Source organism: Jaculus jaculus, chromosome 2, assembly GCF_020740685.1.
Source record: "Jaculus jaculus isolate mJacJac1 chromosome 2, mJacJac1.mat.Y.cur, whole genome shotgun sequence".
NCBI lineage: Eukaryota > Metazoa > Chordata > Mammalia > Rodentia > Dipodidae > Jaculus > Jaculus jaculus.
Genome location: NC_059103.1, coordinates 9,516,940 through 9,641,079, shown reverse-complemented (window position 1 = coordinate 9,641,079; position 124,140 = coordinate 9,516,940). Strand labels below are relative to the sequence as shown.

The window sequence follows — 124,140 nt, the reverse complement described above, 5'->3', positions numbered from 1 at the left end:
TAGCCACTACAATTGAACTCCAGATACATGTGCCACCTTGTGTGCATGTGTCTGGCTTACGTGGGTCCTGGGGAGTCAAACCTAGGTCCTTAAGCTTCACAGGCAAGCACCTTAACCGCTGAGCCAACTTTCCGGCCCAAGTACCTTTAACCACTGGGCCATCTCCTCAGCCTATAAGTTTTCTTTTATAGGCACTCTTTCTGTTGTTGTTTATTCTTTCAAGGTAGGGTTTCACTCTAGCCCAGGCTGACCTGGAATTTACTATGTAGTTTAGGGTGGCCTTGAACTCATGACGATCATCCTACCTCTATTTTTTTTTTTTTTTTAGAAAAATGTTTTTATTTATTTGCGAGAGAGAGAGAGGAAATGGTTGCTCCAGGGCCTCTAGCTGCTGCAAATGGACTCCAGATGCATGCACCACCCTGTGCATCTGGCTTTACATGGGAACTGGGGAATCAAACTCGGGTCATTAGGCAAAATAGGGTCTGGCTATAGCCCTGGATGACCTGGAATTCACTATGTAGTCTCAGAGTGGTGTCAAACCCAAGATGATCTTCCTACTTCTGCCTCCCACATGCTGGGATTAAAGGCATACACCATCATGACCAGCTATTATTTATTTGAGAAAGAAAGAGGCAAATAGAGAGAGACATGCCATTCTACCTCTACCTACTTCAAATGAACTCGGTGCCTGTACTATCTTGTGTATCTGCCTTTATGTAGGTACTGAGGAACCAAACCTGGGTAATTAGGCTTTGCAGGCAAACGCCTTAACTGCTCAGCCATCTCTCCAGCCCTCTTTTGTTTGTTTGTTTGTTTTTTGAGGTAGGGTCTCACTCTAGCCCAGGCTGGTCTGGAATTCACTATGTAGTCTCAGGGTGGCCTTGAATGCATGGCGCTCCTTTTACCTCTGCTTCCCAAGTGTTGGGATTAATGCTGTGCACCACCATGCCTGGCTCTTTTTTTTTTTTTTAAGTTATTGTTTATTTTTATTTATTTATTTGAAAGTGACAGACTGGCAGAGAGAGAGAAAATGAGCACATCAGGGCCTCCAGCCACTGCAAATGAACTCCAGATGCATGTGCCTCCTTGTGCATCTGGCTTACGTGGATACTAGGGAATTGAGCCTCGAGCTGGGGTCCTTAGGCTTCACAGGCAAGTGCTTAGCCATTAAGCCATCTCTCCAGCCCCACTTTTTTCTGATTTATTTTTTAGTTATTTATTAGAGATAGAGAGGACAGAGAGAGTGAGTGAGCATGGGTGCTCTGGGGCCTTTAGCCACTGCAAACGAACTCCAGATGCAGGCACCACTATGTGCATCTGGCCTATGTGGGACCTGGAGAATCGAACCTGGGTCCTTAAGCTTCACAGGCAAATGCCTTAACCGCTAAGCCATCTCTCCAGCCCCACATTTTTGCATGCATGTGTAAACCATGTTTGATATGATGTATATACATGTGTGTGCAAATGTGCATACCTCACACACGTGTAGAAGCCTCTACACCCTGCATCTGCATGTCTGCTTCCCGTGCAGTCTCTCACTGAGCCTGGAGCCACCAGTTTTGGTCAGACTGGCTGACCAGCCAGCCTGCTTGAGCAGTTCTCCAGTCTCCATTCCCCACAGGACTGGGCTTATAGACATATGTGGCCACACGTACTTGTTTAAGTGGTGCTGGGGAACTGAACTCATGGTAAACCAGTCCCTTTCAGCAAGCACCGTTACCCATGGAGTTATCTCCCTAGCCCCAGCTTGATTTACAGAGAGTTACAGTTTCCATCAGGGATTCACAGCAAGACCTTGTTTCAAAAGAAAACAACAAACAAAAGTTTTTGTTTTTTTTTTAATTGGAGGTAGTGCACACCTTTAACCCCAGCACTCCGAGGCAGAGGTAGGAGGATTGGTATGAGTTCGAGGCCACCCTGAGACTACATAGTGAATTCCAGGTCAGCCTGGGCTAGAGTGAGACCCTACCTCGAAAAAACAAAACAACAAATTTTATTAGATTATAAATAGAATTTAAAGTGTTTAAGCAAAGGAAAGAAGAGTACAGAGAACTCCTGCCCATGAGAAGGTGGAAGCAGGGTAAAGCCCCCAGAAGCCTTCTTGACCCCACCAGCCATAGGGACTTGTCAGAGCAGACATCCTACATGCATCTTTGGGACTTATGGATAGCTGGCCCCTGGTGACCATCCACACACTTAACTGGGCAAAGGTCCACTGGACCATGGCAAGAACTGTCTCTAAACTCCTGGGTGCAGACTGTGGACACATTATGTATGCACAACCCAAGGCCATGTTCCACAGTAGCTAACTAATATGGCACATGGGGGAGACAGGACTCATATGTCATCAAGAAGCCCCAAAATGCTCACAACCAAGCTGGGTAAACTGATAACCTTCCATCAGCGCAACAGACTGAGTCTGGCTAACATTATCTTGTTGATTCTTGGTCCCCAAGCAACAATCTGTCTGGTATCATTTGCTCCCCATATTCCCTTGTCCCCACCCTCCTGCATCTAAAAGACAGAGGTGGGCTAGAGGCTGCCCTCTGAGGATCGTGTTTGTGTGTGTGTGTGTGTGTGTGTGTGTGTGTGTGTGTGTCTGTCTGTCTGTCTGTCTGTCTTAGTTTTTCCCATCTGATTAGGGTGGAGTAATTTCTTGTCAGTAAAATCTTGTGAGGCACCTTGGGAATTGTGATCCATGGGATTTAGTCTTTTTATATTTTTAACTTATTTGAGAGAATGAGAAAGAGAGAGAAAGAGAATGGGCATGCCACTGCAAATGAACTCCAGACACTTGCACCACCTTGTGCATCTGGCTTTACATGGGAACTGGGGAATCAAACTCAGGTCCTCAGGCTTTGCAGGCGAGCACCTTAACTGCTAAGCCATCTTTCCAGTCTGGAGTTAAAGTCTAAAAGTAGAGACAAAATAAAAATAGTAGGACTTCACTTCTCTTAATGTTCACACCTATATATTAATGCTACTCTCACTTTTGGTTAGAGAAGCTTCTCTTTTCAGATAGCAGCAACCTTGGGGTGACTCAGAAGGCATCATGGTGCTGGGAAGAAGTGACCCGAGTGCTCAGCACTGAAATATCTCTATCATACCTTCCAAGACTCAGGGCCCATTGCAGAAGAGGTGTCGGAAAGAATGTAAGAGCAAAGGAAGGGTAGGACTCCTTACAACGTGCTCCTCCAGACACAAAATGACCTGGATATCCATGTCCTCACAGTGCCTAACACTACCTACACAAGACCATCAAAAGAGGAGGAAAAGATGATGACATTAAAATAAAAGAGAGACTGATTGAGAGGAGGAGGGGATATGATGGAGAGTTTCAAAGGGGAAAGTTGGGGGAGGGAGGGCATTACCATGGGATATTGTTTACAATCATGAAAGTTGTTAATAAAAAAAAAAAGTAGGGCTGGCCGGGCATGGTACCAGTACTTTAATCCCAGCACTCGGAGGGCAGAGGTAGGAGGATTGCCTACCTTGAGACTACATAATTAATTCCAGGTCAGCCTGGCCAGAGTGAGACCCCACCTCAAGAAAAAAAAAAAAATCATAATGGGGAGGTAATATGATGGAGAATGGAATTTCAAATGGGAAAGTGTGGGGGTGGGGAGGGAGGGAATTACCATGGGATATATTTTATAATCATGGAAAATGTTAATAAAAATTAAAAAAAAAATCACTAGGGCTGGAGAGATGGCTTAGTGGTAAAGGTGCTTGCCTCTAAAGCCTAAGCCTAAGGGCCCATGTTCAACTCTCCAGATCCCATGTAAGCCAGATGCACAAAGGTGAGACAAGCTCAGGGTCACACAGCTCACTAGGTGGTGCAAATGTCTGGAGTTCCACTGCAGTAGCTGAGGCCAATTCTCTGTCTCTCTCTCTAAAAAAATTTTAATAATGGGGGAAGGGAGGGTATTACCATGGGATATTTTTTATAATCATGGAAGATCTTAATAAAAATTGAGAAAAAATAAAATAAATATAAGCCGGGCATGGTGGCGCACACCTTTAATCCCAGTACTTGGGAAGCAGAGGTAGGAGGACCACCAAGAGTTCAAAGCCACCCTGAGACCACAGAGTGAATTCCAGGTAGGTCAGCCTGAGCCAGAGTGAGACCCTCCCTCAAAAAATAAATAAATAAGAACAAAACCAGTAGCCAAAATGGATATGCTGTGCCCCTCAAATTGCCCTCTTAATACGTGTTGCTCCCATCTTTGGTCAGAGAAGCTTCTCTTTGCACATGGCAGTTGCCACTAGGGAGACTCAACACTCATCAGTATTCTGAGAAGAAGCAACTGTTGAGTGCTCGGTGCTGAGTGAGATCTGTCACCCTCCGAGACTCGGGGAACACCGAGGACCATGGGGCAGAAAGAATGTAAGAGACAGAACATGGCAGGGAGCGCTTTGCGATGCTCCCCTCCAAACAGGCACTCATGACGCACGGCAGCTGCTGTTACCTGCTCAAGACCTGCACAATATTGGGCTCATCAATATTGCATCGTGGATGGTAAAGGAGGGGTTAAAAAAGCCCTGAGGACATACGTCAGTGGTAGGGTGCTTGCTTCATATGCATGAGTCCCTAGGTTCAATCCCCAGCAACCAAAAGAAAAAGAAGTCAGAAAAATAGAAGGGGGGCACTGGAGAGATTGCTCAGTGGTTAAGAACACTTCCTGTGCAAGCATGAGGCTATGAGGAGGCCTGGAAGTCCAGCACCCACGTCAGCAGTTGGGCCACACATGACGTCTGAAACCCTGGCCCTTGGAGGAGCAGAGATCTGAGGATTGCTGGAGAGATGGCTCAGCAGTTAAGGTGCTTGCCTGCAAAGCCAAAGGACCCAAGTTCAACTCCCCAGGACTCATGTGAGACAGATGCACAAGGTGGTGCATGCGTCTGGAGTTTGTTTGCAGCAGCTAGAGGTAAGGCCCTGGAGGACCCATTCTCTCCATCTCTTTCTGCCTCTTCCTCTCTCTCACATAAATAAATAAAAAAATTTTACTTTATGTATGTACGTATGTATGTATGTATGTATGTATGTATGTATGTATGTAGATGAATAGGTTAATGGGGGTGAAAAGGCCTAAAGTGAAGTCAGTGGAAGAGATTGAGGAAAGGAAAGGTGGAGGGAGGGCTAATCAAAATCTAAGAGGATATAAATAAGTCATGGAAACCTACTTTTTTGGGCAATGGAACACTCAGGAGCAATAGATTGTTGCTAGAAAAATTTTCAGTGCCAGGGTTGGGATAACTTTCAGTGAGTTGTTGGCCAGGGAAGTCCCTGATGCCCCCAAAACATTATAGGCCATTGCCAAGGCCCTTGGAGTCCCACCAGGTATCGATGGTAAGACCCTATTGCTGCAGAGGCCATATACTTGGGCTGGAAGGCCACTGAAAAATCCTGCTGGAACTCCTCCATGTAGACCAGCTGACAGAAAGCTGGAAGAAGCCATTCTGCATGCAGTTCAATGGGAGAGAGAGAAATCACCAGTGTAGATACTCAACAGTGTATACTGCAAGCCTTATATTTGGCCAGCCAGGCCAAATGAGCCAAAAGGTGCAATAGTGGCACATGCCTTTAATCCCACCACTCCAGAGGCAGAGGTAGGACTGTTGACTTTTTGGTCACCCTGAGACTACGAAGTGAATTACAGGTCAGCCTGGGCTAGAGTGAGACCCTATGCCAAAAAAAACCACAAAAAACAGCCAGGCATGGTGATGCATGCCTTTAATCCCAGCACTCCAGAGGCAGAGGTAGGAGGGTTGCCATGAGTTTGAGGCCACTCTGAGATGACTTAGTGAATTCCAGGTCAGCCTGGGCTAGGACAAGACCGTACCTTGAAAAAAAAAAACAAAAATAAATAAATAAATAAAAACAAGCTGGAGAGATGGCTTGACAGTAAAGGCACTTGCCTGTGAAGTTTAAGGATTCAGGTTCAATTCCCCAGGACCAACGTAAGCCAGATGCACAAGGTGGCACATGCATCTGGAGTTCATTTGCAGTGGCTGGAGGCCCTGGAGCGCCCATTCTATCTATGTCCACTGTCTCCAATAAATAAATAAATAAAATATTACAAATATAAAAATAAAAACAGCAGCACAAAGTAGGTAATCCCAGCTACTCTGAAGGCTAAAATCATGTCGCAAAATAAAAAGAGCAAACAAATAAAGGACCACAAAGCCAGTTTTTAGGTTATGTACACTGGATGAGGGTTAGGACTCTAGTTTAGACCTTGAGGAGGATTCTCTTAAATCTTTATGGTGCTAGGGATGAAACCCAGGGTCTCAAGCTTCTAGAAATGGGTTCTACCACTGAGATATGCCCATAGTTCTAAGGGGGAATCTTTTTTTTCTTTTTTCCCGTTTTTACTTTAATTTTTTAAATTTATTTTTTAGAGAGAGTGGGAGACAAGAGAAAGTTGGCACACCAAGGCCTCAGCCATTGCAACAGAACTCCAGACACTTGCGCCACCTAGTGGGCATGTATGAACTTGTGTTTACCTCCCCTTAGCATGTCTGGCTCATGGGGGATCTGGAGAGAGATGGAATATGGCTCCTTAGGCTTCACAGGCAAGCACCTTAACCACTAAGCCATCTCTGCAACCTTTTTTCAGTTTTGAACCTAAGCCCTTGTCCACACTAGGAAAGCACTCTACCACTAAGTCACATTCCCAGCCCTTTTTTTCATTTATTTATTTAATATTTTTATTTATTTATTTGAGAGAGAGAAAGCAGCTTAGAGAAAGAGAATGGTTGTGCCAGGGCTTCCAGCCACTGCGAACAAACTCCAGATGTATGTGTCACCTCGTGCATCTGGCTTACATGGGTCCTGGGGAATCGAACCAAGGTCCTCTGGCTTTGCAGGCAAGCGCCTTAATGGGTAAGCCAATTCTCCAGCCCTCATTTATTTATTTTTGCATGTGTTGCATGTGTGGTGTGATGTACTCAGGTGTATGTGCAGATGCACTTGCAGGCACATGGAGGCCAGGAGAGAATGTCTTTCCTCTGTCACTCATCTATGTATTTCCTTGAGGCGTTTCACTGAGCAGAGCTGTTTTTTGTTTTGTTTTGTTTTTCGACGTTGGGTCTCACTCTAGCTCAGACTGACCTGGAATTCACTATATAGTCTCAGGGTGGCCTCGAACTCATGGCGATCCTCCTACCTCTGCCTCCCAAGTGCTGGGATTAAAGACGTACGCCACTATGCCCAGCCAGAGCTGTGGTTTTTTGCAAGCACCATGGATTCTCCAGTCTCTGTTCCCTGCAGGACTGAGACTACAGAAGTGTGCAGCCATGCCCAGCTATTTACACAGGGCTTAGGGAATCAGATTCAGGTGGTCTTGGGCCCTCAAGCTTGCAGCAGGTGTTCTTATCTATTGGGCCGTCTATCCTGCTCTCTTTTTCTTTTTTGAATGTGTGCCTCCCATACTAGCTTTTTATTCTTTTTTTTAATGGGGGGAAGTTAACTGGCACACTAGGGCCTACGGCCACTGGAATCAAACTCCAGATGCTATCCTGAATACATGTGACCTTGCACACTTGTGTTACCTTGTATGTCTGGAATACATGGGATCAGAAGAGTCAAACATGGGTCGTGAGGCATTGCAGGCAAGCATCTTAACCTCTAAACCTTCTCTCCAGCCCTCTCTTTACTTTTTCTTTTAAACCTATTTATTAGAGAAAGGGAGAGAATGAATAAGCATGCCAGGACCTGCAGCTGCTACAAAAAAACTCCAGACGCATGGGCCACCTTGTACATCTGGTTTACGTGGGTCCTGGGGAACTGAACCTGGGTCCTTTAGCTTTTCAGTCAAGTGACTTTAACAGCTAAGCCATCCCTCCAGCCCCTCTTTACATTTTTTTGGAGGCAGGGTCTCACCAAGTTGCACAGGCTGGCCTGGAACTCACTCTGCCAGCCAGATACACCTGAATGTTGTGATCCTTCTGCCTCAGCTTCCAGAGTAGCTGGATCAAAGGCCTACAGCACCAGGCCTGGTTTAAAGAGGTCTTAGGAATCAACTTAGGGTATACACAAGGCCTTCAGTTCTATCCCCACCATCACAAAAATAAAAAATTTAAAAAGGGGCTGGAGATATAGCTTAGTGGCTAAGGCACTTGCCTGCAAAGCCGAAGGACCCAGGTTTGATTCCTCAGGACCCGTGTAAGCCAGATGCACAAGATGGCACATGCATCTTGTGTTCATTTGCAGCGGCTGAAGGCCCTAGTATGCCCATTCTCTCTCTCTCTCTCAAATAAATAAACAAGCTGAGCCTGAGCGTAGTAGCACACACCTTTGACCCCAGCACTTGGGAGGCAGAGGTAGGATCACGGTGAGTTCGAGGCCACCTGAGATTACATAGTGAATTCCAGGTCAGCCTGGACTGGAGTGAAACCCTACCTCAAAACAAACAATAAATAAATAAACTCAAGGTCAGCCTGAGCATCAACTTGTACATATTTTAAAGGTACATGCTAAAGTACTCAGACTAAATGACCTGCTTGAGGTCACATTTTTTGTTGTTGTTGTTTGTTTTTGCTTGAGATAAGGAGCCTCAGGGAGCCCTGGCAGGCCTCAGACTTGTTAGTAGTTAAGAATGACCGTGAACTCCTGATCACACTTTTTTTGCAAAGCCAGGTCTTTAAGTTGCCACTCATTCTTCACTGCCCCATCTCCCTGGCTCCCCTGAGCATGGGAGCTGGAAGAACAGGAAGCGTCTGAGCATCAAGGAAGAGGTGAGAGGACAGGGACAAAGCACCCAATAGCTCTCATTCTGACTTTAAAAATGTATTGTATCCAACTTGGAAAATGAGTACAAATCCCTGGGTGTTTTCCTTGAGGGGAGGTTGGGTGGAAAGAGGAGAGAATGCTGGGCAAGGTACAAGCATCACAGTGAGTCTCGCAGGTCCCTGCCCAGGAGGGGAAGATGGAATGGGCTGAGCTCAGGGCCGGAGGAACACCATGGTGAGGAGGCCTAGGGGTTGAGGAAAAAAAAAAAGAGGGAGTCCACACATGAGTCCTCCTTTCCTGTCCCCTGCTGCCCTTTCTCTGGCTTCCATAATCCACTACTGTACTCACCTAAGACGTAGGCTGCCACCAGCTTCTGTCCCAGGGAGACGTGCAGGACTTGAGGCAGCTGGCTGCCGAGTTCATCCTGCAGCGGCAGCAGCAGGAAGGCCACAGAGGTGATGCCGGCCAGCACGAAGAGGAGGAAGGAGCTGGTGGCCAGCTGAGGAGGGGCGCCTGCAAAGCAGAGGACATCAGCACTGCAGCCCCACCTCGTACCCAGCCTAAGGTCCCCAGGGAACAGGGCGACAATGGAAGATGGATCTACTTTGTTTGTTTGGTTTTGGTTTTAAGGCATGCACCACCTCGCCTGGCTTTTCCTTGTTTTTCCGAGGTAGTCTCTCCTCTAACCCAGGCTGACCTGGAATTCACTTTGTAGTCTCAGGATGGCCTTGACCTCACAGTGATCCTCCTACCTCTGCCTCCTGAGTGCTGGGATTAGAGGTGTGCGCCACCATGCCCAGTACCCATGTAAAGCCTGGTGCATAAAGTGATACATGCATCTGGAGTTCATTTGCATTAGCTAGAGGCCCTGGTGAGCTCATTTTCTCTTTCTCCCTCTCTCTCTGTATACAAATAAAATAAATAAGTAATAGAAAAAGGGCTAGAAAAATGGCTAAGCATTTTTGGCACTTGCCTGCAAAGCCTAAAGACACAGGTATGATTCCCCAGTACCCATGTAAAGCCAGATGCACGAAGTGGCACATGCATCTGGAGTTCGTCTGCAACAGCTAGAAGCCATAGCACACCCATTTTCTCCCTCTCTTTCATCCTCTTGCAAATTAAAAAAAAAAAAAAAAGTTTAGCCTACTTGGCAAGTTCCAGGACAGTGAAGGATTCTGTCACAAATGAAGTGGACAAGTCAGGCACAGTAGTGCACGCCTTTATTCCCAGCACTTGGGAGGTAGAGGTAAGAGGATTGCCATGAGTTCAAGGCCACTCTGAGACTGCATAATGAATTCCAGGTCAGCTTGGGCTAGAGTGAGACCCTCATTCAAAAAAAAAAGGGGGGGGGGGAGGCCTGGAGGTATGGCTTAGCAGTTAAGACATTTGTCTGCAAAGCCAAAGAACCCAGGTTCAATTCCCTAGGACCCACATAAGCCAGATGCACAAAGGGGAACATGCATCTGGAGTTCGTTGGCAGAGGCTGGAGCACTGCCATGTCCATGCTCTCTCTTTCCCCCTTCCTCTTTCTCTGTCAAATAAATAAAAAAATAGCCAGCGTGGTGGCACACACCTTTAATCCCAGCACTCAGGAGGCAGAGGTAGGAGGATCACTGTGGGTTCGAGGCCACCCTGAGACTACCACTGAATTCCAGGTCAGCCTGAGCTACATTGAAACCCTACCAAAAAAAAAAAAAAAAAATTAAAAAAATAAAAATAAAAATAGATGGACTGAGTTCCTGAGGAACTAAGCCACGCCAAGGCTGCCCTATGGTTTCTACATGCATGTGCACTCGTACATGAACATGCACACGCACACACAAAGCACTCGCCTCAGGGCTGGGGATATAGCTCAGTCGCAGTGTTCTCACCTGCTCTATGTTAGGTCTGAGGTCAATTCGCAGTACTACAAAAAAAAGTCCACTCAACTTACTTTCCTGGAAATGTCTGGTTGGGGGTGGTGCTGTCCACACAGGAGGCCCTGGGTTGGGTGTTGACTCGGGCTGTCCCTGAAGCTCAAGAGGGTAAGCCGGAGCACGGAGAACGGAGGTGATGTCTTTGCGTCCCACCACTCGGCCCTCAGCCCCCTCTTCAGACAGCTCAATGCGGAATCGGTCCTGGATGTCATAATGGCTGGGAATGGGGGCCACATGTCGAATCACACTGGCCCATTAGGGGGAAGTAAAGGAGAGGAAATATCCAAGTAAATGCAGGTGTCCTTTCTAGAAGCCTTTTTCTTAGTGACACAGACAGAGGCTTAAAGAAGACAAAGTCTCAGACCAAAGACAAAAGGTGGCAGAGATGGCTGGCTTCCCCCAGCCTCCCCACGTTCCCCACTCACATATCCACGCAAGACTGAGGCTTCACGTAGCCTTCTGCGTCAAACACCGTGTATTTGGCAGGTGCTGTGCACAGAACTGTGGGGTAGAGAAACACAACAAGGGGAAGGGAAGCTAGCTTCTTCGATGATGTCTCCACTGGTAAGTTGCATGTGCTCTGGTAAGTAACTCCCCACCCATGGCTCACGCAAGCAACACTCTAATAAGATTCAGTGGGACAGACACACACACACACACATCAAGGGAGAAGATGGACAAGCTGGAAAGAAGGGGTTCAATGACAGGAAGAGAGGAACAAGCAAAGGTTATGGGGGATGATTAAAAATAGAATTTATACTATCATGGAAGTTGATAATAATAAAATTTAAGAGCTGGAGAGACGGCTTAGCAGTTAAGGCATTTGCCTGCAAAGCCAAAGGACCCTGGTTCGATTCTCCAGGACCCATGTAAGCCAGATGCACAAGGGGGTGAGTTTGTTTGCAGTGGCTAGAGGCCCTGGTGTGCCCATTCTCTATCTGTCTCTCTCTTCAATCTCTCTGTCTCTCTCTGCTTGCAAATAAGTAAATAAATTTTTAAAAGCCTAAAAAAAAAAAATTTAAGAGATGTGGTAGCTCATGTTTATAATCCCAGTAGTTGGGAAGCTGAGTAGAAGTTCCATATCAACCTGGGCTACAGTGAGACTCTGCCTCAAGAAAATAAATAAATAAATAATAAGAAATAAAAAGTGGAGTGTGGTAACACATGCCTTTAGTCCCAGCACTAAAGGATCACTGTGAGTTTGAGGCCACCCTGAGACTACACAGTGAATTCCAGGTCAGCCTGTGGGCCTGAGCTAGAGTGAGACCCTACCTTGAAAAATCATACACACACACACACACAAGGCTGTTGAGATGGCTTAGCGATTAACGATTGCCTGCGAAGCCTAAAGACCCAGGTTCATTAATCCCAGCACTTGAGAGGCAGAGGTAGGAGGATTGCCGAGAGTTCAAAGCCACCCTGAGACTCCATAGTGAATTCCAGGTCAGCCTGGACCAGAGAGAGACCCTACCTCAGAAAAAAAAAAAAGATCCAGGTTCAATTCCTCAGGAAGCAGGTAAGCCAGATGCACAAGGTGGCACTTATGTCTGGAGTTCCTTTGCAGTGGCTGGAGGCCCTGGTACACCCTTTCATTACTCTATCTGCCTCTCTCGTGCTCTCTCTCAATTAATTTTTTTGTTTTTCGAGGTAGGGTCTCACTCTAGTCCAGGCTGACCTGGAATTCACTATGTAGTTTCAGGGTGGCTTCGAACTCTCAGCGACCCTCCTACTTCTGCCTCGAGTGCTGGCACTTATGGCGTGCGCCACCACGCCCGGCTTAAAATATTTTCTTAAAAGAGGAAGAAATAAGGAAAGAAAAGATACATAAAGATCCTAGACAAGTCTTGCCCATGGTGGGTCCCCTGTAGGCCTCTGTGCGGCCGACCCCAGAGACGGATCGGATTCTTCCTGACCCAAGACTGAGCATCCTGTCCCTTCTCTTGTCTGGTTCCGCGGGCCCACACAGCATCCCCAATAACCTCTGCCTTCAGATCCCTAGCACGAGGCGCCCACTGCCTCACCTCGGAAGCGAAGCGCGGTTCCCGTGGGGTTGTAGAGGGTCAGCAGCTGCCGGGGTCCGCTCCTGTGATCCGCCCTGAACACTAGATCCGGAGGAAAGACGAGCACCGGGACAACGGGTCCTGAAGAAGCAGGTGGGGCGCCCCGGGATCCCCGGCCAGGAGCCCCGGGACCCACCGGCTCCTGGTCCTGGGGCGCCCCACGGCGCATGCAGGCTCCGGGCGTTCGGACATCCGAGAGCAGAGCTCAGGGGACAGGGCCTGGAGTCTAGGTGTGCGGGGCGCGAGGGTGAGGACGAGAGGATGAGGTCGTGGGCAGGGCCTGGACTGATGTCTCCGCGGTCTCGGAAGCCCGCGCGATGCGGTTCCCACGGACCCCCACCGCCCCACCCCCCCCCAGGCCTGGCTTCCCGAAGCCCTCGCCGCGTCCAGCCCGGCCCCGGCCCCTCCAGGCCCCGCCTCCAAGCCTCACCTCGCTGGTCACGCCCACCTCGCCACACCGGCCCGCCTCAAGGCTCCCATCCGGGGCTTCGGGAGCGCCAGCCCCGCCCCCTTCAGGACACGCCCCCTCCCCGGGCGTTTCCGGGCTCCCGCCCCTTGTCTCGGACCTACCCCGCTTCTCTTCCTCCCGCCTGGTGTCTCCGACCCTCCCGTCACCTCAGCCTCCGACCTGGCAGCCTTCGGTCCCCGAACGGCCCCTCGTGCCGGGATAATCACCTTGCGCTCAAAGTATCTGCCAGTCAGCTTGTGGCCGGGGCAAGGACGCCATCTTCCCGCGAGTTCTTTACCGCTCTTCCGCCGTACGGCTTCTCTCATTGGTCAGGATGGCACCATTTCCGGCCACGTTCACGCTGATTGGCGCGCTTAAAGAGCAAACAGCCGCCTTTTCCTTCTGGGGCCTGGGGATTGGCCGGATGGAGCTGCAAAGTAACTCGGAGAGGCGGGCCGAGCTACGAGCTAGGCTTTGTTCCTGGTACCTCCCTTCTTCCCCCCAACCCAAGACTGCTCTTATCATTGGATTAATTTCCAGCATTCATCTCCTCCCCCGTCTTCCCTTGCTGCGCAGTTCCGGGAAAGCACTCACATATGCACAAAAAATTCAGTAGGATGACACAGAAAGATCTCAGGTTCGAGACCAGCCTTGGCTGCACTGGAAAAACAAGGTGGGGGGGGTACTTGACAGATTGTTTAGTGGTTAAGGCACTTACCTGCAAAGTCAAAGGACCTCGGTTCGATTCCCCAGGACCCAAGTAAAGCCAGATGCGCAAGGTGGTCCATGCATCTGGAGTTTTGCAGTGGCCGGAGGCCGTGCTGCTCGCTTTCTCTCTCTCTGCCTTTTTCTATCAAATAAATAAAGGACTCACCAAACTCTCATAGCAATCCCTCGCAGCTTCAGTTCTGTTTTATACATGAAGAAATAGCCTAGAAAGTTGGGGGTGGGGGAGGCGGAGCTGGAGAGATGCCTTAGCGGTTAAAGCGCTTACCTACAAAGCCAAAGGACCCAGGTTCGATTTCCGAGAACCAACGTGAGCCAGATGCACAAGTTGGCATGTGTCTGGTAGGAGCTGGAAGCCCTGGTGCGCCCATTCCCCCAACCCCCTGCTGTCTCTAAAAGTAAAAACTAAAAATAAAATTATTGGGCTGGAGAGATGGTGTAGCGGTTAAGCGCTTGCCTGTGAAGCCTAAGGACGCCGGTTCGAGGCTCGGTTCCCCAGGACGCACGTTAGCCAGATGCACAAGGGGGCGCACGCGTCTGGAGTTCGTTTGCAGAGGCTGGAAGCCCTGGCGCGCCCATTCTCTCTCTCTCCCTCTATCTGTCTTTCTCTCTGTGTCTGTCGCTCTCAAATAAATAAATTAAAAAAAAAAAACTAAAAATAAAATTATTAAAAGCTGGAAGTTGCCGGGCGTGGTGGCGCACGCCTTTAATCCCAGTACGCAGGAGGCTGAGGTAGGGGGACTGCCATGAGTTCGAGGCCAACCTGAGATTCCACAGTGAATTCCATGTCAGCCTGGGCTAGAGTGAGACCCTACCTTAAAAACCCTACCTCAGGGCTGGAGAGATGGCTTAGCGGTTAAGTGCTTGCCTGTGAAGCCTAAGGACCCCGGTTCGAGGCTCGGTTCCCCAGGTCCCACATTAGCCAGATGCACAAGGGGGCGCACGCGTCTGGAGTTCGTTTGCAGTGGCTGGAGGCCCTGGCGCTCCCATTCTCTCTCTCCCTCTATCTGTCTTTCTCTCTGTGTCTGTCGTTCTCAAATAAATAAATAAAAAATGAACAAAAAAAAATTAAAAAAAAAAACAAAAAACCCTACCTCAAAAAACCTAAATAAATAAATAAATTTTTAAAAAGCTGGAAGTTGTAGCGGTATTCTGTAATTCCGATACTAGGACCCTGACAGTCAGTGAGATGAGAGGCAGAGAGAGAATTTCCTGAACGCTGCTGAATGCAGCTTGGGCCACAGGGAGAACCTGTGTCACAACAATGATAGTGCTAAAAGGGGGAAAGCCTGGGGAGATGGCTTAGTGGTTCAGCACCGTGGAGTTTGGATCCCCAGAACCCATGTAAATCCAGACTGACACACACACACACGTCTGTGATCCTTGTTTCCCTGTGTCAATGGGAGGTGAAGCAGGCCAGCTAATCTGGTGTTCACCCCCAGAAAACGAGGGAGACCCTGTCTCAAGGTGGAAGGCGAGGACTAAAACCCGGGGGCTGTCTTCTGGTCTCCACACAGCTTGGCACTCACACATGCCCATACACACACACACACTGTTGGCATACATGCATCCACACATACATAATACCTACACCAATAAAAAAAAAATGGACATTTGGACAAACTGAAATTTGAAAATTAAGGAACAAAGGAGACAATAATGGACAATGAGGAGAGATGCAGAGCACTGAGAGTCAAGGGGAAAGGTTTTATTTGTTTGCTTGACTTCTGTTTTTGTTTTTTCAAGGTAGGGTCTCATTCTAGCTCAGGGTGACCTGGAATTCACTATGTAATCTCAGGGTGGCCTCAAACTCACAGCAATCCTCCTACTCTGCCTCCCACTAGAGGGGAGAGTTTTGAGAAAAGGAGGAACTAACTTATATCCTTAAAAAAAAAAAAACTAGGGCTGGAAAGATAGCTTAGTGGTTAAGGCACTTGCCTGAGAAGCCTTAAGGAGTTGTTCAACTCCCTAGGTCCCATGTAAGCCAGATGCACAAGGTGACACAAGTGTAAGGTCATACATGGTGCTCTAGAATTCTTCTGCAGTGGCTGGAGGCCTTGGCACACCAATTCTCATTCTCTCTCTCTTTTGCTCTTGCTCATAAAAAATTTTAAACAAATAAATAAATTATTGATTGATTTACTTGAAAGAGAGAGCGAGAGGAAAATGCAAAGAGAAAGAAAATGGATGCACCAGGGCCTCCAGCCACTCTTTGCAGATGTGTGTGCCCCCTTGCACATCTGGCTTATGTGGGTTCTGGGGAATTGAACTGGGGTCCTCAGGCTTTGCAGGCAAATGCCTTAATTGCTAATCCATTTCCTCAGTATTTTTTCTTAATTTGTTTTAAATTTAAAATAAGTTAAAAATTTTAAGTTATTTATTTATTTATTTGCAAGCAGAGAGATACAAGACATGCCAAGGCCTCTAGCTACTGCAAACAACCTCCAGATAAATGTGCCACTTGGTGCATCTAACTTTACCTGGGTACTGGGGAATCAAACCCAGGTGATTAGACTTTGCAGGCAAGCATTTTAACTGCTGAGCCGTCTCTTCAACCCCAATACTCTTTTTTTCTTCAAAGATTTTTATTTATTTTCTGGGAGAAAGAGAGAGAATGAGCACAGCAGGGCCTTTTGCCACTCCAAATGAACTCTAGATGCACAAGCCACTTTGCGTATCTGGCTTTACATGGGTACTGGGGAATGGAACCCAAACTGGCAGGCTTTGTAAACAAGTGCCTTTAACTGCTGAGTGATCTTCCCAGCTCAACGCACAGCCTTTTATTTATTTTTTTTTTTAATTTTTCTTTTTTTGTTTTTTTTTGAGGTAGGGTCTCACTCTAGCCCAGGCTGACCTGGAATTCGCTATGGAGTCTCAGGGTGACCTCAAACTCAGGGCAATCCTTTTACCTCTGCCTCCTGGGTGCTGGGATTAAAGGCGAGTGCCACCATGCCTGGCAAGATTCTTTATTTATTTATTTAATAGAGGCACAGAGAGGGAAAGAAAGTGAGAGAGAGAGAATGGGCACTCTAGGGCCTCCAGCCACTGCAAATGAACTACAGATTCATGTGTCACCATTGTGCATACGGCTTATGTGGGAACTGGAGAATTGAACCTGAGTCCTTAGGCTTCACAGGCAAGCACTTAACCACTAAGCCATCTCTCCAGACCCTGTACAGACTTTTAAAAAAGTTAATTATTGGGTCTGGAGAGATGGCATAGCAGTTAAGCACTTGCCTGTGAAGCCTAAGGACCCCGGTTCAAGGCTCAATTCCCCAGAACCCACGTTAGACAGATGCACAGGGGGTGCATGCATTTGGAGTTTGTTTGCAGTGGCTGGAGGCCCTTATGTGCCTCTTCACTCTCTCTGTCGTTCTCAAATAAATAAATAAATAATAAATAAACAAAAAATAATAATAATTTATTTGTAAAAAGAAAGAGAGACAAAGAATGAGAACGGGCACACCAGGGCCTCCAGCCACTGCAGACAAACTCCAGACACATGTACCACCTGTGCATTTGGCTTACATGGATACTGTGGAATCGAACCTGGGTCATTAGGCTTTGCAGGCAAGCACCTTAACTGCTAAGCCATCTCACTAGGCCTATATCCATTTCTTTAAAAAATATTTATTTTTATGAGAGAGAGAGAATTGGCATGCCAGGGTCTCAGCCACTGCAATTGAACTGCAGACACTTGAGCCGCCTAGTGGGCATGTGTGACCTTGTACTTGCCTCACCTTTGTGTGTCTGGCTTACCTGGGATCTGGAGAGTCGAACGTGGGTCCTTAGGCTTCGCAGACAAGCACCTTAACTGCTAAGCCATCTGTATAGCCCATATATAATATTTTATTTATTTATTTGAGAGAAAGAGAGAGAAATAAGCAGATTGAGAGAATGGGTGCACCAGGTCCTCTAGGACTGAAAAATGAACTCCAGATACATGTGCCATCTTATGCATCTGGACTTGTGTGGACACTGCACTGGGAAATCAGACCTGGGTCCTTGGGCTTTGCAGGCAAGTGCCTTAACCACTGAGCAATCTTTCCTGCCATATATATATTAATTTATTTACTTAGAACATGACTATCAGCATGCCAGGGCCTCTTGACACTACAAATGCCACTTTGTGCATCTGGCTTTATGTGGATATGAAGGAATTGAATCTGGGCCTGCAAGCTTTGCAAGCAAGTGCCTTTAACTGCCGAGCCATCTCTCCAGCCCAACTACATATTTTAAATGTTTACTTACTGTTTTGTGTGTGCACATGTGCTTGTGTATTGGCACATTGCCACAGCGTGTGTGTGGAGGTCAGAGGACAACTTTGAGATATCTGTACTCCACCTTGATTTTTTGTTTTGTTTTGTTTTTTTCAGGTCTCACTCTAGCTCAGGCTGACCTGGAATCCACTATGTAGTCTCAGGGTGGCCTTGAACTCATGGCAATCCTCCTACTTCTGCCTCCCAAGTGCTGGGATTAAAAGCATGTGCCACCACGCCCAGCTAATTTAATTTTAAAAAATATTTTTATTCATTCATTTGAGAGAAAGAGAGAGAATGGGCATGCCAGGGCCTTCAGCCACTACAAATGGACTGCAGACACATGTGCCACTGTGTGCATCTGGCTTACATGGGTACTGGAGAATTGAACCCGGGTCCCTTGGCTTTTCAGGCAAGCACCTTGACCACTAAGCCATCTTTCCAGCCCATATTTTGGTGTGGTAGGGTCTCAGACTATCCCAGGCTGACCTAGAATTTACAGGATGGCCTCAAACTCATGGCGATCTTCCTGTCCACTGTTTCCCCAGTGCTGGATTCAAGGTGTGCACCACCACACCCAGCTGTTGCTCCACCTTCTTTAAGAAAGGGTCTTTTGGGCTAAGGATATGACTCAGTGGTCCAAGGTACCAGTTCACAAGATTCCCCATTACTCACATAAAGCCAGATGAACAAAGTGGTGCATGCATCTGGAGTTCATTTGTAGTAGCAGAAGGCCCTGGAGCACTCTTCTTCCCTCCCTCCCTCCCTCTCTCTTTCTGCCCCATCTCTTGCTTGAAAATACATAAATAAATCTATTTTTTAGCTGGGCATGATGGCACTTGCCTTTAATTCCAGCACTCGGGAGGCAGAGCTATGAGTATAACCATGAGTTCAAGGCCACCCTGAAACAACATAGTAAATTCCAGGTCAGCCGGAGCTAAAGCGAGACCCTACCTTGAAAAAAAATTAAAAATAAATAAATAAATAAACTTTTTTTTTTTTTTTTTTTTAAGGCAGGGTCTCTTCTCGCAGGCAAAGTGCCAGATTATGAGTCACGTCACACTAGCTGGTTGTGAGCTTGGATTTTCCTGGCTGCACTTCTCAGGGTCACATACATGTTGGAATCACACATGCATGAGCTACTTTGCATCTGGCTTCCCAAGGGTACGGGGGAATTGAGCCCTGGCCAGCAGGCTCTGGAAGCAAGCTCCTTTAACTGCCAACTCATGTCACAAGACCCAGATTCTTAAATTTTTATTCTCAGTATCTGTAGAAACTACTCAGAGGACACTATACTTGTCACACAAGCATGCGGAACTGAGTTTGGATACCTAGAACCCATATAAAAATGCCAGGAGTAGCAGAGTGTGCCTGAAATCACAATGCTGGGGAGGTAGAGACAGGGAAGCCTTTGGACTCACTTGCTAGCTGGTCTAGCTGAATCAGCTCTAAATTCAGCAAGGGACCTGGTTTCAAAAGAATAAGGTGGTAGCCAGGCATGGTGGTTCATGGCCTTTAATTATCCCAGCACTGGGGAAGCTGAGGTAGGAGGATCACTATGAGTTCTAGGCCAGCCTGAGACTACATAGTGAATTCCAGGTCAGCCTGGCCTAGAGGGAGCCCCTACCTCAATAAAATAAAATAAATAAATAACAATAAATAAATAAAAAGGAGGGCTAGATAGAAGGCTTAGTGGTTAAGGCACTTGTCTGCAAAACCTAAGGACCCACATTCGACTCTCCAGATCCCACATAAGGCAGACGCACAAACGTGAGGCAAGCACAAGATTTCACATTCCCACTATGTAGCACAAGTGTCTGGAATGCAATTCCAGTGGCTGAGGCCCTGGCATGCCAATTCTCTCTCTCCCTTGCTCTTTCTCTAAAATTAAAAAAAAATTAATTTTGAAAAAGGATAAAGTGTATGTAGAGTGAGTGAGAAAGACCTCTAACATCAACCTCTTACCTCCATACACACATGCATACATGCATACACATCACACATGCAAGCCCCAAATTTAAAATCCCCCCAAATGGGGCTGGAGAGATGGCTTAGCGGTTAAGCACTTACCTGTGAAGCCTCAGGACCCAGGTTGGAGGCTCAATTCCCTAGGATCCACTTAAGCCAGATGCACAAGAGGGCACATGTGCCTGGAGTTTGTTTGCTGTGGTTGGAGGCCCTGGTGTGCCCATTCTCTCTCTTTCTCTCTGTCTGCCTCTTTCTCTATGTGTTGCTCTCAAATAAATAAGTAAGAATAAAATCCCCCAAATGGGGGAGGGGCTGGAGAGATGGCTTAGCAGTTAAGGTGCTTGCCTGCAAAGCTAAAGGACCTAGGTTCGATTCCCCAGTACCCATGTAAATCAGATGCATAAGATGGTGCGCGCATCTGGAGTTTGTTTGCAGTGGCTGGAGGCCCTGGTGCGCCTATTCTCTATCTGCTTCTCTGTCTCTCCTTCTTTCTCTCAAATAAATAACTAAAAATAAAATACATATTTTTAATCCCCCAAATGGGCACCTAAGCCATAGAAATAAAGATAAAACCCCTTCCTCAGTTAAGAAACATTTATTTGGATAAGAAAAGTAGCCAAGGATCTACAGTTGTGCTGGCCTGATCTCAGGCAGCTGGTGCGGGCTGGGAGGGGCACTTCCTCTTGCTTAAATTGTTGAGGATCTGGTCCTGGTTGGGTCTGTAGAGAACTGTGAAGCTATCTGGAGGAAGGACCGGGCCTCTGTTTGCTTCCACCTGACCCATCAGCAGATATTTGGCTCCTGGGGAAGAAGGAGGGAGGGTAGGATGGAGAACTCACTTTACTGAGACCATGTGAAGGCACCTTGCTCAGAATCTATACCTTCATCACTTTAGTGTGGCTCAGGGACCATCTAACCTCCCCACACACACCATTTTCCATTCCTGTTACCTTTCTTCATGGGGGGCATCTGCCTGCAGGGCACGTAAAACTTCAGGGATGTGTCAGTTGGTGAGGAAGGCAGGTCCAGTCCTCCAGTTTTGTATACACCAGAGAGACTGACCGTGACGGTGAGGCCCTCTCCTGGACCCCGAACCATGGACTTCACTGTTCCAGTCACCACTGCGGAAGGATGTGGGTAGAAGGTGAGCAGCCAGGAGGCGAGGGCGGGGTTGGGGAGGGGACAGAGCAGATGGAAGGGCAGGGGAGGGGCACGGTCATTCTTACCCAGATTACTGGCACAAAAGTTGCTCTGCAGGGTGCCTGTTCTCCGGTATTGCTTTGGGCAAGGGACACTGGGTACATCTAGGAGGGAGATGTTATTTATGATGGGTGGCCTACTGAGCAAATAGGACTGTTTTCCTCATAATGTCTTGCTTATTTATGTATTTATTTGTGTATTTGCAGTCCTGGCTATGGAACTCAGGGCTTTGTGAATGCTAGGCACGCCCTCTACCTCTGAGCCAGGCCCCCAGCCCCTTACTGTGGGGGGGGGGGGGAGTCTAGGCAGGAGCTCTACCACTGAGCCACGCCCCAGCCCCTCACTGGGGGATTCTAGGCAGGGGCTCTACCACTGAGCCACGGTCCCAGCCCCTCACTGGGGGATTCTAGGCAGGAGCTCTACCACTGAGCCACACCCCAGCCCCTCACTGGGGGATTCTAGGCAGGAGCTCTACCACTGAGCCACACCCCAGCCCCTCACTGGGGGATTCTAGGCAGGAGCTCTACCACTGAGCCACGGTCCCAGCCCCTCACTGGGGGATTCTAGGCAGGAGCTCTACCACTGAGCCACACCCCAGCCCCTCACTGGGGGATTCTAGGCAGGAGCTCTACCACTGAGCCACGCCCCAGCCCCTCACCGGGGGATTCTAGATAAATGTCTACCAGTGAGCCAGCCCCATCTTCAACAGCCTTGTTGGTGGGAACTCTTGCATAGCTCCACCCAGCTTTGCTTCCTAGCAGCCAGTTCCAACCATTATCAGGAAGAGGGCACCAGTGAGTGTTGCATGAACAAGTGAACTGAGAAAAGTTTTTGCTTTTTAGTAAACTCCCCCTCCAGCTTTCCCAGACTCACCAAGGTCAACTGGAGTTGCCTGGGTGTCTACAGAGGCCTCTACCTTTTCCACAGGTTGGGGCTTGGCTTTGGCAGGTGGTTTGATTTTGGGCCCAGGTCCCGGCTTAGGGCTAGGGCTGCGGGATGGAGGACTGGGCTTGGTGTCCTCTTTTGGGCTCGGGGCTGCTTCTTTTTCCGTGGTGCCCCGTGGCAGGGTCCTGTAGGTGGCTGAGAAGCCGTCCGCGGTAACACTGAGGTCAGAGACGAACTGGACCAGGAGCTCATTGCCCTCAGAGGAGATGGGGCTGCAGAGAATGGAGGGGCATTGGGGGCGGCACCAAAGCAAGCTCTGATGCTGCTCTTTGACTTCTGCCCCTGGGTCAGTCACCCACACTAGTTTCCTGATATACATGCCTCTGGGTCTGTGAACCCCAAAACAAGCCCCAAAACTTAGCTTCTGTTTTTCTGTGTTTTTAAAAAAATTTTTTTTGAGGTAGGGTCTCACTCTACCCCAGGCTGACTGGAATTCTCTAAGTAGTCTCAGGCTGGCCTCCAACTCACAGCAATCCTCCTACCTCTGCTTCCTGAGTGCTAGGCACACCAGGCCCAACCTTGTCTTTTTATTAATTTATTATTTATGTATGTATTTATTTATGAGAGAGGGGGGCAAACAGAGAGATTGGGCATGCCAGGGCCTCTGGCCACTGCAGAAGAACTCCTGATGCATGCGACACCATGTGCATCTGGCTTACATGGGTTCTGGGGAAATCCAACCTGGGTCTGTAGATTTCACAGGCAAGCGCCTTAACTGCTAGGCCATCTCTCCAGCCCCAAACCTTGTCTTTCTTTCTTTCCTTTCTCCTCTACTGGCTCAGCCCACTGCTTTGACCCTGCCTGGCCAGCTAAGCCCCTCTCCCTCAAACTTCACAGGGCCTTTGCAAGCCCCTGCAAAGATGCAGTTAACCCCTCTGCTGCCAGCCCAGGGCGCGCCCCCTCACCCTGGGGCCTTGTCCCCGCAGAATTTCCCCAGTCTCTTGGAGTCATCGTTCACAGCTCCGTCGAACACGCTGACGGAGTCATAGCGGCAGTAGGTGTCCGGCTCCACGTCGAACTTCCCAAAGGTCAGCGCGATCACCTGGCGGTGGCAGTGGCTACATAACAGGACAGGTGGACCATGCCCAGCACCCTACCCTACCTAGACGGTGGGGGGGGGGATGCTGGCTTCCTGCTGAGTGCGATGGCACCACAATCCCTGTGATCACACACACCCTGCGGGGGAATCTCGTTTCTCAGGGGACGGAGCCCCACCCAAACGGCACAGCACATATGTCATTTCGGCACTGACTATGTACCTCGCTCTCCCAAGTTCGGTCATAGTTGCACAACTAGACTTTATTTTCTCTGCTGCAGACAGCTTTTGTGTCTGCTTTTTGATCCACACCAGGAGAAACTCAGGACTCAGGATACAAAGGATATTCAATAAATCTTTCAAAACTAGCTGCATGCTTTTGGAGGAACACCCCCCCACCCCACCCTGGGGGTCATCTTTCCTCCTTTCCCAGCCCCCCCTGAGGTGGGCAGCCTGGGCAGAGGGGTGATACCTGGTTTGGGGGTGCGATGATGTGCCAAGAACAGCTGATACCCGGTGGATAATCCGATTCTGGCCAGTTGGGTGTGGTCAGGGTTCCCTGTGCCTTCTCCAGCCGCCCCCCACAGAACTGGTGCTCTGGGAAGGGGAGAGAGGGGCGGGGTGGAGGGCAGTGTCCGGGAGACCCTCCGTCAGCTCAAGGAGAGATCTAGACTGGAAGCTGGGCATGCAACCCGGATGTCTGGGTCTCAAGATGAGGGGACAAGAAGGGGGCCGGGTTAGCAGAGAAGGGGTTGGGAGGAGCGGGGGCTCAGGGCTTGCGGGGAGAGGGAGAGGAACAGTTTGAATTGCTCCCTTCTGGCCCCTCCCGGACCCTCGGCCACACCTCGCCTCTTCCCCAAGAAATCCCATCTCCCGGGCCCAGTCTGGCAGAAGTCCCCTTAGCAGGGGGCCTTCCCCTTGGGGGAAGCCCCGGCCTCAAACATTTCCAGAAAGACTTATGCCATCGGGTGGGATGATGGGACCGCAATCGGGAGCCCAGGGCTGGGTGTTAGGGGGCTCCAAGCGGTGGGGGGGAACCTAGTCCCCCCAGCCTGGGGACGCCCCCTTGTGCCCATCAGAGGAGCTCGATTGCAGAGGGGGGCGGGCAGTTACTCACCGTCCCAGTAACCCCAGGCCGCCCATTCCACCCGCGGGTCCATGACCCACTTCCGCCTCGCACCTGGGGGGGGCCCTGGAAGAGGGGTGGGTGGGAGCGGGAAGGGGAGAGAAGATGGGGAGGAGGGACTGAAGGGGCAGTTAGTGAGGGGAAAGGGAGTCATGGTGAGCCTAACTCTTAGGGATCATCTGGATGGTGGTGGCGGTGGAAGGGTATCAAGGTTAGGGCCGGGTGGGGACCTGCGCAGGGGCGGGCCAGGAGAGGGGAAGGCAGGGAGTCCAGGGAGGCTCACCGGTGCCCGAGGTGGCCCTCCCGCTGTACCAGAGCAGGAAGCCTCTTCCTCCGGTTCCCTCATCTGCAGTCATCCTCAAGGTCACCTGGTTGCCAGGGGCAACTACAGGTGCAGGGCGGAACGTCCCACAGAAGCGTCCTAGCCGCTGGCCTGAGGTTCCCGACCCAGCAAAGACCTCCAGAGCATCGTACCGGCAGGAGGGGTGCAGCTCCAGGTCGAAAACTCGGAAGGAGAGGGACACCGTCTGGCCCTCAGGGACCTGACAGTGGGGACATGGGACATCAGGCTGGGCATGGTGGCCCACACCAGCAATCCCAGCACTTTAAGGGGCCTCAAGTTCAAGACCAGCCTGGGCTACATAATGAAACCCTATCTCAACAAAACAAGCTCAGAACCAGGAGTGATGGCACATGCCTGTCATCCCAGGGAGGCTGAGGCAGAAGGGCCTTAAGCTGTCTACTTGGGCAACTTAATGAGACACCCGTATCAAAAATGAAAAGAGTGTGATCGAGATGTTACTCAGTAAAAAATAAAAAGAGTGGGGGTGGATAATGAGGATGTAAGTAAATGGGGACATGCTAAAGCAAGTGTGAGGATCTGAATTTGGATCCCCAGAGTCCCATAAATGCCAGCTGGGTGTAGCAGCCCACCATAATCTCAAGGGTCTGGGAGATGGAGACCGAAGACTGGGGCCAGGTGAGGGAGCCAGCTGGCTAGCTACACTTGCCCGCATTGGCAAAGCTCTGTGGCCAAGTAAGGGTCCCTGTTTTAGTAAATGAATTTGAGAACAATTGAGGGAGTTACCTGGTGTCAATCTCTGGCCTCCATACATAAATGAACATGCATATGAACACACACACACAAATGTACATTACCATACATATTCATGAAAAATAATTTTTTAAAGTTTTTAAGGTAGGGTTTTGCTGTAGCCCAGCCTGTCCTGAAATTCATTATGTACTCTCAGGCTGGCCTGGAACTCATGGTGATCCTCCTACCTCTGCCTCCCAGACTGCTGGGATTAAAGGCGTGCTCTGCCATTCCTGGCTTGGAAAACAAAAGTTTTTTAAAGGGCTGGGGGTGTAACTCAGTGATGGAAATGATGGCGCTCTTGCCTAGCCTAAGGCCTAAGGTTCCATTCCCAGTAGCGCCATGCAGGAATAAATAGGGCTCTGAGCATTTTACTACAGACACCAGTGTCCTCAGGGACCACTGCGAAGGTGATCTCTGCTGGGAAGGATGTCCCTTAGCTGTCAGACCTTTGCCTGAGTGACAGTGAAGGGACAATGAGCACAAGGGCCTTCTCACCGTTATTGTCCAGATGCACTCCTTACTGGGAGGGTAGAGGTTAGGAAAACCCTCACTTGCCACGTAACCCGACTCCCCAGTCACATCCCCTCCACACAGGAACACGGGTCTGGAGGGCAGAGAGAAGGTCAGGCAGATACAGGGAGGACTGAAGAGCTGGGGGTCATGAGGAAGGGAAGCCCCAAGGCCGTGAGGGCGGCGGACCCTGGGGAAGCCTCATTGCATAGGGTTGGGGAGTTGAGTGTCAAAGAGGCCTGAAGAGGGTTGTGAAAAAGTGGGATCCAGCAACGGGGGCCATCCCATCCCTCCAACCCCTAGAGACTCCACCCCCACCCCAACAGGAATTCCCGGAATCCTCCTCAGCCGCCCCCCCCCCCCCTTGCTTTCTCTCTCCCACTTCACCCTGCCTGGCAAGTCAGGGACAGGAGCCGCCTAACTACTTCCAGATGTGGACTAGCCACGAGGCCGTGAGGGGGAGGAGGGGGAGAGATGAGGGGAGCAGAAGCAGTGGCCCTCCAGTTGGACCTAGAGATGGGGTTCCTACCTTGGCACAGCTCCTGATTCCATCTAAGAACCAGTATCTGCCTCTGATTGCTGCTTCCCCCTCCCCCCTTCCCCCACAATGTCTCATTCCTTCTTGGAATTCAGATGTCAGCTACCAGGCAAGTTCAGGGTCTGGGCTGTCCCATCAAGCTCCATGGGGGGCCAGGGGTCTGGATGAAGGGGGTAACTTCGAAGTCCAGAAGAGGAAAAGTGGGGTGAGGATGGAGGCGACACACGGCTGCCTTGGTCAGCAGACAGAGAAGACTTGAGAAGTGCAGAAGGGAGAGATGCGAATTGTTGGGAGAAACTACCAGAAGGGCCTATATGATGAGACCCACAGGCATGGACCCCCTAAGGAGTCAGAGCTCTCTGGAACCATGTGACACCTACCTGGTATAGTTGGGGGTCTGGCCCTGGGCAAGAGGCAGCAGGAGTGGCAGCACCCAAGCTGTAAGGAAGGGCCCCAGGAGAGAGGCTGGGGCAGCAGGCAGCATGGTTGGGGGCAGTGCTGGAGGCAGCAGCTGAGTCCAGCAGCAGCAGCAGCAGCAGCAGCAGCAGCAGCCGCCGGCGGGATAATCAGTGCCAGATGAGGCAGCCCTGGTGTGTGGGCGTGGGGACTGGCGCGGGGCGGGAGGCCGGAAGGCGGGACAGGGAGACAGCTAGGACAGTGGCGAGTCCAGGGGGCCGCTTTCTAGGTTTGGGGCACATATTGACCTCAGGAGAGGGTGGAGCAAGGAGGGCAGGGGGAGAATGATCTGGAATCCTACAGCTCTCTGGTCCTTCTTGGAGACTCGGCCCAATCCGGCCGTCCCCACCCACTGCTTCCTTAGCATCCAGAGAGGTCCTTTCTGGGCCTCTTGGTGAACCCCTGTCCCAGTGCATATTTCTGGGCTTATGTTTACTTTAAAAAAAAAAAAAAAAAGATTTACATGGTGGCACAGGCCTTTAATCCCAGCACTCGGGAGGCAGAGGTAGGAAGATCACTGTGAGTTCAAGACCACACTGAGACTGAATTCCAGATCAGCCTGAGCTAGAGACTGACCCTACCTTGAAAAGAAAAAGAAAAGACAGATAGAATGGGCACACCAGGGTCTCTAGCCACAGCAAACTCCAGATTCATGCGCCACCTTGTGCATCTGGCTTACGTGGTTACTGGGGAATTGAACCTGGGTCCTTAGGCTTCGCAGGCAAGCACCTTTACCGCCAGGTCATCTCTCCAGCCCTATGTTTGCTGTTTTGAGACAAAGGCCTTGCCATATAGCCTAGGCTGGCCTGGAACTTTCCATCCTCCTGTCTCAGCCTTCTAAGTGCTAGGGTTACAGGCCTATGTTTTCATGGCCAAGGCCCACTGCGTCTTCCTGCTGCCTGCCCTCTCACTCGAGGCCAGATTGGGCCAAGGAGAAAAAAATTCTGTTCACTCTTTCTCTTTCAATATTTGAAGATAAAGGGGTTAAGGACGGCATGGACTGTCCCTGTTACTGAGGACAAGCAAGAGAGTAAAAGTGGGCTGGAGAGATGGCTTAGCGGTTAAGCGCTTGCCTGTGAAGCCTGAGGACCCCGGTTCGGGGCTTGATTCCCCAGGACCCACGTTAGCCAGATGCACAAGGGGGCGCACGTGTCTGGAGTTCGTTTGCAGTGGCTGGAGGCCCTGGCATGCCCATTCTCTCTCTCTCTGTCTATTTGCCTCTCTCTCTCTCTCTCTGTCACTCTCAAATAAATAAATAAAAAAGAACAAAAAAAATTTAAAAAAAAAAAGAGTAAAAGTAAGGGAAGGGCAGAGAAGACCAGACCCGGAAGTAACAGGCAGAATAAAAGACACTTTACTGGAATGAGGGCCATGGGAGACATGGGAGAGGATACTTTTATTTTTTTTTTTAATATTCTAGTTTTATTTATTTGACCGAGAAAGAGGGACAGAGAGAGAAAGAGAGAGAATGAATGAATGGGTGTGCCAGGGCCTCTAGCCACTGCAAACAAACTCCAGATGTGTGCAACCTCTTGTGCATCTGGGTAATGTGGGTCCTAGGGAATTGAATCTAGGTCCTTTGGCTTTGTAGGCAAACACCTTAACCACTAAGCCATCCCTCCAGCCTGAGAGGACACTTTCTGGAGTAAAGAAGACTGGGAGACAAACTGAGTATGGTGATGCATACCTGTGACCCCTGCACCATGGAGGGAGAGACAGGAGGACAGAATTTGAGGCTACCCTGGGCTACCTAGTAAGACCCTGTCACAACCAAGATCTGTAGAGGATGCAAACGGGGGAAACAAGCAGTGTGTATTGAATGAGTTATTCCAGAAGGCAGGCTCGGGACTTCCAAACCAAAAAGATCAGGATGAGTGAGGTCTTGGGAGTTTGTAGCATGAACTCCTCTAGGAAGATGCTGACGAGCACTCGTGCAGGGCACTCATAACAGAGTAAAGAATAGCTCCACCAGGGCTGGAGAGATGGCTTAGTGGTTAAGGTGCTTGCCTGCAAAGCTAAAGGACCTTGGTTTGATTCCCCAGGACCCACGTAAGCCAGATGCAAGGGGGTGCATGCGTTTGGAGTTCCTTTGCAGTGGCTGGAAGCCTTGCCATGCCCATTCTCTTTCTCTGTATCTCTCTTCCCCTCTCTCCCTCTCTGCCTCTTTCCTTCTCTCAAATAAATAAATAAAAATAACATATTTTTAGCCAGGCGTGGTGGTGCATACCTTTAATCCCAGCACTTGGGAGGCAGAGGTAGGAGGATCGCCATGAGTTCAAGGCCACCCTGAGACTCCATAGTGAATTCCAGGTCAGCCTGGGCCAGAGTGAGACCCTAACTCGAAAAAAAAATAATAAATTAATTAAATTTAATTAAAAAAATTTTTTTTAAAAAAGAATAGTTCCACCAAAGATCACTCTGGCAAACCGATGAGTTTATTTGGCTCCCTTACAAAGCATGGACAACGGGTTACTTACAGCAGCATGGAGCCCCCCACCAAACAGCTGTAGTATCAAAAGATCTGTTTCCGGGCTGGAGAGATGGCTTAGCGGTTAAGCGCTTGCCTGTGAAGCCTAAGGACCCCGGTTCGAGGCTCGCTTCCCCAGGTCCCACATTAGCCAGATGCACAAGGGGGCGCACGCGTCTGGAGTTCGTTTGCAGGGGCTGGAGGCCCTGGCGCGCCCATTCTCTCTCTATATATCTGTCTTTCTCTCTGTGTCTGTCGCTCTCAAATAAATAAATAAATAATTTTTAAAAAATTTATTAAAAAAAAAAAAAGATCTGTTTCCTGCATGGATGAAGACCTCCCCTGGCTTCATGAGCTTCCTGTCCTTTGATCTTCCATCCTCTGTGACACACACTTTATTTCCCCAGACCATAGGACCTGAGTGTCATTGCATAGAGTTGGCACAGGGGGGCGCCTAAGGTCTCAGGTGAGATTCTGACAACCCTCCCAACATCCTTCTAAAGGGGATCAATCAACAGGCCTACTTCTCAAGGGTCACAGCCGCTTCTGATAAAGATTCTTCTTTTTCCTTGGAGGACAGCGCCACACAATGGAGGACAAGGGAGTGGTCAGCTCGCGGCAAGCCCTGAGCTTGAGCTTCTGGTTCTCTCCCTCCGCAGCCAGGCCAGACGATGCCCCTTGTTTCCCCAGCAGAACGCAGGGTTCCAAACCAAGCCTCCCTCACTTCAGCCTTTTATTCTATTTCTCCATCAAATCTCTTGTCCATGATAGGTTGGAGGACCCCTCCTGGGCAGCCCCCTCCAACATTTTACAAAAGCGTTCCCTGCCCTACCCTGCCATGTCTGGCATTTCCCCCCACCCCTGTGACCCCACCCCACATGCACACACAGTGTTTCTGGCCACCATTCCCTCGTCTCCCTAGCCCTTGGCCCCGGGCCAGACTCCCTCCAGCAGTAAAGGCTAGGAGAGGGTGGGGTCAGCTCTCAGGGTTGGAGGGGCCTGGGCCACTCCCTCCAGCAGCCCTCTGCAACATGTCCAGGGCTTCCCAGAAGAAGTCCCTCTGTGCTGCCATCAAGGGCATCCAGCCCACGATCTCCTTCATCTTTGCCATGCGGTCCTGCAACGTGGGGCAGCTGTGGATCAGGCTGAGATACTCCTCACAGGCCTGGGCTGTCTCCCCAGGGTCCTGGGGAGCTTCCACTCCCTGGCTGGGCTCGGGACTTCCTGACACCCTGCTGGCGGGCAAGTCCCGGTATGCAGGGCACTGTTCGATATCGTGGCTGGACAGCATGTAGAGGCACTCTCGCGTGGAGCAGAGGGAGCAGGCACATGAGGGGACCTTGGGGGAGAGGAGGAGTGTGGTTGAGGAAGGCTTAACGGGGCAGGGGCTCCCTGAAGCTGGCTCATCCTGAAGCTGTGCAGATCAGACAGGCCCTGAACCGGCAAGGGAGCTACAGCTGGCTCTAGCCGTGCCAGGACTATGTGAGGTCAGACAAGGCCAGCGAAGTCCGCTAAGGGAGACAGCCAAGAGCTGTGTGCGTGGCAGGAACGGGAGATGGCACGGGGAAATGGGACCGCACTGCCAGGTCCCTCTGCTGGAGTCCCTGTTCTAAACTGGGTGTGGCCAGGCAAGCTAGTCTAGGGGATCTAGAGTTTAAGGCCCGCCTGCACTACATAGTGTGATTTTTGTTGTTTTTGTTTTCCGAGGTAGGGTCTCGCTCTAGCCTAGCTGATCTGGAATTCACTATGGAGTCTCAGGGTGGCCTTGAACTCACAGTGATCCTCCTACCTCTGCCTCCCGAGGGCTGGGCCACCACTCCCACTTTGGTTTAAGACTTTTTTTTTTTTTCCGAGGTAGGGTCTCACTCTGGCCCAGGCTGACCTGGAATTAACTATGTAGTCTCAGGGTGGCCTTGAACTCATGGCGATCCTCCTACCTCTGCCTCCCGAGTGCTGGGATCAAAGACGTGCGCCACCACGCCTGGCAAGACTATTTTTTTTAAAAAAGAAGGGGGCTGGGCGTGGTGCCACATGCCTTTAATCCCAGCATTCAGAAAGAAGAGGTAGGAGGATCACCAGGAGTTCGAGGCCACCCTGACACTACATCGTGAAATCCAGGCCAGCCTGGTCTAGAGGGAGACCTTACCTGGGGTGTGGGGGAAAGGGGAGGGAGGGAAGTCCCAGCTGTGGTCACATGGGGCTACCTGGTCCCATTGCTCTTGGCCTCCCTGGATGCTCACCTGTCTGACCTTGCTCTCACCTTGATGTGGAGCTTGACAAAGGAGGCACTCCCCTTAGGCCAGCCAGGGAGGCGGCCTCCAGCCCCGCAGCCACAGCCCAGCAGCTCCTTGCTGAAATCTGAGTTCTGGCTCAGCACTAGAGAATGGTTGAGGCCACACCACAAGGCAATGGGACGCTGCAGATAATGTACCTGAAAGCAAACACATACACAGGGACCTTGAGGTGGGAATTCTACGGGACTGGAGAATCTAGATCAGAGAAGGCTGACTTGAAGGCTTGGGGCAGAAGACGAACTAAGGTGGGAAGATGGGAGTCTGCCCTTAGTTGTTGGTTCCTTTCCTTCCTTCTTTCCTTCCTTCCTTTCCTTTTTTTTTTTTTTTTTTGTAGCTCTCAATGGGTCTGGCCACATGCAGTCTGGCACTGTGTCTGTGCGACCTTGCCTGGCTTACACAGTGATGGGATCAAGCCCAGAGCTTGGTGCAAGCGGGCGAGCACTCTACTAGCTGAGTTGAGCCCCCAGCCCCTCCTGCTGTCTCCTACCTTCCTCTTTGAAGCAGCGGAATTGTCTGTGTGTCCAGTCAGTCTGAGGTTGGCCACATTCTTGTTTCTTACAACAGCCAGTCTCTGAACCTGTGATCAAGCCTAGCTCCCTACGGACAGGCTCTCCCAAAAGGCATCTGCGGCCTCCAGGGACTAAATCCCAGCCCTGTCTTGTATACTCTTTCTCTTGAGAGATGACAGGCGCTTTAATTCCCCAAGGTGCAGGTAAGTAATTTATGGTCATTAAAGGAAAATTACAGAGCCAGGTATGGTGGTGAGTGCCTGCAACCCCAGTACTTGAACGGCAGAGGAGGAGGGCTGTAAATTCCAATCCAGCATAGTCTCTACACAGTGCGTACCGGGCCAACTGGCCAGGACTGCACAGTGAGATCCTGTCTCAAAAATTTAAAAAAAGGGAAATTACAAAATACTAGGAAATAGCAATTTAAATATCAGTCAGGCATGGTGAGGCAGGAGAATCACAGTGAGATCCAGGCCAGCCTAATGAAAGCCTGCATCAATAAAATAAACAGGCTGGACACGGTGGCGCACGCCTTTAATCCCAGCACTAGGGAGGCAGAGGTAGGAGGATTGCCATGAGTTGGAGGCCACTCTGAGACTACATAGTGAATTCCAGGTCAGCCTGGGCCAGAGTGAGGCCCTACCTCGAAAAACAAAACAACAACACAGGGGGCTGGAGAGATGTCTTAGTGGTTAAGGTGCTTGCCTGAGAAGTCTAAGTACCCAGGTTTAATTCTCCAGATCCCACATAAGCCAGATGTACATGGTGGCACCTGTCTGGAGTTCATTTGTAGTGGTTAGAGGCCCTGGCAGGCCCATTCTCTATCTCTATTAAATAAAAATAATAAATAAATAGAGCTGGAGAGATGGCTCAGTGGTTTAATGCTTTGCCTGCAAAGCCTAATGACTAGTGTTTGATTCCCCAGTACCCACATAAATCCAGATGCACAAAGTGGTGTATGCACCTGGAGTTTGTTTGTAGCTGCTGGAGGCCCTGGTGCACTCATTCTCTCTTTGCTTGAAAATAAAACAAACAAATAAATAAATAAAAATTAGGGTTGAGAAAAAAAGAATAAACAAAAAAAAAAATTAGGGCTGGAAGGATGGCTCATCAGTTAAGGCTCTTGCCTGCTAAGTATTATGACCTGAGTTCAATTCCCCAATACCCACATAGAGCCAGATGCACAAGGTAGTTTATCTGGAGTTTTTTCTTTTTTTTTTTTGCAGTGGTTAAATGCTACGGCATGCCCGTTCTCTCTCACTCTTTGCAAATAAATAAATAAAAAGTTGTGTATCTTTAAACAAAAATGGGCATGGTGGCGCACACCTTTAATCCCAGCACTGGGGAGGCAGAGGTAGGAGATGGCAGTTAGTTCAAGGCCACCCTGAGACTACAGAGTGAATTCCAGGTCACCCTGAGCTAGAGTGAGACCCTACGTTGAACCCCCCCCTCAAAAAATAATAAATAAAAAATATAAAATATATTAAAAAATAAATGAGATTATACTATGTGGTATTTCATAAAGTTTTTATTTTTGAACCTAAAAATAGGACATGACCATCATTCTGGATCAGTAATGTGTTCCTCCCTTGTCACACCGTCACCATTAACTAACCACCTTCCCATGCAAACCTGTCCCCATGGCTTCTTGGATATGGCACTGGAGGGGTTCCATCTTGTCCCCTGTTCCCAGCTGCCCAAGGGCATCTCATCTCATCTCATCCCCTGTAACAGTGATGGCCAGTAACCAGGTTTGTCTCTTGTCTCAGTGTTTGTTGTTTTGACTTTGTTCTATCTTGGAATCTAGTTGTCAGCTAGACATTCCAAGTTAGTCCTTTACTCTCACTGCCAAAAGGCCCAATTCACACTTTCTTCCTCCTCAAACCAGTAATTACTTTTGAGGGACTGTTCATTTTCTCCCAAGCCATCTCCTGTTATGTCCCCTCCTATGCATTCTCACTGCCACATGTCACCCAGGCCTTTGTCTCAGTTGCTGTCCACTTGCTGCCAGCAAGCCACTCAGCCTCCTGGACGCTATGACCAGCTGACCTGCTTCACACTCATAGTGGCTGCCATCTGTCCCAGAACCTGCAAAGTCTGCAATGTCTCTTGCCCAAATTGACATCACTTTATGCATGTGCCTGCAGACACCATATCTCAGTGATTCCTGATGTGTCCTTCTCCTCCTCTTTTTATTTTTCCAAGGCAGGGTCTTGCTCTAACCCAGGCTGACCTGGAATTCACTCTGTAGTCTCAGAGTGGCCTTGAACTCTCAGCAGTCCTCCTACCTCTGCCTCCCGAGTGCTGGAAATGAAAGGTGTGCACCACTATGCCCGGCTCTTTTTTTTTTTTTTTTTCATTTTTGAGACGGGGTGTCATATAGCCCAAGATGGCACTGAATTCCTAATCCTCCTGCCTGTACCTCCCCAAGTGCTGGGATTACAGGTATGTACCACCATGCTTAGTTTATGCAGTACTGGGGATGGAAACCTAGATTTCATAGATACTAGGCAAGCACTCTATCAATTGAATGACATCCCTAGCCTTCTTTATTTTCCATCTCTACTTCCTTCCTTCCTTTCTCCTTCCTTTGCTTCTTTCCTTCCTTCTCCTTGTTCAAGGTACTGGGTTATTGGAGATTGAATTTATGGTGTCATACGTGCTAGGCAAGCACTCTACCAATTTCAAGTGAGCTACTTCCCCAGATCTATCTATACTTCCTTCCTTCTTTCCTTTTTTTTTTTTATTGAGGTAGGGTCTCTAGCCCAGGTTGACCTGGAATTCACCATGTAGTCTCAGAGTAGCCTCAAACTCACAGTTATCCACCTACCTCTGCCTCCCAAGTGCTGGTATTAAAGGCATGTGACACCATGCCCGGCTTCCTTCCTTCTTTCCTTTTCTTAGTTTTTAAAAAAATATTTTATTAATTTATTTATTTGAGAGAGAGACAGATAGAGAGAAAGAGAGAATGGGCACGCCAGGGCCTCCAGTCACTGCAAAATGGACTCCGGATGCATGTGCCCCCTTGTGCATCTGGCTTATGTGGGTCCTGGGAAATCAAACCAGGGTCCTTTGGCTTTGCAGGCAAGTGCCTTAACCGTTAAGCCATCTCTCCAGCCCCTTCCTTTCTTTTCTCTACTTCCTTCCCCCTCTCTCCCCCCTTCCTTCCATCCAACCACCTACCCATCCATCTCCCTCTTCTTCCTCTCCTCCTCCTTGGGTCAGCATTGTCCTAGGAATACAGCAGCTGCATCCCTGTCCCTGTCTTCAGTGCAGGGAACACCTTTCCCCATCCCCACCCATTTTGCCATTTCTAGGATTTGAAATATCCACATCACCTACCCTGTCATTAAATTCCTATTGTCGGGCTGGAGAGATGGCTTAGCGGTTAAGCACTTGCCTGTGAAGCCTAAGGACCCCGGTTCGAGGCTCGGTTCCCCAGGTCCCACGTTAGCCAGATGCACAAGGGGGCGCACGCATCTGGAGTTCGCTTGCAGTGGCCGGAAGCCCTGGCATGCCCATTCTCTCTCTCTCTCCCTCTATCTGTCTTTCGCTCTGTGTCTGTCACTCTCAAATAAATAAACAAAGAATGGACAAAGAATATTAAAAAGAAAATTCCTATTGTCCATATGACATGTAGAACAGCATGCTGCTGAGCCTGGGGACGACCATGCACGTGTACCACGGGCACTACATAAACACTGGTTAAGCTTTTCTTGGGGAGGAGAAAGTGGTCTCTATGGAACGTGGTTAAGTGTATAAATGCAGGGGTTAGGCACTGTACAAGAGTTGCTGGGAAACAATCTTACCTGTGTAGGTTCCCCTCGGTCCATCTTGTCCCCTGTTCCCAGCTGCCCATATCTGTTATTTCCCTGCATAAAGATTCGGCCAAATTCATCCACCAGGCCAAGGTGATTATAGCCAAGAGCGCAGAATAGGACCTAGGGAGTTTAAGAAAGAGGGCAGCGGGGCACTCCGTTCTTACCAAAGGACCTCTGAGCTCTAGGACCTCCTCACTGCTAACTGCTGTTACCCTAACCACCCTCTAGCCTTGCCTTCCACATACTCCTCCCCCTGGGCCCCGTGTCCTTATACGTCCATCATTTGATTCCTGACCCTGTTTCTGACCCCAGTACCTTCCAGTCCCAAAAGCCCTACCCTGATTCTCTGATTCCCTCACCACCCAGAATCCTACCTTGGCAGGCAGTGACAGAGCAAGCGGCATCTGCTGGTCCAGGGGGTCAAAGGCTTGAAGGGTCCCAAAGAGATCACGATACACCCCTGGGGTATGCACCTCAAAATACACTCCCCCTTGGTCTGGGGGGATGGTTTGGAAGCCCTTAGCTCAGCAGCTTTGGGCACCCACTTCCTAGGGATAAGGCTCCACTTGGGATGATGAGAGCTACAAGATCCCAGGGAGGGCTGGAGAGATGGTTTAGTGGTTAAGGCACTTGCCTGTGAAGCCAAAGGATCTAGGGTGGATACTCCAGGACCCACATAAGCCAGATGCACAAGGTGGTGCATGCGTCTGCAGTTTGTTTGCAGTGGCTGTAAGCCCTTGTGCGCCCATTCTCTCCTCGCCCCCATCTGCCTCTCTCAAACAAATAAATTAAAAAAAAAAAAAAAAAAAAAGAGATCCCAGGGAGCCTCACATCCATGAACATTGCGTCAGCTCTGATAATGGGGAACCTAACCACATCGTTTCCCTGAGACGCCCTAATGGGAGTTAGTATATGAAGGATTGCTCAAGCCTGGGATCTTGAAGGGGGTATCTTACCCGTGATATAAAGGGTACTACTCTGATTGGAAGCCATGCACGTGACACGCAGGTGAGGCAGGCAACGAGACACCTTCCTGAGGGCCAGCTGAACTGTGTAGGAGCGTGGCTGGTCCAGCTGGGTCTCATTCACTACCAGTGAGTAGATCTTTCCTTCCTCTGGGGGATAAGGGGAGACATACAATTATGTCGGGGAGAAGACTTACCATAACAAGTTTTAATTCCCAAGGGGACTCTCTAAGCCACAAGGGATGACACATTTACTGCCTGCTCTACAGGGAAGCTGGAAGAAAAAGGTACAAGTGGACTGGAGAAATGGCTTAGCAGTTACAGCACTTGACTGTGAAGCCTAAGGACCTGGGTTCGATTCCTCAGGACCCACGTAAGCCAGATGTACAAGGAGGCACATGTGTCTGGAGTTTGTATGCAGTGGCTAGAAGCCCTGGTGTGCCCATTCTCTCTATCTGTCACTTTCTCTCTCATAAATAAATATTTTTTAAAAAAGAAAATGGCAGAGCGTGGCCTGAAATAAATCAGGTAGCACTTCAGTAGGAGAGGCAATGGAGAGAAAGTCTACCATTTACTCAGGTTGTGATGGCACACACCTTTAGTCTCAGCACTCGGGAGGCTGAGGTAGGAGGATCGCCATGAGTTCAAGGCCAGCCTGGGGATATAGGGTAAATTCCAGGCCACTCTTGAATAGAGTGAGACCTTGCCTTGAGAAAGAGAGGGAGAGAGAGAAAGCCTAACGTTCACATGTTGTAGACTCTGGATTTGAGAGTTGAGAAGAAGGAAGTCTGAAGATTTAGGTTCCTGGCTGGTATTCAGAGATTCACAAGGTCTCGGCCTTGAGGAATTTATGGTCAAGTATAGAGGACCCTGGGAATGTGGAGGGCATTTGGGGTCTAAAGTGTGGTACATGGCATGGAGGTTGGATCAGAATTTTGAAAATCATTTTTGGATATGATGGCATATGCCTTTAATCCCAGCCCTTGGGAAGCAGAGGTAGGAGGATCGCCATGAGTCTGAGGCCACCCTGAGACTACATAGTGAATTCCAGGTCAGACTGAGCTACAGTGAGACCCTACTTAAAAAAACAAACAAAAAATAATAAGGCATTCAGGGCTAGAGAGATGGCTTAGTGGTTAAGGCACTTGCCTGCAAAGCCAAAGGACCCAGGTTTGATTCCCTAGAACCCAAGTAAGCCAGAGGCACAAGGTGGCGCATGACATTGCAGTGGCTGGAGGCCCTGGTGTGACCATTCTGTCTATCTGCCTCTCTCTCTCTCAAATAAATAAAAATAAAAAATAAATTAGGCATTCACTCCAGCAGTACTTTCCCAACTATTTGGGCATACATATGCATGTATGGGCGCATGCATGGGTGTACATGTGTGGAGGTTAGAGGATGACCTGAGGTGTCATTCCTCAGGCACCACCCACCTTTTGTGAGATGGTGTCTCTCACTGGCCTGGACTTGACAATTAGGCTAAACTGACTAGCCATGGAGCCCTGTCTCAGCTTCCCAGTGTGGGAATTACTAACATATTTTCCACCATATCAGACTTTTTTTTTTTTTTTTCCTGAGGCAGGGTCTCACACTAGTCTAGGCTGACCTGGAATTCACTATGTAGTCTCAGGGTGGTCTCGAACTCATGGTGATCCTCCTACCTCTGCCTCCTGAGTGCTGGGATTAAAGGCATGTGCCACCACGCCCGGCTTTTTTAATTTTTAACACTGGGTCTCACTGTAGCCCAGGATGACCTGGAACTCACCTCTGTAGCCCAGGTTGGCCTTTAGCTCACAATGATTCTTCCTCAACCTCCCAAAAATGCTGGGATTAAAGGTGTGAGCCACCAAGACTAGCAAAGCTTCTTTCTTTCTTTTCTTTTTTCAAGGTAGGGTCTCACTCTAGCCCAAGATGACCTAGAATTCACTGTGTAGTCTCAGGATCCTCCTACCTCTGCCTCCTGAGTGCTGGGAAAAAGGCACGCACTACCACGCCCCACTTTCTCTCTCTTTTTGGTTTTTCGAGGTAGGGTCTCACTCTAGCCCAGGCTGACCTGGAATTTGCTATGTAGTCTCAGGCTGTCCTCGACCTCACAGCGATCCTCCTACGTCTGCCTCCCGTGTGCTGGGATTAAAGGCGTGCGCCACCATGCCCTGCTCTCTGTCTCTCTGTCTCTCTCTCTTAACGAGGGTTCTGGGTATTGAACTCAGATCCTTATGCTTGTGAGGCAAGCTTTTTTACCTAGTGACCTGTCTTACCAGCCCTCCAAACTACTTTTTGGCAGCAGAGATCTTTATCCATCTGAAATATGATGTAAAATTCTAGACTAGGAGACAGTGTGAAGCAGGTGGCAGGCAGAAGATTGTCTGGCAGACCTCTCTCTCCCCCAGCAACAGGTCCTAGAGAATCTGCTAGGAACCTTTGCAAGCCATTTTATTTGAGGTCACACCTGTGAGAAGCAGTAGAGCCCGCTGGGTCTCTTGGCCGACGAGCACAATCTGCTTGAAGCTCATGGAGTGGTGAAACGTCATCTTGAAGACCCGCTGCCCGCTGGATTGAAGATAGACCTCCACACAGTCGCAAGGCCGGCTGCCAGTTGTACCCACCACTGCGGGCGGCTCCCGAGTGGCCAGGACATAGAGGTATTTCCGGTAAACTGTGTCACTTCTTGGGTCAGAGGCAAACTGTGGAGAAAGGGAAAGCTGTCTGGGAGCTAGGACCTCAAAATGGGATGAGTCTGGAACAAGTGGATCCTGGAATGGGAGAGGAGATTCTTGGGTCCAAGGTTAAGAAGCAAAAGGCCGGCATGGTGGCGTACACCTTTAATCCCAGCACTCACTTGACAGGCAGACATAGAAGGATTACTGTGAGTTCACGGCCAGCCTGAGACTACATAGTGAATTCCAGGTCAACCTGGGCTCAAGCGGGACACTAACTCAAAACAAAAACAATACAACAACAAAAAAAGACAGGTTGGAGAGATGACTTAGCCTTTAAGGTGCTTGCCTGGGAAGCCCAAGGACCCAGGTTCCCCAGGACCCATGTAAGCTACATGCACAAGGTGGTTCATGCATCTGGAGTTCCTTTGCACTGGCTATCGGCCCTGGTGCACCCATTCTCTGTCTCTTTCAAATAAATAAATAAAATTTTAATAAAAGAAGACTTGGTAATGTTAATCAGTGGTAGGGTACTTGCCTAGCATGTGTGAGGCCCTGGGTTCAATTCCCAGCATGCCTCCCCCCCAAAAAAAGGATTTGCTTTCAGGTTCCATATGAGAGGACAGGTGTTCTGGCACCCTTCCTAAGGGAGAGAGACCACAGGGCTGGTGGGGGCCCTACAGGAAGGCTACTCACATCTTTGGCACCACGACACAATACAACATAGCGGCAAGCCCGCTTCCACTGGATCTGGCCGAGGGTAGAGGAGACCAGGGCATTTTTAAGGAAGAACAGGGTCCCCACATAGTCGAGAATGAACACGTGGTCCTTCGTGGGTAGGAAGCGGCGGTAACCATGGGCTAGCATGGGGGCCACGCTCTTGTTGAGACATCGCCGGCGGCCTCCAAATGCCTGGAAATACAGGCCCTTTGTATCTGGAGAGTGGAAGGAGATGGAAGGTTCACGGGTGGGGTTGACATTGAGGAGAAAGGGCAAGGGTCAGAGCTTGGGGCTAGTTTGATTTTTTTTTTTCAGACAACCTTGGTATTTATTTTTCCTCCATCTTTAGGACTTGGGGATCAGACCTCTTTCTTGGGGGGACATGGAAAGTTTGCCCACATGTGTCCCCCCTCTCAGCCCAGGGCCTGACATGTGACACACATGTCCATAAGAATTCATAGAGGAGACAGAGAAAGGAATGACAGAGAAAGGTCAGTAACATTCACTCAGTCCCCCCCTTGTGGATCAGTTTTCTTCCTTAAGCTCTCTATGTGTGTGAAAGAACTGCATAGGGGTTCTCTGGAGTAGAAGGGTTTGACATATAGTTCTCAAACGAGGAATGATTTTATTTCTCAGGGGACATTGGTTGTCACTAGGGAAGGAGCTACTGCCATCTAGTAGACTTCAATTTACAGGACAAAACTTTTGTCTCATTTGAAAGGTCAAAAAGTGACAAAGTTCATGAACCCTGGTTTAAATAAGGGGGGAAACTTCTGGTGTGGAGAGTGAGGTACCTCTAGCGGAAGTAAGATCTAAGAGTTTGTAGGGGCTGGGGAGATGGCTTAGCATTTAAGGCACTTGCCTGCCAAACCTAAGGACCCAGGTCTGACTCCCCAGAACCCATGTAAGCCAGCCACACAAGGTGGTGCATGTGCACAGGATCATGCATGCACACAAGGTGGCACGTGTCTGGAGTTTAATTGCAGTGGCTAGAGGCCCTGGCACACCAATCCTCTCTCATACAAAAAAGTAATAAATAAAATAAGATAAACGACGTTGTATATGGAAGGAGACTTGGCTGGAATGAGAATGGGGTCTGTGAATGGGATGTGTGTCAAGAGTTAGGCCAAGCCTTGGAGGAAGTAAGGACTCAGTGGTATATGTTTATGCCTAACAAGTTTCTTCCAGAGAAAAAGTTGGCAGGGTTACAGAGGTCATCAGACAACTCTACAGAGGAATTCCTAGAATAAGGAAGGACAGAGGCAAGGAAAGGGGAAAGTGTACAGTTAAGAATGGCAGCTCTTTTCCAGGGCCGGGCCCCAGAACCCTGGTCTCTGAGTCGTGGACTGAGCCTGCGGCAGATGCGTCTCCACACGCCCTCAGCGTCACACACTTCGTGGAAGTAGTGGCAGGTCTGGCCTAGGGCGACTACATCTCTCACTGGGAGGAACGAAATGATGTGTTCCACCTGAGGCAGCAGGAAAGAAGTAAAGGGGGTTGTTATCAATAGCCCCTTAGTGGTCTGACCCTCCAGCCCTTCCTTCTCAGTTTTGCCCAGTCCCCCAGACTTACCAGCTCTGGGGGAAACAACTGAACAGAAATAGGGTTCCCTCTTTCCTTTTTACTCCCAGGCTCTAGGCCACAAGAAGGGCAGCTTCGCTTCACCTACCAGAGGAGGAAAACAGGTTTCTCTGAGGGTTCACCTGTCTTTCACGAACTTCTCCTGTCTTGGGGCTTAACTGACCCCAGCTCTGAGCTGTTGAGTTCTCCCATCAACTCTCCAGGACCTTGGGCCATCCCTCCCTGTCTGCCTTATTCCTTGGCATTTTAACAAAACCCATGCCCAGATCTCTTGTTGCCATTAACTCCCCTACCCTTCCTCTGCCTCGCCACCCCCTCACCCTGAACCCCTCCCGTCTGCACAGCCTGGCCAGTTTTTGTAGCTTCTGTTTCTGGCTTCTCCTCACCATCCTGACTGTCCCCTCCCTGCTCCTGCCCTCATCTTTCCAGGTCCCTTGGCTCCCCAGGCCCCAGGCCCCTGTCCCCACTGCCTTTCCCACACCATGTCCCCTATCTGGGCTTGAGGGTCTTCTGGGGCCCCTCTACCTTGCAGGCCCCTCCCCCATGGAGTCTAAGGGAAACAAACCTTTTCTGTGACCTCACTGTTCAGCAACTGTGACCTAGTCTCCTTCACCTTGCCCCAGAGCTGGCTTCTGGATCCTAGCTCAGTTCTAGTCACCATGAGATATGCTTTGTACTGGAGAAATGAAATGTCACCTGCTAATGGATGAGTGAGCCGTTGACTTTCAGAAAGTAGATTTTCCCATATGAGGTTTTATTTTGTTTTGTTTTTAGCATAAATTCTATAGAGAAACACTCGTGAATGCTTCACATTTGAGATGACCTCCAGGGTTTTGTGGTTCAAGAGTATAAAGTCAGGGTTGGAGAGATGGATTAGCGGTTAAGGCACCTGCCTGCGAAACCTAAGGACCCATGCTCAACTCTCCAGATTCCACGTAAGCCGGACACATAAAGGGTGAGGCAAGCGCAAGGTGGCACATGCCCACTAGGTGGCGCAAGTGTCTGCAGTTCAATTACAGTGGCTGAGGCCCTGGCGTGCCAATTCTCTATCTCTCTATATAAAATAAAAAAACATTATAAAGTCAGGGAAGTATAAACCAGTTTGACAGACAAGGGGAAAGGGGCCTTGCTCTGACCTCTTAGCTCACAAAGTCGTGTTCCAGATGAACGTGGGAGCTGAGCACAAACTCTACAGTCTCATGAGAACACATCAAGGAGGCTGGGGATGTACGTTGCTCAGTCGGCAGAGGGCTTACCTAGTGTGCACGAAGCCCTGGGTTTGATCCCCAGCACCACATAAAACTGGGCACACACCTGTGATCTCTGTACTTGGGAGGGGGGAGGCAGGAGGATTGGAAGTTCAAGGTTATCTTCAGCTACACAGCTAGTCTGAAGCCAGCATGGGCTACATGAGACTATCTCAAAAAAGCAAAACAAAAGCCAGGAGAAGTGGTGCCTTTAATCCCAGCACTCGGGAGGCAGAGGTAGGAGGATCGCAGTGAGTTCGAGGCCACCCTGAGACTTCAGTGAATTCCAGGTCAGGTTGAGCTAGTGGTGAGATCCTACATCAAAAAAACAAAACAAAAAAAACCCACTTCACATATGTCCAAAATCATATTGCTTTCCTAGGGGGACTCACACACACACACACACACACACACACACACCCTCACAGACATCATGCAAACAGAAAAACAAGGAATTTGCTCTGGAAGTTTAGGGCATTTTTCAGAGCATAGGCTCTTAAGTTTTTCCTCTGGAGAATTAATTTATCAGAACAGCAGATGAGACTGTCTGACAGGTAGGGGCAGTTCTACATCAGTAAATCCAAGAATATCTGGTTTCCCCAGAGAATCAAAACAATTCAATCATGTTAGCAAACTACCCAGAATTACATATCCATTCACTAGCCAGCCCACTTACTCCAACTCCCTAGCCAATGGTAACTAGGAGAGGAGGTGTAGCTCATGGGTAGAATGTGTTGAGAATGCACATGGCCCTGAGTTCTGTCTCATCTCCACAAAACAAACAACAATAAAACCCTCACAGAAACCTTTGTTTATGGTAACTAGCAAACGGCATATTTGGAAGTGTATGAAGGAATAATTTAATAAATGTTTAAGCATATCAGCATCCCAAGTACAAACTCAGATAAATGGTGGTTGGACCACTATCAGTATAGGAAGTGGGCTCTTAAGTGTCTTTTGGAAACTGGGAGTGGTGGTACATGCCTTTAGTCCCAGCACTCAAGAGGCAGAGGTAGGAGGATCACCATGAGTTCAAGGCCACCCTGAGACTACACAGTGAATTCCAGGTCAGCCTGGACTACAGTGAGACCCTACCTCAGAAAGAAAAAAAAAAGAGTATTGATACAAAGGAGGGGGCAGAAAGATTGTAAGAGCCACTGGATAGGAGAAATATCCTGTGACGTTTCCACCCACCAGACTGACTGAAGCCTTCATGACCCCACACTAGACACCAATAACCCCACTGAGGAGGGTCTTTAGCTTCTAAAATAGATATATATTGCTGTCAAGTAAAAGGGGAGGGGGCTAGAAAGAAATCAGATGCACAAGTTGGTGCAAGCCTTTAATCCCAGCACTCGGGAGGCAGGCAGAGGGAAAGGGAATCGCTGTGAGTTCGAGGCCAGCCTGAGACTACATAGTGAATTCCAGGTTAGCCTGGGCTAGAGACCCTACCTCGAAATCCCATCCCCCTCAAAAAATAAATAAATAAAGACATAGGGAAAGGCCTCCGCATGGAGGATTTGAGCTGTCAGGATGGATCGTGACATCTTGTCATCATCAGCCACTCTGTGCCTCAGTTTCCTCATTCGTAAGACGAAGACCTTGCTCTAGTCTAGACCACGAGGTCCTCCTTAGTTTCCAAAGTGCTCCGTATGGTCATCATAATTTCCGTCTTGGGGCACTCTGACAGGCCCGACAGTTCCCTTCCAGAAGCTGGAAGCCGCCGCGCGCTCGCGGGGCCCGGGGGGAGTGGCGGGCCGGTCCCGAGGCCCGCGCAGGGACTCCGCGGGTGAAGCCGGAAGTGGCCCTCGCGCTCTCTTCAGCAGCGACCATCGCCTGCGCGCTGGACTCGGGGTTCCCCCCTGATCTTTCTCGCGCCCTGGACGCTGGCTAGCTCCCCTAACTCGCCCAGCCCTCACATCAGCCTTGCACTCATGAACGCTGCCGAAGGGCGCAGCGCGTTCTCTACCTGAATCTCAAAAGTTCTAAGCTCACCCGCCTCCTTCTCAGCGACGCGCCCGCCTTCTCGCCCATGCTATTGGTCCGTAGAGCCGTCGCTCAGAGGAGAGGCCGGGCACAGGTTTCTTTTGGAGGCTCTGATTGGCTTACTTGAAAGCCACTCGCCTTGTGTCTGGATTACGATTGGCCGTTGTTGAAAGACATTCGGACGCCTCGGGCTTGCGGTCTCTTGGTCTCTATCCCCAGTTGAGGGCCGGTATCCCCGCCTTCTGGTTGAACCTGATTGGCTCCACCTCCAACCCTAAACATTGTGATTGGATGAGGCTGCAAGGGGCGTGCCCGTCAGGGAGCGCAGGCCGTTGGCGAGCGTTCCATTCTTCCCCCCTCCCGTCCCTCGCTGGGCTCTGGAGTTCAGAGGCTCCACCCTCCTCGGGGGTTCTGATTAGCTGCTTCCAAAACATGTCAGGATCACGATTGGTCCGCTGTGTCTCTGTCCCCGCCTCCTCCCCCTAGAGGCGACTACGGCGGCTCGAAGGAGGGGGAAGGGAAAGGAGGGACGGCGGGTCCCGTCAGTCAGGCAGCGGGAGCCGCCGGGAGCGGATGGCGGCGGCGGTAGCGGCTCCACTCGCCGCCGGGGGTGAGGAGACAGCAGCTACGATCTCCGCACCGGGCTCTTTGGGTTTACCCGGGAATCGCAGCGCAGAGCGAGCCTTAGAGGAGGCCGTGGCTACCGGGACTCTCAACTTGTCTAACCGGCGCCTGAAGCACTTCCCCCGGGGCGCCGCCCGCAGCTACGACCTGTCAGACATCACCCAGGCTGGTGAGCGCGCGTCGGGCTGGGGAGGGTGGTGAAGTGGGTGGACTGCGATCTTCATTTGCATAGCCCCACCCCCACGCGCTACCTTCCTCGCCTGTGAGTCGGGCCCACCCCCCCTTTTCACCTGGCAGAGTACTCGCCCCTCGGGATTGGCATAAGCCTGCGACGACCACCCCCCTTCTCCCACAGGACAGAGATCACTCCTCATTGCTTGCACCGGATGCCCTGCGGCATGAGACTCTCCCTTTATTTGCATATTGCGCACCTGTAGACTTGGCCCCGCCCCTCACCTGTTTGGCTTATTTGCATGATCTTCTCAGAATTGGCTTGGATCATTCCTTAAAGCAGCACCCAACGACTCTATAATCAACCCTTTCCCTACCTCCGCCTCAGCTCAGAAGCCCTCGACCATCTCCCTTCCCTTGGTCACCCCTAACAACGGGATGTTTCTGGTGACTTTAGCCTCGCCCCCGCCCCCCCTCCCGACCCTTCCTTCTCTACTCTGCTTCACTCAGCCACTGAATGAAGGGAAAGAAGTATATCTCTTCCCCTAACTTTTTTCCCCCTTACTTTCTGCCCATTATCTTTGCCTTCCTGCGCCTTCTGTGAGGTCATTGTGGGGCCTGTGACCTCACAGGAGCCATAGAATTCCCATGTCAGTTTCTGCTTTGCTCTGGAGGAAGGACAGAAGGAAATTGTATCTGCTAGCTGGGAGTGCTGGCCCCCTGGAGACTCTCCTTCTAGTTCCCACCCTCAGGATCCCTCTAATCATACGCCCTCCGCCCTAGCGTCTGCCCAGGATCCCTCTAATCATGTCCCCTCCGCCCTAGTGTCTGTTGATGGTGGGGTACAGGTGAGTCAGGCATCAGCTGCTCAGGAGGCAGACTGTGACCTTGGACTGGCAGCTGGGGGTGTGGACAGGAGAAAGGACGACTGCATTCATTCCGAGAGCCCCACCCAGTCTGGGCTGAAGTGTGAGGGGCCTCCCCTTATGCCCTCCATCTTCAGAGTGAAGGACTTGAGACTGGAGGGAAGTACAGGTCTCCCGCGCCAGGTGCCTGCCCACCTGTAATCACTCGGGCTGGCTGGGCACAGTGTTTCTCCGTACAGTTCTGGGGAGAACCAGTCCAATCCTCTCCATTTAATCTTGTCCCCGCTATGTGGTCGAGTGAGTTCTGGGAATGGGTGAGCCCCGCAAGCCATTCCTACCCGTCCCAGGTTCCCTGCAACCCCCAAGCTCCAGATTGACCTCAGCAGCTGTGTGACACTGGCCGTCTGTTCTCTGTCCCCTCCCCCTTGCTTGTTTTTTGACAAAGACCAAATGTTTTTCTTTACTTCCTTAGGGCTCTGTCTCAGTGAGTGGACTCTTGGGGAAAACTACCAAGAGCTCCCAGCCCCTCCCGGCTCCTGCCCCCACCCAGCCTCCTCCCTCAGCATTCCGGCTCAGGGTGCAGCCTGGGCTCCTGTGGGTTCATTTGTGTAGTGAAGCGAGAACATCTCAGCTTCCTGAGAACCCCTCTCTGCACCTCAGTCCCTTCCCTTCAGAGCTCAGGTTCTAGGCCAGGTGGGTTCCACCTTGGCTGGGTCTCTCTTTTCTCTCTCCCCAAGCAGGGTGCTCCTGGCCTGGGGTGCAAAGAGGAAGTGACAGAAACAGAGTTGCCTGGTACTCTGCCCTCCAACCTAAACAAACTGTTTCAGCACTGGGCTGCTGGGTCGTTTGGCGTTTGGAACCCCTTTCTGTGTTGCGGCTCTTTCTGAGTGTCGTCCCTGTATTTTTCCTCTGTGCAGGCCACTTGATACCTACCCCTTGAACTCTGTTCCCTGAGCCTACTAGTAGAGTTCTGCATGGGGGAGGGCTGCTGTCAAAGGAGAAGTGTAGCTCACTCTCTCAGAAACCACATCCTGTGCCCCTAGGCCCTGCCTCCTCCAGTCTGGGTTCCTTTCTGCCCCCCCCCCCGGGTTTTGCCCCTGTACCTAGTACCCTGCCCCAGCCGAGTCTCTGCTGTCTTCATTCACACGCACTGGCACACACATGCATTTGTGGGAATAGAGGAAAGAGGCAGGTGTTGGGCACTGGGCACCAGTGGGAGGACCAACTACAGTCCTCCCACCCTCTCCAGACTGCCTGCCTCTAGCCAGGTGTGTCTGTGTGCTCCAGGGCTGGGACAGGGAGGACGGGGAGAGAGTGTTCCTGGGGCATATGGCTGTCATCCCCTGGGAGGTATTCAGCCCACCAGCCACAACCCCATGGCTTGTTTTCACTCCATTTCCTGTCACAAGATACATTTCCTTGGGGGATATGTCCCAGCTTCCCCTCCTCTTAGCTTCCCCTCAGAGAAGCTCATCAAGTCTGTTGCCTGGGACTTCCCCTAACAGGCTTGGTTCCCTCCCAGTGCGTGCTTAGCTGAGCAAACAGAAACAGACTGGAGGGAACTCCAGGCCTGCCTCCTGGCACTTGGCATTGCCACAGCAAAAGAGCCACAGCTTAAGATGAGAGGGTATATGTAAAGAGCAATTCCCCTTCCTTCCCTACCTCTCCTCTACTGTGCCCAAGATATGGGCAGTGGACCTGAGCTCTTGAGGCCTAGGTCAGAGAGGCCAGAGAAAGGCTGCTGGGTTAGAAGATGGCAGGCAGCTTAGCTTTGCGGCAGGGCGGCCCCGCTGGGAGAGACCTGAGGACTTGGGCTCCCAGCTCTGGTCCAGCCTTCTGCCTTTCCCATATCTAATCCTTGCAGAGTTTGAATCTCATAGTCCGTTGGTCCTGCAGCCTAGTGAAGACCTCTCCAGTGTCCAGGACTTAATCTCTAGAGCCTGGATATATTGTGTCCTTGGTTTCTCCCTCATGCTGAAAACAGGTTGAGGTTGGGCAGAAGGGTTCTTGGAGTGCCTACTAGTTTTCTGTATTATCTCCTTACCCTCCTAGTCTATTTCCTTTCTCTTCTTTTCAACCTCTCTTCTTTTTTTGTTGGGGATCAAAACCAGGGCCTTACGGATTCTAGGACCATTGAGTCACACCCCCAACCAGTTTTCTTATGAGCACAGCCTCTTGCTATCTTTGGCCTTTGGCCTCTTCTAGCATCTCGGAACACAAGGAACCAGTTACAGAATCCAGCCACACTTCCAGCAGAGCACTTCACTTGTTTTTGGTTTTTCTCAAGGTAGAGTCTTATTACAGTCCAGGCTGACCTGGAAATCACTATGTAGTCTCAAGATGGCCTCAAACTCATAGCAGTCCTCTTACCTCTGTCTCCCGAGTGCTGGGATTAAAGGCGTGCGCCACTATGCCTGGCTGGCCTTTTTTTTTTTTTTAATGAGATTTTTTTTTTCATTTTTTAAACTTATTTATTTGAGTGTGTGTGAGAGAGAGAGAGAATGGGCACACCAGGGCTTCCAGCCACTGCTAACAAACTCCAGACGTGTGCACCCCCTTGTGCATCTGGCTAACGTGGGCCCCGGGGAATTGAGCCTCGAACCAGGATCCTTAGGCTTCACAGGCAGACACTTAACCACTAAGCCATCTCTCCAGCCCTTTATTTATTTATTTTTTTAATGAGAGAGGGAGAGAGAGACAGAGACAGAATTGGTGTACCAAGGCTTCCAGCCACTGTAATCAAACTTCAAATGCATGTACTACCTTGTGCACCTGGCTTTCGTAGAACCTGGAGAGTAGAACATGAGTCCTTAGGCTTTGTAGGCAAGCGCCTTAACTGCTAAGCCATCTGTCTATCCAGCCCCACTTGTTTTTGTTTTGTTTTGTTTTGTTTTGTTTTTATTTATTTGACAGCAACAGAGAAAGAGGCAGAGAGAGAGAGAGAGAATGGGTGCGCGCCAGGGCCTCTAGCTATTGTAAACGAACTCCAGATGCATGCGCCCCCTTGTGCATCTGGCTAACGTGGGTCCTGGGGAATCGAGCCTTGAATCGGGGTCCTTAGGCTTCATAGGCAAGCGCTTAACCACTATACCATCTCTCCAGCCCCTCCACTTGTTATTTGAGACAAGAGTCTGGCTATGTATACCCCTGAATTCTCAGTCTGTCTCATCAGTCTCCTGATGGCTTAGCTTATAGGCAAGTGCCACCTCTGTGAATTTAAAGGTGGTATTCATAGTCTGTCCACACCCTCACAAACCTGGCTTCTTTGGCTCAGGACCCAAGACCTTTGCCTTCTCCTTGGCTTTTCTGATTAAGTTTGGAATGTGCTGTACTTTGCAGAAACTTGTATCTGTAAGGAACCAGCATTTCTGGGCTTGATTCTTTAGATCACCCAGGGGTTGGGGAGCTTGGAGCTGGCTCAGGGGACAGCCAAGGTCCCCTTGTTCAGGGCTGGGCCTTTCCACAGCTCTGACACTTGCTTCCCCTAGACCTGTCACGGAACCGGTTTCCCGAGGTACCTGAGGCAGCGTGCCAGCTGGTGTCCCTGGAAGGCCTGAGCCTCTACCACAATTGTCTGAGATGCCTGAACCCAGCCCTGGGGAATCTCACAGCCCTCACCTACCTCAACCTCAGGTAGCGGGGAGCTTGTCTTACTGGCCTCAAAGGCCAGTACTTAGTACCCTGAGTAGTCTTCCTGGTCCCAGAGAACAGGGTAGTTAGTGCTAGGATGCCATGCCTGGCAAGTGAGCAGCCTGCGTTTCTCCCCTCCACAGCCGGAACCAGCTGTCGTCGCTGCCATCCTACATCTGTCAGCTGCCCCTGCGAGTGCTCATTGTCAGCAACAACAAGCTGGGAGCCCTGCCTCCTGACATTGGCACCTTGGGAAGCCTGCGACAGCTTGTGAGGATGGGGAAGGGGCTCAGAAGAGGGACTGCTGAACCAGGCACCAGGGACCTTTTGGGGACGGCTGGGGAGAGAGAGGCAGGAAGCACTGGGGAAAGGCTTGGACTAGAGACAAGAAGTTGGAGACAGATGGGAGGTCTTTGTAATGATCCTGCTCTTATGGGCTCCTTCCCTGATTGCAGGATGTGAGCAGCAATGAGTTACAGTCCCTCCCCGTGGAGCTGTGTAGCCTCCGGTCCCTGCGGGATCTCAATGTTCGGAGGAACCAGCTCAGCGCCTTGCCTGAAGGTAAGGAAAACACCGTAGCTGGGCGGCTGAAAACCAGGAAAACTCATTTCTGACAGTTCTACAGCTAGAGACCAAGCTGCCAGTGTGGTCAGGTTCCGACCCTCCCTGGATTGCAGACTGCCACCTTCTCACTGTGTCTCATCTAGCAGAGAGAGCTCTCTTTGATGAAGGCGCCAATCCTACTCACGCGGGCTCCACCCTCACGACCTTAATTACCACTCACCAGTCCTGCTTCATAACACTGTCACTTTGAAGACTAGGATTTCAACATAGGAATTTGAGGTGGGCACAAGCATTTAGTCCAAAAATATGTCCCTACCTTGGAGAAGTCACAGGCAAGAAATCTTCAAGACGAATCCCGCCTGATTTGCTCAGCATTTTGCCCTGTTCAAAGCAAACTGTAAATGGCTTTATTTGCTTTTGACCATGGCAACCCTTTCGGGCCTGAAAAGGCATGGATTCCTAGCACTGCTTGACAAATGAGAACAGGCTTGGAAAGGGAGGGAGGAGAGCAGGTCAGCTGTCTGTAGGCTGTCATAGTTGGAGGGGCCTTCAAGGTCAGCCAGCATCACCACTCACCGTAGCCGCAGGTCCTTCTGAATCAGGAAGACCTCGTGTTAGAGCCCAAGCAGCCCCATTTGTGAGCCGACTGTGATGTGCTGACACTTGCTACCCTCTGCGTGAAAGCAGGCACACCTTGTACTCAGCCCTCATTGCTCTGTGTGTGTGTGCTTCCTGTGTTCCAGCCGAGGGCCAGGTACATGTGGCTGGTGGGACTAAGCTCCAAGGCCAACTCTCAGCCGTTCATGCCTTACTGGGGAGAGACAGCCATTGAAGGGGAACTTTTTTTTTTTTTTTTTAAATTTTTTTTTAATTATCTTTTTTCTCAATTTTTATTAACCTTTTACATGATTATAAAAAATATCCCGTGGTAATACCCTCCCTCCCCCCACTTTCCCCTTTGAAATTCCATTCTCCATCATATCCCCTCCCCATCTCAATCAATCTCTCTTTTATTTTGATGTCATGATCTTTTCTTCCTCTTATGATGGTCTTGTTTAGGTAGTGTCAGGCACCATGAGGTCATGGATATCCAGGCCATTTTGTGTCGGGGGAGGGGAGAGCACGTTGTAAGGAGTCCTACCCTTCCTTTGGCTCTTACATTCTTTCCGCCACCTCTTCCGCATTAGACCCTGAGCCTTGGAAGGTGTGATCGAGATGTTACTCAGTACTCCAGTCACTTCTTTCCAGCACTATGATACCTTCTGAGTCATCTCAAAGTCACTGCCATCTGAAAAGAGAAGATTCTCTACCCAAAGGAGAGTAGTGTTAACATAAGGGTATAAATATTAAGAGAAGTGCTTACTGGGCAGTTTGATAAGCATAGTATATACATTTTTCCAGACATCAGCAGATGTTATACTCCTAGGGCTCATGACTATCCCTGTTTTAAGTTTTCAGTATCAGGGATGTGTTTCCCCCCCCATGGAGCGGGACTCCAGTCCAGTTGGAGAGCAGTTGGTTTCCACCATGACAGATGTGCCACTGTTGCACCCGTTGGCTCATTTGGGCTGGCTGGCCAGTTATAAGGCTTGCAGTGTCCACTGCTGAGTATCCAGAGGGGGAACTCTCAAAGCAGGATGCCTGAGAGCTGGGGGTGCCAGGGAAGAGACAGGGCTCTGCTGAGGGAGCCTGAGAAAGACCTGTCCCCAGAAGCTCAGGCACAGCCCCAGCTGATTCTGGAAGAATTTGCCACCTGTCTTCCAGGCAGGGAAGCACCGTATACAAAGCATGGAGGTGGGAGAAGAGCATGGCTCCAGGCTGGATGTGGTTAGAAAGGGAAAATAGGGTGAGGCAGGACGGCCATGAACTTGGTTTTGAAGAACAAAAAGAGTTAGTGCTCATCCATTTTCTCTGCCTCGTTCTACTCCTTTCTGCACCTGATCTCTTCCTTACAAGTCAGTTAGATGTCTTGAATAATTTTTCTATTACAGTAACAAAATCCCTGATTTGGGTTTTTTGACACTGGGCTTTGGGTAGCCCAGGCTAGCCTTGAACTCCTGATCCTCCTGCCTCTACCTCCTTGGTGTTAGGATTATAAACTTACCTGTTTCAGGGCATTTTGGTAATGGAACCCAAGGCTCTGTGCATTGGTAGGCAAATACTCTGACAATTGGGCTACATCCCCAGCCCTGTTTTTTTGGCTTTCTTTTTTTTTTTTCTGAGACAGGGTAACCCAGGCTGGCCTGCTACTCATTATATATACCAGCCTAGCCTTGATCCTCTTAGCCTCAAAGTGGTGGGGTGTTACATGTGAAAGCCACCATGGCTGGCTTGAGGACCAAGTAATCTTGGTTTTTCAAAGGAGGGTCTCACTCTAGCTCAGGCTGACCTGGAATTCACTACGGAATCCTAGGCTGGCCTTAGAGCTCCTGCTGATCCTCCCACCCCTGCCCCGAGTGCTGTGATTAAAGGCCTTCACCACCACAACTGGCTCCAAGTTACTTTAAAAAGTCTTATTTATTTATTTATTTGAGAGACAAAGGAATATGTATGGGGGGAGGGGAAGGGGAGAAGAAGGGCATGCCAGGTCCTACAGCCACTGCAAATGAAATCCAGACACATGCCACCTTGCACATCTAGTTTACTTGGGTCCTGGGGAGTCAAACCTGGGTCCTTTGGCTTTGCAGGCAAGTGCCTTAACTGCTAAGCTGTCTCCCCAGCCCTTCAAGTAATTTCCAAAGAACAGGAGTTTAATTGGCTCATGGCCCGGAGGCCAGGAAGTCCCAAGGGCTCGGTACCAGCAGATGCTGTGCTTGTGCCACTTCTGTGCATCTGGCCTCCATGGGCCCTTGAAATTGAACCCTGGCTGGCAGGCTTTGCAGAGCAGTGCCTTTAACCACTGACCATCACCAGAGCCCCAGTGAGCGCCTTCTTGCTGCATCAGGACATGGAGAGACCGCTGCCTGGTGTGACAGAGCTCTTGCTTTATAACAGAGCCCGGCCAGATGTTCATTAATCCATGAGTCCCTCCATGGGTTAGCTCGTTCATGGGGGCAGAAGGCTTTGACCCAGTTACCTCCAAGTGGCAGTGTGGTGACTATGTTTCTTTTTCTTTCTTTCTTTTTTTTTTTTGTAGGGTCTCACTCTAGCTCAGGCTGACCTGGAATTCACTAATTCACTATGTAGTCTCAGGGTGGCCTTGATCCTCTTACCTCTGCCTCCTGAATGCTAGGATTAAAGGCATGTGCCACCACACCTGCCTATTTTTATTTTTTTGAGGCAGGGTTTTAACTCTAGTCCAGACTGACCTGGAATTCATTCTTTAGCCTAGGCTGGCCTTAAACTTATGCCAATCTTCCTAGTCCTCCTCAGTCCTGTGACTATAAGCATGAGCCACCATACCTAGACTTTTTTTTTACAACATGTATTTGAATGAGGGATTATAGTAATTTTCCTACCCAAGCATTTAGCAAACAAAACAGTTCATACCCACATATACAGTAAATTAAAGTTGCTAGTAAAAAGGTCATAGTCGGAGCTGGGCATGGTAGCTCACGCCTTTAATCCCAGCACTTGGGAGGCAGAGGTAGGAGGATCGCCATGAGTTCGAGGCTACTCTGACAATACATAGTGAATTTCAGGTCAACCTGGGCTAGAGTAAGACCCTACCTCAAAGTACAAAAAACATTGCTGGAGTGATGGTTTAGTTAAGGCATGTGAAGCCTAAGGACCCATGTTTGAATCTCCGGATCCTGTGTAAGCCAGACACACAGGTGACACAAGCGTGAGGTCACACATGTGTACAAGGTGGCACAAGCATCAGGAGTTCATTGCAATAGCTAGAGGTCCTGGTGTGCCAAGTCTCTGTCATTAAAAAAAAAAAAAAAAAGGCTGGAGAGATGACTTAGTGGTTAAGGGCTTCCTGTGAAGCCTAAGGGCCCCGGTTCGAGGCTCGGTTCTCAGGACCCATATAAGCCAGATGCATAAGGTGGTGCATGCATCTGGAGTTTGTTTGCAGTGGCTGGAGGCCCTGGCATGCCCATTCTCGTCCTATCTGCCTCTTTCTTTCTGTTTGCACTCTCAAATAAATAAAAAACAAACAAATATTAAAGAAAGAAAAAGGTCAAAGTGATGGCTTAGCAGTTAAGAGGCTTGCCTATAAAGCCTAAGGACCCAGGTTCAATTCTCTAGTACCCTCTTAAGCCAGATACACAAGGTGGCACATGTGTCTGGAGTTTGTTTGTAGTGGCTAGAGGCCCTGGCATGCCCATTCTCTCTATCTGAATCTTTCTCTCTCTTAAGTGAATTAAAGAAAAGTCAAAATGAGGCCCAGCATGCTGGCACATGCTTGTAATCTCAATACTTGGGAGGTGGAGGCAAGAGAATCAGACAGAAATTCAGTCACTCTCAGCTACATAGTGGGTTAGAGACCAGACAGGGTTACTTGATACCCTGTTTAAATAAATAAATAGCTGAGTATGGTGGTGCACACTTTTAATCCCAACACTTGGGAGGCAGAGGTAGGAGGATCATTATGAGTTCAGGCCAGCCTAAGACTACATAGTGATTTCCAGGCCAGCCTGGGCTTGAATGAGACCCTACCTCATAAAATCAAAATTGAGCTGGAGAGATGGCTTAGTGGTTAAGGTGCTTGCCTTAAGACCCAGGTTCTGCTCTCCAGATCCCATTTAAGCCACACACAGAGGTGAGGCAAGTGCAAAGCTGCACATGCCCACTGGGTGGCACAAGCGTCTGGAGTTGGATTGCAGTGGCTGAGCCCCTGATGCACCAGTTCTCTCTCTTTCTCTCTGTCTCTCTCTCGCTCTCTCTAAAAAAATAAAAATAAAGCCGGGCATGGTGGTGCATGCCTTTAGTCCTAGCACTAGAGAGCCAGTGGTAGGAGGATCATTGTGAGTTTGAGGCCACCCTGATAATGTATAGTGAATTCCAGGTCAGCCTGAGCTAGAGTAAGAAGATCCTGCCTTGAAAAACCAAAAAATAAATAAATAAAAATGAAAATATAAAAAAAAACAATAAATGAAAGTGAAATAAATAGTGTTACTTATTAGTTAAGATCACTATTGGTTAAAAATATTCATATGGGCTGGAGAGATGGCTTAGCGGTTAAGCGCTTGCCTGTGAAGCCTAAGGACCCCGGTTCGAGGCTTGGTTCCCCAGGTCCCACGTTAGCCAGATGCACAAGGGGGCGCACGCGTCTGGAGTTCGTTTGCAGAGGCTGGAAGCCCTGGCGCGCCCATTCTCTCTCTCTCCCTCTACCTGTCTTTCTCTCTGTGTCTGTCGCTCTCAAATAAATAAATAATTAATTAAAAAAAAAACATTTAAAAAAAAATATTCATATGACATCCTTAAAGAAGTACATACAAGGGCTGGAGGAGATGGCTTAGCGGTTAAGCGCTTGCCTGTGAAGCATAAGGACCTGGTTCAAGGCTCAATTCCCCAGGACCCACATTAGCCAGATGCACAAGGGGGTGCACGTGTCTGGAGTTCGTTTGCAGTGGCTAGAGGCCCTGGCACACCCATTCTCTCTGTGTCTCTCTCTCTGCCTCTTTATCTCTCTGTCTGTCTTAAACAAATAAATAAAATAAATAAACAAAAAAATTTAAAAAAGAGAAGTACATACAAGAGTGGATATAGCTCACTGGTAGAATGCTTGCTTTGCATACGTGAGGCTCTAAGTTCAGTCCCCAGAGAAATGTTTTGTTGTTGTTTTTAATTTTTTTTCCTTTTGTTTGTTTTGTTTTTCAAGGTAGGGGCTTGCTCTGGCCCAGGCTGACCTGGATTTCACTATGTAGTCTCAGGGTGGCTTCAAATTCACAGTGATCCACCTAATTCTGCCTCCCGAGTGCTGGGATTAAAGGCATGTGCCACCACACCCGGCTTTCTTTTCTTTCTTATTTTTTTGTTTACTTTCATTTATTTATTTGAGAGCAACAGATGGAGAAAGAGGCAGGCAGATAGAGAGAGAATGGGTGTGCCAGGGCCTCCAGCCACTGCAAACAAATTCCAGATGCATGCGCCCTCTTGTGCATCTGGCTAATATGGGTCCAGGGGAATTCAGCCTTGAACCGGGGTCCTTAGGCTTCACAGGCAAGCACTTAACCACAAAGCCATCTCTCCAGTCCCAGCTTTTAAAAAAAAAAAAAAAAAAAAAATTATTTATTTACTTGAGAGAAAGAGGCAGACAAGAGAGAATAGGTCCACCAGTGCCTTCATCCACTGCAAATGAACTCCAGATGCATGTGCCACCTTGTGCATCTGGCTTATGTGGGTCCTGGGGGGTTAAACGGGGGTCTTTTGGCTTTGCAGGCAAGTGCCTTCACTGTTAAGCTATCTCTCCAGTCCTGTTGTTGTTTTTAATACAGGATCTCACTCTGGCCCAGGCTGACCTAGAACTTACTCTGTAGCCCCAGGATGCCCTTGAATGCAGAGTAATCCTCCTTTCTCAGTGTCCCAAGGGCTGAGATTAAAGGCACCACTATGCACCACTATGTCCAGCTAAAATTATTATTATTGTTGTTTGTTTGTTTCTCGAGGTAGGGTTTCACTATAGCCCAGATTGACTTGGAATTCACTGTGTAGTCTGAGGGTGGACTTGAAGTCATGGTAACCCTCCTATCTCTGCCTCCTGAGTGCTGGGATTAAAAGCATGTGCCACCACACCTTACTTTATTTATTTATTTGGTTTTTCAAGGTAGGGTCTCACTCTAGCCCAGGCTGACCTGGAATTCACTCTATGTTCTCAGGGTAGTCTTGAACTCACGGTGATCAGCCCTACCTCAGCCTCCTGAGTGCTGGGATTAAAGGCATGCACCACCACGCCCAGCTTTTAAAATTATGTTTTAAAGCATTATTGACTTATTTAGTTGTGTATATATGAGCATGTGCATGTGTGTAGAGGTCAGAGGACAACCTGAAGGCGTCTTTCCTCCCACCTTCTTTTGTGGCAGGGTCTCTTGTTTCAGTAGTGTGTGTGCCCAACTAGCTGGCCTTCGAGCTCTGGGGTTCTTTTGGCTCCACCTTCCATTGCCATGTGCACACTGGGACCCAGATGCATGAGCCACTTTGTATGTGGGTGTTAGGGAGGGTGAAACTCAGATTGCAACTGATGAGCCATCTCCCAGCCCTGGGGATTAAGTTTCTAACACGTGAAATTGGACTCTTTCAAACCATAGCAGTGAGGGTGCAAATAAGTGACCTGTTCTCCCTGGGCCAGAAGAGGTCCAATGAAGATGCCCTGTGGGTACCAAAGAGCAGTGAGCTCCGTGAGCCCAATGTGCGTAGGAAGAGTCATAGAGGAGGCAAAAGGAAAAAGGAGTTCCACTTTTTAAAAGAAATTTTATTTATTTATTTGACTGAGAAAGGGAGAGAGAGAAAGGGAGAGAGGGAAAGAATGGGCACACCAGGGCCTCCAGCCACTGTGAACAGACTCCAGATGCTTGTGCCCCCTTGTGCATCTGGCTAACATGGGTCCTGGGGAATTGAACCTGGGTCCTTTGGCTTTTCGGGCAAAATGTTTTACCACTAAGCCATCCCTCCAGCCCAGGAGTTCCACTTTTACAGAAAATGTAAGAAAGGGCCCAGAAGTTGAGGGTCTTCCTGGAGGGGAGAGCAGTAAGGTGGGAAACAGGAATAGAGCCAGATCGTGAAAACTGGCTGTTGGGCTCCAAGGCCGTGTATTGTTTATTCCTGGTCTAGGGCTGCCAGTAGTCCAGACTCTGGAAGTTAGCAAGAGTCGCTCTCCCTGTAGGGAATCTGCCCTGTCCAGGGCACCAGGCTTAGCTAGCACAGGGTACTAGATGCTGTTGGGCAGGATGTACCCACCCTCAAGCCGCTCTGGCCCCGTGGCAGAGGAGGGTTTGGAGCAGTGTTGTCAGTTTGGTTTGTCTTGTGTTGATCACTTGAGGATGAAGGAAGGGTTACAACGTGGACGGACAGGTGGGGCTAGGTAGGAGCTGAAGGCCAAGTAGGCCTAAAGGTGGCTTAGCAAACATGAATTTGATATGGGGGTCACATGTGAGTGGGATGAGGATCTGGGCCAGAGCTGGCGCTGTGATGGAGCCAAGCCAAAGGTGATTGGCCAGTGAGAGCAGAGAGCCAGAAAGGTAGCGCAAGGCCCCAGGCTCAGGCTGCTCCTGACTCTTCCCTCCCCACCCCCAGAGCTGGGGGACCTTCCTCTGGTCCGGCTGGATTTCTCCTGTAACCGTGTCTCCCGCATCCCGGTCTCCTTCTGCCGCCTCAGGCACCTGCAGGTTATTCTGCTCGACAGCAACCCCCTGCAAAGCCCACCTGCCCAGGTAAGGTGTGGGGGGGGTGGGGGTGCGTGGACGCTGGAGACAGATGATGTTCAGCAGGATCTGGGGAGCCGATTCATTCTCCTGTATGTGCCCTTTGCACAGATCTGTCTGAAGGGGAAACTTCACATCTTCAAGTACTTATCAACAGAGACTGGGCGGCGTGGGGCTGCCCTGGGGGACCTGGCCTCTTCCCGCCCCCCAAGTTTCAGTCCCTGGTAAGGCCCTGTGGGACGTAGAAAGGAAGCCCCTTCCAGGGACCCTCTAGTTTCCTGTGGGGATGGCAGGGGTACTGCCAGCATGGAACTAACCAGGCTTTCCTGGCTGTCCCCAGCCCTGCAGAGGATTTATTTCCGGGTCGTCGGTACAATGGTGGGCTGGACTCTGGCTTCCACAGCGTGGACAGTGGCAGCAAGAGGTGGTCTGGAAATGAGGTAAGACCCTCTGTCCAAGAATATTTGGAGATGTCAGCACTGGGAGGGAACTGTTGTGCTAAGGACCATTCACCTGGTGCCTGTGAACATCAGTGACAGAAGGGTGGTAGGGCTCTTCCTTCCCTCTCCCCACTCTCTTGAAGAGGCTGACTGAACACCAGACCCATTTCAGTCCCTCCCAGAGTCCTGCAGGCCTGAGCCCCCATGGGCTCCATCCCTGTGGAAAACCCATGTCCCGTCCCTGCCTTTTTGCCTTGATAGTCCACAGATGAATTTTCGGAGCTGTCATTCCGGATCTCAGAGCTGGCCCGAGAGCCTAGAGGGGCCAGAGAACGGAGGGAAGATGGCTCTGGTGAGCAGGGGAGTCTGCCCAGGAGGGTGTGGTATGGGTGCAGGTCTTAAGGTCCCCACCTGCTTATTCGCTGGTGCACTCTGGCCTTGTAGCTGACGGAGACCCGGAGCAGATTGATTTCATTGATAGCAATGTCCCTGAGGAGGACGAAGAGCGAGGTGCCACCGAGGTGAGGAGCCAGCCATCCAAGAGCGGGCCCTGGCTGGACGGGGTCAGGCCTTTCCTCAGCCCCTCCTGTTCTCTCTTCAGGAGCAGCCACCACCCGCGTCAAGCGTTGTGGCAGGGGATGGGGAGAAGTCATCAAGCAGCAGGTACTCCACCCTTGAGCACCCACTTCTGTCTGTACTTGCAGCCCTAGGGCTTCTTTATTTTTAATTTTTTAAAAGATTTTTTTTTAAAAAATTATTTGAGACAGAGAGAGTCGGGGGGGGGGAGAGAGAGAGAGAATGGGTGTACTACCAGGGACTCTAGCCACTGCAAACGAACTCTAGATGCATGTGCCACCATGTGCATCTGTTTTGCATGGGACCTGGAGAATTGAACCGAGATCCTTCGGCTTTGCAGGCAAACGCCCTAACCACTAAGCCATCTCTCCAGCCCTTAACTTTTTTTTTTTTTTTTTTTGAGGTAGGGTCTCACTCTAGCTCAATCTGACCTGGAATTCACTATGCAGTCTCAGGGTGGCCTTGAACTCATGGTTGATCTTCCTACCTCTGCCTCCCAAGTGCTGGGATTAAAGGTGTGCACCACCACACCTGGCTCTTAATTTTTTTTTTTAATTGACAGCTTCCATAATTATAAACAATATCCCATGGTAGTTCCCTGTCTTACCCCTTCTCCCTCCTCTTTCTGTGACAGTCTCAATCCCTTGTTTTCTGTCAGGCGGGAGGAGCCAGCAGGGGAGGAGCGGAGGCGCCCAGACACCTTGCAGCTGTGGCAGGAGCGGGAGCGGCGGCAGCAGCAGCAGCAGCAGCAGAGTGGAGGGTGGGGCGCCCCCAGGAAGGACAGGTGAGGGCCAGGGCTGGGGCCGCTGCTGCACGATGGGCCCTGGAGATGCGCAGGTGTGAGTGTCCACTCGACTTCTGGGCTTCCTTGGTCTGTGGCCTGCCTGACCCATCTCTCCTTCCAGTTTCCTGAAGCTGGGGATCAGGACTCCCGGGGGAGGTGCCGCTCCCTCATCCACACAGAACGCTTGCAGGTGGGTTTCTTCCCTGAGACCCCCCCCCCAAATCCATGCACACAGATGCGTGCAGGTGGGTCTCCTCTCTAAGGTCTCTCCCCACTCCCATGATTCTCTTCTGTCGCCTCAGTGGTCCACCCAAATCCAGTGCCAGCCAACTGGGAACTTTAGAGGTACAGGGAGCCCCTGCATCTGCCCCTACTTCTCAGGAGTTCCCTCCTGCATCTGGACCAGGTAGGATGGGGACTGTCGGAGGAGATGTGTCAGGAGATGGGGTGGCCTGAGGGAAGAGGGACACGGAGGGGATGCCTCTTACCTGCCCCTGGTTCTGGCCCTCACGGCAGCACCTGTTCCCCGGCCACTGGGCTCCATTCAGAGACCAAACAGCTTCCTCTTCCGTTCCTCCTCGCAGAGCGGCTCAGGTGAATCTCTGTCTCCTCCAGCACTGACCTCGGCCCTCATGTCTTGGGGAGGGGGGAGGTTGTCCCTTGTGTAGAGGCAGGAGGTATGGGTTCCAGACCCTGGTTTCTGGCTCCAAAGTCATTGCTTTGTGGCAGAGATAACCCATGCCCTTCTTTCCCTCCTAGGCCCTTCCTCACCAGACTGTGCCTTGAGACTTCGGCCATCTCCCCAGGTTCCAGATGAGAAGGAATTAATGTCTCAACTACGCCAGGTGGAGCAGGGTGGGGGATCCTGTGGGAACACTTTGCTCAGACCCCTCTTTCCCACCATGGTACCTGCACTGAGGTGAGAAAGGGGCAGATTTGAGGTCCCTGCTAACCTACCTGTCCCCTCCTGTGCCCCAGGTCCTTGAGTCACGGCTGCAGCAGTCCCTGCCCGAGGACCTGGCTGAGGCTCTTGCCAACGGGGTCATCCTCTGCCAGCTTGCCAACCAGCTGCGGCCCCGCTCCGTGCCCTTTATTCATGTGCCCTCACCTGCTGTGGTCAGTGGGCCCAGGGGAAAAGGTGAGGATGGGCTCCGGCTCCTGTTACCTCTCCCTTACCTCTTTCCATCTTCCCCACCTCCAGCCAAAGCTCAGTGCCCTCAAGTCTCGGAAGAATGTGGAAAGTTTCTTAGAAGCCTGTCGAAAAATGGGGGTGCCTGAGGTATGAGGGCCATTCCCTGTTATAGAGGGTGGCGGTGTCTGGGCTCTACTGAGCATTGTGCATGGGGAGTGGGGTTCACCCGCAGGGGTGTCTGCTCTGAGGAAGACATCGATCACCCCGTCCTGCCTGCACATCTGTCTCCCTGATCTGCATGTCTGCATGTTGGTGTGACTCTGGGCCTGGCACGTGAGGGCAGGGGTGGGAAGGACTGGGGCTTCTGCTGACATCTTTGTCTTTGTCCTTGTCCATCTGCCCTGCCCTCCCTTCTCAGGCCCACCTGTGTTCGCCCTCGGATCTCCTCCAGGGCACCGCCCGGGGGCTGCGGACCCCACTGGAGGCTGTGGTGCGGGTGGAGGGCACAGCCCCCGCCCCCGCCCCCGCGCAGCCCTTCTCGGGTCTGGCTGGCTTCGTCTTTTTCTACGTGGCCCTCATGCTGCTGCTGCATGTCCTCTGCACCCGGCTCCTGGGCTCTTAGGACTGAAGTCGCCCTCCCCTTATTTATAGACTTGCCCTCCCCCACCGGTGGTGCCTTCAGTCCCTGCCGAAGACACTAGTGTGCCCTCTCACAAACACTGACCTCAGAGGCCCCACTCTAGTACCCCAGGCCCTGCCGCCCCGCCCCTGGCCCTCCTTCAGTAGCCCCTCACCCTGTCACTGCTGATGGTGCCTTCATGTCCTCTCCCACTCACCCTCTGTCCCCCAGAGGGGTGGCAGGAACCTGGCTCTTCCCCCCGCCCCCCACTGGCTGCTATGGGGGGCGTAAATTATCTCTGTTTTGTAGAGAGAACTCTATATTTGTAGGAGACATGGGCCCAGGACGGGCCCCTTCTCTGTGTATAAACTGTACAGACCGGCTGCTTCTGTGTACGCGTGTCCTTGTGCTACGGTCAGGCCCGGCCCTTGCTGCCCCCTTCAGTTGCGTGTCAGTCTGCCTGCGCCAGCGTTTCCCTCTGGAAATGATGGGCCTTCCCAGCCTTGGTCCCTTGTGTAACCCCCCTTCTGTTACCTGCTAATGGCTTCCCTGTGTCATCTGTCCCCAGCGTGGGGGGGGGGGGCAGTGTCAGAAACCCCCCCTTCACCTGCCTCTTAGCTTTACTCCAGGAAACCAGGGGAAACTTAACCTGGGCCCCTCCCCCCAGGAGTCCCTGTGCCAGCCCCACCACATCTTGGAAGAGGAGGGGGCCCCGGGAAGGGGCCTCCCTCACATCGCTGCTGCCCTTCACGCACTGCTGGAACGGCCTTGGGGTGGAGGCAGGGGCCCATGGCCCTAGCCACTGCTCCACCCCGCCCTGGGACCAGAAGACGCCTGGGCCTTGTCATTAACAAGGACTTAGAGCAGAGCCACAGTGGCCTTGGGCGTGACCCTAGGCCTGGGCGTCGCCTTGCCCTTGGGCTGCCACAGGTGCTTCCAATGGTCCGGGAGGCGAGCCCGGCGAGGTTGTCGCGTCAAGCACAATAAAGAGAAGCCCGAAGTCCTCCGGGTTGGGCGTCAAGTGTGAGCGTGTTTGTGGGAGCGCGCGTGGCTCGGGGACCTGGGTCGTGCGCACGTTGGCCCGTGGTCCAGGCTCACTTCCGGCGCGGGTCGGCTGGGGGCGGTAGGGGTCGCGGGACGCCCCGCCGCCAGGGGGCGCCAGCGGGCGGGCGTGGCAGGAGGCGGCCGGCGGGCGCAGGCGGCGTGCCCGAGGCGGCGCGGGCGTGGGCACCGACGTCCCCCCCGACGCAGAATGTGGCCCGGGCCGCGGGATCCCCCGGGCGCCTCGGCGGGAAGTGACGGGGGAGAGGCCAGGAGCCCCGGAGAGGAGGCCGTCGGGGGGCCGGCGGCCCCGCGGGACAGGTGAGCGAGCCGTCCGCGCTGGACGGGGGCGCGTCGGCCCCGCGGGGTGGGTGCGGTCAGCCATCCCCTTCCTGCAGCCCACCGCCCCGGGCCCTCAGCCCTCGTGGTTCCTGGAGAAGGCAGCAGCTGCAGCCGCCACCGCCGACCCCGGAGCAGACCCCGGAAAGCCCAGGTAGTACCCCCCCCGGCTCGCCGCCTGCGCCCCCGGCTCCCCGCGCACACACCCGCTCTAATATCTCACGTCCCCCCGCCCCAGCTCCCCTCTCTGCCCAGGAGGAGGTCCCCTCTGCCATGACCCAGCTGCCACCCTGGGATCCCAGCTACCAGGCCCCACCTCGGCGGACGCCGGTGAGTTGGGGGACCCGTGGCCGAGACGGGAGGAAGCGCCCGGAGGAAGGCCCCAGCCGCCGACGCCGCTGTCTGTGTGCAGGAGAGCGGCCGCGGGTCAGGCGCGTCTTTCTCTGGCCGGACACTGTGTCATCCCTCGTGGCCTATGTATGATGCCTGGGGCAGGAGGGAGCAGGCGTCCCAGGACGCAGGTGCCTCCTCTGGCCCTCCTGGGCTCACCGGGGATGCCGCCGCCGCCCCCGGGAGCAGCGCAGTGAGGCTGGCGTGGGACCCTGAAGCTCTGACCCTAGGCTTCCCCGTGGTGGGCGCCGAAGATGTCTTTCTCTTAGACCCCCTGTTGCCCTGTGGACAGCGTATCCCCATGTATCTTTCTAAGCCCCCTCAGCAGGTGAGAGCCGCCATCCCCTTCCCTCTCCCCTGGCACACCTAGGGAGACGCACTGACACAACCCTCTCGCCCTTCTCCCTCAGGCCATGGGGTCGCTGAAGCTGCAGATCCCGCCCCCCATCATGTCCACCTGTGTGCGCCCCTCCCCATCACCTGGCTGCTCCTCCACCTGGCTTAGTGAGTCGGAGATAATTGCCCTCCGTGGCTTGCTGCAGATGAGCCAAGGGGAACCAAGACCCAGCTCCCCAACATCTACCAGCTGCAGAGACCCCGATTCTGACCACCTGGCTCCCAGCGATGGGCAGAGCTGTTCCGAAAGCGCTGACCCATCTCCCACACATATCCCCGACGCCCACCATCCATAGCCCTTTCTCCCCCAGGCTGTCCTGTTGACAATAAATCGGTTGGTTTGGGAAACAGGCTGCGTGTCTGCCCCAGGTGACCTGTGGGGAGTGGAGGCAGGGCTGTGTCTTCTACTACTGTGCTAGCCATCCCTCACATTTGTGTTTTTGTTTTTGTTTTTCGAGATGGGGTCTCATTCTAGCTCACTCTGGCCTGGAATTCATTCTAGTCTCAGGGTGGCCTCGAACTCACAGTGATCCTCCTACCTCTGCCTCTTGAGTGCTGGGACTGAAGGAGCGCGGCTTGGCTCACAACTCTTACTCTTTGGTCACTCCGAGCCGCGGGCTGGGGAAATCCATTAACCTAAAATAAGACAGCCAGGAAGCAGAACACCTTTAATGGGTGGGCCAGTGTTCACCATAAGGGCAGGGTAGTGCTCTAGGAAGCAAAGATTTGTTCTGCTCTTCCTCCCCACGCCTGGGAGAAGGAAACATTGTATAAACCCAGAGGAGACTCCCTCAGGGGGGACCACTTAATCCCTGATGCTCTGCCCTCTTGCCCTGGGGTCTAGATAAGGTTGGGTGGAGGTTGATGTCTGGCTGCTAATGTGTGCAGGAATGGCGCTGCCCTAAAGATTGAAGGCATGATCAACATGCCTGGACTCAGAATCTGATTTTTTTGTGGGGTGTAGGGGGGGTGTTTCGAGGTAGGGTCCAGGCTGACCTGGAATTCACTATGTAGTCTCAGGGTGGCCCTGAAATCACAGTGAACCTCCTACTCCTAAATGCCACACCCGGAAGATAAGATCCAATTTTTTTGTTGTTGGTTTTTTGTTTTTCGAAGTAGGGCCTTGCTCTAGCCGGGGCTGACCTGGAATTCACTATGTAGTCTCAGGGTGACCTTGAACTCATGGCGATCATCCTACCTCGGCCTCCTGAGTGCTGGGATTTTATAAAAGCGAGCGCCACCACGCCCTGGCTTTTTTTCTCTCAAATAAATACAAATGGAGCTGGGTGTGGTGGCACGTGCCTTTAATCCCAGCACTCAGGAGGCCAAGGTGAGGTAGGAGGAGTTCAAGGCCACCCTGTGTGTGTGTGTGTGAGCGAGAGAGAGGGGGAGAAGACAGGGCCTCCAAAGGCTGCAAACAAACTCTAGACACATGCGCCATCTTGTGTATCTGGCTTATGTGGGTCTTGGGGTCTCCAACCAGGGTCCTTTGGCTTTGTAGGCAAGAGGCTTAACTGCAAAGCTATATCTCCAGTCTGTAACATTTAAAAAAATATTTAATCATTTGAGAGCAAGAATGGGCACACCAGAGCCTCTAGCCACTGCAAACAAATTCCAGACACATGTGCCACCTTGTGCATTTGGCTTTACATAGGTACTGCGGAATCAAACCAGGCTCTAGGGCTTTGCAAGCTAGTGCCTTAACCACTGAGCCATCTCTCCAGCCTCCTAGTAACTTACTTTTGCTGTTTTTTTTTTCTTTTCTCCCAAGGGAGAGCCTCACTCTAACCCAGGCTGACCTGGAATTCACTATGTAGTCTCAGCTCCCTAGTAACTTTTTAAAAAAATAAATGTTATTTATTTATTTGCAAGCAGGGAGAGAGATAGAAGAGAGACAGAGAATGGGTGTGCCAGGGCTTCTAGCCACTGCAAACGAACTCCAGATGCATGTGCCCTTTGTGCATCTGGCTTATATGGGTCTTGGAGAATCGAGCCTAGGTCCTTTGGCTTCACAAACACCCTAACCGCTAAGCCATCTCTACAGCCCACTTTTTTAAAAGGTATTTTTATTTGTTTGCAAGACAGAGAATGAGAGTATGTCACTGCAAACGAATTCCAAACACATGCCCCACTTTGTGCTTCTGTTTTTCTGTGAGTACTGGGGAGTCAAATCTGGGCTAGCAAGCTTTGCAAACTTAAGCTGCCCTGAGGTCCCCTCACCTGGCAGCATCCAGAAGATTCTAGAATTTGATGCTGGCATAGCTATGCGGGCCCGCCTTGAGGGCACTGGTGCGCACCTCTAGAGGAGGGACTAGGTCCAAGTCGACATAGTTGAGGCAGTTGTCAGGGGGTTCCCTTCTGGCAGTGCCCATTCCTACACAGTCTGAGTCCCCAGGCTGGAGATACACATAATCCCCAGCTAGGTCTGCCAGCTGCTGCGAGCTGCCCCCCACGCCTCGAGTGGCAGCTTGGAACCCAGGCTCCGACTTGTAGGAAGAGGGCTCTGATGAAAAGTTGTTCATGGGCATATACTCTATGTCCTGGTAATCTTGGGATAGCTGGTGGCGATCTGGAGTGGAAGTCGGGCCCGGAGGCGCCATCCACATGTAGCCATCCACTGCGCTGCCTCCCATGTGCATATAGTCACCCCGCGCTCTCATAGTGATGTAGCTCTCCCCCTGATCCAACTCCTGAGGGTAGGAGGCTGCTGCCCTCAGACTTTCCAAGGTCTTGAGGAGCTCTTGCTCCTGTCTCTCATCTGGGCTTTTTGGTTGGGCTGCCAAGGTAGGAGTGTCATAAACTGTGAGGTTCGGGATTGAGGAAGAAATCTTCAGGGACTCTCTGAGTGGCGGCTCAACCTTACAACCGGATGCAATGCGCCCCAGTCTCTTCATGGCAGCGAGGACGGTCTCATGGATACTTTGAGCCACCACGGCATCCGGTGCCTGCAGCCACAGCTCCCCCGGCCCTGTAGGTGCCGAGCGACCGAGCTCTAGGAAGAAGAAAGAATCTGCGTGTCCACACCGGCGCACGCTGAGCAGGGACAGGCGCAGGACGGGCAGCGGCAATGCCTGGCTTTCCCGGGAGCCTCTGCTCCCGGGTTTTCGCAGCAGGCTCAGGGCTCCAGACCCCAGACACAGGCGGTAGCCACCGCTGCCCAGGCCTCGTGCTCGCCCCAACCCCTTGGGTCGCAGTGTCACAGGCCAGACGTCCTGGAACGGGGTGAGAATACAAGAGTCAGGGTCCTCCTGGGAGCTTGGACCTGGAGAGACAAGAGGGTCAGAGTCACCGTGCGTCCTAAGAACCAAGACGTCTGAAGACAACTTTTTCAGTATTTTATTTTTGTTTAAGGGAGTGGGGGCGGCAGGTAGAGAGAAAGTGAGAGAATGCTCGTGCCAGGGCCTCCAGCCACTGCAAATGAACTCCAGATGCATAGGCCACCTTGTGCATCTGGCTTAAGTGGGTCCTGGGGAAATCGAACCTGGGTCCTTTGGCTTTGCAGGCAAGTGCCTTCACCGCTAAGCCATCTCTCCAGCACTTTTTTGTTGTTGTTTCGAGGTAGAGTCTCGTCTAGTACTGGCCGACCTGGAATTCACTATGTCGTCTCAGGTTGGTCTCGAACCCCCCTCCCCCAATCCTCCTACCCCTACCTCCCAGAGTACTGGGATTAAAGGCGTGCGTCACCACGTTTGCATTTTTGGTGACCGCGGGGATTCAGGTTCTGGAAAAATGAACCCAAGTTGGTGATCTGTCCTCTCCTCTCCGCTTACCCCCTCCCTCCTGACCACCACCACGCCCCACCCTAGGGCCTCACCGGTGGCGGCGGCGGCGGCGGCGCGCACCTCGAGCAAGGCGCTGTACCAAAGCTGCTGCTCCAGCTCGTCGGCCGCCGCCACGCCCAGGCTGCTGTCGGGGGTGTAGAGGACGATGAGGTGCCGCTGGCGGGCGTCGGAGCGCTTGCTGATGGTGCACGCGCCCTCCAGGCTCACGCTGCGCCGGGGTCGGGCCGGGCGGCAGCCGCCGGCGCGGAACTTCTTCTCGCTCTCGTAGCAGTCCAGGCGCGGCGGGTCTGCGCGCAGCACGAAGAAGCGGCGGCGCTGCGACTTCTGCTTCCTCAGGTGCCCGCAGAGCCGCACGTCGGGCGGGCAGGGCCAGGGCACGGGAGGGCCGAGGGGTTCCACCACCTTGGAGGATTCGGACTCCGGGGTGGCCATGAGGTCGTCGGCCGCTGGTTCGATCCCCGAAGACGGACTGATCTGGTTAGGTCTGCTTCTCACAGTCGTGGGGGAAGAAACCAGCAGAGACGATGGGCCGGGCCGGGCCGGGGAGCTGCCCAGCATCTCTTTCTCTCTCTCCCCCCCACCACCCCGGCCGCCCCCTTTCTCCTGACTTGGAAGTGCACAGCGTGGTTGTGTTCCCGGTGGTGGCCCCCGTGGCCTGTGGCACCGGGGCCGCTAGGTTTTCCGGAGGTCAGACCCAGCGGGGAGGGCCTCCCGTCGGAATCCCCACCCCCTCCGAGAGGCCTAAGCTGTCGCCCCCCTGGGAGCCCGAGTTCCACTTGGAGCGTTGTGGTTAAGCGTTCGGCACCTCTGGCCTCTGGGACGCGGGCCTTGCCAGGGGCGGGCGGGTGGACGGACGTGTCCACCAATCAGCTGACCGGCTGTGGGGGCGGGGAGGACCGCGCCAGGGGCAGCCTGGGGCAGTGCGCAAAGTGTCCGGGTGAAGGGGCTGTGATGGGAATCCAGTGATGGCAATGGCCATCTGAAGGGCGGCCAAGCGGGCCATCCAGATGGAGCAGCTGCTTGGGTTCGGGCCACCCCCACTGGGCCTCTAGTCCTCGGTGTCCAATCCCTCCTCCCCCCTACCCCCGCCTGCCTCCTCCACTCAGGGATGGTTTTGTGTCCTTGCTTGCAAATCCCGGAGCTTTGTCTGCTGGGCAATGGCTCTTAAGTGTGAGCTGCAGTTTCTCCGTGTGTTTAGGGGTGACAGGTGGTGTCCCAAGACAGGCAGACTTCCAGATGCCCGTCCCTGGTGGTGAACCATATCCACCAAAAAGGACTTGTGAAGGAAGAGGCCGTTTCTCAGGAATTCCTGCAGGAACTTGTTCCCCATCAATACTGTCCCAAAGTGCCACCCTGACCCTGCTGTGATGGCTCTGGTCACAGAAGCGTGGATTCCCCTGAGGAGAGGTTCCTCACAGAAATATGGATTCCCTATCCAGAGGTCTCATCTGCCCCTTGCCTCCCTAGAGGTTTGCTTGTTTCTGTTGTTGCCTATCAGTTGTGATCCCAGCAGCACCGCACATTCAGTCACCCCTGCAATGAGGCCTTAGTGTAGGCGGGGAGCTGAGGTTCTGCCAGGGCGGAGGCCAAGCTGTGGCTGGTTAAGAGAGGGTCTTCAGAGTCTAGTGTGGTGGCGTATGCTTTTAATCTCAGCACTCGAGGCAGAAGTAGGAGGATCTCTGAGAATTGGAGGCCACCTTGAGACTACATAGTGAACTCCAGTCAGCCTGGACTAGAGTGAAACCTTACTTTGAAAAAACAAAAAATAAAAAAAGAGAGGGTCTTGAACCATCATAAATAGGAGGAAAAGATGGTTACAACAAAAATAAAAGAGACACTAAGACAGGGAGGAAATATGATGGAAAGTGAGGGGCAGGGAGGGAATTACCATGGTTTATTGTCTGTAATTATAGGAGTTGTCAATAAAAAAAAAAAGAGGGTCTTAAGCTTGACATGGTGGTGCACGCCTTTAATCGCAGCACTCAGGATGCATAAGTAGGAGGCTCACCATGAGTTCGAGGCCACCCTGAGACTCCATAGTGAATACCAGGTCAGCCTGGGCTAGAGACATGACCTTGAGAAACCAAAGGGGGAGGGGGAGAAGGTCTCGTTGAGCTGGAAAGATGGCTGAGTGGATCAAACATACCTGCTCTGCAGATATGAAGATCTGAGTTTGGAATGCCAGCACACACAAAAATGCTGAGCAGGTGTGACAGCCCTCAGGATACAGAAAAAGGGGATTCCCATAGCTAGACCAGCCAAATCTATGACCTCTGAAACAAGAGTGATGGGTACCTGCCCCCTCCCCTGCATATACAGATACACACGCATGCCCATTATTCACATGCAAGGATGAAAATAAAAGTAAGAAAATTTTAGTGAGGGGCTCACGGGGTAGGACTCATGTAATAAGGGAACAGAATCAAGGGAACCTGGTTTGTTTTCTGGCTAGTTCAAGGGCATTCTAAGCAAGGGCCTGTGGCTTATGAGCTGGAATACAGGAGGCCATTTGTGGACATAAAGCTGTGATCCTTGAACACCTTTTCAAAACCATGCTGAACACACACCCAGACCCAGCCACCCATTACCAAGATGGGTACTAGTGATGTGCCCCAAGTCAGTCCCACTCTGCCAAGGACCCCCACCCAGGGGTGGGAGAGGTGGATGATGGGCCAGGTGGTCCAGACAGAACCCCATTGAAGGCCTTAGACCCATGTGCCCAAGGGGCTTTGTATGAGTAGGGGTCACAGATGTCTGCACCCCCCCCCCCACTTCCCAGTCTTGTTGCCCCTGGCCTAGAAGCTTCACTCTCCCAGGATTGATCTGCAGCTATTCCAGGGTCTCTTTGGATCTTCTCCCTCTCTCCCTCCCTCTCCCCCTCCTTCCCTCCCTCCCTCCACATGGACAAATTGCAACATCTGTCCTTGTGAAATCATAGCTGCTGTCAGAGACAGCTCCAAACCACTTTGTCACTGAGCCCTGGAGTGCTGGGTGAAGGATACAAGCAGCAGCAGCAGCTCAGGGGTGCACTAGCTACGCTGCCGGGTGCTAACCGGTACCCCATAACCTGGCCTGTTAGGTACCAGGAAAAGCCTGGTCCTACCTAAACAAGATTTATCGTAGCCTGCAACCCCAGGACAGTAAGTGGTAAACACAAGCTCTGCTAGGAGTGCCCTCTCGCCACCTTTGGCTGTGCCAGGTGTAGGATCTTGCCAAGGTAGGAACCCCCAGGTGACACCTGTGACATTGTGTGACAGCTTAGTCCTGTGTGGAGGGGATGTGGAGATAGAACCGCAGAGCCCATCTTCCTACCCAAGGCTCTCAAGAGGAGAGAATCCTGGGGAACTGGGCTCCTGCTTTTTCACACCCCAGCCATCCACAGGTGATTGGCTGAATGCTAGATCCGAGCTAGAGGGCAGTTATCTGCAGAATATGGCCACAGAACTGGCCAGGGCCATGTGTTGAAGGGAAGATCGGGCTGACGTGAGCTGGGTGCAGCACTCCTGCCTTGTGGTGCGGGTACATGCACACGCTGTTAGGCAAGGCTGTGCAGGGAGGAAAACAGCCCAGACATTTAGACTTTTTTCTAGAAGGCCAAGGCCGGGGTGTTTACCTTTTTTTTTTTTTGGTTTTTAAGGTTTCACTTTAGCCCAGGCAGACCTGGAATTCACTATGTAGTCTCAAGCTGGCCTCAAATTTACAGGGATCCTCCTACCTCCCAAGTGCTGGGATTAAAGGTGTGCACCACCATGCATAGCTTAATTTTCCATGCTTTACCATGGTCCAGATAGAGGCAGCTGAGGCAGCCTTTGCCAAGGCTGGCAGCGTCCAGGGAACTTTTATTTTGAGAGAGAGAGAAAAAGAGGCAAAGAGGGAGAAGAATGGGCATGCCCGAACTTTCAGCCACTGCAAATGAACTCCAGATACATGCACCCCCCTTGTGTGCATGTGCAACATTGCACACTTGCATCACTGTGCATCTGGTTACATGGGACCTGGAGATTCGAACACAAGTTCTTGGGCTTCACAGGCAAGTGCCTTAACTGCTAAGCCATCCCTCCAGCCCTTTTTGGAAAAAAAAATATTTTATTTGAAAGAGGCAGAGAGAGAGGGAGAGAGAATGGGCACACCAGGGCCTCTAGCCATTGCAGACAAATTCCAGATGCAATGTGCCACCTTATGCATCTGGCTTATGTGGGTCCTGAGGAATTGAACTTGGGTCCTTAGGTTTCACAGGCAAGTGACTTAACTGTTAAGCTATCTCTGCAGCCCCCAGGAAACTTCTGACATTTTTGCCCTGGGCTGTGAGGCTGACCCAGAGCAGATTCTCGGCCGGTCATCTTGGCCCTGGACAGAGTCCATGTTGGACAGAGGGATAGACGGGAGGGGATTGAGGGCTGCTGGGAGGTCTTGGTCCTAGGCAACAGTCAGGTGGTGAGGGAGTCCTTGAAAGGCAGTGGTGTGGCTGACACACAGAACCAAAGGCACCTCAGCCTGGGGTCCTTTAAGTCTCAGCAATCTGGAGTTAGAAAGGGTGAGGGGGGGCGTGGGGGAGGAGGGAAAGAGACTCCAGAGTTCAGCTTCCCTCACTCCTGGCTCTGAGCAGGAGTGGGAAAAGAAACAGGGAGGTGGGCTGGAGAGACGGCTTAGCGGTTAAGCACTTGCCTGTGAAGCCTAAGGGCCCCGGTTCAAGGCTCGGTTCCCCAGGTCCCACGTTAGCCAGATGCACAAGGGGGCGCACGCGTCTGGAGTTCGTTTGCAGAGGCTGGAAGCCTTGGCGCGCCCATTCTCTCTCTCTCCCTCTATCTGTCTTTCTCTCTGTGTCTGTTGCTTTCAAATAAAAAAAAAATAAATAAAATAAAATAAAGAAACAGGGAGGGTGGGTCATGGTGACACGCCTGTAAGCCCAGCACAAGGAAAGCAAAAGTAAGAGAACCAAGACTGAGAGGCCAGCTCGCCCTACACAGGGAGACCTAGTCTGAAAGAAAGACAAGACTGGTAAAAAGGGTGGCAGAGAAACCAAGAGAAGGGAAACAGAGAATATGGAAAACGCTCTCAGAGGCTTGGTGCCACCTGAGTGCCCCTCTTCCTCAGGCAAGGGAAGGAGGGGCGAGGCTTCGGCCAGCAGGAGCGTGGTACGGGGTAGGGGCTGTTGAAAACAGCGGTAGACCAAGCCTGGCTAAGCAAATAGCAGGAACTAGAAATCTTTCAAGAAAATTCTGTAAATCAAAGAAACGTCTGGGCTGTGGCCCCAGCAGAAGCCCTCTGCACCCCCATGTCCTCCCATTGCTAACAGGGGATGTGGGTCGAGTCCTTGAGTAAGATCGCACGCTTATCAGCTCCGGCGTTTCAGTCCAGAAAAGCCAAGTCATTAGTCACGTTGACTGACCTGCAGGCCACTTGAGGTGGCCCAGAGCAAAAACCTCAAGAGCCATTTCCTTTTTCTTTCAAATGCAGTTCTTTCCCAACACTGTGGGCAACAAGCTTTGGTGCAGATATTTGGGGACCGGGGCCAGATGGTGGAGAAAAGAAAAACAAAACAAAACAAAAATCCCAATCAATTGCAGACCTTTTGATGGGTGGAAAAGCTGAGGCTCTGGGATGGGGGGGGGGGAGCAGAACACAAAGTTGCCCTCCCCCTACCTCTGGGGCTCTGGCCTCCATCTAGGCGTTGAGAGGTCATGCCACGGCTCTGGTGTGTATGTGTTTGTGGGGGTGAGCAGAACATGAGGTTGTTCTCCCCCCAACTCTGGGGAGGGGGTCCAGCCTCCATTTAGGCAGAGAGAGGTTTTTGTGTTATGTGTATGTGTTACTGGGAAATTAAAGCCATGGCCTTCTGCATGCTGGGCACGCCCTCTACTGCACCGAGCTACCTGTGCAGCGCTCTGCACTTGTGTGTAGAACCAGGTCTTCCTAAGGGTCCCAGGCAGCCTCGAAATCACTCTGTAGCCCAGGCAGGCCTTGATTTTTTTTTTTTTTTTTTAAAGGTAGGATCTCACTCTAGTCCAGTCTGACCTGGAATTCGCTATGTAGTCTCAGGGTGGCCTTGAACTCATGGCGATCCTCCTACCTCTGCCTCCCGAGTACTGGGATTAAAGGCGTGTGCCACCATGTCTGGCTGGGCCTTGAATTTTTGATCCTCTTATCTCAGCCTCCCAAGTGATGGGGTGACATGCCCTGTGCCACCAGGCCTAGCTCCATTCCCTATGTTGCAGGGGTGTCTGGGAGGATGGCTGAGGGAGGTATCTGTATACATATTTATGTATATATGTATACATATATATATATATATAATAGGCTATATTAGAAAACTATGTATAAATATAAAACACTGGTATCCAAACACGACACCAACGGCTAAAGTGCTTGACAGGAGTCGGGCATGTGCAGTTCTGTGAGTAAGACTAAGCGTTCCAACTACCCGGATGGGGGCAGTAGGGAAACAAAACAACCGAGGCAGAGAAAAGTAGGTGCGGCCAAGCCAGGACAACAAAGGTGCTGGACACAGGGCCTTCTCAGCCCTGGGCTGTCTGTCCACTGTCAACACCAAGGCTCGTCTTTACCCTACTTTTCCCACTGCACTTCTGTCAGGGAGGAGCACAGCCTTGGGAAGCTGGGCATGGCAGAAGACTTGCTCCCAAGGGAGCACCGCTCAGGCCAAGGCCACAGGATGAGAGGGACGGAGCGCCATGTATGTGTATGTCAAGAGCAGGAGAGAGGAAAGGGTTGGTCGTACTTAATTTGACAAAAAAAAAAAAAAAAAAAAATCACTACTGTGGCTCCTCCAGGCCAGGGCGCCTGCATTCCCGTGCCGCCTGCCTCCTGGTTAGAGGCCAGCTGAGAAGGAAGGAAGCCCCTGGCTGGCTGACCAGGAGGCCCCATCTGACACATCTGGAAGCCCCGAGCAAGGCATTAGCACCTCCACTGTCTCCAGGCCCATTCTGGCATTAGACCCACAGAGATGCCCACAGGCTAATGGTCACCGGAGCTCTAGGCACAGAGGAGCCCCAGAGAGTAGAGAAGAGGTACCCCAGGACACAGTGCTACAAGAATGGATTGGTGGTTGGAGGTTTGGAGGCAAACGGTGAGGGTCCAGTCTGGAGAGAAATAACAAAAAGTTAATAGATTAGGTGAGAATTGGCTAGAGGCTACAGAGAAAACACCCAAACACTTCCCTCAAAACTACCGCACACCTTTAATCCCAGCATACAAAAGGCAGGGGTAGGAGGATTGTTGTGAGTTCAAGCCCAGCCTGGGACTACAGCGTAAATTCCAGGTCAGCTGGGACTAGAGTGAGACCCTACCTCGCAAACAACAAGAAAAACTACTGTACTAAGGAAAAGAGAAGCCAAGAGGAGTGATTATGGTTAAAATGGCTTAGCAGTGAAAAGCACTTTCTTGCAAAACCTGCCAGCCTGGGGTTCAGTCCCCAGCACCCACATAAAGCCATATAGGCATTTGTTTACAGGGGCAAGAGAACTTTAGTACACCCCCTAACATGTGCAAATAAGTAAATAAATAATTTAAAAAAACAAAAGTACTAGGTTGGACAGATGGTTCCTCGGTTAAAGAACTTGCCTGCAATGCCTAATGACCTGAGTTCAATTCCCCAGGACCCACGTAAAGCCAGATGCACAAAGTGGTGCCTGTGTCTGGAGTTCATGTACAGTGGCTGGAGGCCCTGGTGTACACATTCTCCTCTCTCTGCTTGCTAATAAATAAATAAATAATATTTTTACCCGAGGTAGGGTCTCACTCTAGCTCAGGCTGACCTGGAATTCACTATGTAATCTCAGCGTGGCCTCGATCCTCCTACCACTGCCTCCCGAGTGCTGGGATTAAAGGTGTGCGCCAAACTGGGCGTGGTGGTGCACGCCTTTTAATCCCAGCACTCGGGAGGCAGAGAGGTAGGAGGCTGGCTGTGAGTTCGAGGTCAGCCTGAGACTACAGAGTGAATTCCAGGTCAGCCTGGACTAGAGCAAGACCCCCACCTTGAAGAACCAAAAACAAATAAATAAAAATTAAATTAAAAAACTTCTGAACAAGAGAGCAGGTTGGAGAAGAGTTACACAAAGGGGCTGAGGTGATGAAGGTGTGTCTGGGCCCAGAACTAAAGCCCCGTAACTGATTCTCTCAGCCTTGCTAGCTAAGTGGACACAACTCCACGGGAGAGGGAGCTGACAGCCAGGTGTGGAGGTGCAAGGCTGAAATCCCAGCACTCAGGAGGCTGAGGCAGGAGGAAGACTGTGAGTTCAGGGCAGCACTGACTATATAATAGGACCCATTCTCAAAAACAAAACAAGCAAACAAATAAACAAATGACCTGAGCTCCACCCCGATGTCACACTAGGGTACTCACCATGAAGGGGTTGGTGGAGATTCCAGCTGGCTGGCTCAGTGGCCTCTGGCCCAGTTTGGAAGATCCTAAGTCCGTGAAGGAAGAGCCTGGGAGGCAAGAGGGAAAACTCGGCTGACTGTCCCTCCTTCTGTCACCAGATGACTCAGGGCCACCTTTCTAGAGGACAGGCACTTGCTACAGCCCATGCAAAAACAAGAGGGACCCTTCCAGAACCCCAGAATTTAGGGAAAAAAAGGTTGAAGAGCTGTCAGGGGACATAGTCAGGTCTGCTGCTCTCTAGGTCCCTCTACTGGTCATGGAGGGAACTGGCTCAGGTCTGTGCGCCGGTACAATGCTGGCTGCTAGCCAGTCCTAGCTGTGAGTTTGCCATCCTCACGTTCAATCAACTGTAGACTGAAAACATTAAAAATTAGTTATACCTGTATTGAACTTGTATGGACATTTTTCCTTGCCAGTCTCTCAACAATGCAGTATAACACTGGTTTGCATAGCATGTTTATTGTCTTAAGTATAATAAAAAGTACATGGCTGGGCGTGGTGGTGCACATCTTTAATCCCAGAACTCGGGAGGCAGAGGTAGGAGGATCGCCGTGAGTTTGAGACCATCCTGAGATTACACAGTGAATTCCAGGTCAGCCTGGGCTAGAGTGAGACCCTACCTCAAGAAACCAAAAAATAACAACAACAACAAAAAGCACATGAATGTAACCCCAGTACTTGGAAAATGGAGGCAGGAGGATCATGAATTCAAAGCCAGCCTGGGCTACATAGTGAGTTCTGTCCCAGAATATCCAAAAATGGTGTAAGTAACATAGAGGTGAAATAAAGTGCGTAGAAAGATGCGAATGGGGTTCTGTTTCCTTTCTTTTCCTCTTTTTTCCTTCCCGTCCCCTCCCAGGCTCCCTCCTTTTTCTTTCTTTTCCTTCTTTCCCTTTGTGGTATTGGGGATGGAATTCAGAGCTTTCCACATGCCTGAGTAAGCTCTGTGCCATGGAGTTCATGCTTTCCAGCTTTTCAGTTTTTTTTTTTTAAATTTAAATTGTTACTTACTTATTTGAGAGAGAGAATGGGCACATCAGGGCTTCCAGCCATTGCAAACGAACTCCAGATGCGTAGCCCCCTTGTGCATCTGGCTAACATGGGTCCTGGAGAATTGAACCTGGTCCTTTGGCTTTGCAGGCAAATGCCTTAACCGCTAAGCCATCCCTCCAGCCCTCTACTTTTTTTGTGTGTGTGTGAGTGTGTGTGAGAGAGAATTGGCACACCAATGCCTTAGCCACTGCAAACAAACTCCAGATGCATTGTGCCACCTTGTGCGTGTGCGCCACATGCATCATCTTGTGCATCTGGCTTACGTGGGTTCTGGGGAGTCAAACCTGAGTTCTTAGGCTTTGCAGGCAAGCACCTTAACCACTAAGCCATCTCTCCAGCCCTTCACTTTTCTTGTTTGTTTTTGTGTTTTGAGGTAGCATCTCACTTTAGCCCAGGCTGACCTGGAATTCACTATGTAGTCTCAGGCTGGCCTCAAACTCACGGCGATCCTCTTACCTCTGCTTCCCGAGTGCTGGGATTAAAGGTGTGCGCCACCACGCCTGGCTTTTTCACTTCTTTTTTAACGTGTGTGTGTGTGTATGTGTATAGTGTGTGTGGTGGGTGTGTACGTGTGCAGACACATGTGCACACACGGAGGCCTAACGAGAATGGTGTCTCCTTCCTCTGTTCCTCTGCATGTTTCCTTGAATCTCGGTGGTTCCAGGGTTTGCAGTTTTTGCCAACACCAGCAATCCTCCAGTCTCCATTCTGCACAGGGCTGGGCGGCAGGCGTGCATGGCCACACCCAGCCGTCATACAGGCGCTGAGGAATCGAACCTGAGCCATCTCTGCGCACCGCGAGCCCGCGTGCTTGCGTTGGAACCACTCCTCACCACGGCACTCTCCCTCTAGCCTCCCTCTTGTCCTTTGCGAGACAGTCTCACTGCCTTTCCCAGGCTGGCCTTGAACTTTCTGTCCTGCTGCTACAGCCACTGAGAAGTTGGAATGGCTGGTCTGCTCACCAGACATGTACAGGTTCTATTTAAAACTTTTTTTTTGAGGTAGGGTCTCACTCTAGCCCAGGCTGACCTAGAACTCACTCTGTAGTCACAGGCTGGTCTTGAACTCACAGCTACCCTCCTACCTCTGCCTCTCGAGTGCTGGGGTTTAAGGCGTGTGCCGCCACACCCAGCTGCATGCACAGGCTCTATGCAAATGCCGCTGTTGATATAATGGGTTTGAGCATACGTACAGTTTTGTATCTGTGGCAGTTTGAATAGATGTACCCCAGTAGATTCAGGAATATTATTCAAGCTCATAACTTAGTTCTCCAGCCTCCTGTCTGGAGAAGGTATCATTGGAGGCATATCTGATTTCCAGCATAAGGCGTGCACAGTGCTTGAGCTCTGCCTGGGGTTCCTGGAATGTGCTTGCTCATGGAGCTGGTGGCAGTATTTCTGCTTAGTCCTGTGAAAAGGGGGCCAGTGTCTTCCACCATTTAACTTACCCTGGATATGTAAGCTTCAGTAAATCCTGTTCCTCCCATAAACTGTGCCTAGTTCGAAAGTTCATCTCAGCAATGTGAAGCTGACTATGACAGAAACTTGGTACCAGAGAATAGGTTGTTGCTGTGTGATGAATCTGACCATGTGGATTTTGGTCTTTTGGAACTTTTGGTTTAGAGGAATGGGCACGGACATGGTACTTGCAACTGAAGATGCCTTCCAGAGCAGTAAGCAAAGTTTTATGGACTATTCTGGTAAGAATCTGAAAATGCTACGTGCAGACAGAATTATATTTGGAGGCTTTGCTTATGAACTTTCTAAAGGGAAGGAATGACAACAGAAAATTTTGCTGGAACTGGGCTACTCGTATAAGGGCTGGCTGCATTCTGCTACCCATGGCCAGGAAGGTTAACCGTGTAATGGACTGATGTGCTTGGCTGAAGATAGAGAACTAAGAAATTTAAGATTTAAAGTTGGAAAATTTCAAGCAAGTTTAAAAATTACTAGCATTTTGAGACTGGTTGCTGAAGCAGCTATTGTTAAGGAGTTTTTACCAGGATTAAGGATGGCCCAACTGCCTTACACTAAAACAATGGAAAGGATGTCTGAGGAAAGACTGAATGGTAGAAATACAAACTCTTTTGAAAGAAGTTGACTGAAAGGAAGGAACCTGCTTTTCAAGGTCACAATTTACTTTGTCCCTGAATTAAGAACATGGAACACCTGGTGTTGGTGTCAGAAGCGTGAGAAAAGTGGGGAGTGGGTCATGAAGTGCACATGGTTCCAGGAGCCACTGCTCAGATGCAGCATGAGGCAGGGCGTGATGACAGACACAGAACAATGGAGCCATTGGAAGACTGACGTGGCGCGTATGGAAACCCAGAGATGTTTTGAATATACCAGAGCTGTGCAAAGGCTAACATGGAGCACTGTTGGTTTGGGATACAGTTTTCCCTGGCTATTCAGCCAGCTGGAAGGGTGGAACTGGGAATTCCAGAGACTGTCAGTCACTGGTTATGATATCAGACTTGAATTGAATTGATGCCTAATGGTTATTGAGTTTGCATTGTTCTAGACTCTCTTTGCTATGCCTTATGGCAGATGGAAATGTCTACTCTGTGCCATTATATGTAACTTGTTTTGATTTTACAGGACACACAGTTAAGAGACGGTCTTCAATCTTAGATGAGACTTCGGACTTTGGAACAATCTTAAAGTTTGTAAAGACTATGAGACCTTTAAGTTGGACTCAATACAATATACAATGTGAGTTATAAATCTGTTGGGGGTCAGGGGTGGAATGTGGTAGTTTGAATGGATGTCCCACAATAGATTCAGATTCAGGATTTTTTTTTTTTTTTTTTTATTGTTTGAGGTAGAGTCTCACTCTAGCCCAGACTGATCTAGAATTTGCTATGAAGCCCCACGGTGGCCTCAAACTCATGGCAGCCCTCCTACCTCTGCCTCCCAAGTGCTGGGATTAAAGGCGTGCGCCACCATGCCTGGATATAATCAGGAGTTGTTTTTTTTTTTTTTTTTTTAATCAGGAGTTTTATTTGAGATTGTAACTTAGTTCTCCAGCTGCCTGGCTGGAGGAGGTATTACTGGGGGCGGATCTGATTGCCAGCCTGAAATATGCATAGTGCTTGAGCCCTGCCTGCCTGGGGTTCCCGGGGTGTGCTTGCTTGCGGTGCTGCTGGTGGTTTTTCTCTGTCTACGTGGGCCTGTGGGAGGGGGCCAGCTTCTTCCATCATTATGGAATTTAACCTGGATCTGTAAGCTTCAAATAAAAGCCATTCCTCTCAAACACTGGGCCTGGTCTGGAAGTTAATCCCAGCAATGTGAAGCTGACTGTGACAGTGTCCTTGGGGATCCTAGGGCATGTGTGGATGCTGACGGTGACAGTGCTATGTTCACGGGGTGGGGAGTCAGCTGCAGGCACCCCTCGGCCTCTTACCACTCTGCTGCGGAGTCAGTGACGCCTGTGGTGGGAGCAGTGGCGTAGGGAAGGTGCTGGCGAAAGCCCCCGTTGGCACTGGCTGGGGGAAGCCAGGCACAGCGCTGCCCATCCCAAAGCCAGGCCCTGTGAAATGAGAGAAGACATTCAGGTGAACCTTTAGCAAATGGGCCGAAAATGTTGTTTCCCTAAATTCCTTCTGAGGGAGAATAACAAGACACCCTGGTGAACAGACCCTGAAAGAGCCACAGAGCCCTTTAGCTTTATTTTTGCACTCAGAGGGCCTGGTTCTCACAAACATGGACATAACTATGAAACTGCATAGACAGGAGTAAATTTTTTAAAATTTTTATTTATTTGAAAGAGCGAAAGAGGCAGAGAGAGAAAGGTGGGGGGAGGGAGGAAGGAAGAATGGGCATGCCAGGGCCTTCAGCTGCTGCTAGTGAACTCCAGATGAATGCACCCCCTTGTGCATCTGGCTTACGTGGGTCCTGAGAAATTGAACCTGGGTCCTTTGGTTTTCTAGGCAAGTGCCTTAACCACTAAGCTAGCTATCCAGTCCCCAGGAGTGAATTTTGACCTTTTTACGTCCCATTCTCTCTTTTCCTCCTCCTCTTCTCTCTCCCTCCCTTCCTTCCCCACTCTTTTGAAAAATTATTTACTGAGAGAGAGAGAGAGAGAGAGAGAGAGAGCAAGAGAGAGAGAATGGGTGCACCAGGGTCTTGAGCCACTGCAAATGAACTCCAGAAGCATGTACCACCTCATGCATCTGGCTTTATGTGAGCATTGGGGAATCAAACCTGGGTCCTCAGGCTCCACAGGCCTCAACCGCTGAGCCAGCCCTTCTCTTGAGATCGGGTCTCACTCTGCAGCCCACGATGACCCTGAACTTGTGATGATCCTTCTTTCTCAGCCTCTCTATTGGGGTGCACCACCATACCCGGCCCATGGGCTTTTGTTATGGACTCTAAAATCTTGGTTGTGGGGCTAGAGGGGTGGCTCAATGGTTAAGAGGCTTGCCTGTAAAACCCTACTTATATGACATGCCCACTCGGTGGCCTGGTCTGAAGATGGGCCAGGCCTGGGCTGGCAGACAGTGGTGGGCTGCTGGCTGCTCTTTGGGCAGTAAGAGACCAGGATGCAGAGGAGGTGACTAGGGGAGAAAGCTGCAGGGACCTGGCACTTGGGGAGCCTCAAAAGGGTAAGGGCGACATCAAAATAAAAGGGAGACTGATTGGCAGAGGGAGGGGATATAATGGAGAGTGGAGTTGTGAAGGGGAAAGTGAGAGGAGGAGGAGATTATAATGGTTTATGGTCTCTGATTATGGAAGCTGTCAATAACATATATTTTTAGAAAGGTAGGAGGTGATCCTGGCAGCTTACCTGGCGCCAGGCCACTGGGCTGGAACGGGTTGGTGGAGGGCAGCTGGGGGTGGGCTGCAGGAGCGGCAAAAGGGTTGGTGACAGCTGACCAAGGAGAGGTTGCAGAAAGAGATGTTGTGAGCGTTCCTCTAATCTTTGGGTACCTCCCTCAGCTCCCCCAAACTCCACCCCAGCCTTCACAGGCAGGACTCACCTCCGTAAGTGAGCCCCGCGTTGCCACTGCCACCCGACGCGGCTGACTGGAACGCGGGGACCCGGCTGGCCATCCCGAAGAGGCTACAGTACAGGGGAGAGAGGTGGGGACGTGAACCCTGAAGGAGGAGCCAGCCCAGCGACCCCCTCTGGCAGTTTTAAAAAAGTTTTGTTTATTTGAGAGAAAGAGAGAGAGAGAGAGAGGGAGGAAGAGAGAGAGAGAGAGAGAGAGAGAGAGAGAGAAAGAGAGAATGGGTACGCCAGGGCCTCCAGCCATTGCAAATGAACTCCAGACACATGCGCCCCCTTGTGCAGCTGGCTTACATGGGTCCTGGGGAATTGAACCTGGGTCCTTTGGCTTTGCAGGAAAACACCTTAACTGCTAAGCCATCCCTCCAGCCCCCTCTTTGGCATTCTTGTTGGCCAGGCCAGGAAGCAAACAGGTGGTGATCTGGCCAGGAGGAAATATGGGGCTGAGAAAGTGCATCCAGCTCTTGGGTGAGTCCCCCCATGTCTGGACTTACCTGCTGGGGAGACCTCCGGCTGATATTCCGGGTCCCAGGAGGCCACCCATATCTGCAAGGCTATTGGGCTGCGAGGCGGCAGCAAGAGGAGTGGCCCCAAATGGAGACACCTGGCTGCTCCCTGGACAATGCAGGAGATAAAACAGGAAGGGCTGAGGTGAGGCTGGAGGGAAAGGGCAGGAGAGGAGATGGAGGTGGGAATGGTGGAGGAAGAGTGGAGTGATGACCGGAGAGGCGCCCCTTGGCTTCTTTGAGCCAGTGTGCTTTCCCAGGGCCAGCCAGTGAGGGAGGGTTCTTCTGTCGCTGAGACTCCTGGGCAGGGCAGCAGGCTGGGCCTTGAGCTCTCCAGGGCTGCAAGTCACAGCTTTGAGGAGAAAGCAACTTCATGTCGCCATCTCCCCTCATGCGATCGTTTGATGAAACAGTTTCTCTCTCTCTAAAAGCAGCACCTTTCTCTTGTCCCACCTCCACTCACTCCCACTAGGGTCTCAGCATATACCCCAGGCTGGCTTTGATCTTTCTTTTCTTTCTTTCCTTCTCTCGTTCTTTCCAATTTAATCTATTTATTTATTTATTTGAGAGAGTAAGAGAGAAAGAGAGACAGAAAGAGAGAGAATGGGTATGCCAGGGCCTCCAGCCACTGCAAACTCCAGACACATGCGCCACTTTGTGCATCTGGCTTACGTGGGTTCTGGGGAACTGAACCGAGGTCCTTTGGCTTTGCAGGAAAATGTCTTAATTGCTAAGACATCTCTGCAGCCCCTCTTTCTTTCTTTCTTTTTCTTTTTCTTTTCTTTTTTTTTTTTTTTTTTGAGGTAGGGCCTCGCTCTAGCCCAGGCTGACCTGGAATTCACTATGTAGTCTCAGGGTGGCCTCGAGCTCACGGTGATCCTCCTACCTCTGCCTCCTGAGTGCTGGGATTCCAGGTGTGCGCCACCACGCCCGGCTGAACTTTCTATCCTCTTGCCTCACTCAGCCTTGCAAGTGCTCAGGCTACAGGCATGCTTAACCACGTCCCACTAGCATTTCTCTTTCCAGGAAGTCAGGCCAAGGGGTTGTGGGGGATAGAAAGCCCTTAGCACACCCAGGAGATGCACAAGGACTGCGAATGCCCATGGGGCTGATAAAGCCGGTCTCCAGGAGTCACTGCTTTCTCTCCCATCAAGCCACCTCCTTTCAGGAGACCACCTGGACTGACACCCAGAGCTGAGAGCAGCACTCACTGGGTGAGGCCCACTGCAAGGTCCCTTTGCCTTCCTCAGGAAGTTTTATGAAACACCCAAGAAACATAGACACTGGAAATTCCATGCAGTCTCTCTGGTCACAGGGACACTTGTGTCCTGTGGTCCTGTCTCTTAGCAAGTTTCTGTGTATCAGACTCATCCACACCCTGGGACCTGGGACCCTGTACACAACTCTGGGCCACTGTGAGGGTAAACTGAGTCCACAAGTGCAAACAGACAGATAGAGAAAAAGAGGCAGACAGAGAGGGAGAATGGGCGCGCCAGGGCCTCCAGCCACTGCAAATGAACTCCAGATGTGTGCGCCCTCTTGTGCATCTGGCTAACGTGGGTCCTGGAGAATCGAGCCTTGAACCAGGGTCCTTAGGCTTCACAGGAAAACACTTAACCACTAAGCCATCTCTCCAGCCCAATGGGCTTTATTTTCAAACGTGTTGAAGACTCCCCACTGAAACGCTGCCAGTAATGCCACACATGGTGGTGCTCAACAGTTGTTTGTTGAATGGATATTTGCGAGGGTGGTCGGAGCTGGGTTCTAGTCACAGATCTGTCCTTTGCTGCAGCTCTGGAAATCAATAAACTCCCTTTCTCAGCCCTCCCTCTCTGTTTTCTTTTAGGTGGTCATATGGCTACTCTGAAGGGAAAAGGTTTTTTTTTAAAAATAAGATTTATTTTTATTTTATTTATTTATTAAAGACAGAGAGGGAGAGAGAGAGAGAGAATGGTCACACTAGGGCCTCTAGCCACTGCAAACCAACTCCAGATGCATGCCGCCACCTTGTGCATCTGGCTTACGGGGGACCTGGAGAATCGAACCTGGATCCTTAGGCTTCATAGGCAAGTGTCTTAATTGCTAGGCCATCTCTGCAGCCCAAGGATTTTTAACTCTTTTTTGTTTGTTTGTTTCACTCTAGCCCAGGTTGACCTGGAATTCACTAATTCAACAATAGTAATAAATAATGGAATTCATAACAATAAAAAAAATTAAAAATAATTTTGCTTATTTTCAAGCAGGGGCATGGGGTGGGGGAGAGAATGGGCACACCAGGGCTAAATGCCACTGCAAATGCACTTCAGACACATGTGTCATCTGGTTTTAGGTGGGTACTGGGGAACTGACCCCAGCCTGTGAGACTTTGCAAGCAAGTGCCTTTAACCATTGAGCAATTTCTCTAGTTCCCCCACCTTTTTTTTTTTTTTTTTTTTTTTTTAGGCAGGGTCTCATGTATTCCACACTGGCCTTAAACATGCTATATAGCCAAAAAGGACTTACAATATTTTTGTTTTTGTTTCTTTAAGGTAGGATCTCACTCCAGCCCAGGCTGACCTGGAATTCACTATGGAGTCTCAGGGTGGCCTTGAACTCATGGTGATCCTCCTACCTCTGCCTCCTGAGTGATGAGATTAAAGGCGTGCGCCACCTAGTGCACATATGTGGCCTTGCGCGTGTGTCACCTTTGTGTGTCTGGCTTATGTGATATCTGGAGAGAGACTGAACCTGGGTCCTTAGGCTTTGCAGGCAACTGCCTTAACGGCTAAGCCATCTCTCCAGCCCTAGCCTAGCCTTTGCTGTTTTGAGTCAGGGTCTCATTCTGTAGCCCAGGCTGGCCTCAAACTTGTAGCAATCCTCCTGCCTCAAACTTGAGTGCTAGTCATTCAGGTGTGAGCCATCATGCTCAGTGTTCTCCCCTTTTCTTGGCAGTGTTAGAGGTTGAACCCAAAAACCTTGTGCATGCTAGGCCAAGCGCTCTGTCTCTGAGCCACAGCCCAGCTATTTCTCCCTGCTCCTCCTCTGAAGGCTGAAGTCATCCTCTCTCGAGCTCTTCCATGAGCTAGGCACTAGGTCTAAACAGCAGCACCTGGAGGTGTAGAAAGCAGCAGCTGCTTAGACACAAGCTCCTGGTACCTACCTCGTTCCAGGTCCTGAGCACTTAACGTCAAAGCCCTTCTTTGCCACCTCCTGCTCCGATGGCAGAGCACTTGGCCATCCATCCAGCCTTTCCAGTCACAGGATCTGGATCTGGGTTTCTACTGATTCTCCAGGGCCCAGTCCTTAACCTTGACTGACTGATTTGGTACAGATGGGCTTCTGAGTAAGCACGGGTCCCTTCTCTATGTACAACATTTCAACACTGCCAGGAGCACCACCGTCCAGAGCTTCCCCAGGGAGGCCCAGGCCTTCAAAGCTCCTGTCTGGTTGGAGGCTGTGCTGTGCCTCCCTGCGAACACTAGAGGGCAGAGCGGTCCGAACACTGGACGACTTGCTTTCCTGCCTTCTCCCAGCCCAGTAGGAACGCCTGCGCTCTGGCCTCTGCCCGGCCTTTCTCCACACAGCAAACATGCCTTAGGGCAGTTTCAGGGGAAGCCGCTCCTCAGAAATGCAAAAACAAACCTGGCTTGTCAGAAGTGACACCCACCGCTCAACATCTCCTTTCTCATAGCCAACAGTAGTCTTTTACCCTGTGCTGGGGATAAAATCCCAGGGTTGACTTAGAACTCAGTGATTCTCCTACCTCTCCCTCCAGAGTGCCATGCAATATAATGGACAAAGGAATCTTACCTCCAGTATGCATTTCTCTGATTAGTCACGCTGAGAACATTTTCACTTTTTTTTTTTTCCTGAGTATCACCTGCTTGTACTTCTTTTTACTTACAGAATTTTATTTTGTATTTTTTGGTTTTTCAAGGTAGGTTCTCACTCTAGCCCAGGCTGACCTGGAATTCACTAGGTAGTCTCAAGGTGGCCTTGAACTTATGGCAAACTTCCTACCTCTGCTTCCCAAGTGCTGGGATTAAAGGAGTACATTACCACACCTGGCTTAGAATTTTATTTATTTATTTATTTTTTGGTTTTTCGAGGTAGGGTCTCACTCTGGTCCAGGCTGACCTGGAATTAACTCTGTCATCTCAGGGTGGCCTTGAACTCATGGCAATCCTCCTACCTCTGCCTCCCGAGTGCTGGGATTAAAGGCGTGCGCCACCACGCCCGGCTTTATTTATTTATTTTTAACCTACTTGTATTTCTTGTCCAGTATTTCTTTAAAAAAAAAATTTTAGTTTTATTTATTTGACATAGAAAAAGCGGGAGGGGGGGAAGGGTTGGGAGAGGGAGAGGGAGAGAGAGAAAGAAAGGGCGCGCCAGGGCCTCCAGCCACTGCAAACAAACTCCAGCCCTTGTGCGTCTGGCTAATGTGGGTCCTGGGGAATCAAACCTGGGTCCTTTGGCTTTGCAGGCAAGTGCCTTAACTGCTAAACTATCCCTCCAGCCCACTTTTTTTCTTTCTTTAAAGGAGCGTAACATAAACTTCATGCATATTCACATTTGTCTCTTTCCCATGTCTTCTTCTATCTGGCCCATGCCTTTAAGCTTTGTGTAGGCTATTTTTATATTATACAGAACAAGCCATATGCAATTATTTTCTTTAAAAATAATTCAGGTGCACACAGGCACGTATGCATGTGTGGGGTGCACCAGGGCCTCTTGCCTCTATCAATGAGTGCCAGACTCTTGTACCACTTTTTTGTGTCTGGCTTATGTGGGCAGCTTAGGAATTGAATCCCGGCCAGCAGACTTTGCAAACAAGCGCCTTTACCACAGAGCCATCTTCTGAGCTTTAAAATTTCTCTTTAATTTCTATTAATTTATTTATTTGAGAGAGGCAGAGAGAGAGAGAGAGAGAGAGAGAGAGAGAGAATATGGGCGTCCTAAGACCTCCAGCCACTGCAAATGAATTCCAGACGCATGCGCCACCTGGTATATCTGGCTTATGTGGGTCCTGGGGAATCAAACCTGTGTCCTTTGGCTTTGCAGGCAAGCGCCTTAGCTCCTAAGCCACCTCACCGACCCAAATTGGAAGGTTTTTTTTTTGAAGTAGTAGTCCAGGCTAACCTAGAATGCACTATGTAGTCTCAGGGTGGCCTTGAACTCATGGAGATCCTCCTACCTCTGCCTCCCGAGTGCTGGGGTTAAAGGCGAGCGCCGCCACACATGGCCTGCAATTCTTATTTGTTGGAATTTATAGAGATTTTGTTTTTTCATATGTAGTCAAATAATGAAAGGGTTATATGCTTGAAAGTAATACTCTGAGCTGGCAGGGCACATGCTTAGTATATGTGAGGTTCTGGGCTTAATAGGAAGGATGGAAGAAAGAAAGGAAATATCCTGTTAACTGGTTACAAAGTTCTACTTATTTATTACATCAAACTTGTTACAGTTCCTCAGGCTATCCTTTCTTGTTTGTCTACTTTAAAGTTTGTGAACAAGTGCATTTGTCTACTCTGTTTGCTTGTTAAATTCTCATTATGGGCTGGGGAGATGGCTCAGTGGGTAAAAGTGATTGTTTGCAAGGCCTACTGGCTCAGGTTGGCCTGAGCTCAAATCTCCAGTACCCATATAAAGCCAGGTGCAAAGTGGCACATGCAATGAGAGTGCATTTGCTGCAGTGAGAGGCCCTGGCACGTCCATTCTCTCTCCCTCTCTCTTCACAAATAAGTATTTTGGGCTGGAGAGATGGCGTAGCGGTTAAGCGCTTGCCTGTGAAGCCTAAGGACCCCGGTTCGAGGCTCGGTTCCCCAGGTCCCACGTTAGCCAGATGCACAAGGGGGCGCACGCGTCTGGAGTTCGTTTGCAGAGGCTGGAAGCCCTGGCGCGCCCATTCTCTCTCTCTCCCTCTATCTGCCTTTCTCTCTGTGTCTGTCGCTCTCAAATAAATAAATAAAAATTTAAAAAAAAAAAATAAGTATTTTAAGTTCTCTCTGTGTCTAGTAGTTTGTTTTGTAAATATCAAGGTTATATTGCAGTTACTTTATTGGCTTTTTTTTTTTTTTGGCTTTTCAAGGTAGGGTCTCACTCTAGTCCAAGCTGACCTGGAATTCACTATGTAGTCTCAGGGTGGCCTTGAACTCATGGTGATCCTCCTCCATCTGCCTCCCGAGGGCTAGGATCAAAGGCGTGCGACACCACGCCTGGCCTTGTCAGTTACTTTAAATAAATAATTAAGAAAACTTATTTATGGATTTTAGATTTTATTAATATAAACTGTCTATTCTGTTATATGAAAACAAATTAAAATATGGGCTGGAGAGATGGATAAATGGCTAAGGCACTTGCCTAAGAAGGGTAGGGACCAGGTTGGATTTCCCAGTACCCACGTAAGCCAGATGCACATTGTGGCACATGGGTCTGGAGTTCATTTGCAGTGGCTAGAGGCCCTGGTGTGCCCATTCTCTCTCTTAAATAAATAAAAATAAACTATTTAAAACAAAAACAAAAATAGTCTGCAGGAAAATTGATGGATCTGGAAAGGATTATACTAAGTGAGGTAACCCAGACCCAGAAAACTAAATGTCGCATGTTCTCTCTCATATGTGGATCCTAGCTACAGATGACTGGACTTCTGTGTGAGTAGGAAGAAAATTCAGTAGCAAAGGCCAGTAAGCTAGAGAAGAGATAAACGGAAGAGAAAGGAAGAGAGGGGGTACTTACTAGGATGGTATTGTATATATGTAAGTAGAAGAATAGATTAATGGGGGTGAAAAGGCCCAAAGTGAGGTCAGGGGAAGAGATAAAGGAAAGGTGGAGGGAGGGCTAATCAAAATCTAAGAGGATATAAATAAGTCATATGGAAACCTACGTTTTTGGACAATGGAACACTCAGGAGCAATAGATTGTTGCTAGAAAAATTTTCAGTGCCAGGGTTGGGATAACTTTCAGTGAGTTGTTGGCCAGGGAAGTCCCTGATGCTCCCAAAACATATAGGCCATTGCTGAGGCCCTTGGTTTCCCACCAGGAATAGATGGTAAGATGCTATTGCTGAAGACCCCACATATTTGGGCTGTAAGACCACTGAGAAATCCTGCTGGAACTGAGCTAATACCCTCCTCCACGTAGACCAGCTGACAAAAAGCTAGAAGAAGCCATTCTGCATGCAGTTCAATGGGAGAGAGAAATCACCAGTGAAGATACTCACCAGTGGACACTGCAAGTCTTAGATTTGGCCAGCCAGGCCAAATGAGCCAACGGGTGCAATAGTGGCACATCTGTCATGGTGGAAACAAACTGCCCTAACTTAAAACAGGGGTAGTCATGAGCCCTAGGGGTGTAACATCTGCTGATGTCTGGATAAGTGTATATACTATGCTTATCAAACTGCCCAGTAAGCACTTCTCTTAATGTTCATACCCTTATATTAATGCTACTCTCACTTTTGGTAGGGAACCTTCTCTTTTCAGATGGCAGTGACCTTGGGATGACTCAGAAGGCATCATGGTGCTAGATAGAAGTGACAGGAGTGTTCAGCACTGCAAATGTCTATCACACCTTCCAAGGCTCAGGGTCTATTGTGGAAGAGTGGTGGAAAGAATGTAAGAGCTAAAAGAAGGGTAGGACTCCTTACAACGTGCTATACCCCCCCCCCCGACACAAAATGGCCTGGATATCCATGACCTCACAGTGCCTGACACTACTTACACAAGACCATCATAATAGTAGGAAAAGATCATGACATCAAAATAAAAGAGAGACTGATTGAGGGGGAGGGGGACATGGTGGAGAATGGAGTTTCAAAGGGGAAAGTGTGGGGGAGGGAAGGCATTACCATGGGATATTGTTTACAATCATTGAAGTTGTTAATTAAAAAAAAATTGAAAAGAAAAAAATAGTCATAGTGGGCTGGAGAGACGACTTAGCAGTTAAGGCACTTGCCTGCAAAACCAAAGGACCCAGGTTCGACTCCCCAGGACCCACGTAAACCAGATGCACGCATCTGGATTTCATTTGAAGTGGCTAGAAGCCCTTGTGCGCCCATTCTCTCTCTCTCTACCTGCCTATTTCTGTCTCTCTTTCTCTCAAATTAATAAAAATATTTAAAAACAAACAAACAAAAATAGGCTTAGTGCACGCCTTTAATCCTAGCACTCAGGAGGCAGAAGTAGGAGGATTGCTCTGAGTGCAAGGCCAGCCTGAGACTACAGAGTGAGTTCCAGGTCAGCCAGGGCTAGAGTGAGACCCTACAACTCAAAAAAAAAAAATAATAAAAAAAATAAATCAAAGTAGAGTCTGGTGATGGAGGCCTATAATTCTACCTACTCAGGATTGCAAGTTCAAGGCTTGCTTGGAGTCCCTGTCTCAAAAACAAAACAAAACAAAATAAAATAAAACAAAACAAAACAAAACAAAACAAAAAACAGGAATCTGGCTCAACAGTAGAGGGCCTGCCTAGAATTAATACCCGGAGCAGGGCTGAGGATGTGGGCTCAGCAGCAGAACGCTTGCTTAGCGTGCCTGTGGCTTGAGGTTCAACCTTCAAAGGTGCAAAATCAATCAAGCAGGCCCCGCAGAAGTAAACCAGCAGTTCTCAGAGGTGCTGTGGGAAGGTTTTGTGTGAAGCAACAGTCAGGGAGTCATGACTCTGCCACTCTGTGGCAGCCAAACAACTAGAGAATCTGCTTAACTGCCTCATCTATAAAACAGTTAAAATTTTTAAGTCTTGGTGTTCATGCTGGAAATGGAACCCACATGTCTTACAACTGAACCACACCCAACACCCCTTCTCCCCCGCACTAGATTTTTTTTGTTTGTGTGTTTGTTTTTGTTTTTCAAGGTAGGGTCTCTAGCCCAGGATGACCTGGAATTCTCTATGTAATCTCAGGGTGACTTTGTACTCAAAGCGATCCTCCTACCTCTGCTGAGATTAAAGGCACGCGCCACCGTACCTAGCTCCCTGGCTGGATTTTAAAGGGACCCTTTCAGTCTTCAAACCTCTATGATCAGAGGATCCTGGATAGACTGAGGGATGGGAAGAACTTACCAAAGCTGTAACTTCCAATTAGCATCCGACTGGCTGGCAGTGAGGGTGGAGAAGGGAAAGGAAGAGCGGAGGAAGGGAGAAAGAGAAAGTGAGTCACCAGCCTGTCCCGAGACATCTGGTCTCTGCAGCCCTTCAGCTGCCCTCCCTGGTGTCCAGGATGTACAAAAGAAAAGAGGCAGCCAAGGTTACAGGAACTGACGTCTCAGGGTTTAAAAGGGACTTGGATGCAGCCTGCAATTCCTAACACCACAGCGTGGGGTTTATATGCCTGTTCTTAGAGGGAAGGGTGGGGACTGCTGGAGACTACCTTGAACTTGACCTGGCCACTTGACCCATTGGGGCAATATTATCTTACAACAAAAGCACTTCGGGGAAAAAGTCCCACTCATGTTCACATTTTCTAGGACTTGGGTCTCCTATTGCTTCCAGTCAGACCATCCTTCCTGGAGTCGCTTCCTCGTGCCTGTCTCCTCAGCAGTCATCTACGGCCAGTGAGGATGAGAAGGGAAGGTGATGCATGGATGTGGACAGCTGATCCTGCTGGGAGAAGCAGGAAGCCAATGAGTGTGACAGTTTACCTGCTGGGTTAGGCTGGGTCTGGAACGGGGCTTGGCCTGTTGGAGGAAGGCTTCCGAAGGCAGAAGAGCTGGGGCTGCTGCCAAAGGCATCAAAGTTGGCAAAAGCCCCATGAGAAGGGGTCTGGCCTATAGGTGGAAGGAAGATAGGTTACGTGGAAAAAAATGTACCAGGCTGATGCACACCTGTGATCTTGTCACTCAGGAGGCTGGGGGCGAGGGCAGAAGGGGATCTTGAGTTCACCATTAACTTGGGCCAGCAAGACCCTGTCTCAAAAGAACAGCAGGCTGGGGATGTAGTTTAGTTGGTAGACTGCTTGCCTGGCATACACAAAGACTCATGCTCCATCCTCAACACCGCATAAACCAGACGTGGTGGTGCACACTTGCAAGCCTAAGCACTTAGAGGCAGAGGTAGGAGAATCACACAAGTTCAGTCATCCTTGGCTACAAAGCAAATTTGAGGCCAGCATGGGTTACACGAGACTGTCTCAAAAATGAAAAAATAGAAGGGGGTGACTTATTCAACTCTTTAAAACTTTTTTTAAAATTTTACTTTATTTATTTATTGGACAGAAAGAGGGAGGGAGAGGGAGAGGGAAGGAGAGAAATCGGTGCACCAGGGCCTCCAGCCACTGAAAATGAACTCCAGATACATGTGCCACATTGTGCCGCTGGCTTATGTGGGTCCTGGGGACTTAAACCTAGGTCCTTTGGCTTTGCAGGCAAGTGCCTTAACTGCTGAGCCATCTCTCCAGCCCCCTATTCAACTCTTGATTCTCCTTCCTCAGCCTCCCAAGTACTGGGATTATTATAGGCACCCACTACAATGCCTAGCTCCTTTCCTCCCATCTTAATAGAAAGTCATAAAACTGGCTCTTTGATTTATTTTATTTTGGTTTTTTGTTTTCTTCCCTTTTTACATTTTATTTTAAAGTTTTTCAAGGTAGGGTCTCGCTTTTGCCCAAGCTGACCTGGAATTCACTATGTAGCCTCAGGGTGGCCTAGAACTCACAGGGATCCTCCTACCTCTGCCCCCCAAATGCTGGGATTAAAGGTGTGTCCTACCATGCCTGGCTCTAAAACCGGCTCTTTTGGTATTAGAGAAGTGTTAGGAGGCCCCAGCTGCAATGCCTTATGACCAAACTCCCAACTGTTTTTCACGCTGTTCTCTCTGACTGCAGCCCTGTTCAGAATGATCATCCCATCCAGTGGCATGAAGAGATCAAGAGCCTTAATGGATGGCAAGTCTGTGGCAGGTACGGGTGTTGTCGGGACAGGCTCACCTCAGATCCCACTTACCTCCAAAGGCTGGGAATGCAGCAAAGGCTGGTGCCACCTGAGGAGTAGCAAAGGGGTCTCCGCCGATGTCAGCCAGCAGGTCAGTGCTGGCCTTCTTGGCCGAAGACTGGGAAGGAGGCTGGGAGCTCCGGGCCTGGGCTGGGCGAGCCTGAGACTGGCTGGCAGACTCGGGAAAGGAATTGCATGTGGCACTTAGAATCCCAAACATGACCTGGGCCCCCCATAGCTCTGCAGGCTGTCCCCAGGCAGGTACATGGAGATGATGGAGAATGACCTCCCTCAGCGGAGAGGACTCCTGGGAGGAAGTTGATGAAGACCCTCTCACACCTAAGACATTGCTCACCGTGGTACATCAGGCTGACCTGGAATTCACTATGGAGTCTCAGGGTGGCCTCGAACTCACAGTGAGCCTCCTACCTCTGCCTCCCGAGTGCTGGGATTAAAGGCGTGCGCCACTATGCCCAGCTCAAGGACCAGCTTTTCTCTTTTTTCTTTTCTTTCTTTCTTTCTTTTGGTTTTTCGAGGTAGGGTCTCGCTCTAGCCCAGGCTGACCTGGAATTCACTATGTCATCTCAGGGTGGCCTCGAACTCACGGCAATCCTCCTACCTCTGCTTCCCAAGTGCTGGGATTAAAGGCATGTGCCATCACACCCGGTGAACCAGCTATTTTAAAGCGGGTTAGTCAGGTCACTCAGAGGCACAGAAACATGGCCCAACACTGCCCCAGAGGGGCTGCTGCCTCCTACTTCCCAGGTGCTGGAAGCAGTGTCCTGGCCCTTTCTGTTTGCTTGGAGGGAAGGGTGGGGATTGAGGTTGTACCCGTGTCCTGTTCAGTTGTCTTTCAGAAGATGTGTGGTGTAGAGGTTAACAGATGCAAACGTATATAACAGCAGAGCTGGCAACTAACCCACTAACTAACCTATATACTGCTGTCTGCTGAGCCCAGGGCAACTGACTGAGCCAAGTGACGGCCCACCTCACACCGTCCAGCCTGAATCCCCACAGAAAGGTAAACAGCAGGTCTGAGAGTTACCTGGCTTGAGCTGGAAGCAGCATCTGAGAGAGATGACGTGGGATCTCCGAGGAGTGTCCGCTGGGGCTTCCCCTCGGGGATGGAGCCCTGCACAGGGGCAGAGGCACTGCCTTTGGTGTAGGAAGGCCCTTTGACTTGCTCTGGGGGAACATACCTGTGAGAAAGAACAGTGAGACTGTGAAAACACTTAAAATCCTGGACCATGCTAAGCGGAGGTGAGTGGGAAAACCCAGGTCACAGGGGGCCAAGTCTCTCTCTCTGTCTTCATTTTCTTTATTAGCTTCCTTTTTAGGAATAAAATAAATTTAACAATTTATAAGGCCTGGCTCTCCTAAGTGTGTCCTTTCCCCTTCCTTGGAGTGCCGTGCACACGCTAGGCAAGTTCTCTACTGCTGAGTTATACGTACCCCCAGCCCACTTTTGGCATGAACCGGCATTCCTTGCTGTCCCTGGGTGTCTTGATGTACACTTTTTCTTCCTCTTTTATTTGCTTTATTTTGGGGTCAGGGAGCCAAGGTCTCATGTAGCCCAGGCTGGCTTCAAACCTGCTGTGCAGCTGAGGATGGTCTTGAGCTCCTGATCCTCCCGCCTCTACCTCCCAAGTGCTGGAACTGTACTTGGCTTTTGATTTTCATTTTTCTGCAGAAACATTCCATTTGCTCTGGGCTTTGTATATTTTCCCTTTTTAAATTTGTATTATTTATTTATTTGAGAGAGAAAGAGAGAGAGGAATTGAACCTAGGTCCTTTAGCTTTGCAGACAAGTGCCTTCAACCGCTAAGCCATCCCTCCAGCCCCTCTCTGTTATTTTTTTTTATTATTTTTTTTTATTTTTTTGAGGTAGAGTCTCACTCTAGCCCAGGCTGACCTGGAATTCATTATGTAATCTCAGAGTGTCCTCAAATTCATGACGATCCTCCTACCTCGCACTACCACATCTGGCTTCCCTCTTATTTTAAAGACACTTAATTAGCGTAAACTAAATGAACAAAGTAATGCATCTCACTCCCTCCTCTTTTGATGTCCCAAACCATCTGGGTGTTAAGTAACAACACATGCAGTAATGCTGGTGGATCAGCAGTCCTATTTTCCCCCTTTCTCCCTTTTACTTGCTGGTGTTTCTTTTTCTTTTTCTTTCTTTTTTTTAATGTAGTACTGGGGATTCGAACCAAGACCCATGGTATGCTAGACAAGTGCTACCAATGAGCTACGTTCCCAGCCTTTCTTATGTTTTTAGTTTTAGGTAAGAGTCTCACTAAGTTGCCCAGACTGGTTAACGCACTCTGGAGCCCCAGCAGACCCGGATGGTTTGATTGTACTGCCTCAGCCTCCTAAGCAATTGGAATTACAAGCCTGTGCTATCAGGCACAATTTCTTGGGTATCTGATCAGACTCCTCCTCCTCAGTCCCACAGAGGGGGTGTCTGCACCTTACCGAAGGCAGTGCTCCAACCCAGCCTGTCCTCTGGCTCCTGTTACTACTAATAACCCCCTCTAGCTAACCTGCATGCATTCCCTACTCTGGAACAATCTTAGTCCTGGTACACCGTAATAAGACTCAAAGCATGTTTTTATTGGGATGGAGACATGGCTTAGTGGTTAAGGGGCTTGCCTGCGAAGACTGAGGACCCAGGTTTGGTATTGGGCATGTGGTACACACACCTTTAATCCCAACACTTGGGAGGCAGAGGTAGGAGGAGTTCCAGGCCACCCTGAGACTACATAGTGATTTCCCGGTCAGCCTGGGTTAGAGTGAGACATTATCTCAAACGACCCAGCTTCAAATCCCTAGGTCCCATGTAAGGCAGATGCACAAGGTGGCACATGTATCTGGAGTTTGCAGTGGCTAGAGGTCCTAGTGCACCCAGTCCTTCTCTCTCAAATAAATAAATAAATAATTTTTTTTAACTCCCCAAACAAGTTTTTATCTATGTTATGCTGCCCTTGAATTCCTGATCCTCCTGTTGCAGCCTCCCTAGTACTGAGAGTACAGACATACATCACCACAATCAGCTTCAATTTGTTATTCTAAAGTCAGACTTTAGCCCCAGCCGAATCTGGGGGAAATAGACCCATTCCAAGCCTGGTCTTGAAGAGCAGCTCAAATGTGGCTTTGGAAACTGGACTGCTGTCCGATGACACTTGTCTTGGGCTCATAGCTCCACAGCATTTTCTTTTCTCCTCCTTACCATCTTTTCTTCTCATATTTTTCCTGGAGAAACTCCTTCACCTTCTGAGGATCCCTGGAATCTGGGATTAAAGATGTCCGAGCATCAAAAAGACCCAGCCAGATCTTCCTGCAAACCTGCAGGAATAGAGCCAGTGAAGAGCAGTGGGAGCAGAAAGCATGAAATGTGATCGACACAGTCATCTATCTTCAGGGCAAAGTCATTACTTTCAATGTCTTCAATGACAAATACTTATGGACCCCGACACAGTGCTAGGATCTGGGCGCGCCTTCAAGTCACTTATGACCCCTGACCTCACAGCTAACAATCTAATGGGAGGGCATGCCTTAGGTAAATAAAAATAGATTCGTAACTACATGTTGTGGTATATACTGAAAAGGAAAAATAATGCCAGGCATGGTGGCAATCCCAGCACTCAGGGGGCTGAGACAGGAAGACCTATACTGGAGGCCAGCTTGGGCTCCATGGTGAGACCTTGTCTCAAACAAAACAATCAAACAGGGCTGAAGAGATGGCTTAGAGGTTCCGGCGCTTGCCCTTGAAGCCTAAGGACCCATGTTAAACTTTCCAGGTCCCACGTAAGCCAGATGCACAAAGGTGAGGCAAACACAAGGCCACACATGCCCACTAGGTGGCACAAGCATCTGAAGTTTGATTGCAGTGGTTGAGGCCTGCCAATTCCCCCTCTCTCTCTAAATTAAAACAAACAAACAAACAAACAAACAAACAAACAATCAAAGAAAGCCCCAAACAAACAGAAAAGGAAAATGAAGGGTCATGAGAATTACAGAGAACTGAATTTGAAGAGAGGTGAGGTCAGGGAAAATTGTCAGACCCCTGATTGGCTTTGATATGAGCCCTCACCTATAAGCTGGGACTGCTCACACCAAGGCAGATGATATTCAGTCAGCAGGATTAGCCAGGGAGGAGTTTAACTCACTTTCTTTTTCTCTTTTCTTATTTATATGAGTGTGTGTGTATGATGTGCACATATGTCATGGCACTTGTATGGAGATCAGAGCACAGCCTCCGAGTGACTGTCCTCTTTTTGAGATGGGGTGTCTGACTTGTTTTACCAATGTGTGCACCACTCTTGCTGGCCCATGGGGGTTTCTGGATTAGCTTGGCTCCACCTCCCACTGCCTTAGGTATGCTGAGAGTATAGCTTCATGTGCTACATTGTGTCAGGCTTTATGTGGGTGCAGAGGGATCAAACTCATGAACATGACCTTTAGCCACACCCCCCATTGCCAGGGGCTGCCCCTATAGAGATTTTGCTTTCTTTTGGTTCCTCACAAGGGGCCTAGACAAACCACAATTTGTATAACCAAGATTCTGTAAATATACAAATATGCTTAAGACAAATCTTACAGGCTAGGGAGATGGCTTAACAGCTAAAGCACTTGCCTCTGAAGCCCAAAGACCTGGGTTTGATTCCTCAGAACCCAGAACCCATGTAAGCCACATGCTCATGGTGGCGCATGTGTTTGGAGTTCATTTACAGTGGCTCATATATGTATATGTGTGTGTGTGTGTGTGTGTGTGTGTGTGTGCGCGCGCACGCGTGCACATATACTTTTTTTTAAATGGTGGCCTCAAATTCACAGCAATTCTCCTACCACTGCCTTCCGAGTGCTGGGATTAAAGGAGTTCACCACCATACCCGGTGGTTTTTTTTTGTTTTAATATTTGAGTCCAGGCTGACCCAGAATTAACTATGCAATCTCAGGGTGGCTATGAACTCACAGCAATCCTCCTACTTCTGCCTCCAAAGTGCTGGGATTAAAGGCATGCACCACTGTGCCCCCAGCAATAAAATATTTATTAAAAAAGAAATCTTGGGCTGGAGAGATGGCTTAGCGGTTAAACGCTTGCCTGTGAATCCTAAGGACCCCGGTTGGAGGCTCAGTTCCCCAGGACCCACATTAGCCAGATGCACAAGGGGGCGCATGTGTCTGGAGTTTGTTTGCAGTGGCTGGAAGAAGCCCTGGCACGCCCATTCTCTCTCTCTCTCTCTCTCTGCCTCTTTCTCTCTGTGTCTGTAACTCTCAAATAAATAAGTAAAATAAAAAACAAAAAATTTAAAAAAAGAAATCTTGTGCTGGAGAGATGGCTTAGTGGTTAAGTGCTTGCCTGTGAAGCCTAAGGACCCTGGTTCAAGGCTCGATTTCCCAGGATCCATGCTAGCCAGATGTACAAGGGGGCGCACGTGTCTGGAGTTTGTTTCCAGTAACTGGAGGCCCTGGTGTGCCCATTCTCTCTCTCTCTCTTTCTCTGTCTCTTTCAAATAAATAAATAAATAAAAATAAACAAAAATATTTAAAAAACAAATCTTACATACTATAAATTAAGAGGAGCTAAACCCCCCAAAAATAAAAGCCTGGGGTTTTTCTCCATGCCACTTGGCAGGCAGGCAGGCAGGGTGGCTGAAGCCATCTATGGCCTCCCTCAGTGGCAACTCACCTCATTTCCACGGGATTGCAGGAATAGTACTTCAGGCTCAGTGAAAGTTGTCATGGAGATGGACTTGACACGATGAGGTGGGTTCAGACCTCTCCTGGGGGCAGAGAAAGAGAGAGAAATATAATGCAGGCTCTGCAGCAGGCAAGGTCATGGGGAAGGGGGGAAGAAGGAAATGAGAGCACAAAAATAAGAATCCCAAGCCAGGGCTAGAACTGTTGCTTAGCAGTACAGCTCTTGCCTAGAGTCCATCTGTGGGGGTCTGGAGACAGCTCAGCAGCAGAGAACTGTCTTAGAATCACCAGTAAGGCCCAGAATGGAGCAAATGCCTTTAATCCTAGAACCTGGGAGGCCAAGATTGGAGGATCACCATGAGTGCAAGACCGGTTTGGGACTACAGAGTGAATTCTAGGACGCCCAGGGCTAGAGCAGAACCTTACCTGGGGAAGGGGAAGAAACCCTCACTAAGGAGCTGGGGGTATGGCTCAGTGGTAGAGCTCCTGCCTAGAATCCCCCAGTGAGGGGCTGGGGGCGTGGCTCAGTGGTAGAGCTCCTGCCTAGAATCCCCCAATGAGGGGCCGGGGGCGTGGCTCAGAGGTAGAGCTCCTGCCTAGAATCCCCCAGTGAGGGCTGGGGGTGTGGCTCAGTGGTAGAGCTCCTGCCTAGATCCTCCAGTGAGGGGCTAGGGATGTGGCTCAGTGGTAGAGCCCCTGCCTAGACTCCCCCAATGAGGGGCTGGGGCATAGCTCAGTGATAGAGCTCTGGTCCAGAATGCAAACAGCCCAGGTTTCATCTTGAGAACTGGGAAACACAATCAATCACGACCACAAGCTGCTCCTTAATTCCAGGAAAGAGGGACAACAAAGCTATTTTAGAGACTTCAAATGAAGGACAGGGAAGAATCAGGAACATGTAGTAACCGACACCTTGAGGAGGAGGAAGAGTCTGTCATCTCTTAGCCTGGCTCCAATCCCACCTGGACAGGACAAGTGTTTGGTGAAGGACCAGGGGAGGGTGCTGGTAACTCAGACATGCAGCCACATCCTATTTCCTGTTTGTTATTGTTTTATACCTGTTGCATACCCCAATGTTCCTGAGTCCATGCGAACAGAATTCCCTCTAGTATCAGGGAGGGGGAAAATGAAGGCTCTTAGCTAATGATGATAACAGTAACAAAGATAAGACATGGGGACCAAAGCCAGAACCCCTAAGCCAGTTGTCCCTCAACAGAAGGGTGGAGTGGAGGGTGGGAATGGAGAGGGTTCCTCTCTTTCACGAAGCTATGTCTGGATAAAGAAATATTTCAGACTTTCCTCTTCCCAGATCTTTCAATAAAGCAGGAAGAAGTCAAGCTCAACCATGAGATAGCAGAATGACAGGAGCCCTTATCCTTGCTTTGTGCCTGCTTTGTTAACTCTCTGGGAGTCCAGTACTGCCCACTGAACCCTGTGAAGACTGAAGCAGAAAAGGATCCTCATCCTCACTCCTATGGCCTTCTGGCATGTTCTAACAAGGAGAATTTGGGCTCAGTTGGGAGAAGGAGGCTTCACGGCTTCCTTTCTTTTTCCTTTTTAATTTTAAAATTTTTATTTATTTGAGAGAGGCAGATAGAGGAGGAAAAAAATGGACCTACCATGGTCTCTAGCCACTGCAAACTCCAGACGCATGTGGCACCTTGTGCATCTGGCTTATGTGGACCCTGAAGAATCAAACCTAGGTCCTTTGGCTTTGCTAGCAAGCACCTTAACCTCTAAGCCATCTCTCCATACCTCCTCTTTCTTTATACCTTAAGTTTTACTCTGGTCTAGACATAATATCCTCATCTTGAAACAAAACTGGTCAAACCAAAACATAAACTAGACCTGGGAATGTAAGATCACAGACACATGTAAGAAAGACAGTCTCAGGGCTGGAGAGATGGCTTAGTGGTTAAGTGCTTGCCTGTGAAGCCTAAGGACCCTGGTTTGAGGCTTGATTCCCCAGGACCCATGTAAGCCAGATGCACAAGGGGGCGCTCGCATCTGGAGTTTGTTTACAGTGGCTGGAAGCCCTGGCACGCCCATTGTCTCACCCCCCCCCCTTCTCTCCCTGTCTGTCACTCTCAAATAAATAAAAATAAACAAACAAAAAATATTTTTAAAAAAGACAGTCTCAGCTAATGAGACCTCTCTGGGCTCTTAAAAACAGAGCAAGGGCTGGAGATGCAGTTTGGTTGGCACAGGGCTTGGCTAGCATGCACAAAGCCTGCATTTTCATTCCCAGCACCACATAAACGGTACATGGTCCTACGTTCCTGGAATTCCAGCAGCGGAGAGGTAGAGGCAGAAGGATCAGGAGTTCAGGGTCATTTGTGGCTACCTAAGGAGTTTAAGGACAACCTCAGCTACATGAGCCAATGTTTCAAAACCCTAAGTAAAAAGAAAAATAATGTTTCTAAAACCCTAGGCAAGCAAGATGTGAATCAAGAGGTTAAGTCCTCTATATTCATAGATTTAGCATCTGTGGCTTCAAACTACGGTGCATTGAAAATATCTAGAAGAAACTGCATTCGTACTGCACGCATACAGAAATGTTTCTCTTGTCATCACGCCCTCAACATTCCAGTAGAACCAGATGGTATTTACATTATATCTGGTATTGTAAGTCATCTAGAGATATTAAAGATACAAGAGGATGTGCATAGGCTCTAGATAAATACTATGTCTTTTTTTAATTATTTATTTGAGAGCGACAGACACAGAGAGAAAGACAGACAGGGGGAGAGAGAGAGAATGGGTGCGCCAGGGCTTCCAGCCTCTGCAAACGAACTCCAGACACGTGCGCCCCCTTGTGCATCTGGCTAACGTGGGACCTGGGGAACCGAGCCTCGAACCGGGGTCCTTAGGCTTCACAGGCAAGTGCTTAACCACTAAGCCATCTCTCCAGCCCAATACTATGTCTTTTTGTTGTTGCTGTTGCTGTTGTTTTTCAAGGTAGTCTCAGGCTGGCCTCAAACTCACAGCGATCTTCCTACCTTCTGAGTGCTGGGATTAAAAGTGTGTGCCACCATGTCCAGCTCGAGGTCATTTAAAAAATATATATTTCTTTTTATTTATTTGACAGAGACAGAGAGAAAGGGGGAGGGAGAGAGAATAGGTGCACCATGGCCTTTAGTCATTGCAAATGAACTCCAGATGTGTATGCCATGTTGTGCATCTGGCTTTATGTGGTACTGGGGAATCAAACCTGGGTTGTTAGGCTTGAAGACAAGTGCCTTAACCACTGAGCCATCTCTTTAGCACCAATATTTTACATATAGGATATGGTCATCTGTGGATTTGGAGGTCCTAGGACTAACCTCCCTAGATACCGAGGGGGCATTATAAATCTGGAATCAAGTTTTGATGAAAATAAAGAAAACAACTTTTACCAAATGGAAATCCCCAAAATTCATTTCAACAAAGCGAGGAAGGAACCAGGGAGATGGCTCAGCCAGGAGGAGTGCTTGCTGTGTGAGTGAAAAGTCTGAGCTGGATCCTCAGCATCTGCAGAAAAAACTGGGCACGGTCATACATATGACCCCAGTGCCAAGGACAGAGGCAGGACATCAATGGGCTCCTGGTCAGCCAGCCTAACTGAAAAAGGGGGTGCTCCAGGTTCAGCGAGACTGCCTCAAGGATTTAAGGCAGAAGAGTGACGGAGGACACCTGGCATCTTTCTCTGGCCCCAGCACCCAAGCACATGGGATGTATTTGCATACATGTGCGTATAACACACACACACACCACATACTGCACACACCATAAAAGGGAGGCCAGCACATTCATGCTCACAGGTACGCACACTCATGTGCTCCTGCTGGATCTGGAGGAATGGCAGTGAGGTCAGTGTGGATGAGAAGGGGGATGGGGAGGACAGATGCCACATTGCTGAGTGAACAGTAAAGGGCAGCCACTCTTTGGGGTGATAAATTACTCATTAAGGAATTCTAACAAAAGACAGGACCCAGGAAGCTACAGGCGAAGTCATCTTCAGCCTCAAGACTTTGAAGTCACGGCTCTCAAAATGACCTTATAAATGACAGGCGGTATCAAAGAAGACCAAGGTCCTAAGGAAAATAAGAGGAAAACCGAAGGCAAGCTTTCGTCCTACCTATCAAACAACATCTCTTTTTTTTTTTTTTTTTTTTTTTTTTGGTTTTTTTGAGGTAGGGTCTCACTCTAGCCCAGGCTGACCTGGAATTCACTATGGAGTCTCAGGGTGGCCTCGAACTCTTGGCGATCCTCCTACCTCTGCCTCCCGAGTGCTGGGATTAAAGGCGTGCACCACCACGCCCGGCTAAACAACATCTCTTAAATGTGAGCTACCCAGAAAGTTCTGGATCCCACTTCCCAGACGGTCCAGTTTCCCTTCCTAAGCTCCGGCTGACCGCTTGATCTTAAGCACTGCATCGCTCTCCCCACCCCCATCTCTATGCTCTCCCTGCTCAGGATGCCAGGCCTTTCTGGAAGTTTAGCCAGAGTCCACCTCACTGGCCTTATCATTCTGTCCCCTCTTGCACCTCCCACGACAAGTCCTTTTTGTTGTTTCTTTGATTTTTGAGACAAGCTCTTGATATGGCACCCAGACTGGCCTTGAACTTGATTCCCACTGCCTCTGAAACTAAGGTGCTGTGATTACAGGTATGTGTCACCACACCTGGCCACTAAGAAGTCTATGGTTTGCCAAAACTTGAGGCATTATGGTAGGCATTTGGAGATATACCAGAACTAGCTGGGCATGGTGGTGCACACCTTTAAGCCCAGCAGGGGTAGGAGGCTTGCCATGAGTTTGAAGCCAGCCTGGGCTAATGTGAGACCCTACCTAAACTAAACTAAAAGTACAAAAACTTGGGCTGGAGAGATAGCTCAGCAGTTAAGGCACTTTCCTGTAATGCCTAATGACCTGAGTTCAGTTCTCCAGTACCCATGTAATGCACAAAGTGATCCATACATCTGAAGTTCGTTTGCAGTGGCTAGAGGCCCTGGTGCTAATCTTTCTTTCTCTTCTTGTAAATAAATTAAAATATTTTTAAAAATTACAGGAACTGGCTCGGCATGGTGGCACACACCTTTAATCCCAGCATTTGAGACAGAGGTAGGAGAATCACCATGAATTCGAGGCCACCCTGAGACTACATAGTGAATTCCAGGTTAGCCTGAGCCAGTGTGAGATCCTACCTTGAAAAAACAAAATTACAAGCCGGGCATGGTGGCGCACGCCTTTAATCCCAGCACTCGGGAGGCAGAGGTAGGAGGATCGCCAAGAGTTCAGGACCCTGAGACTACATAGTGAATTCCAGGTCAGCCTGAGCTGGAGTGAGACCTTACCTGAAAAATAAAAATAAAAATAAAAAATTACAGGAACTAGTAAGCAGTTTCCAAGGAAGTGGGCACAAGGGTACTTGTCTATAACCCTAGCTACTAGGTAGGCTGAGGCAGGAGGATCACAGGCTCAGGGCCCACCTGGACTACACAGTGATTTCAAGGCAAACTTGCCTGAGCAGCATGATGAGAACTTGCTTAAAAATTTCTTCATTTATTCATTGAGAGAGAGAGAGAACGAGGCTGGGAAGGTGGCTCAGTGGTTAAAGGCGCTTGCCTATAATGCTTGATAGCTGAGTTTGATCCCCTACCACCCACATCAAGCTGAATGCACCAAAGTGGCACAGGCATCTGGTGCTCACTTGCAGTGGGAAGAGACCCCGCATGCGTGCATGTGTGCGCGCGCGCACACACTTGCAAATAAAACTTTTTTTTTTTTTTTTTTGGTTTTTCGAGGTAGGGTCTCACTGTAGCCCAGGCTGACCTGGAATTTACTATGGAGTCTCAGGGTGGCCTTGAACTCACAGCAATCCTCCTACCTCTGCCTCCCGAGTGCTGGGATTAAAGGCGTGTGCCACCACGCCTGGCGCAAATAAAACTTTTTATTTATTTATTGGGGTGGGCAGATAAGGAGAAACAGAAAATGGGCATGCCAGGGCCTTTAGCCACTGCAAATGAACTCCAAATGCATGTGCCCCCTTGTGCATATGGCTTACATGGGGCCTAGGGAATCAAACAAAAGTCCTTAGGCTTGGCAGGCAAATGTCTTCTTAACCGCTAAGCCATTTCACCAGCCTACAAATAAAACTCTTTTTTTTTTTTTTTTTTGTTCGAGGTAGGGTCTCACTCTAGTTCAGGCTGACCTGGAATTCACTATGTAGTCTCGGGTGGCCTTGAACTCATGGCAATCCTCCTAGCTCTGCCTCCTGAGTGCTGGGATTAAAGGTGTGTGCTACCACGCCCAACCCACAAATAAAACTTTTAAAAAAGAAAGGCAGATAGACACACACACACACACACACACACACACACACAAAGAACGCTAGAGAAAGAAAAAAAAAAAGACCAAACCAGCTACATGAGAGTACTTCTCAATCTCCAGTGCCGTAGACAATGAGAGGGAAAATGTGACTCCAGGATGCAGCAGTGGGGAAGGAAGACAGGTCATGGGAGCAGTGAAATGTACTATGTTTACATTAGCAGAGCAAATTTTAAGCCTATCATACATGAGAAGGTCACAGACATTTCCTGAAAGGACAACGGGGAACTGTTAGCAAAGTGTAAACAAGGAGGTGCTTCCGTGTTAGGAAAAGGATGGGGGGGTGGTACTCAGGCAGACATCAATCAAAAGGGGATGCTTAGGACAACAGAACTCCCAGTGGCTGGGCTTGGACATAAGGGGTGTTGTTGGAGGAAGAGGGGGACGGCAGGATGAAGGCAGGCAGGGAAAGGAGTGATTTAAGTGCTCTGGGCTAAATGAACCCAACAGAACAGGATGTCTCCACAGAAAAGTACAGAAAGCTCTGCTCTGACCTTGATGTCTGCGGGCTGCGTTATGTAGAACCAGAGCCACAGTCTAGTGTGGGAGAGGGGAAGGGGGGGGCAGCGAGAACTGTACAAGGCAGCACGCAGCCCAGGAAGATCTACTTGCATGGCCCATGAGTCAGAGTCTTTCTGAATCACAAGGAGGCCATTGCTGGCTGAGGAGAGACCTGAAACAAGCCGTCTCCGGCTGCAGCAGCAAAGGCCTAGGCGTGTTGCATTTTGCTGGGCTTATTCCAGGGTCATGCCATGGGCCAGATGTGAGTCACGGGCCTGGAATGAGACAGACCCAGCCCTCTGACGTGCACCCGTGTCCCCAGCATAACTCCCTGATTTTTCCCAAGGGGAGAAAGTTGGAAGGGAGGGACTACTCTCCGGTGACCATGGCCAAAACATTTCTGTTAGTTTTACCTGGGAGGTGCTGGGCGGGGGTGGGGGGTGGATACAGAGATAAATTTATTTGCCCAGCCAGAACAAAGCAAGTTTTCCTTTCAATGGGAAGCAAGCACAATTACTAAGACTCAGGCTTGAGGCAGTCACATTGTCATGATCTACTTCGGTTTCTTTTTCACAGGCACCAACACTGTTTGAGGTTGGCCAACATCCTCGACAAGGCAAACCACTTACTGGGGCAGCCACTGGTCGGCCCAGCCCCTCTCCCTCCCTTCCCTCCCCTTTGACTCTGTTAGGCACACAAACTCTTCCGCCAACACCACACCTCTTGTTTTTCTGTGGCCATCACCCTCAAGCTGGCCTACATTTTGCTTCTATCTCGCTTCATGAGCGCATCAAACTTGCTCAGCTGCTCCGATAAGAAGGCTCGGCCAGGTCGACAATGGAAAAAAACCAGTTCCACCTGGCACCCGAGTTCTTTTTATTTGTGCCAAATTCGAACCTGGGCATCCCTTGCCTCTGAATATTTGTGTCTGGACGGATACACCCGGGCTTTGGTTTCTCTGCTCCTTGCATTCCACTCCTCTGTCTCTGAACAGGGGAATGGCTAAACCTGTTTAACTCTTTTCTTTGACTCATACCATTAGGAGCACCCACTAAGGATTTCAAAAGTCCTAAACAGAAAGGCTATTAACCCTGCTCCAGGATCAATTTCGCTCATTTTAGGAAACCTCTTCCTACTATAAATTCTGCTTCCAACCACTTTTAGTTGCTCTTCCTCAGCAGCAAAGATAAACAGCATTCTTGCTGTGTGGAGCCAGGTAGAGGGCAGACAGTAGGCTAACTCCTTTCCTCTTCAGCCTCAATTGCAATCCTTCTTACAGCGTGTGTGTGCGTGCAGGCCAGAGGACAGCTTCCGGTGCCATTCCCTTCTTTGAGTCTCTCACTGGCCCAGAGCTTGCCAATTAGGCTAGACTGGCTGGTCAGGGAGCCCCAGGGATCCTTCTGTCTGTCTTCTCAGCACTGGGATTACAGTGTGCACCGCCATGCCTGGCATTTTTTTTTTTAATTTTTATTTATTTATTTGAGAGCGATAGACACAGAGAGAAAGACAGAGAGAGGGAGAGAGAGAGAATGGGCGCACCAGGGCTTCCAGCCTCTGCAAACGAACTCCAGACGCGTGCGCCCCCTTGTGCATCTGGCTAACATGGGACCTGGGGAACCGAGCCTTGAACCGGGGTCCTTAGCTTCACAGGCAAGCGCTTAACCGCTAAGCCATCTCTCCAGCCCAATGCCTGGCATTTTTATGTGGGTTCTGGAGAACCAAGGCAAGGAGTCCATCAACTGAGCTACTGCCCCAGCCCCTCCCCTCCTCTGCCTGTGTTTTCTTCCTTCCTTTCTTTTCTTCTTTTTCTTTCTTTCCTTCTCTCTCTCTTTTGAGAGTAGGGTCTCCTTCTAGCCCAGACTGACCTGGAATTCACAATGTAGTCTCAGGGTGGCCTTGAACTCACAGCAATCCTCCTACCTCTGCCGCCCAAGTGCTTGGATTAAAGGCATGAAAGCATGTGCCACTATGCCCGGCTTTTTCTTTTCTTTCTTTTCTTTACTTCTATTTTCTGTGTGTGTGTGTGTGTGTGTGTGTGTGTGTGTGTGTGTTTGAGGTAGGGTCTCACTCTGGTCCAAGCTGACCTGGAATTAACTCTGTAGTCTCAGGGTGGCCTTGAACTCACAGCAATCCTCCTACCTCTGCCTCCCGAGTGCTGGGATTTTCTTGACTTCTATTTTCATTTTCCTTTTTGTTTTGTTTTGCGGTAAGGTCTCAGTATGGTATCACTCTAACCCAGGCTGATCTGAAAGTCATTCTGTAGTTCCAGGCTGGCCTCAAACACCTCATATTGCTAAAAATGATCTAGAACTCCTAACCCTCCTACTAGGACCTCCCAAATGCTGGGATTACAGGTATGCATTACCATGCCCAGTTAATGTAGTGTTGGGAATTGAACCCAGGGTTTTGCGATTTGTGCATGCTAGGCAAGCACTCTACCCACTGAGCCACATCCTCAGTTCTTTCCTTTTCTTCTTTTTTGGTTTTTCGAGGTATGGTCTCACTCTGGCCCAGCTTGACCTGGAATTCACTATGCCTTTTCTTCTTCTTTTTAAAAACATTTTATTTATTTATTTATTTGAGTGTGAGAGACAGAGAGCGAGAAAGAGATAGATAGAGAGAAAGAGAATGGGGGAGCCACGGTCTCCAGCCACTGCAAATAAACTCCAGACTCACACACCACTTTATGTATCTGGCTTACATGGGTCTTGGGAAATTGAACTGGGGTCCTTTGGCTTTGCATCTCAACCATTAAGCTTTCTCCAAACCCTCTTCTTTTTCTTCCTCTTCCTCCTCCTCCTCTTCTTCTTCTTTTTGTTTGTTTTTTTGAGGTACGGTCTCACTCTAGCTTAGGCTGACCTGGAATTTACTATGTAGCCCAGACTGGTCTGGAACTTGCAATCCTCCTACCTCATCCCCCAGCGTCCTGGGATTATAGGCTCATACCACAATGCCCAGCTTTCTTTCATCTTTTTTGGTAATTTACTACTGCAGGGGTTTTTCGAATTGTTCACAGGCCTCTTGTGGCAAAATGACTCAGTAAATTAGGGAGACTGTGTTATCTCTACCTGGCAGAGGTAAAGGAGGAGGGGAGAGAGCGAAGGGACTAAATAGGGGCAAGGTACATGTGTACTTCTCCAGCCCAAACAGATGGAAAAATACTGAATGATAGAATGCATTACCTTTCTTCCACGGACACAAATGTGCTTCAGCTAGGAACCAGAACCAGCAGCTGGTCAGGGAAACCAAGGCACAGGTCAAGTTGTACATTAGTAGGACAAATGCCTATTACTGAGACCTGAGCGATTAAAGGACCCAAACAGGGCTGAAGAGATGGCCCAATGGTTAAGGCCCTTGCCTGCAAAGCCTAACAACTTGGGATTGATCCCTCAGGACCCACATAAAGCTAGATGCACAAAGTGGCACATGCATCTGCAGTTTGTTCTCAGCAGCTGCAGGCCCTGGTGTGCACAGTTGTTTTTTTTTTCCTCTCTCTCTCTGCTTGCAAATAAATAACAAAATATTAAACAAAAAGAAGACCCAAGCAGCCAGGCCACGGAGGCATGTCTTGCTTGGCAAAACAAGCAAACAAACAAAAACCTGACGTGCCAGGTATGGTGGCACACACCTTTAATCCCAGCACTCAGGAGGCAGAGGTCGGAGGATCACTGTGAGTTCGAGGCCACCCTGAGATGACAGAGTTAGTTCTAGGTCAGCCTGGGCCAGAATGAGACCCTATTTCGAAAAATCAAAACAAACACACACACACCACACACAAACCTGATGTCAAAGTTAGGATCCATTCCTGATGTCACTGATATTGACATTTCAGGCCTCAATGTCCATTTCCTTCCTTTTTTTTTTTTTTTATGTTTGTTTGTTTTTCAAGGTAGGGTCCTACTCTAGCCCAGGCTAACCTGGAATTTACTATGTAGTCTCAGGTGACCTCGAGCTCACAGCAATCCTTCCAAGTGTTGGGAATTAAAGGTGTGTACCACCACACTGGGCCCACTTTTTTGAAGGAGAGTTGGGACAAAGTCTCATATGGCCCAGGCTGGCCTCCAACTTCCTATGTACCTAAGTATCACCTTATACTATTTATTATTTTTAAAAATTATCATTATTATTGGTTTTTTGTTTACTTTTATTTATTTGAGAGCAACAGACAGAGAGAGAGAGAGAGAGAGAAAGAGGCAGAGAGAGAGAGAGAGAGAGAATGGGTTCACCAGGGCCTCTGGCCACTGCAAAGGAACTCCAGACACATGTGCCACCTTGTGCATTTGTCTTACATGGGTACTGGGGAATTGAGACTTGAACCAGGGATTCTTAGGCTTCACAGGTAAGCGTTTAACTGCTAAGCCATCTCTCCAGCCTCTATTATTGTTTTTTTTTTTTTTTTTGAGATAGGGTCTCATTGTAGCCCAGGCTGACCCAGAATTCACTATGTAGTCTAAGGGCGGCCTCAAACTCATGGCAATCCTCCTGCCTCGGCCTTGCAAGTGCTGGGACTAAAGAATTGAACCTAAGCCAGCAGGCTTTGCAAGCGTCTTTAACCACTGGGCCATCTCCTCAGTCCCAGGATCATCTTAAACTCTTTCTTTAAAATAAATTTTGTTAAAGAATATTTTTTGTATTTTATTTTTATTCATTTATTTATTTGAGAGAGACACAGAGAGAAAGTGGCAGATATATAAAGATAGAGAATGGGTATGCCAGGGCCTCTAGCCACAACAAACAAACTCCAAACACCTGTGCCACCTTGTGCATCTGGCTTACATGGGTACTGGGGGATCAAACTTGAGTCCTTAAGCTTCACAGGCAAGTGCCTTAGTCCCTAAGCCATCTCTCCAGCCCTCATCTTAAACTCTTGATCCAAGCGCCTCAACCTCCTGAGTGTTGAGATCACAGGTATGTACCATCACCCAACTTCCATTTTCTTTTTTAAAGAACAACAGTTTATCTAGACATGGTGGTGCATTCCTTTAATCCCAGTACTTGGGAGGTAGAAGCAGGAGGACCCAAAAGGAGTTCAAGTCATTCTCAGCTACACAGCAAGTTCATGACCAGCCTGGACTACTTGAGACCTTGTTTCAAGTGAAAGAAACTAACCAAAGCCACAACAGCAGCTTACCCAGGAAGGTCTTTAGGCAGGCAGGAGCAAGGAAGAACATTCGAGTGATTTCTTTGGAAATGGATGCTTATTTTCTTCCTCTCCCTCTCTTTAGTCTTGAACTCTATCCTCCTGCCTTAGCTTCCCAGGTGCTAGAAATATGCGTGTGTGCTACCATGCCTGGCTCAAGAAATACTTTTTTTTTTTTTTTTCATTTTTCCAGGTAGGTCTCACTTTAGCCCAGGCTGACCTGGAATCCACTATGTAGTCTCAGGCTGGGCTCGAACTCACGGCAATCCTTTTACCACTGCCTCCTGAGTGCTGGGATTAAAGGTGTGTGCCACCACGCCTAGCAAGAGATACTTTTTTTAAAAAAAATTTATTTATTTGAGAGCGACAGACACAGAGAGAAAGACAGATAGAGGGAGAGAGAGAGAATGGGCGCGCCAGGGCTTCCAGCCTCTGCAAACGAACTCCAGACGCATGCACCCCCTTGTGCATCTGGCTAACGTGGGACCTGGGGAACCGAGCCTCGAACCGGGGTCCTTAGGCTTCACAGGCAAGCGCTTAACTGCTAAGCCATCTCTCCAGCCCAAGAGATACTTTTTAGTAGCATCACTGTAAGCATCAAATGGCAGGTTCATCTTCCTGAGGAGGAGTTAGAACTATAAATAAACAAATAGCATATGTATATACTGGAAGAAATTCAAAGGATTTAAATCCAGGTTAAAGAAATTAGGTACTGGAAGAAAACCAAATGATGAAAACTAGGACAAACTTGGGACCTACAATTGTGTCCAGCAGCACACTTATAAATTTAGAAATGGCACAAACTAGCAGCCTCTCTCAGGCCCTCACGCCGATGCTGCAGTTTACTGCTAGAGTTGGGAAGATACTTCTCATTAAAAAAGAAAAAGAATGAATGTATGCATGCAGTGACGAAGGCTTAGACATACTTACCCACCAATTGTAAAATGGGGCGCTATGGGCTGGAAGGACGGCTCAGCAGTTAAGGCACTTGCCTGCAAAGCCAAAGGACCCAGGTTTGATTCCCTAGGACCCACATAAACCAGATGCACAGGGTGGTGCATACATCTGGAGTTTGTTTACAGTGACTGGAGGCCCTGGCATGCCCTCTCTCTCTCACAAATAAATAAAATTAAAAAAAAAATAATGTGGAATTTTTCTTCAGACTTTAGGAAATTCAACTTTTTCTAGCATAGACAATTTTGCTACATCAGCCAATCCAGCCAGCTGGGAACCCTGGCAATTCTGAACACGCCTCCCAGAAGGCTCCCGGTCCCCAAAAGGACATATTTGTGGCACAATCAACAGAAACCTGACCTTTAAAATAAACCCAACCCTTCTGCCTCCTCTGTCTGGCTAAGGTGCTAAGAATGATATTTGAAAATTTGCTCTCAATATACTCTTCATTGTGTGTATGTGAAAGTCAGAGGACAAACTTCGGTGTCATTCCTTAGGAATGCCATGCCCCCCCCCTTTTTTTTGAAACAGGTCTCTCCTTGGCTTGGAGCTTGCCAAGTAGGCTAGACTGGCTGGCCAACAAACACCAGGGATCTGCCTATCTTTCTCCCTGGCAATGGGATTATAAATATGTTTCACCACACCTGGATTAATTAATTTATTTGCAAACAGAAAGAAAGCTAGAGAGGAACAGAGACACACAAGAGAGAATGGGTGCATTAGGTCCTCTAACCACTGCCAATGAACTCCAGATGCGTGTGCCACCTTGTGCATCTGGCTTGTGTGAGTATTGGGGAACTGAACTTGGGTCCTTAGGCTTCACAGGCAAGTGCCTTAACTGCTAAGCCATCTTGCCAGCCTGATTTTTTTTTTTTTTTAATGTGAGTTCTTTCTAGAGATTGAACTCAGGTCTTTATGCTAGCAAGGCAAGCACTTTACTAACTGAGCTTTCTTTTCAGCTCTTCATTTTTTTTTCCCCCCCAACGTAGGGACTCACTGTAGCCCACAGTGGCCTCGAATTCACAGTGATCTTCCTACCTCTGCCTCCTGAGTGCTGGAATTGAAGGCATGTACCATCACGCCTGGCTCTACTGAATGATTTCCTTCCTTCCTTTTTCCTTTCCTTTTTGAGGTAGGGTCTTACTCTAGCCCAGGCTGACCTGGAATTCACTAGGTAGTCTCAGGGTGGCCTCGAACTCATGGTGATCCTCCTACCTCTGCCTCCCAAGTGCTGGGATTAAAGGCGTGCGCTACCACGCCCAGCTCTACTGAAGGATTTCTTTACAGACCGTGGCCTCCACCAGAAGGTGAGCTATGTGAAGGGGACTTTGTTACTACTGCACATCCAGTGCCTGCCTAAGAGTGCCTGGAGCGTCATGGTCATTCCATAGATCTGTGTCTACCACCTGAATGAAGAAATGTGCATCCTTCAGGGTCCCTTACATAAACAGCCCCACTTGGAGAGGCACCCCAACTGTCACACCCAATAACCTTCCATTCAGCTCACAGAAGCCAGGCTGATTGTTGCCCCAATTCCCTCTTGACAGTTAAGGTTACTTCTTCAGAGGGGGGATTGGGACCATTTAGGGGTGACAGGACCCCAAAATTTACAGCAAGTAAGGTCCTGTGGCCTGCCCTTGCAGTCTTCACTGTGCTAGAGGTCAGAGAAGGATCAGGCTTCTCCTTATCTCTTGCTGTCCAGAGGAGTTCCTTAGACCTGTTTTTCCTTAAATTCAACCTGAGTTTCCCTAAAAAGGAGATCCTGGATGGATTAAACTTGAACCTGGCATTGTGACTGGTTAGCTCAGTCACCATTCAGAACCTAAAATGGCCCAATTGGGGTATCTAGGTGGGCTTTGTTCCCGCCGCCCCCACTTCCTGCCTTCTCATGGAGAGCTCTCTTAATCTACTAAAATCTTTCTAAACTTAAAAAAAAAAAAAAAGAAAAAGAAAAAGAAAGAAAGTAGAGCTGGTGCTGGCGAGATGGCTTAGCAGTTAAGGCACTTGCCTGCAAAGTTTAAAGATTCAGGCTCGATTCCCCAGGACCCACGTAAGCCAGATGCACAAGGTGGTGCATGTGTCTGGAGTTTGGTTGCAATGGTTGGAGGCCCTGGTATACCATTCTACCTCTCTCTCTGTGTCTCAAATAAATAAATAAAAATTAAAAAAGCGAACTCCAGATAGGGCTGGGGCGGTGGCCTAGCTGGTAAAGCCCTTGCAGTGCAAGTGTGGTGGCCTGACTCCAGATTCTCCGCCCCTGGGCACTCACATAAATGCCAAGCAGGGTGCCAATAATCCCAGCACTTGGGAGGTGGGTACAGGAGGATCTTTGGAGCAAATGAGCTCACTAGATTAGGCAATCAGTGAAAGTGGGGTTCAGTGAGAGACCCTTTCTCACAGAATAAGGCAGAGAGTGACCGAGGAAGAACCCTGATGTCAACCTGTGGCCTCCACATGCACATATGTATGCGCACGTGCTCCTGCACACACGTTTGCCTATGCACATCTGCATAAAAACATGCACCACACACACACACACACACACACATACGCACGCACGCACGCACATAAAAGAAAAGAGAACTCCAATTGGCAAATGAGAAGTGAGACATGCAGGAACACCCAGCTGTCTTACAGAGTTCCTCCTCATATTCCTCTCCTCCTAATCTCAACATGCTCCATTCACTGGGCTCTTCCCCCACCCCCAAGATAGGGTCTCGCCCTGGCCCAAGCTGACCTGGAATTCACTATGTAGTCGCAGTGTGGCCTCGAACTCACAGCGATCCTCCTACCTCTGCCTCCCTAGTGCTGGGATTAAAGGGTGCGCCACTGATACAGGGTCTCTTACTGAACCTGGAACTCCCTTATTCAGCTAGTCTAGCTAGCCAGTAAGCCCTAGGGATCGCCCTCTCTCTACCTGCCCAGTACTGGGATTCCAGGAGCATGCTGCTACAAGACCTGGCCTTTAAGCATGTGCTGGGCGTCCAAACTCAGGTCCTCATGCCATATTTCTTTTTACCCACTGAGCCATCTCCCCAGCTCCTTTACCCTGATCCCACGGGACCCCGGCCCAGTTAGGGGTACATATGTCCCAGGCATAGCCAGTCTTCTGGGGGATACTCCTCTATTAAACTCTCAATCCTTGACCATAGCCATGTGCATCCACTGTATTCCCAGATTCCAGGTGTCTCCCTTTTGAGGAATGACATCAAGACAGGCAGTAACCAAAGGCAAGAGAAGAAAGGTTCTGCAAGTTGCGCATTGACATGTAAGGAGTTAACTTTTCTAGAAAAAAAAAAAATAAATCAGGGGCTGGAGAGATGGCTTAGCAGTTAAGCGCTTGCCTGTGAAGCCTAAGGACCCCGGTTCGAGGCTCGGTTCCCCAGGTCCCACGTTAGCCAGATGCACAAGGGGGCGCACGCGTCTGGAGGTCATTTGCAAAGGCTGGAAGCCCTGGCACGCCCATTCTCTCTCTCTCCCTCTATCTGTCTTTCTCTCTGTGTCTGTCGCTCTCAAATAAATAAATAAATAATTTTAAAAAAAAAACTTTAAAAAAAATAAATCAGGTTTTTAACATGGCCCAGATCCCTTGCCCTTCCTTCTGTCCTGGCTGAGGGATATTCATTACAGAAATGTTATTATGAGATACTTTCAACCAAGAGCTAGAAAATAACCATCACAATGCCAGCACTTCCAACTTACGCAGTTTTGCCTTTCATGCCATCACCACTAACCATTAAAAGGAATTAACACCATTTCCTGACAATTTCTTCCCAGGACTTGGCTCTGGCAGACTGCTCTTTACTTCTCCCCAGACGCTACACCAGTCTCGTAACAGCATCTTCGGGAATCTGCTCTTTGTTTTTGTACCACATCCTATATCATAGTCCAAATCTCACTCCTTCTCTTCAGAGCACTTGTTCCACTCTCAAGACTTTATTCTATGACTGTATTGGAGTCTCTATTTCATGACATATTGTGTGTGTGTGTGTGTGTGTGTGTGTGTGTGTGTGTGTGTACCCCTGTTCTTATGTGTATGGCTGCATGTGTGTGCAGGTTCACAAGAAGGCCAGACACTGACATCAGGTGTCTTCCTCCATCACTCTCCAATTTATTTATTTATTATTAACTTTTGGTTTTTCGAGGTAGGGTTTCACTCTAGTCCAGGCTGACCTGGAATTCATTCTGTTTTCTCAAGGTGGCCTCAAACTCAAGGTGATCTTCCTACCTCCCGAGTGCTGGGATTAGAGGCATGCCACACCATGTCTGGTACACTCCACCTTAATTTATTGAGACAAGGTCTCTCACTTAGACCAAACGCTCACCAGTTTGGCTAGTCTAGTTAGTCAGCTTGCCTTGGAATTACTGGAGACCTACCATGCCCACCCAGCATTTCCATGGGTGGCAGGGGTCCAGACTCAGGTCCTCATACTTGCATGGCAAACACTTTACTAACTGAGCCATCTCCCAGCTCCTCATGACTCTTTTGCCTAAGTTCTAAGTCACTGGCCTAAGAGCCACAACTACCACCCCTTTTTGTTTGTTTGTTTTGAAACAGGGTTTAGCCATGGAGTCCAGCTGGCCTCAAACTTGAAAATCCTCTTGCCTCAGCCTCCTAAGTGCTGGGAACATGGGCACGGATCACCATGTCCAGCCCCAGTGGCTTTCAGTTAGACCAAAACAGAGTCCACCTTCACAACACAGAAGGGAGAACACACAGGGAAATTTGACATAGGAATTAATTAACAATCAAGTAGAGAAATAGTTCCAAGCTGTATCCTTGGACACTTGGATCCTCTGGTCTGCCATGACCATAACTAACATCAAATAACAAATGCTGAAAACAGAAACCCCATATGGCACTGGGTAAGTTACTAAACCTCACTGCTGCGGATCTCCCATCTGTCATGTAAGAACAATACTGTTTTTTTGGGGGGGGGGGTGCTGGTAAACATGTAAGAACAGGAAAGCTTTCTTTATTAAAAAAAAAAAAACAAAAAACAAGAGTGCACTGAAAATACAACAAAAAAATGGGCAAAATATCCTAGCTACAGATGATTGGGCTTCTGTGTGAGAATGAAAATACTTAGTAGCAGAGGCCAGTAAGTTAAAAAGGAGACATAAAGGGAAGAGAAAGGAAGGGAGGAGGGTACTTAATAGGTTGATATTGTATATATGTAAGTACAAAGATTGTGATGGGGAGGTAATATGATGGAGAATGGAATTTCAAAGGGGAAAGTGTGTGTGGGGGGGAGGGAGGGAATTACCATGGGATATTTTTTTATAATCATGGAAAATGCTAATAATTTTTTTTTAAATGGGCAAAATAAATCTCTTAACAAGTTTACTTAAAAAAAAACAGATATCTGGTATCTAAAGTTAATCATGCATCTAATCAAATAATTCTCTCAGGTGAGGGAGCTTACAATATAATATTGCAGGTTACACAACATCCCTCATTCCCCAAAGTTAGAAGGAGTTTAGAGAATGTGACCACCAAGATCTAGATGCAACAGGGAGCTTCGTAGTGCTTCGTAGTGTAAATAATTTCACTTAGGGGCAAAGCTGGGTGTGGTGGTCCACATCTGCCATCCCAGCAACTATGAGAAGACAGGAGGATCAAAAGTTCAAGGCCAGCCTCAGCTACATAGCAAGTTCGAGGCCAGCATGAGCTACATGTTTCAAGCACAATAAAATTAAAAAGAGAAGGAAGGAAGGAAAGTAAGTCACATTTAGATCCTCATATCTTTGGGAAAGTTAAATTCTCCATTAGCTCTCTCTTCCCTTACTGAATTTCACAAGAAGTCTACCCTCTCGCTAGCATTCCCATGTCCTGCAACTTTAAGATCTGCACCTGATCCATCCCTGGCTCCTAACCTGCCACTCTCAGCTGTCAACCTGGCCTAACAGCACGTATTTTCCATGGATGTCTGCATCTCGCACTCCGGGAAGACATATATAATCCAAGAGGGAAAGGCATTCCTTCACCTCGAGCTCAGCTTTCCCTACTTGATTGCTCGTTCTTCCACCTACATCCAGTTCCCTTTAGAGCTGTCATGTAAGTCAAGTCTTCCCCCCCCCCCCCCCGGCCCTTTAAATCCTTCCCCTCCCCTCCCCACCCCACACCCCGAGTTCCCTTCATTTCTCCCAACACTTTTCTCCTTCCCCACCTGCAGTACGCCTCGCCTCCCTCCGGGAGTTCCTCTCCATGCCTCATCCACGCGTGTCCTCCCTCAGCATCCCTTCCCCTCCAGCCTCATCGCCTGTCCCCTGCGCCTCCTCTTCTTCCAGCCCCGACACCTCGGCAGCACCCCGGCGACCCTCTCTCCGTCCCCCACCCTCCCAGCCACCCCCGACGCCCAGGGCTGCGTCTCCGGGTCCTCCCCGATGTCCCACCCCACGCCGGCTCGTCCACGCAGCCTTGCCGGCGCACTCACAAGAGGCCGGAGCAGGTGGTGCAGACGAAGCTGCCCACGGTGATGTCCACGTAGGTGACCCCGCGCTGGGCGCACTCGAAGCAGTGACGGTTCCCGGCCTGGCTGCAGCCACCCAGCTCCCGCACCCGGCGGCACCACACCTCCGAGGCCGCTTCTGCCTCCGCCTTGCTCCCGCTGACCCCGCCGCCACCCGGGCCTGGACCCTTCTTGGCAGCCATCACCATCGCTGCTCCCACTTCCTCCCACCCTCCTCCTTGCAAGACCGCAGATCCGCTCCTTCAACCACGAGCTGCCCGAGCCTTCCCGCCTCCGCCGCCTTCGCACGCCCCGGCAACCCTGACAGAAGCTGCCCCCCTCCCCGCCCCAGCACCCGGGAGTCCGCCGTCCTACGCCCCCCCACCTCCTTTCCTCAGCCGGTTTCGCTCGCTGATTGGCTGGTCTCCTCCCACCTCCTCACTCGGATTGGTCCGACCTGCGGTGACCTCCGGTTGCTGGAGCTGGCGGAGACACGCCCCACTGCCTTCGGGCCTCGGGCTTTCCCATTGGTCCACAGAGACCTCCCCCTCTCCTTGTCTCCACCCCCTCTCGCCACGGGCTCCTACGCCTACTCCGATTGGCTGTCAGGGTTGCAAACTTCAGCTCGCAAGACCAGAGGTGGTGTCCTGCGCTTGCGTAGTTCTGGTCCTCCCTAGTGATGGTAATTCCCGCCAAATTTCAAAGGCTTGCTCGATGCTCCAGCAGAGTGACGCCGAAACAGAAGAGCGTGGTTCTAAGAGGGACTAAGGAGAAAGAGAAGGAGGCTGTCATAAATGTCCTTTCATTTACCCGAATTACAGGTGGAATCCTTATTTTACAGCTAAATTTAAACAACTTGCTGGCAGTGGATCACACAACTGGTTTGTGGCTCAGTCAGGATTGGAATCTTGAGTCTTTTGATTCCCACCCACCCCCCTCCCCGAGTTAGGGTCTCACTCTAGCTCAGGCTGATCTGGAACTCACTATGAAGTCTCAGGGTGGCCTCGAACTCACGGAAATCCTCCTACCCTTGCCTTATGAGTGCTGGGATTAAAGGCATGTCCCACCATGCCCAGTTTGAGTCTTAATTTTAAAAATGATTTTAGGGCTAGAGAGATGGCGTACTGGTTAAGCGCTTGCCTGTGAAGCCTAAGGACCACAGTTTGAGGCTCGATTTCCAGGATCCACGTTACCAGATGCACAAGGGGACACACGCATCTGGAGTTCGTTTGCAGTGGTTGGAGTCCCTGACGCACCCATTCTCTCTCTCTATCTGCCTCTTTCTCTCTGTCACTCTCAAATAAATAGATAAAAATCTTTAAAAAATGATTTTAACCACACTTTATGAATTAGTATTTGATTATTTATTTGACAGACACTTATTGGATGTCTAAGTTTGGGGCATATTGTAGAATTGGGAATTCAGTAGTTAACCAATCAAACACAATCCCTTCCTTTGTGGAAATTATATTTTAGTAAGAAGGAGAAGACAAAATAAAGATTTGCTAGTTAATGATACATTCTATTCAGAGTATTTAAATAAGGGTCTTGGAAAGAAAATGACTTCTTGGAAAGTCAGTTGGTTGGGGGATCAAACCATCTTTGAAATGCTGACATTTAACCTGAAACTTGAAAAACAAAAAGGAATCAATCAGGGTTGGAAAGATGGCTTATTGGTTAAAGCACTTGCTGGACAGCCTAAGGACCCAGGTTTGATTCCCCAGTACCTACATAAGCCAACTACACAAGGTGTTGCACGTGTCTAGCATTTCTTTGCAGTAGCTAGAGGCCCTGGCATGCCACTCTCTCTCTCCCTCTCTCTCTCTTTCTCTCTCCCTTCCTCTCTCTTTCAGTATCTCAAATAAATAAATAAAATATAAAAAAGGAATCAATCATGAGGTCTGAGGAGAAATATCCAAGACATTAAAAAAAAAAAAACCTTCAGCTGGGCGTGGTGGCTCACGCCTTTAATCCCAGCACTTGGGAGGCAGAGGTAGGAGGATCGCCGTGAGTTTGAGGCCACCCTGAGACTCCATAGTGAATTCCAGGTCAGCCTGGGCTAGAGTGAGACCCTACCTCAAAAAATAAAAATAAAATAAAATAAAAACCTTCAGAAATTCTAAATCAAGAAGTATACCATGCTGAACTAACAAAAAAGATATCCATGATGGCAAAAAAAAAAAAAAAATTAATGGGAAAGTGGAAGGGGTTATCTTGGAGCAAAACCATGTCATATGGCACCTCCCAGACTTTAACAAGAAATCTGGATTTTCTAAGTGTGGTGGATAGATATATGGTTAGAATATAGTGGAGAGCCGCCAAAAAATTTTGGGAATCCTCATGGTGCCTGACACCCATGTTCCTTCTATCAGGTTACTTCTTAGTACATTATCTCCATGCTCAAGTTCTCCCTATGATCCAGTCCAGCTCTAGCCATCATACCTGTGACAATAGCACAGTCTGTCATTTAAAAAAATTATCATTTATTTATTTATTTGAGAGTGACAGACACAGAGAGAAAGAGGCAGAGAGAGAGAGAGAGAGAGAGAGAGAGAGAGGGAATGGGCGCATCAGGGCCTCCAGCCACTGTGAACGAACTCAAGACACATGCACCACCTTGTGTATCTGGCTTGCATGGGTACTGGAGAATCGAGCCTTGAACTGAGATTCTTAGGCTTCACAGGCAAGTGCTTAACCACTAAGTCATCTCTCCAGCCCCAGTCTGCCATTTTTAAGGAAATCACATTCAATCTCCCCAATTCTCATCTCACTATTTAGAACACAGTCACGTGACCAAGCCTAAGGTTAAGGACATTGGAAAATGCATTCTTTTTTTCTTAAAAAAATGTTATTTATTTATTTATTTACAAGGAGAGAGACAGAGGAGAGAGACAGAAAGAGAATGGGCCTGCCAGGGTCTCCAGCCACTACACACGAACTCCAGATTTATGCACCACCTTGTGCATCTGCCTTACGTAGGCTCTGGGGAATTGAACCTGGGTCCTTTGACTTCACAGGCAAACGCCTTAATCGCTTAGCCATTTTTCCAGCCTGGAAAATGCATCTAATTCTTTATTTAATTTAATTTTTATTTAATTCTTTAATTTGGTCATGTATCCACCCAAACACCACAGGTGCTATTACCAAGTTAGAAGGAGAGAAGAGATGTTAGGATGAAACCATAGTTTCTGTCACAGAAACCACAAAAAGAGTAGTGCCAAGGGTAAGACAATATGATTTTCAAAATCATTCTATCGTTCTGTCTACTGTAGGAGAAATGGTTACAGCTAGATAACATTAGAAGTAGGAATGACTCAATTGATCAAATGCCTGCCACACAAGCATGAGGACCTGTGTTTGGATCCCCCACACTCACATAAAAAGCCCAGCATGTCAGGTGTGGTGGCACACACCTTTAATCCCAACACTCGGGAGGCAGAGGTAGGAGGATCGCCATGAGTTCAAGGCCACCTGAGACTACATAGTGAATTCCAGGTCAGCCTGAGCTAGAGTGAGACCTTACCTCAGGGAAAAAAAAAAAAAAAAAAAAAGCCCAGCATGGTGGCATGCCCCTATAATCCCAGCTCTGGAGAGGATTCCTAAAGCTTGCTGGACAACCAGTCTAGTGCAATCTGTGAGCTCTTAGTGCAGGGAGATACTTGAAAGATTAAGATAGAGGCTGGAAAGATGGCTAGGTGGTTAAAGGTACTTGTTTGCAAAGCCTGATGCCCTGGGTTCATTACCCCAGTACCAATGTAAAGCCAGATGCATAAAGTGGCTCATGCATCTGGAATTCATTTGCAGTGACAGGAGGCTCTGGAGTGCCCGTACTCACTTTCTCTAACCGTTTCTTTCTCTCTCTGTCTCCCTCTCGCAAATAAGTAAATAAATAAAAGTATTAAAAAGTAAGTTGGAGAGTATTTGAGGAAGACATTTGACATTGACCTCTGACTTCCACATGCACAGGTGCACATATGCATGAACATGTATACATACATGCACATATACCACACACACACACCTGCTCCACCCCTCCCCCCAAATGATCAGAAGTAAGGCATTTAAGAAACCATTTCAGTGAGACTACATAGTCAGCCTGAACTACAGTGAAACCCTACCTTGAAAAATAAAAAAATAAAAAATAGGGCTGGAGAGATGGCTTAGCGGTTAAGTGCTTGCCTGTGAAGCCTAAGGACCCCGGTTAGAGGCTCGGTTCCCCAGGTCCC

The 124,140-nt window shown here is 49.7% G+C and overlaps 7 protein-coding genes across 12 annotated transcripts; 2 read left to right on the top strand and 5 right to left on the bottom strand.

Annotated features, from left to right (window-relative positions):
- Positions 1–8,778: 8,778 nt before the first annotated feature.
- Positions 8,779–13,460, bottom strand: Mospd3 (motile sperm domain containing 3). 2 transcript variants are annotated; one of them, XM_045143414.1, is made up of 7 exons: positions 13,389–13,435; positions 12,881–12,939; positions 12,675–12,815; positions 11,079–11,154; positions 10,671–10,900; positions 9,086–9,250; positions 8,779–8,981 (listed from the first exon to the last, which is right to left on the bottom strand). In XM_045143414.1, exons 2-7 carry the CDS (start codon positions 12,903–12,905, stop codon positions 8,950–8,952), a joined length of 669 nt encoding a protein of 222 aa, XP_044999349.1. In that variant the 5' UTR covers positions 12,906–12,939; positions 13,389–13,435; the 3' UTR covers positions 8,779–8,949. The 2 variants fall into 2 exon arrangements, with proteins under 2 accessions (XP_044999349.1, XP_004673129.1); XM_004673072.2 differs by having other exon boundaries at positions 12,675–12,939; positions 13,389–13,460.
- A 7,233-nt stretch (positions 13,461–20,693) lies between these two features.
- On the bottom strand, positions 20,694–27,178 carry Pcolce (procollagen C-endopeptidase enhancer). Its single transcript, XM_004666210.2, has 9 exons — positions 26,946–27,178; positions 26,013–26,121; positions 24,705–24,963; positions 23,768–23,892; positions 23,165–23,301; positions 22,188–22,471; positions 21,341–21,418; positions 21,065–21,235; positions 20,694–20,915 (listed from the first exon to the last, which is right to left on the bottom strand). Exons 1-9 carry the CDS (start codon positions 27,047–27,049, stop codon positions 20,761–20,763), a joined length of 1,422 nt encoding a protein of 473 aa, XP_004666267.1. The 5' UTR covers positions 27,050–27,178; the 3' UTR covers positions 20,694–20,760.
- A 3,197-nt stretch (positions 27,179–30,375) lies between these two features.
- On the bottom strand, positions 30,376–45,115 carry Fbxo24 (F-box protein 24). Its single transcript, XM_045142838.1, has 10 exons — positions 44,975–45,115; positions 42,027–42,119; positions 41,739–41,922; positions 40,431–40,669; positions 39,527–39,761; positions 37,069–37,227; positions 36,487–36,608; positions 36,101–36,232; positions 31,749–31,919; positions 30,376–30,827 (listed from the first exon to the last, which is right to left on the bottom strand). The coding sequence occupies exons 1-10, from the start codon at positions 45,113–45,115 to the stop codon at positions 30,465–30,467; spliced, it is 1,839 nt and encodes a 612-aa protein (XP_044998773.1). The 3' UTR covers positions 30,376–30,464.
- A 685-nt stretch (positions 45,116–45,800) lies between these two features.
- Lrch4 (leucine rich repeats and calponin homology domain containing 4) lies at positions 45,801–64,001 on the top strand. Of its 3 annotated transcripts, none has more exons than XM_045144112.1 (18): positions 45,801–46,061; positions 50,418–50,562; positions 50,703–50,829; positions 51,015–51,120; positions 59,302–59,438; positions 59,541–59,653; positions 59,770–59,869; positions 60,131–60,221; positions 60,314–60,390; positions 60,471–60,532; positions 61,104–61,229; positions 61,351–61,419; positions 61,532–61,635; positions 61,746–61,823; positions 61,989–62,074; positions 62,208–62,345; positions 62,431–62,508; positions 63,648–64,001. In XM_045144112.1, exons 1-18 carry the CDS (start codon positions 45,842–45,844, stop codon positions 63,777–63,779), a joined length of 1,989 nt encoding a protein of 662 aa, XP_045000047.1. In that variant the 5' UTR covers positions 45,801–45,841; the 3' UTR covers positions 63,780–64,001. The 3 variants fall into 3 exon arrangements, with proteins under 3 accessions (XP_045000047.1, XP_004666368.2, XP_045000048.1); XM_004666311.2 differs by lacking the exon at positions 63,648–64,001 and adding an exon at positions 62,780–63,363; XM_045144113.1 differs by lacking the exons at positions 61,746–61,823; positions 63,648–64,001 and adding an exon at positions 62,780–63,363.
- Positions 63,920–65,494, top strand: Sap25 (Sin3A associated protein 25). Its single transcript, XM_045142837.1, has 6 exons — positions 63,920–63,931; positions 64,108–64,275; positions 64,343–64,514; positions 64,599–64,690; positions 64,773–65,078; positions 65,161–65,494. Exons 1-6 carry the CDS (start codon positions 63,920–63,922, stop codon positions 65,440–65,442), a joined length of 1,032 nt encoding a protein of 343 aa, XP_044998772.1. The 3' UTR covers positions 65,443–65,494.
- Positions 65,495–67,279: 1,785 nt separating this feature from the next.
- LOC101610073 (insulin receptor substrate 2-A-like) lies at positions 67,280–69,698 on the bottom strand. The gene is made up of 2 exons (XM_004666212.2): positions 68,935–69,698; positions 67,280–68,394 (listed from the first exon to the last, which is right to left on the bottom strand). The coding sequence occupies exons 1-2, from the start codon at positions 69,484–69,486 to the stop codon at positions 67,387–67,389; spliced, it is 1,560 nt and encodes a 519-aa protein (XP_004666269.2). The 5' UTR covers positions 69,487–69,698; the 3' UTR covers positions 67,280–67,386.
- Positions 69,699–75,003: 5,305 nt separating this feature from the next.
- On the bottom strand, positions 75,004–120,214 carry Agfg2 (ArfGAP with FG repeats 2). 3 transcript variants are annotated; one of them, XM_012950626.2, is made up of 13 exons: positions 119,900–120,214; positions 100,490–100,583; positions 98,027–98,142; positions 95,840–95,993; positions 94,807–94,972; positions 93,508–93,633; positions 92,930–92,962; positions 83,881–84,001; positions 83,358–83,440; positions 83,165–83,248; positions 81,782–81,907; positions 77,288–77,373; positions 75,004–76,025 (listed from the first exon to the last, which is right to left on the bottom strand). In XM_012950626.2, exons 1-13 carry the CDS (start codon positions 120,121–120,123, stop codon positions 75,972–75,974), a joined length of 1,467 nt encoding a protein of 488 aa, XP_012806080.1. In that variant the 5' UTR covers positions 120,124–120,214; the 3' UTR covers positions 75,004–75,971. The 3 variants fall into 3 exon arrangements, with proteins under 3 accessions (XP_012806080.1, XP_004666369.1, XP_045000381.1); XM_004666312.2 differs by lacking the exon at positions 92,930–92,962; XM_045144446.1 differs by lacking the exons at positions 92,930–92,962; positions 93,508–93,633.
- Positions 120,215–124,140: the final 3,926 nt, after the last annotated feature.

Bases quoted from the DNA above. Each gene is read 5' to 3' on its own strand.
- Sap25 (XM_045142837.1), top strand. The intron at 64,515-64,598 runs GTAGTACCCCCC...CCCCCGCCCCAG, and splicing joins GCAGACCCCGGAAAGCCCAG to CTCCCCTCTCTGCCCAGGAG. The intron at 65,079-65,160 runs GTGAGAGCCGCC...CTTCTCCCTCAG, and splicing joins TTTCTAAGCCCCCTCAGCAG to GCCATGGGGTCGCTGAAGCT.
- LOC101610073 (XM_004666212.2), bottom strand. From the start codon at position 69,486: ATGCTGGGCAGCTCCCCGGCCCGGCCCGGCCCATCGTCTCTGCTGGTT. The intron at 68,395-68,934 runs GTGGTCAGGAGG...CCAAGCTCCCAG, and splicing joins CCCTAGGGTGGGGCGTGGTG to GAGGACCCTGACTCTTGTAT.
- Lrch4 (XM_004666311.2), top strand. From the start codon at position 45,842: ATGGCGGCGGCGGTAGCGGCTCCACTCGCCGCCGGGGGTGAGGAGACA. The intron at 59,654-59,769 runs GTAAGGCCCTGT...GGCTGTCCCCAG, and splicing joins CCCCCAAGTTTCAGTCCCTG to CCCTGCAGAGGATTTATTTC. The intron at 60,391-60,470 runs GTGAGGAGCCAG...TTCTCTCTTCAG, and splicing joins AAGAGCGAGGTGCCACCGAG to GAGCAGCCACCACCCGCGTC.
- Pcolce (XM_004666210.2), bottom strand. From the start codon at position 27,049: ATGCTGCCTGCTGCCCCAGCCTCTCTCCTGGGGCCCTTCCTTACAGCT. The intron at 26,122-26,945 runs GTAGGTGTCACA...TCTGCCCTCCAG, and splicing joins CAGACCCCCAACTATACCAG to ACCCGTGTTCCTGTGTGGAG. The intron at 21,419-22,187 runs GTGAGTCTGGGA...TCTCCCTCCTAG, and splicing joins GGCAACTCCAGTTGACCTTG to ATGTACCCAGTGTCCCTTGC.
- Fbxo24 (XM_045142838.1), bottom strand. From the start codon at position 45,115: ATGGTCGCTGCTGAAGAGAGCGCGAGGGCCACTTCCGGCTTCACCCGC. The intron at 41,923-42,026 runs GTAAGTCTGGGG...CTGCTGCCTCAG, and splicing joins AGTTGTTTCCCCCAGAGCTG to GTGGAACACATCATTTCGTT. The intron at 40,670-41,738 runs GTACACTTTCCC...TCCACTCTCCAG, and splicing joins AAGAGCTGCCATTCTTAACT to ATACAAAGGGCCTGTATTTC.
- Agfg2 (XM_012950626.2), bottom strand. From the start codon at position 120,123: ATGGTGATGGCTGCCAAGAAGGGTCCAGGCCCGGGTGGCGGCGGGGTC. The intron at 95,994-98,026 runs GTAAGGAGGAGA...TCTTTCTCACAG, and splicing joins AAATATGAGAAGAAAAGATG to GTATGTTCCCCCAGAGCAAG. The intron at 93,634-94,806 runs GTAAGTGGGATC...TTCCACCTATAG, and splicing joins TGCATTCCCAGCCTTTGGAG to GCCAGACCCCTTCTCATGGG.
- Mospd3 (XM_004673072.2), bottom strand. From the start codon at position 12,882: ATGCGCCGTGGGGCGCCCCAGGACCAGGAGCCGGTGGGTCCCGGGGCT. The intron at 11,155-12,674 runs GTGAGGCAGTGG...TCTACCCCACAG, and splicing joins AACCGCGCTTCGCTTCCGAG to TTCTGTGCACAGCACCTGCC. The intron at 8,982-9,085 runs GTGAGTACAGTA...CTCAACCCCTAG, and splicing joins GGTGGCAGCCTACGTCTTAG to GCCTCCTCACCATGGTGTTC.